The following is a 106,437-nucleotide window of genomic DNA, read 5'->3' as shown; positions in this document are numbered from 1 at the left end:
AGAAAGACAAGAAACTTGAGGGGTTTTTTTCTTTCGTAAATAGACTCCTGGATTAAAGGTTGGTATTGGTTTAGATTTTAGTGATTCTGTTACAGGCACGAACAATGAGACTGCACTCTTACCATAAGTTGAAAAAGCTCTGAAGTTTCCTCGTAATGAAATCAGTTTAAATCAATATTTAGAGTCAAATAATTACAGCTCACTTTGATAATGTAGTTGTGTAATAAGCAGGATTATGTACAGTGAGCTGGTCATTATTGCAAATAAGCCCTGACAGAGTGAATGGAGACCCCAGCAGGATTATCCCTGGATTGTAAACATGTCTACAAATGCAGACGCTTGTGCAGCTGCCAATGTGTATTTGCTAGCGATAGCAAACTGTATTCCTTGGGTGCCAGCTGTGCCAGTGCTGCTCTCCATCATGCTAAAAAGCAGACCAGAGTCTTACTACTTCATGGTCTTAGTAAGATTATTTGTCTCCCATCAGGGATCAGCTCTTCGCTCAATGTAAACTGCTGATGGTGCAACTAAGCACTTACCACACTGTGATACGTCTGAGCTTTGTTATTCATCTCATTTTTATAGTACTGATAACAAACCATTAAAATACAACAATCAAGGGTTTGGGAATCAAACAGCAAAATGATGCTTCGCACGGAGGCCTATTCATTATTTCTAAAGCTATAAGTGTGAAAAAAACATGCCATTTGTCTTGCTACGGTTTCCAGACAGCAAAGGCTTCACCATGCAGAGAGGCGGAATTAAGAAGCACCACTGTGTTTCCTGCAACTTTGCTCATCAACTGGAGCTCTCTGCAAGCTGTATCAAGTGTCTCCATTTACATTTACAAGTCATTTACATAAGCACTCACTCTATTAGCCATGAGGATATAACACAGTATGTGCACTTTTTGTTCTCTTCGCAACGGCTCACTGTGTCAAAGAATAAAATTAAAGCAGCATTTATTATGTGAGGAGACGCATCTATCACCACTAAAGTAGCTTTAAATGTGCCATTTTGGACATACGGAATGTTCCCTCTGTCGTTCGGTCATCATAAGACAAAATAAAGTCATAATACTGAATGAATGTTGTACTGAAACAAATTATAAAGTTAATGATATGCTGATAGTTACTGCCCTAAGACCTAAAAAACATGCAGAATGTCAGTCTGAAGCTGGAGGTGAGATATATGTAGACAACCAACTGTGTCAGGAACATTATTAACATACTCACTTATGTACATTGTTTGTTACTGGAGGATTCCACGCAGGCACAACAGAGAACTAAAGAAAAAAATAAAACTTACGAATTTGCATGATGCAAGCAATGTACCATATTCACACAAAATAACTTATATTGATAAGAAGTGAAAGCAAGTGTAACATTGCAAGATTAACATGTAGCAGCAAAGCTATGTCTCTGACCTTTATGACACCAGGAAATGTTCAGCCTGTAAAGTGTCAAACTAAATTCTTTCTCTTCTATTGTCAGTTTGTATCACACCCACACAATTGTAAAACAAATTAAGTGTGATATTTGAAACAAACTCTTGCCCAACTTTCAGTTCTCACAGAAGTCCAAACCATACCATTATAGACTTAAGGCTTTTTGAACAATGACATGAGCCAATACTGAAGATGAGGCAAATGATGGTGATGGGACATTCACAGAATAGTGTGAGACCAGATGAGGTTGAAGAGATTGTAGACAGTGAGAGACTACAGCACAAACTGGCTTCTCTCAATCAATCAATTACATATTTGTCAAGAACTGCAGAGGGTTTGCTTTCATTTTCTAACATTCAGACCCTCAACTGTATCAAAGATTCTTTCAAAACTTAAAACTTAAATAATTCTGTTTTACAAGAAATGTCTAATGCTAGGATCTGATTACAGGATCTGCTTTCAACATCACAGAAAGGTTCCCTATCTACAGATCACCAAAGTAATTTATATTTCAAGGTACACTTTTTTTTTGTAGAACCCACAGAATATCTTTATAACACAGCCCATGAAAATGCTTGTGTTTATACATATGTCACTAAGGTAACTGAGACTTTTACAAGGAGGGGCAGATTTTTCCAACCAAATTGTTGTTGTCTTTTTGTCTCTGGCCAAGACAGCTGTCCAACAATGCGCACATCTCTATAGTGCTTAAAGGACCTGGTCAGGTCAAATATAGAGTATTTCCAAGAAATCAAGAGGGACGGAGATTTACAAGCAGTAACTAATACATGCAAATGAAAAATGGAGTAAAGATAAGCAGGTCCTGGCTTGTGTACAGTGAAAAAAAGGACAGTGTTATCTGCTTTTGCCTGTTTGGAAACCGAGACAAGAGCACTCAATCAAGTGGGGATGGATTTAATCTAAGAATCTTTCAGTTTATCTGAGACAACATGAGAAGTCTGCTAAATACATCACAAACATGAAATACTGGCGCAATACAACACAGAAACTACATACAAACACAGCCATAAATCAGGTTAACCAAGATCTAACTGCTCTTGAAGTAAACTGCTCTAAAGAGATCTTATCAAGATTAATTGCCATTGTAAACCATCTTGCAGAGCGTAATCTTGCATTTCGTGGCCACTCAGACAGGTTGTTCAAGGTTGGCAATGGAAATTCCTTAGGTCAAGTGGAACTGATGGCTCAGTTTGACCCTGTCATGCGAGAGCATCTGAGGAGAGTTCAAGCAAAAGAGCTAAGTGACACTTACCTAAGCAAGCACATTCAAAAATGTACTAATCTCCCTTGTGGCAAAGTGTACAACTGATGGAATTGTGGAGAGAGTAAAAAATGCCAAATATTATGCATTAATCATGGCCTTGCACGCCAGACCTCATCCACAATGAACAGCTCTCAGTGGTGCTCCGGATTGTAAATTGTGAGACCTCAAAAGGCATATCCGTTCATGAGCACTTTGTTGGTTTTCTTCAGGCACTTGACACAACAGGAAAAGGCTTATTTGAGACATTTTTAGAGCTCCTTAAAACACTAGGTTTGGATCTCTCCAACTGTCGAGGCTAGTCTTATGACAACGGCAGTATTATGCAGGGAAAAAAGCAGGGAGTCCAAAAGACAGTGCTAGAACAAAACAGCAAGGCATTATGTATTCCTTGTTCAGGTCACACACTGAACCTGGTTGTTGGTGATGCAGCCAAGTCATCTGTCGCATCAATACGTTTCTTTGGTCTGCTACAACGAGTTATTCTTGAAATATTGAAGCCAAAAGCATTATAATGATGTCTCAAAATGTTCTATCCAATCTGCTGATGCCCGACTATCATGCTGGAGACTGGGGTTTATTTCCCACTTGGGCCCTAAAGATTCACGTGCCGTAGACCCAGATGAGTGTGGGCAAAATTTTGGAGGGTGAATGTTATGGATGCAGTTGTAAAATATAACCCTAACCCTAACCCTGTGGGAACATAGGGCCTAATTTTGAAAAGAAAGTTAAAAATGTGGGAACATTGGGCTGTGGGAACATAGAGCTGTGGGAACATAGGATCTAATTATGAAAAGAAAGTTAGAAATGTGGGAACATTGGGCTGTGGGAACATAGAGCTGTGGGAACATAGGGCCTAATTTTGAAAAGAAAGTTAGAAATGTGGGAACATTGGGCTGTGGGAACATAGGGCCTAATTTTGAAAAGAAAGTTAGAAATGTGGGAACATAGGGCTGTGGGAACATAGGCCCCAATTTTGAAAAGAAAGTTAGAAATGTGGGAACATAGGGCTGTGGGAACATAGGGCTGTGGGAACATAGGGCCTAATTTTGAAAAAAAAGTAAAAGTCTAAGTAATGTGGGAACATAGAGCTGTGGGAACATAGAGCTGACCCCATGCTACTGTGGTAACCCCCGGGACTGCTGGTGAATGAAGTTGTAGGGTAAGCTAAAAAAGATTGAAAGGTGGCATGTTAATATTGTTATCAACCAGAGGAATAACTGTGATGATTTAAGACAGAGGTTTTGTAATGTTTGTGCTCCGTCTGCTATGTAATAAAAGATATAAAAGATCTTGCTGTGGAAGTTGAGCAAAAGAAATCCCAAAGTGGGCTACTTGCCATAAGTTTTGACTTTATAAATAAACTGCAATTTTATTCACTGAAAAGGACTGATTTGTGGCTGGTCAGGTTTTTGATTACTGGGTTTCAGTATCAGTTCATTTGAAGGTACTATTTATGTCATTTAAAAGCATTAAGTTAACTTGTGGTGAAGTAACACCATTAACTGGAGTTGTCTGGTAGGGATCACATATAACTTCTGTAACTGTAAATACTGGGACTGAATGTTCTGTATATACTGGTTCACTTTTAACTGACTCAGTTTGGTATTTTTTCTTTGTGATCATACTCTTAAGATGTAATGTACTGTAGGCTACTGTATGTGCAGAATGTTACAGATCAGTTTTATTTTGCAGGCTTGTGCCACAGCCACTGATATAAAATGTACAGTGATTCCAGGCCCACCTCGCTCTATTGTTCAAGGTAATGTTGACACCCCCCAGTTTAAACCCTCTGATATACAGTATGTGATGGGTGGTTAACTATGTGCTAAAATGATACAGGAAAGTAGTCAACTGTACTATAATTTTTCCTTATACTTTTTATACACCTGTGCAGTGGCAAACCGTATTAGAGCTGGGACTTCAGCTCAGCCAAAACATAGCTAGACACAACAAAAAAGTATAATAACTAAAAATAAATAAATATGAAAAGCACAAGTACCAAAAATAATTACTTAATTACAATCATTTGAGTAGTTGTAATTAGCTCCTTCGACTTCTGGGAAATATAAAACTATTAATACAAAAATGGCCACCCAACTCACCTTAATTAGGCTAAAACTACTTGAAAATTAAGTCTATCTGTCTGACCTTCTTTGTGAAATGGGCAATGGTAGCGTCATAAAGTTTGTCTTTAGATTTAACCTACCTATTAATAACATAGCCTACAACTTATAAAGGCATAGACTGACAAACAGCCTATAAACCCATGAGAACAACGAGAGACATACAGTGTTACAGGGTCTTCAGTGGAGTACCCTTCCCTGTAAAAATCCTTTATACACTGGAGTATCCTTAATATAGCCACGAGGACTATTTCAAGGATCTCTATATGAAGAGGGCAGATACTGTAGGATTTAACTACACCTTGATATCAATTGAATTTTGAATATGTAGTCCCAGCTACTCTACTAAATCAATGTTATTTTGAATTCAGAATATCATAATGACAGCAGTCCTGATGTGGCTGATTTCTCTTGATTAACTGCCTTAAGATCGTGTGTGGCTTTAGTGATATGTCCTATTCATTCATATGTAACCTTGATGTGGCTCACTTGAATTCATCATGGGATATTGTTGTAACTAATTATTGATATTGTTGTAATTTTTACATCATACTAGTGTTATTTGCCTCAGCTGAGTTGACCTCGGTACAACATTAAAAGTCTAACTGTTTCTTTTATCTTGTTGCTCCACGCTGTTTCTGGTAAACTTCTCTTCTAGACAGAAATCTTATATATTGGAGAAGAAAAGGTTTTCATTTATGTTGCTTGCACACCAGACTGTTCGAGGCCTTGTGCCTATGACAATACCATTTCTTATACATTTCCTCAAATCGTAGAGGGGTGCCATCACATTACCACATCACAATGAGGCTTACAACATTTTAAGCTGACATTGCTATTGCTACAGCTTTACATTGCACAGTGTGAACTTACTGAAAATGCAGGACTTCTTTAGTGATGAAACACCAGATGTGGATGTGACACGGAGCGTGAAGCAAAGGATCATGGAGGAATTGGTTGACAATGTATATGTAGTCAATCCTCAAAGCTTATTTTCTGATGCATTCATACATACAAGATATTTTCTTTAGTGCAATGTTATAAGCATATTCTCATGGGGACTGTTGAAAACGTCCTGTAGTTTCTATATTGTTTTTATCCTTATTCTTTGATCAGTTTTGAATCATCAATTTTAAGCTCTTAAGGCCACGTTTTGCAGAATAATATGTGACTATCTTCCATGTAGGAATCACGCTGGAGAAAACTCATGTTTTTATTGGATTATGTTTCCTGTACATTGGATTGGATTATTTTTTATGTCCATGCTGTTGGAATCAAACATTTTATGAACTATTCTAATGAGGGTAATAATTCTTCAACTATAGTCTAGTAATTATACAAATTTGAACGAAAGGAATGTTAATGCATGACGTAAAATGACAGAATACTGCAAGCTTTCTGTCTCTATTTCTAATGATGAATACTGATGAACTGGAAATATTTCAATTTTTTATGGTAACAGCAATTGCGTAGTTTGGCAATAATAAGATAATTTCTTTATTAACTTTGTATACTGTGTGTGCATGAGTGAATGGCTGTTTTTGTGTCTGGATTTTATGCCCTAAATGCTTCCCCAGTGCAGCTGCAGACAACTAAACCATTTACTTGGAGGTAAACCACTAAGAGTCTGGCTTCTTTTTAGGAGCTTTACAACAAGTAAATTATTAGCGTTAATTTAAATATTTCCATTAACGAGTTTGATGTCTCCATACATCTCTTGCTGAGACACTTCTCAATGCAACAAGAATGAAGCACTGAATGAGACTTCCTAGATGGGTAAATGGACTGAGGCACTGTGCGGGATCATATGAAAGATGTGAATGTGAAGCACAAATCCAATGCCAAAAGGCAGCGGCCATTATAATGAAATATTTGACTATTGAACATTGGGATGGTTATTCAATTCAATGGAACACTTTGCATCATTCTGAAGAGCCCTATTATAAGGTACAGTAACTAAATTAATACATTGTTGCCAAAAAACTATATATTGTGACAGTTTGCCTCAGTGATAGCCTTTTTCAGTCTGGAAGAAGGATCATCACCTTTAGTTCAATCTTTCAAAGACTGAGCTTTTAGTATTTCCTGCCCTGGCCATCCGACACAATATCACAACTGAAATTGCCTGACTGAAATCAACATCATTGATTCCAACTAAAGCTGCGTGAACCTTGGGGATAATAATCGTAGACTTCTTTCTATGAGCTGCTTTGGAGCAGTTTTCTGTTCACCTCAAAGCAAGTGAATATTGTCAGACAATTCTTCATGTTCCTAAAAGCCATGCTGTTCTGTCACTTTATAGCCTGGCCTGCTCCAGAAATGTAGAGCATTATCATATTGGATTGATCTGAAGTGAAAGTATAATTCCTTTACTGGTAAAATGCTTTTTATTAATGACATAACTCTTACTTTCACAACTTCACAGAATTCTAACTCTACAAGGTTTGTGTTATGTCAGCCCTGCAGCTACAGGCCTGATGTCCATAGAGCTAGACTTCATACTTTTATAGAAATCCAGTGTTCAACAAATATTGAAGATCTTAAAAATACTTTAAACTACTATCAGTTTATGATAATGGGGATACATTCATTTCAAAATCTGAGAACATTTGAAACAAGGATTCTTCCTCCTTAAAATTGAAAAGCAGCAATTAAGTCTCATGCAACATGATGTAATAGTTTATTTCACTAAGATTAGCTAGCTAGATTGGTCATTTTTCATCTGTCATATTAGATTATATCAAGTGGGAAGTACATTTGCATCTTTGTACTCTATTTCCTATTGTTGTCTTGCTGGGTAATATACATTTGGATGTGTTGTATGGTTGTATCACTTGTTCTTCTGGCACTGGCTGGCTACTTCATTTCATGACGGCTGTCCCGGAGAATTGGAAGAGAACATTTGTTTCTCAAGAGTTATGTGACGACTATACTTCACAACATGTTAATATTAGTTTGTTTTTAACCCATGTAGATCCTGGTTCGGCATAGATCAGATTACATTCCAGGCTTTATTAAATATGGTGGCACCTTGTATCACAAAAACAGCCCATCAGCGCTGCAATGGGACTGGCAGACACCTTCAGATTTCTGGCAACAGTGGCACTTTTTCACCACCATTTTTAACAACTAGTTTTGTGCAACATTTTGAGCCAAAGCACACAATAACTCTTTCATCAGGAAACTGAATGGGAACATTGAAGGAAAACACACTAACAGGGAAGATCAGCCTGTAACAACTATAACACAGCAGCAAAGGAGGTCAGGAAGGAGTTCAAGAACTTCTTCTGCAAACAAACCCGTTCCACTGAAGACACTAGAATCCTGAATCTTTTGCAAATAATGTAAACATTAAACATCAGTATGAATAAAAACAGCCTTGACTACATTTTTTCTTTTCTTTTATAACTTCACTCAATTTTTCTGTATTGATGTCAATAGTTGCTATGCTGATAGAATAATGATGGTAAACACCTGTTTAACTGTGTGTGTGCGTGTGGCGGGGGTGGGGGGTGGGGGGGGGGGGGGGGTTATTAAAAAATATTCCAAACCCTGGGAAACATAATTATTTCATAAATGAGTTAGAATACAAAGTGCTTAATAAATAAGAAACAACACACAAAGAAGATGAAACCTATTAATATTACAAAAGGGGACACAGGTGTGGCTTGCAGCTCTACTTAATCAACTTTACATTTCACTCATTACCCAAGTTATTAAAAATCTCTGCAGAGCTCCCTGCCTTGAAACAACATGCCCTTCAGAGTTACAGCAACATATTTGCCAAAGGTATCAGTGGGATCAACTTCTGTTGGCTGCAGCAGATAACTAAGAATGCTCTATAAATCTCCCATCTTTGTGGCATCATTCTCTTTATTATCATCTGCTCTTTTTTCCCCTTTGTTTTAGTGTTGGTGCTTCAGGTGTTATCAAGCTGGAGTCACTGGTACTTGGATCACTCTTGGCCAATGATTTTGTTTGCATTCTTCCTCCTAGAAAGTGAAGTATTCAGTGGTGGCTTCAATTCATCTATCTTCCCAAACAAGAGCTGCTGGCGCTTTGTTGGAAAAAAAAGACTACTACAATACTCCTTAGGTGTACTCATACCAGTGTTTGAATGTGTCTTCAAACCTTCTCTACAGGGATACCAGGAATAGATGTATTTGGGGTAGCCTACCCACCAAGCTTGTCTCCAGAACAGGATTTGCTCCATGTTGTCCTGGCTTGGCCCCACTTTAAAAGACTTCCCTCAGGAACTGCATTTGACTGAAGTGGACCCAGCCTGGCACATATACAACATCAGTCCCAAACACCAGCTCGCTGTGAGCTTTTCACTTTCTTGGCCTGACGGTTAAAAATGGTCCTCATGTTTGGAACTTGTCTTTGACATCTGTGCCTGTTAGGTAAAGTTAGATAATGTTGATACAACCAGAGAAGACAAGCAAGCTAGCTAAGTATTGTGAAGTACTCATGTTATTTATTTCGTCACATTTATTAATACGAATTTAGTGCCACACATTACTGTTGCCTTAATTGAAACTGTCCCAATGGAATACAGTTGTATGTATATTTCACATCATGTTTCAGCATGTTAAAAGCAGCCGATTTCAGAAGATGAGCTAATAAAATAAAAAACACACACAAGCAAAATGTTCAATCATCATGTTAAAGTTAAGTAAACTAGTGGTAGTCACTGGCTAACTGCAATGTAAAGATTTTTTACCTCGCTGAAATGACTCAGCTGTTTGACAAAACGAAAAACTTTAGCCTTTCCAACCTTGCATGAAGTCTTTAAGGATAATATACTTCTGAAGTGTCCAAGAGACCATATTCTGCTTGATTATTTTGTCCATTTCAGTAGAAATGTCAGACAGTTGAAATGATACTGGTGTACATTGGCCTTTACTGTGCTTTTTAATCAGATCTGGCAAAACAGTAGTAGACCTACTGAGGACTTGTTTAGACTCGACTGAAGACTGTATGATCTGTTGCATTTCTAGCAACTGACCATTCCCAGTAAAACAAAAGTCTGTCTATAGTACACTAGCACATATCTAAATAATGTTTGGCTACCTATCAGCTGTCATATTTATCTAAGAAACAACAGGTTCCCACGTAAACCCGAAAACAAGGATGATATCGAAACTAAGTTTACTGTGCTGCTCAAGATCAAAATGGGCCCACAATGCACTTTACGGAGATACTGGAGGGAGCACAGAGTTTCCATGTCACAGTAACTTGTTTGATATCAGAGCAAAACAGAAGGTTCTACACAACAAAGGCCGACAAGCTGTCAACTGCAGGAGGGAACTCTAGCAGTGGATGGCATAGATATTGGATTCGAGGAAAAGCAAAGAAGAAAACTGACAGTTTGTGTTACAGCCAATGTACACTGCAGAACTTAAAACTGACCAGTCTGGTGAAGTTCCTGCATAATCACCGAGACCTCACAAATTCACCTGTCAGACTCACACTCCATCTTACCCTCATTCGTGAATAGCACCCCAAGATACTTGAACTCCCTCACTTCAGACAGCACCTCTCTCCTAACCTGTAAGGGGCACACACAGGCTCATACTTGGAGGTGCTGACCTTCAAATCAGCAGGAAAGAATCCAACCAGGACCAAAAAAATATAGCAGAGAAACCATGAGGTTACAAAATGTGAACCTCTTCTTCTCAGCTGTCCATGAATAGAACAAAATCTTCAACTTGACAAAGTCAAGATGGACAATCTGTCAGACCACACAAAGGTTAGCTCGAGAACTTCTACAACAGACCCTTCCTTATCAACCAGCAATTTTTATTTATTTGATGTAAAGAGTATGCTCAAATGCACTTTGCTTCATGAGAATGGTTTATGCCATTGAGCTTTTATGCGTTTTTTAATGATGAGTATACCACAGTAAAGTTGTTTTTTATCATCAAGAACTGTGCTACTGGTGCTGTTTCAAGACCAACATTACAAATGGCTTACTGCTCCTCAAGATTTTTGTTTTTTTAATATTCGTTACAACAGCAAGAGTTTTTTTATTCATTTATTTCAAATAAAGTGGATTTCAGGCACTTCACTGACTACGTTTCATGTCATTCTCACCTTAGAATTAAATCAGTTGCTCCGTTGTTTGGACAGGCAAACACGGCTTCCCTTGATCCACCTTCTTGGTTTAGTTTCTCCTGTTTGGACTACAGAAATGTGCCACAATAAGCATAAAGAAAAAGAATCTCAAGCAAACCATTCAAAAATGTATTTCTTCCACAATCAGGACATAAAGTATTCCCCTCTCTTCGCAGCCTTCTCCACTCAAATGTGAATTTATGTGCCCAGGCTGACAGTAAGTAAACAATAGCGCTCCAGCAGCAGGCTTTTTCTGCTTTTGACTGAGATGAGCCCCGGCGGAATCCAATGGTAAGTGAACAGACGCGTAACCATTTCAAAGTGCTTGTGCGATTCCATTTTCGGTCCCTGAAGACAGCTCTCCCCGTGCTATGTGAACAGTCCCGGAAAGTCAAGTAAAACCTCTTTTTCATAAGTACAACCACACTTAATAAAAAAAAAAGGCATAGAGCCAAAGAAGAAATAGAGTCGTGGATATGAGAGGTCAAATTAGAATAGTCTTTTATTTTATTTTTTCTTCTCTCTTTTTTTTTTTTTTTTTTTTTTACAAATACTGTTATTTTGCACAACATGTAAATGCATCAACATCAAATCCATCTCTCACGCAGTCACACTTCAAATATACATATCAGGAATTTCATTTAAAAAGAAAAAAAAAAAATCCCTCGCGAGAGCATAGCGCCAAAAGACTTTCATACCCGTCAGTGAATTCACTCATGCTGTTAATACAACTGGGATTGCAGATACACAGAAAGTATGAGAGTATATCTATAGATGAGATTTGAAATGTGGAGAGAAACGCCGCGGAACTAATCACAGAGATAGCCTTTATGTAAATGAGAAGCTATTTTCAAAGGAGGAATGAGTTGATTAAAAATGTTTAAGTAGGATTTTAGAAAATACTGGAGCTTTTGCTTGTTTCGTGTGTGTGGCAGAGATTTCAGACAACCTTAGGCTTGACCACTACTGCTTTTCAGTCACAGGGGGGGCCCAGACCAGACAGATCAATGAGAGAGCCATTGGAGATTCTCCGGCTACCGCTGTGGTCTACACGCCCCGAGTGGATGATGCATGAGTGTTTTACTGAATAGAGGCCCTGTTTTCCACATGCACAATCGATGGCTTGTTCTCTGCTGAGTTTCCCCGCACAGGATCTAATCAAACAGCAAACTCTATCCTTTTAAACTTTGGGATGATTGCATATTTCCTGTATCGAGCTGCTTTAATTAGACGTCAAATGCTATTACGCCACATTCAGTGCTCTGAAATGTGGTCATCAACAATTGTAATGATACCAAACTACTGAGGAGAAGTTTGGCCTGAGACTACAGTTGGGAACTCTCTATAAGACTGAAATTGCAGTTTTAACAAGTGGCATTTGTCGATTTCACAGTTCAAAATAAAGTTATCACATTCAGATTTGCACTAAATGTCAACTCTGACTATGTGATAAAATTGTGACAGCTCAGAAAGGTCTGAAAACTCAATCTGAACACAAATCAGGTTTTAAAATCAGGTGTTTTCCCCAACTGAACGTAATGTACTTTATAGGTAGTTACCTTCCAAATTGAGATTCAACTGCGATATAACTGACACCACTGCCTCAGCAATGTTACCAGTCTGCAAAAGCAGAACAGAATCAATAAGTAGAATTTTTGCAGCCCTGTAGCACAATGCAAACATTGATAGCTGCGTAGGACTAATGGACAGTTTGTGGCAAAGCTTGATGTGCCCCAAGTAGCACAGCTTGTGTTGACGTGGTTTTATTCTGATCGAGGCTAATAGAGGGTTTAGCTTAATTAATTCCTTTTGGATTCACATGGAATCATAAAATGAATATCAAGTTTTGACTCGACTTCCATCAATTATCTGTAAGCCATATGACAACCCTGCAAAAATCCATCCTTTTAGTTTCAAAGTGCTCTTACTTAATGCACACATGCACGCATACACACACACACAAAAACAGAAACATATGCACACTTTTGGTTAGAGTAGGCTACATCACCTAAATAATCTGATAAAAATCTCCTCGATGTGACCAAATTTAGCTTTGTGTATAGAAATAAATGTTCATGTATTCACATCCATACAATCCACTTTTTCATATTTTGATCCATCATTCTGATGTTTTTCAGTGCAATCAGATTCAAAGTAGTGCAGTGTTTTATGTCTTGTAAAGACTTTTTCTTCCCCCCATCCTGCCAAGACCAATTCTAATGAGAATTTTAAGTTAATTGAATAAAGTGCTTTCTTAGCCGCCTACATTTTTTTCCAAGAACTAATCTAGCAGTTTAAATTTGACCTATTAATAACTGGTTTTACCACTGTAACCCACACCACTTCTTGGAGGGGTACAGAGAACAAACTATGTGCATGAAAAGAAAAACTTTTAAACTCGAACTTTTAGCTTTAGTGTAGCTCGTAAACATAAAGTCAAAACACGTAACAGATATGTTGTGGAAGCCTCCCTACACGCCCCAGTCTGTTTGCTACCATTCTCAACTGTTTTCATTCACCAAGCGAGAACCGTTGATGCCGTGGTATGTGACGCGGCTGGGACGGACCAGCACGCCGTGGCCGGGTCGGCAGGTGAAGTAGCGGCGGCCTCCAACTGAGCCATCATTCTTGCCCTTTGTGCCTCGCAGCTCCAGACCGAGCCAGAGGCCCTGCGCAAAGTCCGCCGTGCCCAGGTAACGGATGAACGCCATCTCATTGGCGCTGCTCAGCAGGACCTGCATGCCCACGTGGAGGCGCACCTGGCCGTCAGTGCTGGGCGAGGGGCTGGACCCTGCCGTGCTCCCCGGAACACTGCCGCTACCGCCGCTGAGGGTGCTCCAGCGCCTGCGATGAGGGTTGGAGCGACTTCTTTTATTTTTAATTTTTTTTTAAATTTTAGATGAATTGTGGAAGCAGAGAGGGAAAATACAGCAAGAGAGATTTATGAGAAAGGGTATGCAGTGTGAGAAGATATATCAAAAGTAAAGTGGGAGATTCATGGGAGCTCAGTGTTTGAAGGATTGATTTCCAATTCTCTGTTCGCTCTCATTATGACCACAATCATGCATTGGAAATTTAAAAAGAAAAAAGAGAAAAAAAAGGAACCTTTTGCTGACTAATACCGCTGCTTCTTATCAGTATTGATTGTGCCACTGCTGCGGGGGGATTAGGATGAAGCTGAAAAGCTTTGGGAGGGAGAAAATAAGACACCCACCTGGTAACGGGGCTCCTTCTGCTCGTTTCCTTCGGGGGTGCGATGGCCGATGATGTGCTGAAACTGCGACGGATGGTCCCTGTGCGCCAATCACAAGTCACAGTCAAGTCAAGCACCCTCTCTACACAGTTTCTCGCATAAAGAACGACTTAACAAGCACTCACGGTATTATAAATGCAAAGACAGTTTGATTTGAGCCAAAGCTTGCAATAAAAGGCAGAACTCTCACCGCTGAAAGGGTGACTGAGACGAGAGGATGAGAGCTCGGAGAGGCAATCAACAGATCCATGGATCCTGTGGGTTAAAAAAAACCACAAGAAAAAAAGACACTTTAAGTAACATAACACATCACATACAATACATGCAATACAATACAGTGCAATATCCACTCCCATTAACTTTATCTCAAGTCGACTGCACCTCAAATAATGCAGCGTAGGCAGACAATGACTATTGATGTGGAGCAAAAATAAATGGAATGTCCATTTTGCTGATATATCATTAAAATACCAACACATTAGAGTTCAAACGCAAGTGAATAAAAGGTGACGGAGCCTGTGTCGGATGACGGCCCGCACTCTGCTGAAGGGAAACTATTTCTGCTGCTCACACCTGTCCTGGTTATTGATGTTTCGTGAGCCGCGATGTGACTATAATAACATTAGAGCTCAGGAAGCCGGTGTCTACTGATGTCTAGAAATGAGCCAAAGGGGGGGGGGGGGGGGGGGGGGGGGGGTTACCTTGTTTTCTAAGGGATGTGAGTGATGGGGTGGGGGGGGACAAAAATAATTTGGGTGGGTGGGCGGGGGAGAGAGGGGAGGAGGGCGGCATAAGAAAAAGCTGTTTGTTTTCCTAATGGGTTGTGATAGCTGCTGACAGGAGAAGAAAAGAGAAGGAGAAACAAGTGGCTGGATGTAGAGAATGAGATTGTGCATTAGACAGAGGGAAACCATGTGCTCTGTTGAACACACTGTGCGCCCCAGGGTTAATTAGGAAGAAAAAAAAGAAGGAGAGGAGAAAAAGGACGAGAATAAAGGGATGGCAAGGGAAAAAAGTAGCTTTTATCTCATGGAAAAGACGTAAATAGGGAGTTTAAAAAAAAAGCAACATCAGGAAAACAAGTGAGAGCCATGAAGAGATTAGAGGAGAAGAAATGCTCCCCCTCCTTGAAAATCCTCTTGTGGGTCTGCAGTCAGTTGGAGCACAAGTGGCAGAGGAAGGTGAAGAGACCAATTATATGGTGGAATGTGTTCATCTAAGCAGCGATTCGGCAAATCTGAAGAATCTCTCTGCTTTTTATATATTTCAAAAATGCTGCTTTTTAAAAAATGTGTTGCTTCTGTATTCAGCTCTGACACACATTATGCAGTGCAGACACTGGGTTATCAACATGCCATCCAATAAAAAGAAAGGTCAACAGTTTTTTTTAGGTTTTTTTTTATGTGATTGCACAAAATGTAAAGTAAAACAGTGTCTGGCAGTGAATTACTTAGTGACTTTTGAATATTTACGTCAGGCAACCGTTTCTGTATCCCCGGGATTAAATGATTCCCATAAATAGCCACTGTGGCGCTTGATACATCTGTTGAGTCAACACTTTGTCTCTGTAGTGCGCGAGCCTGATCTGATATGCAGAAATAACAAGGCCTTTAGTGGAATTTGCCTTTGTTCCTGCGCTTGTTTGAACGGGTCAACGTGGGCGGCCATTGTGGGAGAGGGTTTCCTGTGATAGCATCGCAGAAAGTGAGAACGTTGCACAAAGGTGTAAACACGGGAGGGGTGCAGCGAGAAGGTGGTTTAACTGTCAGCTACAACCAACTGCCAACAGTGAGAAAGTGCATATTTAGCATCACAACTCAACTCCAATTACTGTTGATGCTCACTATTCTACTATACTGTGTGCTAAAAATAAGCAACTCTGCTCACACCCACATTATTCAAGGTTCATGTTGTCTTGGGTTTGTTTTAACCAAAAGTCAAAGAGTAGATTTTGTTCTCTTTAAGATCTGAAAAAAACTTAGCTCCAATAAATGAGTGTAGAAACATATCAAACGCAGAGGTCAGACTGAAGTGTTTGATAATATGAAGTGATGTATATCAGACATACATCATGACTTTAACCCGCCTCCTGATGTCCTGGGGTCAAATTTGACCCATTTTTAAAGAATATTTTTATATAAAAAATATGGATTTATTTCATCAAACATGGATGGATCCATACTACATTCTTTGCAAGTACAGTATAATCATGCATACTTTCATTGAATTGGGTGATAATTTTTACTTTATGCTTTACTATAAACAGTCAAACCAGACCAAGTCAATTTTGACCTCAGAAGACAGCAGGCATGATTAAGTGCTGCCATTCAAATATTTAAAATCGTTTCAAAACTGTATCCTGACTTTGTGACATATACCGGTTTGTGATAATCCATCAATATAGTTTGCTCTGATCTTAAATTTAGTTAAAATAATTCTGTTTTTTTAACTAAAAAATGAGGTATAATCTCATTTAAATGAGGCCTATTGACCATCATTTAAAGAATAAGTGTAAAGTTGGAATGAAGTTGGCTAAAAACACAATTGGGTGATGATTTATACTTTATGGTTTATTAACAGTCAAACCTGAAAAAATTGACCCGGGAGAACAAAAGTTGCATGGTCAACAGGAAGACAACGGGAAGGTTAACAGTAACCAGCTCTCGACACAACTAAAGACTCAGTGCTACTGAGTGACAGTGGCATCACAGTCGTGACAAGGAGAACTGAAGCTGTTGTGTTTTTTCCGTCAGTCTGTCGCCCATCTGTGTTTCACTCAACCAGTCCAGCTGACATCATGGCCAGCCAAATCCCTGCGACAGTATGATGAAAAGGGAAAGCAAAGTAGACGAAGAGCCAGCTGCGGATTTATTCAATAGCTGTTTACATTTCTATAACAGGATTCCAACACTATCCACAGCTGCTTTGTTGTTTGTAATGGACCAACAGGACAATATGCACATACACAGTGTTTCTGACTAGATACATCCACAGTTGTGCAACTTAAACAGCCTTTGTGGAGCAACTTAAACCCAATTTGTGAAACACACAACAAATAGACCGTGATGCCCAAATAAATCAAGCACCTCATCTGCTTCAATATGAAACTTACTGGTGAGAGACAAATTATAAAGTTGAAATGACTATGTTTCCACAATACTTGATTGTCCGCTCAAATCCATTAATATTCTCAGATCACCCTGGACAACTGCATTTTTCTCAAACTCAGGTCACAGAGGAGGCAGACTATTATTTACTGACAAACGTTATTATTACAGGCATCTAGGCTGCATTCAAAACCACGCCTCAAGTGAAATGTATGTTATCACAGTTTTTCTGATTTTCAGTTCTACATATTTGGTTCTGTTTACTGTAATTATATGTCTAGATATGAGGGTTTGAATGGCACCGCCGGACCAGATTGCGCATGCACGCACGCATGCACACACGCACACACGCACACACGCACACACGCACACACGCACACACGCACACACGCACACACGCACACACGCACACACACACACACACACACACACACACACACACACACACACAAGTGGTGCAGTGTGGTTTAGAGAACATCTTTTGATTCTCCACCTTAACAGATTCTGCGTACACGAAGCACTGCTTCAGTCATATTCTCACCGGGAAAATCATCAATCGGAACTGCAGAGGCTTGATTTTAAGTATAGTAGCAGTGATTCTACCTCAGAAAATATTCAGTGGCACCATTTAGCAAAACTAATGTTACATGCATGTAAACATCCTGGAAAAATACCTCAAACATTAAACTAAATCACTAAAAACAGGTGCTTACTGTAATAGTAAAACATACACGCTAAACAGCGAGGTCACATTTAGTCTATTAACAAAACTGAACACTAACCAATCACTAGATAGAGTTTTGAAACATTAAAGTATAGCTACTATATAAATACTGCATCTAGGACAATCTTATAATCTCTTCATTACAAGTATATAAGATCTTTATTTTCCTCCATATTCTACAGCCTAAATTCATAAACAAACAAATCTCCATCACAAAAGCTAATAAAAAATAAGAGAAAAACACATAACTGTCAGTAAAGCATTAAAGTGAAGATAAAACACATGCCAAACTGCTGACCTACGCCATATCGCTTTTTCTGGAACTCTGACTAGAAATAGAAATGTGACATTAAAAAAAAGACAACAGCTACACGTCGACCTCATCATTTCTCGTGTGAACAGACACTTCTCTTGCAGCGCCGGCAATGACATGAGGAGGGGTTGAGAATTCACCTTAGTCGACAGCCGGTCTAACTGAGACGATAAACTCTACTCAGCATAAAGATGCTGACAGTATTTTTGACCAGATGACTGGATTTACATCAGATCTGTGCTCTGGCGCTGTGTATGAGGCAGCTGAGGACTTAAATAACGTCTACACAGTGAAAGCAGCAGCAGCGTCAGTCCTCTGTCACTGTCTACACGGCATGCGTTCAGGTCACTTACATTTAAGTAACACTCAGAGCCTAAAACTCAGACTATAGCAGAATAAAACGGCAGAAAATAGAAGAAATGTGTGACACAGATGTCTGAAAAGTGCAGCTCAAACACCTCCTGTGTAGCCTTCAGTTGCCTTTAGTTTTATAGCAAATCTTTGAGTCTATTCAATACTTTCAACAACTTTCATTACTGACAGTTAAAAGAGCTCAAAGAAACTGCAGCTTAATAATTCAGTGAGAAGCAGTCAGTGTTCTTGTAATCACAACCTAAAGGCGACCAAACTCATCTGTGAGAAATGTCATCTCTTCTTATTAACAGCAGAATAAGAAGGATATCACACAGTGAGACACATATACATTTCTATCATTAAACAAACACGTCAGCACACATTCTTTCCCCTGTTCTGAAAACCTCTTTACATCTCTCACCTATCGTTCTGAACCTAAACAAAAAGACACGCATATATATTCATTATGCATAATCTACACTCAGAGGCAGGGATGCTGGCGTCTGGCTTCATTACTAGGTGCCACATTAAATTGAGGAGTCACACTGGGAGGGGGCCCCGGGCTTCGCGTTCAACAACTCTGACTCTCGTTAATCACTGGTACAGAGGAGGCCTGTTTGCTGCGCAGAGGGGGAAAAAAAATCAAATATGTCAACGCTCCCACAAATGACGCTGTCAAAAGGAGCTCATTACTGCCATCAGACGTATTGATGAGAGCAATGAAACGCAACCTCAGGGTTTTTCAGGGTATATTGTCAAATTCTTCAAAAATCTTTTCTGAACTTTAAAGATTTATTCTTTTTTAAAGATACTTGTTTGACAGAATGGTTTTTATGGCTGGAGGTGAGCAATGGCAAAAGCAAAAATTGTCCATTCATTATTTTGTGACCTTAAAATTATAAGGTTTTATCTGACATTTGTGACTTCAAACTTTGTGACCTCCAACTTTATAATTTTATTAAAAACCGTATGAATGACACTTACAAACACTAACTGAGTTAATACAAGTTTTTTTATCTTGTTTAAACTCAGTGAGAAGCAGATTTTCCCCTTTAACTAGCATGCTGGTCAGTTAGCTTGCCTGCTAGCTTGAGTTTAATTACATTTAGCACAGTTGTAAGCAACGATTACTGTTATTATTAGTGACTTAAGTTACTCTGACTACTTAAAAAATTTGCAATAAAAGTCCAAATGTTAATATGCAAGTATGAGATACATTCAGGCCGTTAGCATCTGATGCTAGCTGTATGTGTGTGTTTAATGTTAACATTTGAGTCCTGCAGCAGACACAGTGAGGACAGAAAAACATTCAGAGCTCAGACACTGACAGTGACCCCAGTCTGTCAAAAAAGAAGTTAAAAAAGTCAATTTGGAAGCAGAAAAGGACAAGAAAGGTTGTGATATAGAGAGACAGCAGCAAAAAAAAAAAAAACAGCTAAATAAGGAGACGAAGCAGCAGCAAATGAAAGGATATATTTTATTATGTATTGTCTTAAATTTTGTGTCAGTAAAAACCAAATGTACTTGGGTCTAAATTTAAAACATGCAGCTAAATTGACGTCTGTGCCCAAATATATTAAATTATAACTGCCTTCATTCATTGATTGCACGACTTTTTTCAGCAAAATCGTGACAATTTTGATGAGTTTCTGTGAAGCCTCAGAAACAAAGACTTCACGGAGTTAGAAGGTTCCATCTAAAAAAACAAACCCATTTAAATATGTGATGGGATTTTCTTATTATAATTTTAGTGCTAAGAGTGTGTTATTTTGACAAAAGAGAACTGTACTGAATATCAGTTCTGTTGACTAGGATGTCAAAACTTTAAACCTCAATGACTCAAAATCACTCTGAATGCAGATTGAACTTTATAATTCAAAAGGTGTTGATTTGTTGAAAATAAGCTGCCTTAAAGAACCTGTGCTCACCTTTGAACACGAGACGGAGGAGCAAAGACGCCATGTTTTGGTGGGCAGCTGAAGTACCTCACTCCTCCCACTGATCCATCATTCTTACCACTGGGTTTGTCCAGTTCGATACCCAACCACAGCCCTGGAAAGACAAGCAGACAAACAAGAGGGTCATTGAGATATGATGACAGTATTCAATATTAAAACTCCTCAGCCTACTGTCACAGTTTTTCTGTTGTCTATTATAGATACTGACATGAGCCAACCACATGCCTAATCTAGTCTAAGAGATTCACCTTATAAAATGTGTGTCGAGGGGTTATGTTGTAGCCATTTAATACTGGCCTTTGTAAAAATCTGATGGGTTAGCTCATTATATAAAGAGACTGGTTTTGACCCCACCAATTACATCATTTTATAGTGTTAATACTCTAGAATCAGCAGGTAGACAGACTCCCTTGTCGGAAGCCACGGACAGCGTGTTTACACCGATGACAATGAGGGGGTGAGAGATGAAGACTTCAATAACAGCAGAGAGACAACACACGTAGGCAGATATATTACGTTTTAATATTTATCAGCTCAGGGTGAACAAATCTCAGTGGAATAACTGAGTAACAAAAAAAAGTTGGAGCACCAGTGTGATGCCGCAAATTGAGAATAATGATTGACAAGTTGAGCTACAGACTTGATTTAGCCAAAGTGTCTGACTACAGAAGAGCAATCATGGACTTTCAACATAGCTGCCAGATTTACATGACTAGACAGCTCTCTACATGGACAGCTGTCTGTCTTCTGAAATGTCAGATTTCACTGTGTATCACCTCAAAGTAAATGTTGAATAAATGTCGCCCAACAGCACTCTTACTTTTATTTAATCCCTAAATATCTGTTTAAAAATGATGTGACTATTCTATGCTAAGACACAAAGTTCAGAACATCTTTGCAATGACTTTTTAAGACACCTCGCGTGTGTCACTTTTGGATTCACACAAAAAAAAAGTTCAAAAGAAGTCAGTTTACTGTGATGTGTTTGGCAAGAATAAGAAGAGCTGCTTCCCGCACAGAGACTCGGTCCTCAATGCACTGAGGCTGAGATAACAGAACATTCCTATCACTGATTTAAGAGTATCAAAGGAAACTTAAGACTGAAATCCCTTCAAACATGATCCTCAGTTGTGTGAGATGTGTTAGTACTTATTCATACATGACTGATGCCTGGGCAGAACTGCTGCCTAAATATTAATGAATACTCTGAGCTGTTGTCTGCCTGGCTTCTTGTGGCTTTTTTTGGTTAGGCAGCCGCTTTCTCGTATCTCGTTTTTCCACCGGGTATCTTCTGTCCGACACAATGTTTGCCACTTCCGTGCCTGCCGCCTGAGAGTACAATGCAGCTCACGCGAGGTTAAATAGAGGAGTTTAATAGCGCTTACGTGATCTCTCCACATATGTTTCACATAATAACCACACAGAACAGATGTTCAATAATAATAATACCATGCAAACTTTAGCAGTTCTCGCTGGGGAAAAAAAGAATAGAGAGTGAACTCAGGAGTTTCATGTTTTCATTCCTCATAGAACTGTAAACATTTCAAACTAAACCCAATATAAGAAATACTTGGATACATATAAGGAAACATATACAAAATACAGTAATTATAATTCTTTATGTCTGACCTGAAAACAGTAAAGTAAGGACAGACATGATTTATTAAGGGGGATGATGAATATTTCAAATAGCCTTTGAAAGCTTTTTTTTAAAAGAAGTTTTCATAAACTCGAGGTGAAACTTGTCCGACACTGATGTGGTTGATCCTTTTCCAGAGAGAACACTCTGGTCCTCTTTGTTCCCCGGGTGTTCTTTATTGAACAGTAACTGTCTAACATAAAACACATTCACAGCAGTATGCTTATACAGTGAGAATGAGTCAGACTGAATGGATTCAAATTCCATGTGCAGCGATACCAAATTATTCAGAAATGTGGCACCATTAAGAAGGCAGTGTATTGCTTCAGTATAAGTACTTGCTGACATTTAAATATGTGTTTAATATACTGTATACTGTATATATAACTGTAGGAGTTTTTATCATATATCTGAACAATCCAAATAGCTGTGAAGAGACACAATGATGCTGCTATTGGAGTTTTTTCAAATCAGACTTTAAAGAGCATTTTGAGTGCACATTTATACATAACTCACATTGCAAATTATTCAATACACAATGTTCATGTGTGTTCGAAAAATAAGCTGAATAAAATCTCTGTGATTCCAGCATGTTTGCTTGTAGTACAAACCAGATGGTACAGATGAAAGGCAACGCTGCAAAAAGATTCACTGAACAAGGAGCGATTTATCAAAGTGTAGCATGTATGCTGCATATTTGAAGTGTTTTAACATTTTAACAACTGACCTGGAGCAAAGCTGGTCTTTCCATAAAACTGGACCACACCAGTCCTCTGGCCTACGACCAGCACCCTCTCCCCTAGGCGCACCTCGGGGCCCTCGCACACAGAGCTGCTAGCTGAGGGGGTTCGGCTTCTGGGACCTGGGGGGGGTGGGGGGGAATTATCAAAGGCTGTTTCACCGCTGGCTTCAATTTGATTCCATTAGGATGTGATAATCATTAGAAAAAACCCCTGTGATGAAAGCAATCTCCACTCGGTCAGCGTTGTGATAACACACACACACACACACACACACACACCTGCAGGAGGAAGTGAGGTGCTGCCAGGAGAGGAGCGCAGGGCTGGAGAGGGTGTCGTCCTGGGACTCGGAGAGACGCGCTCCCGTCGCTGTCTGGCTGGAAGACGTTGCCTTGGCAGCGGACGCGGTCGAGAGGCCGGCCCGTGCCGAGAGTCAAGCGAGGAGGACGAAGAGGAGAGGGAGCGGGAGAGGACACCTGTGATGAAAATGACAAGGAGGAATGAGCGGCAGGACATGCAGAGACGGCTCATTTAAAGCAAAAGCCGTAACAACTGACCAAAAACACACAACAAAGCAGCCACTTGGCCAGCTGTGTTCTACACGCCATTCTAAAGAGGCACACAAACTGGTGCAAGTCAACTCTACTGGGGCCTTCGTTGTGCAGTTATCTACTCTGCTGTCTAAAAAACTCACACGGCACAAACTGTGTGCCTCCTTTCTTAATACTGAACCCACCATCCATCCATCCAGGTCTGTATAAGCAACTATTACAATTCCACTGAAATAATGAAGCTCAGCATATTATTCATTTCTCTGTTTCCCTCTTCTGAATGTGACAGTCCCTACAGCCCTCAGATCCACACAATTACTGCTGCACTTCACAAATCCAAGCAGCTGTATCGCATCACTCTGAGGCAACACGAATCGAGTGAGCTTAGTCTTTTTATTTATTTTTTTACAGTTGCTTCTTCATCTATTACCGAAGTCCAAAACTAAGAGCCAACGTGATAATCCCCTCCCAACATGAGGGGCTTGAGAATGGAGGAGGAGGGATGCCCAATATCAACTCTTAAGAAGCCATTTGGACACAGGACCTCATTAAGCTTTTAACTTTCACAGACCTTCACAGGCCATGAGTTCATTAAGTGCCCAACTCTTAAAGGCTAATTGATTAAATCTGTGCCAAAGTGCTTTAAGAAGAAGAAGGGGAAAATTCAACTGCAAACAAAATTGGAACCCGGAAAGTGACGGGCCAAAAAAGAAAAAGTTCTGACCCTTTGCCAAAAGTTGTTTTCAATAGTAAGCCTTTGCTAATGGAGCCCTACGAGTAGGAATAACAGTTGACGCTGCTGATTCGCTCATTCCTCTTTGAGCTAATCAATCCCTCGTTGGCTTAATTGATTACTGGACTGGCATGGTTTTAAATTGATGCACTACAGTTAGAAGAGCCATGTTACTGTACTTTCAGGTTGAAGATACACTTTAATTTCAGATTTTGCTGAATATTCAGTTTTGGCTTTTGTAACATCCTATCAGATCTGCTTTATCACCATCCTAGTACTCACACATAATACAACATGCTTTACCAAAGTATCAGTTTCCTTTTAGAGAAGTTCTGTTCCTCTTGATCTAACCACGGATGGATTAGGATTTTGGATTCAAGTATTAAGGTGCACTGATTATCAGAGAAATGTGTAGTGCAGTGTGTAGAACCTAAAAACAAAAGACATACACTAAACACACACTTCCATTCTCTGATATCCAGTGCATCAAAGCCCACACAGTTGTAACTGCAGTACCTGTCTTTGTCTCTGAGGCGTCTCCCTCTGTGCCCTGGTTGGGACTAGGTGGACTTTGATTATCAGGGCTTTTTTTGACAGATGGAGTTAAACCTTTCCACACACACACACACACACACACACAAAAACACTTTTCAAAACAAAGAAGATAACAAGATGGAAGATAACATAAATAATGTATTCAATTTAGAAAGTCACTTTGACAACTGAAACAAGACATTTGTAGTTACATTCTTTAGTTTGACAGCTGAAATTAGCAGAACTGGGAAATGTATAATTTCTAGAATTGTCATGCTGTGTCTGCTGAAGAACCTTGCCTATTTACCCTTCTGATTATAAAAATGCACACACACCAAATGTATAATCTAGGTGGACCTTATGAACACAGATGGAGTGGTTTGCATGTAAAGCAGTTATCCAAAAGCAAAACATCCATTTAAAAATACAATTCCCACAAAGACAGTTTAGAAAGTTCATCACGTCTAGAGAAGTAAAGAGAATTAGAAATGAGGAAAATAAGATGACACACAGTGTAACACTCCAAGAGCGGCAAAGTTAAAGTGAGAAACACAAAAAAAAAACTCTAGAATGTTAAAAAAAACAACAACACAAGAACAGGACAGTGAAGAAATGCAAATAGAGGACGATCGTCGAGTAGCAATGAAACAAGAATTAGTGAAAGGAAATTTTTCTTGATTCAACTAAAGAACGTCTTTTACTTCAACACACAATAAAAACACTTTAATATGCTGAGACAAGCAGCAACGCCAACACAAAAGCCCAATGACAGTGAATACAAAAGAACATTAAAAAGCTTCAAAAGGAATACTGGTACTAACTCAGATAGCACACAAAGAGAATTTCTCATAGAAGTAAACAATTATAGTCTTTCACTAGTTTTATAGCACTAAAACTTTACTTTTTTTATCTTTGTTGATTTGAATTAATTTACCATAAAACTGTCTGTTCTTCAATAAGAAATAAAATCAACATCCATGTATTTAAATAGATTTAAGGAAAAAATATCTCCAATGAGGATTTGATTTGTACAGAAAATATAAATAAAATAGAATATGAATTTGCTCATTACTTTAAGTTCAAACTTTGTATTGTGCCTTTACAAAAGTGTTAGAAAAATGGAAAAATCTGCCTGCTCTTTATTGATTGCCATTTCAGTTCACATTTAGAGGAAGCCGGGAAACGGTCCCCTCGGAGGAAGAGTTGTGTCTCTCCTTTGAACTCCAAAGAGGAAACTACATTCCTACTAAGAATACCAAACATTTCTTGTCACTTGACCTTTAGCTCGCGGGGACCTCCTGGCTCTATCCATCCCTTCCACATACTGACATTCACTTCAAGTGACACACCGCAGCGCACATTGAGGCTTTATGAATCCAGCGGTGGTGCTTTGTGAGCGGTGTCTGTGTTCCCACCACCCTTTGAGGGCCTGAGCTACAGTTGACACACACTAATAGGGGCCCGGCCTGGCATTCTGCTGTGTCTGTCTCTCCTGGTTAGTGAGACGAGACGGTTTCACGATGACCGGTCCAATCTATAGATGCACACGAGCGAGCTGTCTGCCCCGACCGTCCGATGAGACGCTGAAAAACACAGGTGGCACCTCCAGAAGTTTGGTCTGTAAAACGGCTGACAAAGGCCCCGAAAAGTGTTTTGGTCATAAATTAGCCTGGTTCCTGGGTTTGGATGGAGGTGCTGACACAGACGCCCTCACATGAATTGCGCGCCGCACATACACACTCGCACACACCTTGTGATGAATAGCTGCCAGACTACTCAGCCTGTCTATGCCCTAGTTATTAAACCCTGCTTAATTGGACTATCAATCACAGAATTCCATAGGCTGCTCTGAGGTCCACTATTCCACTCACGTCCACATCAAACAGCCTTCAAAACCTTTGAGTATTACACAACTACAATACTGATGTAAACCCTAGAGGGCGCAAGAACCACAAAAAACAAGAGAAACAAGGTTTCTACAAGGTTCTCAGGTGACTGGACTTAATTATAAGCTTACATTAGTCAGAAGCAGAGGATGTGAGCATCTAAGGACTGTGAGAGTAAGGTCTTGTCATCAATCTAATTTATGCATTGTCCTCTGGCAATGGTACAGAATCCACTTTTCAAAGCATTCGAGGGAAGATTAATATGAAAGGCCGGATGCTATAAATCCTGCCGTGCGATGACATGCCTCTGACAGGCTGTGGAAGTTGAGAAAGCCTCTTTTAGGCACAAAAAGAGGCCATCGGCTGGAGTCGTGACTCAGCTGATGGCCTCATCTGGAGACTGTGGAGTGACTCAGTCGCTCTGTAGTAGGTCAGTGTAGTAGCCCACTGTGTTAGCATGGAAACTGACAGCCAGTAAAGGGAACCTATTTTTGGTTGTAGAGAGAATGTTGCCACACCACGACTACAACCACAAAAGATTTCATCATCTATCCTATTTCCTTTTACTAGACTTGATACTCTTCATGTTTACTTTTTCATGTAATTATTAAGATCAATAATAATTGCTGCATAGTTGAAAGATGTTGATGCTTACTGACATGCTCTTGTTGTCTTGAACATTACAATGTGATTTGACACTCAAAAATGACATACAGATGCACGGTGCAAGTTTCTACAAATACAACTAAATATTGCTGTTGTCAATGTACATTATTAGTCATCTCTTGTCTCTTTTTCATAGCCTGGTGAAATAATGCAGTTGGTTGTTTTACTTACCTGCACTGATCCGGTATCACAAGCAGGGATGACCTTCTCTCAATATCAACCTTTTTTACATTCGGAGATATTTAGATGACTAGATTGCAATTTTTGAGACTCCCCCGCAAATGTGCACCTTTATTGCTTTCTCTACCCCCTCATATTTCAACCTGTGCCAAGTTATGAAAACAAATGAAAAATCAATTCCAAAAAGGTATATTCTACTGACACTGCATAAAGCACTTGTAGGGAATGTTACTTGCTTACCTTATAGGTTATTTTGCTTATAATACATTTTACTGTGCATAATAAAAACATCCATACAGCAGAGAGGGGGAGTTGAGCACCACACATGGATCACACAGGAGGTAGAACACTGCTGTAATCCAATTATTGGAGAATTGAGGGCTATTAATAACTACTTTTCTGTCATTTTCAGCACATCATCCCCAGAGTAACAGGAATGTTTCTGTTGCTGCAAGTACTATAGTTTATGTCTCAAACCACACAAGTGAGTGCGCTTGAGTTACTTCTTCAACAGGGAATATTGGGAGGAAGGGGGTCATTTATCGGTCGAATGCTTTTAGTCCCAAATGTTTGTTTCTATGAGGTTGGTGAGATTTTTATTGTTAGATGATGTGTGGTTTATAATAATATCCAGATCTCCTCTGGGGGACTGTACATGAGATTACACATGACATGAGGAAACACTTTGCCCCTGTGACATCCTTTTCACCTGCGCTCACACAAGTTCACACATTTCCTCGCCTTCGGGGCCCTGCAGGCTTTTCACTTTCACCGTCTTTGTAGTTTATGTTGCGAACAGATTTTAAAGTATATAAATATATTATTTATTTACACTACTTTGCCTGGAGGAGTTTTGTCTCAAACCTATTCTTCCAAATGCTTCCAAAAACTCTTGGGGTGATCCTCATGCTGACCTGAGCACAGCTTGAATTGAGAGAATTGAGCCAGACGGAGCAGAGTTCCTTCTATAAACTGCTTTTACAACTTTTGTGTGATGTGTTGGATGTTTCGGGTTTATTTTTTACTATAAACCAAACCCATTGCATGTTTTGTATGAGCGGAAATGTTCAGAGAAATATTCAGAGGTGTGTGTAACTTGTTTTTTTACCTGTGTTTATCTTGGAAGTGATACGAGACAGGTCAAGGCGACGAGGTGGGCGTATGGGTGTAGACGTCTTTACAGTACTGGTTTTATGTCTTTCCAAAGGTTTGCTTATCTTGGAGAGAGGAGCAAAGATTCCTGGAAAGAGGACAAAAACAAGAAATGTATCCAATGATAATGATGATTTAAGATATACAAGGTAAGACAAATAGTTAAACAGCAGCAAAAGAAAAACATGGTAAATGTGTTAATGTTTGACAAGATACAATAGCACTGAAAAATCTGATTTAGTCCTATGAAGTCAATAATGGTATCAATCAATCAAACTTTATTCATACAGGTTAATGTAGTGCTTTACAGTTGATTGACAAGCTGATAATAAGACAGAATTGACAACATTAAGGAAAGGAGTAAGAATGATGAGGGAACAAAAACAAAGAAAAAGAGAAAAAAAAGGATGATAAAAATGTTTAGAAATTTTAAATACAGTAAGATAAATAAGAGAAAATAAATACATAAAAAATGTTTTAAAAATGTTTTAAACAAAAGCAAAATGAAATAAGATAAATAAGAGATAGAAGTTTAGTAAAGGCTAGACTAAAACTAGGCTTTAAAAAAAGGGATAAAAAGACAGGAAAGAAAATTGATAAACTGAAGATGACTTATAGAATGGTAATAATAAAATAACAAATTAAAGTAGAACAAAATTAAAGGGTTAGGGGGAAAAAAACATCAAAAGAAATATAAAATAGAATAAAAGAAGACAATAAACAATTCTTAATCAAAAGCTAGGCTGAACAGGTAGGTTCATAGTAAGAATAATAATTATAATAATTTAATAATAGTAAAAGTGATTGACAATTCATGCTTCTTCGCTGTAGCATGACCTACCGTGTTTTATTCGACAGGTAAAATATTGAACCCCTGCTACCGAGCCATCGTTCTTCCCCTCTGGTTTGTCAAGCTCCACTCCAGCCCAGAGGCCCCCGGAGAACTCGGTGCTGCCGCAGAATCGCAACGTTCCCACCTGCAAACACACAGGATTAGTATGTACCACTGAAAGTCACAACGGTGACAGTGTTTCATAGCCATCGGTGTAAAACACGCGCAACGAAAGAAATGATCAATGCGCCTATGGTGTGTGAAGTCATTCTATCTTCAGTCGAAATGATGTCGAGAGCAGAGCCGCCGTCAGAAGCTCAACATTTTGGAGGTGTCGGTGTTCATGAGAGCGACAGAAGAGACAAATAACAACAAAAAAGGGAAAAAAGAGATCAAAGATGAAAAAGATGGGATTTGATGAACCAATCTCTACAACTTGGCACACTGCGATTTTGTTCTCAGTGTGACATGAAAATCTATTAATGGTTCATTCTTTCAGAGCAAATGTCCAACTGAGCTAGATTTAACTATTCTTATCGTGTTAATGCTTGCATCTACATGTGTACATGTGTGTGCAGCTGGGATGATCATACAGCAGGGAAACACCGGGGATTATATGATGGAGTAAAATGTTAAACAGCTATAATATAGGCACCATAAGAAAGATGTATAATTTCTACTACACTTCTCATTTATAGTGAAACTCAAAGTCGGTATTAATACCGCAGAACACACAACATAAAGAAAATAGTACTGAGAGTTAAGATGAAAAGGCCTTCCTGAACTAAAGGGTTTTGAAGCCTTCTTTTAGAAGAGTCTGGGGGTCTGTGCTGCCCTCAGATGGTTAGAAAAGCTGATCTATAAGCGTGGTGCAGTGGAGCAGAAGGCTCCATCCTCCATGGTGCAGAGCTCAGTAGTGGAGGCCCAGAGGAGCGAGATGCTGGCAGATCTGAGGGTGCGGGTGGAGGTTTGTGGTATGATCAGTGCCTGTAGGTAGGGAGGAGCGTGTCTCCCTGACTACAGATGGTAGAAAGAGGAAGGAGGTCAAACCTAACACCCAGATTAGTGATTTAGGAGGAACCAATGTGCCTTCTTATATAGCAAAGGACTGGGACAAGTAATGGTGGCAAGTGGGTTTTCAGTCACTGTATACTGTATATCCTAGATGATCCAAGATTCTCTCAGTTAAGCATTTGTCAAGATCCTTTTTTATTTCTGGATCCATGTTTAGCTTGTGAAAACCTGACAGTCAGTGATGTAGCCTGTACAAAGGTAGTGGAGAGTAAAGGGATACCAGACTGTGTCAAACACAAAGACAGGGCTCTGGTCATAACGGACAATATGATGGTCAACAGATGTGAAATGTGTCATTAAATGCACTTAATTTCAAATTGGTACATTTGTATTTTAAAAACTGCTTTAAATGAGAAAATCATGATGTGTTTAAAGACTCGTATTGCTTTACTGTTTGCTGTTCTCAGTTTCTCCTTTACTATTCTTACCATGAAGATATTTGTTTAAAAAGTGCACAGGGAAGTGCTGTAGAAGCCTTGGTGGTTAGACTAATGGCTAGCAACAGGCTTTCTCTACCAGTATTTATGTATACAGTTCACCATCCACATACAGACTGCCTTTGATTTGTCTCTGAGCTACATGTACAGCACTGGCATGGTAAATCTGAAAAGCCTTACAGCCGGTATTTACTTTGACACACAGGTGGAGCAAATTGAGAGAAGCATCCCTGAGCCGGGGATGACTCACTCGATTAGTTGTTTAAGTCCTTTCCCAATTCACACTTCCTTAAAAAGCATGAGATAGGGGGGGGGTTAACATCAGCTATTTCACCATTTTATCTCTTATGACCTTCCATTCAATAAAATTGTGCAATTTTAAAGGCCCCATTGAAATTGAATAAACTCCTCAGCCCCGAGAGGAGAAAAAGGCACTCTGATCTAATAGGAGTCATTTGTGAGGATCTTTGTCATAGAAACTGGGTTATTTAAACATGATTGCGAAGCTTTTTTTTTCATGCCGCAGGGGTCAGACAAATCAAAACACTGAACCACCGTGTCGCTTAACAGTAACTAACAAATTTGGGTTTTGGCGAGCTTATGGGAATAAAAGCACGCTTGTGAAATGGCACCGAAAGATTACATGTGAAATGTCAGAGATGTGAAAAAACATTCAGAAGCTGATCAAGCTGACTTTCAAGAGTGTTAGCACTGGGCTGGTATTTTTTTTTAAAACAGCTCCAGTTAAATGACTGCAAAAGATTACTGAGCACAAGACAAAAATTGTCTAAAAATTGAACTTAAGACGCAAGCCCATGTTTTACTACACGGACGGTTAGTGATGGCTGTATAATGGTGAGTCTCCCACCACTTACCTAGTCCACAGTAAGTGTAAATAACTGTATATAGATGCTAAGTGTAAGGAAGGTTAACTGAATTTCCTTTTGATTTTAAACATTCATAGCACAGGCACAAAAAGATTCAGTGGATATACCAGCGTGCGACAACCTCTGTTGGTGCCAAAAGTACAAAACAGAGCTTCAATTAGTCTGTCTTTTCTGCTAGTCTAAAAAAAACTACTTTTCTCCATTGGTTCTTCAAACAAACAAACAAACAAACACAAAAATCAATGACATACCACAGTCTCAAATTTTCATAACTTGTGTAGGTGAGTAAAAAAAAAAAAGAGTATTTGATTCCACTATAAGCCTCATGACTGTAGGCAATCTTCAGTGCTTTTAAGGAAGCAAGAGTTGGTTCTTAATAGGAGTGATTCAACAGTAAAGACTAACACCATCATTACATCAGTACAAAAGCCACACTGTGGATTGGAGGAATCTAAAACTTTCATGGGCCCTGCAGGCTTCTACTGATCCTGCTAGGATTTGAGGGTCTTGGTAGACTTTTGGAATGACAAAAGCTGAGTGCAAAGTCATCTGTAAGTGATGAAAAAAGAAAGTCAAGTAATTCTCGACTGATTATCTGATGTAGTCGAAAACTGGTGATTTTCAGAACAGTCTTTTGCACTTGCTTTTGTTGGATCACTGGACACACTGAGGGTGGACTGGGTCCGTGATTTCAGCCTGATAACTCAGGACATCAGTGATTGGAAAAAATGTTGCAAAATATTTAACCCAACGTACAGAATAGAAAGTCTAGATTTCTGAGGTTTTTTTAGCAGGGTCAGGGTGTGCAGTAAATTGTCAAACTTGAACTGAGCCAGGAAAATAGTTTGAAAACTGAATGTTATTTAAGCTATGAGGACAACGCTCCACAGCTTTTAAAGCATGCTTCATGTTATAAGGATTACGGTCACGCAGCCACAGTTAAGTGTCTTTGCATTACAGGAGAGAATGTCTTTGCCTGAATGCACAGATGAGGATAATGTACTGAGAAAAACGTTGCTGCAAATAACTTTGTTTAACCCTGGTTTGTCCATTTATTTTATATATCACATTCTCACTGTAACAAAGAATCAGTACAACATAGCTTAGTTCACATTGCCAGCTGTGCACAGCACTTAATAGTGTGAGATTTGATGAAGAAGAGATAAGTCTAATAGAAGAAGATGACCCAGACAGTTTGAAACTTCTAACAGTGTTAGCAGACATTTAGCAGCATCACAGCTGGAGTTGGATTAACTTGAACACGTAAAATATGTTGATGATATGCCAGAGTGAAGTGTCAGACATAACCCTGAATGCTGGAAGGATGCCAAAAGGGTGTTGCTTAGCAACTGGAAACTATGTTTTCTTGGTTGAGGGCTGAAATAATTGTAGAAGAGAAAATAAAAAAAAAAATCCCCCAAAGCTTCTGTTTTTGTTTAGGTTAAATCACTGCACAGCTGCATAGTACTGCTGTGGTGTGCCTACGTGCATGAGACTGATGGAGTAACAATCCCTTTCATATTTTACTGTTCCCATGCTCATTTATGTTGTGCACTGCTACTTTATGTACTTGTATTAGTTGCTGTTTGTAAAATATATCGACTCGAACAGTAATCCCATGGACAGATGGGTGCATTTGTGTCCAATTTTGAACAAAGACATGACAGGGATTCCAACTCCAACTATTTTCTGCACATAAGCAAATAAAAATCTGCTCAGTGCTGCTGCCTAACCGTGTCTGTTTTATGTGCCTCTGTAGAGATTCACACAGACATTGTTAATGTGGAAATTTGGATAACTGCAGAAACTTGGGTTCAGTTCCCAGCTTGGGCTCTTCCAGCTCAGCTACATGCTCCCTCAAATCCAGCTGAATGTGTTTGCATGATGGGAAGCTGGTGAGGGATCATGTCTTTGTCAGTGCAGCAGTGTCTCACAACTGTACAGAAGGGACTGAGCTGAGGAAAAACATGCAGGTACGGTGCCAGTTGTTCATGCTGTTTATAACTAAATAGGATCAGAGCAGCTTAAGAGGTACAGTTCAATCATTTAAAAACTGTTAAACTGCAAAAACTGTCAAAAACAAAAATCGAATTAATGGAAAATATCAAAAAATCCAATTATACTGAAATGATTAAATTCCGAGGGAAGCGTTCAGGCTATCAAAATGCAATTACTGGTACATCAGCTAATTGTTGCATTAATGACTGAGTGTGTTTTGCGAGTTGTGTAGTTTGTTTTGGCTGTAGTTATGAGGTGGAGATGAGTTGAGCCTTGTTTTACATTCAAAGTAGCCACACGTTAACGGCTGCTGCTTTCTTTTTAATGCATCGCTCACTAACTGCTGCAAGAACAGTTTACTTCACCCTCATTTGAATTCGGCTATTAATCAACTTTAATTAGGGGGCTGAGAAACGTCCCTCTATTGTACCACTTTGAGATATGGATGGTGAAAAATGTGTTTTATTTCCAGCAGAATCTTGGCACCGCTCTGCATAACCGAAGGATTAAATTAAGATGCTTATAATTGTTTTTGCCCTGAAGACAGTGACCTACCACGCACCTTCTGTCCAGCTATCACCACACGGTCACCTAGTCGGATCCCCATGGTGGCCAGCTGTATCCTGGCCTTATCGGAGAGAGCAGGAGGGGCCTGGGCTTGCAGTGTGAGGGGCAGGGGGGAGCTAGGCCGGGGCAGAGCCTCTCTCAGGAGAGTGCGGAGCTCTTTGGCCAGGGCGGCTGCGTCTGCCATCTCCAGGGGCATGTCGAGGGGGTCGGGCACCACGTCTGCCGGGCACTGTCCTTTTTCATTCTTTAAAAAAAAAAGGAGGAGACAGGAAGGAAGCACAGAGGAGTGATTGTGAAAACTGATAAAGAAAAAGTCAGCATGCCAAGTGAAGGATTGTATTCTTGCTTCAATTATTTTTTCAGTAATGACGACGCTGGGCTTAACAGAATCTTTAATCTCATCTCTGCTCTCAGAACAAAACAAAAAAAAATTCCCTGTCAGTGTGTTTCAAAGCAGCTGATCAGCAGGCGGGCAACATTCGAGGTTTTAGTCGAGTGGCTCAAAGAGTCTACAGTCGGCGTGAGTTGAGACGGCGTCTGCGAGCCCGAGAGTCGGTGGAAGGAAGGTAGGAGGAGACGGCTTGCGGAGGCGTGACAGACGAGGGGGAGCTCGTTCGCCGCTGCTGTGCCGGAGTAATTGGGGCGCGCTTGTGTTCGCCGTCGCATCCAGCAACAATGCGAGTAGTCTTTGATGAACATCAAAAAAAGAAAAAGAGGGAGCTTGGCTTTCATTGCTGGTCCTGACGTTCACATGTTGGAACACTGAGCTAATGTGTGTACCACTTAATGTGCAGCAGTGACTGGAATGAATGCCTGTGGCCTTTCAGGAGCATTCAGTACAGTATTTTAAAAGGACTGGTTCTTTGTATTTAGATATACAAGATATAGAGATATAGATAAATAGGACATTCACAACAGAGACACTTTTTAGAGACTTCAGTGGGTTTCATTTAGTGCCTTGAGGGAGCACAGCGCCAGGCTCTCACACTGAACCACACGTGTCAAATAATTTTACCAACTGTGTAGCAGCCATACTCTGCGTCTATAACTGTATTTAAAAACAACTGCTGAGTCTATTCTAATAAAATACTACCATTTGCTACCATATGCCAATAACTATCAGCACACAGGTGAGTATTGTATTAAGGCAAATTTTAAATATTCAGATTGTATACTTTAACACATAGGACTCGCCATGACTCTGCAAGATGTTAATTTAAATGTTAGCAGTCAATCAGGTGCACAAGTACAACTGAACATGATCCGACAGAGCAGCACTGACTGAATTATCTTCGTGAATATCAAATTGTTCAATTTCTGTTGACGCTGCTGCCAAAATTGATGGCTGATAGAACTAAACTGAAGTTGTAACATCTTGTAGGTTTTACATCTACAGCTCCTATGAGCAGTGTGTAGCTGCCAGCCAAACACGAAGGGGCTGACTTCACTCTACCCGCCCAAAAAAAAAAATCCAACAGATACCAGACAGACTTTGAATCTGAAAGTGGAACTATCGAGTTAGTGATCTACCACCGCGACTTTGCTACTAATGGAAAGTAGTAGAAAGGAGTTGCCATAAGGTATGCGGTAAGGGATGCATGAAAGGCTGGCGACATTTTTTTAAGTTTTCCGTCCATGTTAAAAAACTTCTGCTGCTGTAAACCGAGGTTTGTTGTGACAACTCTCTTGCAGGGCCAGAGAGGAGAAATATCAAATTAAACCACTTCAGAGTCTGACCTTTACTCAGCTTGGCTCTGGTAGCTTTACACTTCACTGCCAGCATTTTTCCTAATGCAAGTGACACAATTTAATACATCACTAACACAAAACAAATCAATGCGCTATTAGTCCAAGCAGCAATACGTGTATTTAAAAAAAGGTATGTGTTGGCTGATTATGAAACAAAACCATGCTCTTAAATTAAATCCTATTGTTTCCTCACAGACTACAGAAAGGCTAGTTTTACATATTCCAAGGAAGTTTATGATAATCACATCTCTATCGTCAATACGACGTTAAGACACCCATATGAGAGGTCTATGCCTCATCTAAAAAAATGGGTTCGGTCATACAGTAGTTAACATAATTGGTCCTCTAAAGCCATGAAGAGGATTACTGTGAAAAACAAATCTGGAAGAGCGATATCATAACTTGATGCAGCAGCAGATGCGGCATGTCCACGGGGCTAATTGGCAGCGGTGAAAAAAGCCCAGTAAAGCTTAAATAATAAAGCAGGCAGAGTATAATCTCCGCTCTGTGGTGTTTTCCCACTTTTGTTTGGCAATATAAAGCAACAAACATTCATGTTTCTAGCCAAGTAAAAAGGTTAAAAAGAGGTTAGTGATGTTCATGTTAAAACGTCAGATGCATGTTGTCTGTTGGCTTTGCATTCACACGCTGAGAAATAAGGAGCATCTGCACTCAGCTTTGAGCAAGGGAATTATTGGATTATGGTGCATGGTGCTTTGGTGACCTCCAGTGGGAAATGTGTGTATGCAAAGAGCAGCCACCATTTCTGCTCGGCAATTCAATCAATCTAAATAGTAAAAAATAATAATGAAGGCATATTGAGACATGCAACTTTAAGTATGGATAAAAACTTCCAACAGAACGCGTAAGCTCGACAGACCGTACAGTCTTGATGTTAAATTACCGTCTGCTGAGAATCTGCTGCATTTGCTATAGTATAAGATACAGGTTGATCAGGGCCTGTGTTCAGGAAACCGCTCAACCAAATATTCAAACGGCTTCAACTGAGAGGTACCAGGCAGACAGACTGAGCGCAGAAAGATGCTACAGTGGTGGATTTATTCAAAACATGTCTAGGGAAGCTTTAATTCAGAGCAATTGCAATTTAGGCTGTATCTGTCGAGTGAATCAGACCAGGCCAAAGAAATGAAGAAATGTGCTCATTTGATTAGTTTATAAAGTAACAATTTATTAACAAAAAAAAAAAAAGAGTAATAACCAATCATTTTAATTCAAATAATCATTAGTAGCCCAAGATCTGCACTGTATTTTGAACGTTATATGAAAGCGACGTTGAGGTTTGTGATAAAAAAAGAAATAAGCAAACAATTTGAGTGTGAGTCACGTAAGTAATCAATAAACCAAAACAAAACTGAGCTAATTTCATTAAAGCAACATGCATTGATAATGCTGCTCAGGGCAAAAACAACACTATTAATTTTCATATTTGAAAAGGATGCAATAAAAGTCCGGAGTAATTAAGTTTGATTGTGTGTCGTGATATTCCGCTCGGCTTTTTAAACTTGCAAGATGCTCATTTGCAGTAAAAGACAGCAGAACCTGTTATGCAAATTAAAGGAGCCCACAGAGCAGCAGCAGCGCGGCGGTGGGGTTTGTAACACGAGGAGACGTCAGGAGGAAAAGGTTCCCTCCTCTCATGAATGTTCACAACAGATGGTTGTCAGGATTCGAAAAAAATATTCAGGGGTGGTTTCGTTTCTCGTATTTGTCTTGATATCAACTACTTAGAATAAGTTAGAGATGATAATTCCAAAAAAGTTAAACCCCAGTTAGAGGTAATATATGTGGATGCAGGCAGTGACTATACAGGGATTGGGCTGCATCATTAACTCAATAGTACACAAAAGTCCTCATCATTTTGTTAATTAATCTGCTATGTGTATGTATTATGTGATGGAAAGCATCCACATATGTACAGAGGCACAACAGGGGATCCACAGAGCACACATTATACTTACTGAATGTAGAAAAACAGTCTATAACTAAAACAGAGCATTGGATTAAATGTTGTGGGAGTGTATGCGGGAGACGGATGTCACTTACTCTGAAAGCAGGGTTGGCTCCCAGCTCCAGGAGACATTTAACAGCTGATGTGCACAGGTTGGAAGCAGCGATGTGCAGGGCGGTGCCAAAGTCAAAGTCGCTGCAGGTTGCATTTACCTCTACAAAAAAAATAGATATTGGTGTTACACAGTCTTATAAATTCTTTGTGATTGCTGTGCATTTTTTGACACATTACATCACAGTTACCACAAATTAAAACTGTGTGATGAGTCATTATTGACCATCGTTTTTGCTCAGTGGCCAGAAAATCAGAAATCCTGCCCCTGCAGAGTGAGGATCTGCATATTTATGTAAGTATTACTACATTAACAGGTGCATTCAAAACCAACCCGACCACCATGACAGCTGAGTTGTGCTTTCTGAAGATCCTAATCTCGAAAAGCTGTATAAAAAAAGGACCAGAGCTTAAGATCTTGGTAGATTAACATTTAATAACCTTACTTTGAGTTATCTTCACTTTGCTGAGTAAAAACACAGAAATCCCTCAATACTGGATCATAGACTGATGTAAACACACATCAGTTATCCAGATAATTTTGCAAACAGGCCCAAGGTCTGTTGCACAGCGTCTGCCACAGCATCTGGCAGCTGGTATCGGGACCAAAGGTGGTCCTCAACAGTGCAGCAGTGTCTCCATTTGTCTGGTCTCAGTGTACTAATTTATGCATGCTGTGATCACTCTGGCTCTTTGAGTTTGTCTATCTATCTCACCAGTTTACAAAATAATTATTCACTATCTAATCAGCTCCTCTTGCTCAATATTCTATCTAGATTTCTAGATTTATGACACAGATCTAGTAAAATGTGTAGATTGATAATACTGCTTCCAAAGCTGCTCCTGTATATTTAAAAAGGACCAGTGTGTAATATTTAAGGCAGGCATGTCCAAGCTGTTCCATAAGGGACCATGTACCTGCAGGTTTTTGTTCCAACCAATCAAAAGCACACGATTTGACCAATCACCTGTCTGAAGACTGAGATCAGTTGATTAAATGAGTCAGGCCTGGTGTGCTCCTGCTGGGTTGGAATGAAAACCTGCAGTCATATAGTCTTTTATGGAATAGTTTGGACATGTTTAATTTAAGGAGATGAATTGGCAGGAAGAGAATATAATGTTCATAAGCATGTTTTAATTAGTGTATAATCACCTGAAAATAAAAACAATTGTGTTTTCGAATGAGCCCTTTATATCTACAGAGGGAGTGGGTCCTCTTCCACAGAGCCCACCATTTTTCGCCGCCATGATTCTACAGTAGCCCATAAAGGACAAACCAAACACTGGCACTAGAGAGGGCCTTTCGCATTTTATGCCAGTTTCGGGGCAACTGTAGATTCTCCTTCATGCTTAAAAAGGGGAGGGAGGGGCAGTATTTAGTTGGTTGCAATCTGCCACCTCACAACTAGATGCCACTTAATCCTACACACTGGTCCTTTAATATTTTAGTTTTTAACAGTCAAATATAAACAATAACCACATGGGAATCATTTCATCATATCCTGAACACATGTTATGTTGTTATACAATGCAGGATTCTGATGTAAAATGCAAAGCAGAGGTAAAAATAAATGTTCCTCAAACCATTCATTGCAATATTCACACAAACAGTAAATGGTATTGTGATTGAGTTATACTTGTAATTGCTGTATACTACATGGAATCTGTAGAGACTGTTCTTCAAGCAGCTGGTGATGGACAGTAAGGTTCACCAAGCCTGAACTTGAGACAGCATTACATCTTCATTTTAGTGTCAAGTATGTACATAAAAAAAGACACCAACTTCAAATATACTCTATAACAGAAGTTGACCTGAGCAGCCTGCCAAAATATAATCAATATATGGGAAACTGCCTACTTTAAAAATCTAATAATAAAACTGAACTTGAAACATCTGGCTTGTGCTTCAACAAAACATACCGAAACGGTAGTGTATGCTGTGTAGGATTTTGTCCATACACATACAGCATGTGCAATAAGAGGAAAAGCATCCACACACTTTAATCTGTGCAATATCCATTTACTGAGGAAAGCTTCGGGTCAGGGACAGTACACACTGCAGTGTACAATGCTCTTCCTATTGCTTTTCCAGGCTTCTTATCTCAAGCACCATCAGAAAGGCTTTAACTGCTGATGTGAAATGATTGGTAATCAAAAGAAATGTAATTAATCTGCAGTTGCTGACACTGTCCAAGAGTACATGCCAATTCTCTTAATTGTATCTGCGTTTATCTCACTAGCATCTTTTTGCTGGGTCTTAGTTAAAACTTATAGAGAAAATGAAATGAAAATAGAAATGTTTGCCCTGCATGTTCTTGGTCTGCAGCACTGCTCTTACCTCCGGGCTGGGAGGCCTGCAACACCACCCGGATGAGCTGGGGCACATCGAAGTAGGCAGCGTAGTGCAGGGCCCTCATGTTAGTCCAGCGTGAGCGAAGGTTAGGATCCGCACCCAGGGCGAGAAGCTGGCGGGCGAAAGCAGCTGCTGTTTCGGCGTCACCTGAGGAACAGAGGAGCCATGTTGGTACAGCTGTGTGTGTGTGATGGGAGGGGGGGGGGTGCCACGACAGACAGTGCGGCAGCTCTAGAGACTGTGTTTGAAGAGTAGTAATAATGAAGAAGAGCAGTGCTTACTGAGTCATACAGGATTATGTTCAGCGGTCAGAGTAGAAAGATAAACTATGTGTGTGTGTGTGTGTGTGTGTGTGTGTGTGTGTGTGTGTGTGTGTGTGTGTGTGTGTGTGTGTGTGTGTGTGTATGTGTGTGTGTGTGTGTGTGTGTGTGTGTGTGTGTGTGTGTGTGTGTGTGTGTGTGTGTGTGTGTGTGTGTGTGTGTGTGTGTGTGTGTGTGTGTGTGTGTGTGTGTAGACACTTGCAGTCCTGTTCAGAGTATTTATTCAACACAACCCTGTAAACACTGACCGATGCCCGGGGCTCCGGCCTTGCAGCAGTAGTGCAGCAGGCTCATATCTGTCAGGCCGTCTCGGTCGTTGACGCAGCAGCCTCTCTTCAGGATCTGTGCAAAGATGAGAAAATGAAGCGTGCCACTAAGGACCAGCTGTGTCACCTTGCAGAAATATTACATAATAGGCTATAAAGCGAAACCCGGGGGGGGGGGGGGGGGGGGTTGATTGAATGAATGACAAGCGAGATGGGCCTCTCATAAATCTAGTCATCTTTGAATTTGGACGAGAATTGTTGCAAACTGACATGGAAACAAGGCATTTATTTCTCAAGGGTAGCAGTTATTCAGTGAGGGAGAGAGAAAATAATCGCCTGCTTTTACCCTTGAGACGAGTGCTTGCTTGCACAATTTACTGCATTGCAGCTACTTTGTGTAAGTCTGGGTGGAGGGGGATGATTGGCAGGGCATCCACCAACAACCAAAAATATCTATTTTTAAAGTGTTTCAGTTACCATATTTTGACATGAAATGTTTCTTTGTTACGTTGATTTGTGAAACATTCAATGAGCCATTTGTGAGTTGTAAGTTTTAGAGCACTGACAAAAAGGTTCGCACAAAAGCAATTTAATTAAAGCATATTGGAGCGTCTGGAAAGGCTGAATGGAGTCACCTCATTGCCAATGAGGTCGATGTTCTTCTGGACCTGGGGGACCCACTGTCTGAGGACAGCGAACAGCTCTGGTATGCTGGTGCTGGGATCCAAAAGAACGTCCCTGCACTGGGGCTCGCTGGGGTCAAAGAAGGAGAATTCTGGAGGTGGTGGGAGTGACAAAAACAACAGAAATAACATTTAATTCACCTTGATTGACAAAACCATTAATCCAAAGCTTTATGATCCGCCCTCTCTTGTACGGCGTACGCGGGTGAAGGGAGCGTGTGCGAAACTCTGCGGCACAGACGTACAGCATATTAACTTTCTGCCGGCTTCTAGATCGATTCAATCAAATTACTAATCTTGGGAAATGCCCTTGCTGTGCTTGCAGAGGCGAATGAAATCAGATTGACAATCGATGGCATGCTGTGAACCAAATGAAGCATTAGCGAGAGCGCGACTGAGGCTGCAAACAAATGGGCTCGGCTGATCGCAGTGAATGCCCACACTTAGAATTTAACATGCGTCCGACCCTCTGCATTTCCTTTAAAGGCTGTATCACGTATAAAGGGAGGGATTCATTCAAGAGCCCTCTGTGCTGATGCATGACCACCAAAAAACTGATTATATTACTGTAACGCTTCACTAAAATGAAATGTTAAATTGCATACTTTGTCAAACATGTGAGGGCTAGATGAGGTAACATGAGAACAAAGTGGAAAAACATTAATATTCTCACCTGCTGTTTGAGAACACTGTAAATCAAAATTGTGAGCTATGCACTCTACTGAGAAAAAAAGCACTGATGTGATCATAATGAAAAACAGATTTTTGACAACCTAAAATTAGAATCATCTGTCAGCATAGTTGTTGTGTGTGGGTTCAGGACTTTGATCTCTTGTCCCACCAGGATCATCATCATCATCATTTCAGACATAATTATTACAGCTTCAGTCTTGACTAGTCATGCACTAAATCAAGTCTAGTAATCAACTAATCATTATTTCAACTTAAAAAACACAATGATAAGAATGTGATATCCAATCTTTGCACAGTCTGTTCAGTTCGGTAGTAAGTATATTACTAAGCCTGTGATGTCACACATTTTTACTGTGTCAGCATTCTTTTAACTTAACAACCATTGTCTAAAAAGTTATTTTTACATTCTACATAATATAGTTGGACAACTTTCACTGACTCACTCTAGTCCACCATTGAAGTTCTACTACTTGTTTAATGTACTTATATCTGTGTGTTTGGCATTTATCAGTTTTCATTTTTCTTTTAGTCATTGGTTGAGTTACTGTTGTTGTTTATTTCTCACTGTTTAATCAATAACTGTGTCACTGCAGTGCAAATGCAAACCTGTTTCTGATTGGTCTACTGCAATGGAAATGGACATACATACATACACTTTGAACATATCTCATAGTAAACATCCAATTTGTTTTGAGTTCATATGCTCTCCTTAATACTCACCCTCCAATCCTTTGGGACTGTTAATGTCACTTTATTAAGTTTTAATACTTTTTGAGGTGAGAAAGTAACCATTTGGATTTTCAGTAAGTGTTCAGTTTATCCAAATAACACCTATTAGGGAAATTTGCTGGAGCCACAGGCCGCCTAAAATTAGTCTGTCATCTCAGCTGCCAGCAGCTCAACTCCTGAGATGATCAGCCAATCAACATCCGTAATCATCCCGGAGAGAACATGATCCAATGAACTGATCTGTGCAGCTCTTTGGTAGTTTGCTGCTGGCTCTAATGTCTCTGTAGTATTTCAGTACATGACATGATTCATGTGAAAGATAAACATTGGTCTCACAGATTAAATCTAACAGTTGTAGCTGCCACATTAGTGTGTCTGAATGTAAAGTGAAGCGTTATGTTTTTTTGCTGCCTCAGGGGCTCTGTATGCACAGATAACACCACATTTACACACAAATATATTACAATGAACACATCAGTCTATATTTTCTTTTTTTGACTTTATTAAGCCACATAACAGTTTGGATTTTTACTATAACGACATTTCAGGCAGAATAATGTAATATACTGCATCTCTCTGTCAGTGAGGTTATTTTTCGTGAGATAAAAAGTGTTAGTGGAGCTTTGAGTTGAGATGATTATGTCACAGTAGAGTCAGGTAGGTGTGTTGAAGCTGAGATGCTGCTGTCAGCAAGTACGCTGCTGTTCTGACTGCAGTACGATCATATTGCCTCCTCCCTTCCTCACAAGTTTGTACTACTGAGTCCAACTTTCCAAGTCTGAACTAGCTAGTAGACAATTCCAAACATGGCGTACTCTGTACTGAGAAAGGCCCTATGATTGATCTTTTGTGTGAGAGCGCTTGTGTGACAAAGCTTAAGGCTCGTGCTGGTGCCACCTCACATTTTTCAAATTTTATCACCTAACAATTAAAATATATATTCCATGACGCATAAACTAAATTATTTCATGTGTACTGATAAGTTTCTCTGCTGTCCTATAATTGTCCCAGGTACTATTTTTAGTGTCACCGTGACAACAGGACATCCTCCATTTCAATCACGGCACTGTGTGTATGTCCAGAATGTGTACGTGACCGTGTGTGTGTGTGTGTGTGTGTGTGTGTGTCCTCACCACAGTCGCTGGGCATGGGTGCAGATGCCACCTGGTGGATGACCGGCCGCTGATAGGAGGAGAGTATGCTGTGGCAGTCCAGGACGGCGTCCCCCTCGACAGGCTGTGAAACATCCTCCTTTGTCATCTCCCCCTCAGGGCCCGAGGCTGCAACAATATTAGAAGTCCTATTCTGAGAACGCAAGTAGGTCTGATCTCAATAAAGCAACTACGCTTGTTTAAATGGAGGAGACGTGACTCCGCTGAAGCTTTGATCTGCCAACATCCACAGGAAACAATGAGCTTTTCAGTTTACTGTATCTGATTACGGCTTAGACAAAATACCTATATACAGTAATAAATAACAATAACTATAGTTTTGCTATTGTTTACATTAGTGTGACATTCTTATTGACTTTTTTTTAAGTTGATATTATTCCAGAACTGCAGACTCTGCTTGTATACTGCAGATTCCAAAGGCAATAATAACAGTTTCGAGTCTTACACACACTGCAGGACAATAAGACGTGTAATACTCTTATGTGATGTGTTGTCATGAGTGTGGTAGAGAACTAAAAGGCGTCTACGGTGAGCTGTCAAAACAACAAGATAATGTGAGATATATTCATAGGCCTGTGGATCACACACTGAATGTGACTCAGACAAAATTTAAACTTAAGCTCGAGTGATATTATTAGTTTTCCTTCAGGAGACTTTAAAAACAAAGACAGGTTTATGGTGAGCGTACAGGCTAAACTACTAGCGTGATCTTAAAATAAAACACACAGTGTAGGAGGAAACAGGAAGATGAGGAGAAGGACTAAGACGCACAAACACAGGCCTACAGCTGGGAGGGCAACACTTAGCCTAAAATCTTTCCCAAAAAACACCCAACACTCACTGTCATCATCTCCTTTATCCTCTTTCTTGTTGATCTCCATGAGTCTCCCACAAATCCAGCTAAGCTAAAAAATCAAGAGACACAAACTGGATCCAGTAGAACATCTAACCGAGCCGTCCCCCCCCCCCACCCTGCACCCCCAAGCACACAGTCTGTCCCCCTCTCCTCAATCTCCAATAACACACCCCCTCTCTCTCTCTCTTTCTCTCTCTCTCTGCTGCTACACCCCCTGTTGATCCCCTGACTCGCAGGTCCGGTGGCTATTTAGAGCCTGCTTACTTTCAAAGAATGGCGTTTGCACCTCTGACTCTCCCCCGAGGCGGGGAATGTCACTCTTACTTTCCGAGTGCGTGCGTCCGCCGGTGGCCGCCTCGTCTGACTGGCCGACCGTGGAGAGTCACAATGCGGGGAATGTGGCAGCGGGGTGAGAGCGCGAGCACACGCGGCGTAAAAGGGCAGCAAAGGGGGGCGGTTGTGATTAGGAGGAGGGCTGTCTTTCACCCTGAAGGCTTGGGGGTTTGATCCCCCCCTTCGCGGCGAGCATCCGCCCTGCTAAAGCACCTAAGGGGCGAGATGATGACTCCCTAGAGAGGGGGAGCTGAACCTCACAATCAGCCTCTTCATTCCAGGTTAAGTGTCATAACTAGTGCCTGACAGGATATACAATTAAAATAAATAAGAATATGAAAAATATTGCAAGAAAAGAAGAGCAATGGGACTAACAGTAGACCCCTTTTCACAGCAGCACAGGTGTTACTAATAACTTTAATGATGGCTCCATTGTAATCAAGTGTCTAAAATCAGTCCATATTTACTATTTAATGTTTGAAATGTACCTTCCACCATGTTATTTGAGTGTCTTATTTATTAATTTAAAGAGTGTGGTCCAGACCTGCTCTATGTGTAAAGTGCCATGTGATGACTTTTGTTGTGATTTGGCGCTATATAAATAAAGACTGATTGATTGTATGTATAAGTGTGTAAATATCTCCATTATATAGATCCACAATGGAAGGAAAACAGTAGTGTCCATAGCATGTACCACACTGAAATGCTCCACTTTTTAAAGAAAAACTACCATCACATGATGACTCTACAGCTGATGGTGACAACACAAAATAATGACAATTAAGTTAGCGTCCAAAATGATGATGCTGCTGATTTGCTGCTCACTATTGAGTGAACTATGTAGTGTTTAGTATACAGGAAGTAGTGAATGAGTGAATAAGAGAGTGATTTAGGACACAGTTTGTGTGACATTGAGCCAGGACCCTGAAACTGAAGCAGCTAAATGGAATTCAGCCAGCATTAATTACATTGTTTACATCTGTACCTCACCTGATGTGACATGTCAAAAATGTTTACTTCCGACTTTACATTCAAATTTAGGACGAAATACTGTGATTAATGCTGTGGTTGTTGCCTTATTTGGTTTTATTTCTTCTGTATAGCACTTTGAAAAGTGCTATATAAATAAATGTTATTATCATCGTTATTATTATTATTATTATTATTATTATTATAATGCTGGACAGTATTTTCAGATTGTTTTTAATCAGATGGACTGCTTATTGATGTATCTTAGCCAAGTAGGGACAGATACATCACGCACTGCAATTTTTGTGCAGCAAACCTCATGTTTAAAACGCTGGCCTCTGTTAAACATTGTGTTAATGTGATGCCAGAGTGAGGGTCACCTTAGTGGGTTAAGGCTACATAAGCATAAGCTGCTGTGCAACGGTTACGCTTAATTGGTGTGAGATGAACAGTGAAACCTCTCATCCCCATCACAATTAAACCAAAGACACATTTCAAAATGTTTGTTTATCAGGAGCTAAACATTCCAGCTAAACTCCAGCTTCTCTATAATGGAAAACTACCTGGTCAGTGGTCACTGTGTGCATGCAATTAAATACAATTATTGTGTCTGACACTAAAGAAAAAGACACACACAACATAATTGGTGAATTAAATGAGTCACTCAGCACTAACTGTACAGAGAAGATGAGGAGTTGCTTCTGCTCTGAGGTCACTGACTGGCTATCTAGAGATTAGGACTTTCCAGTGGGGAGACAGGACAATGGCCTACTTTTTCCCAATAAGCCTCTCCTTGTTTGTCGGGACAGTGATGTCACTCCCTCCCCTCCCCTCCCCTCCCCTCTGAGCTAATGAACACACAATACTTGGACATATTTCAAACTCTGAGCTAAAAATGCTTTAGTCCTGCTTATTCCAGACAGTCACTTTAACTACCTCCACTGTGTGTGTGTGTGTGTGTGTGTGTGTGTGTGTGTGTGTGTGTGTGTGTGTGTGTGTGTGTGTGTGTGTGTGTGTGTGTGTGTGTGTGTGTGAATCTGAAATTTAGATTATTAGGAGGCTCTTGTTAGAAATGCTCAGCCATATTCCACCAACAGACACCTTTATTATGTTTATATAGTTGTACATGTTTGGTTACATCCTGTCATTGTCAGCATAGCTCCACCCAACCTCAGGAATGAGCTAATCATACATCATTGAAAACACCTGTGTGCACTCCACTACTTTACAAGTCCATAGCTCCATAGCAATAATATAACATTGATAAACTATACTGTGTCGCCTGACATACACCAGCCCCAGACGCATGTGAGCTTATTTAATTCATTTAGCATTTAACTTTAGCTGTTAACACCACTGCTATTTAACCCAGATAGCTGACAGTGAAGTGTTAGCCGGCTAGCATATGTTAAAATACCGGTTGGGTCGTAATGAAAGCTACAGTGTGTCGTATTTATTTGGTCCATGTTTGGTAAATGAAAGCATTTAGCAGTCACTAATTTGACGCTCATGCACTGTGGAAAAAGTTGCCAGGAGAGATTAAAAAAAAAGTGTCCTCCTCTCTCTCATCTTCACTCAGGCTAGCTCCTGTCAGAGGTAATGTTAATGTTATCTAGCATATCCAACATTGGGCCAAGCCTTCGAGCTGAATAAAAAAACACGTAACGACCACGAATAGGAATAAACAGCGTCACGTAGACAGGTAGCTAACAGTGCGTTAAGAAACATAAGAAAAAAGCGTTACCTTGACCTTGCTGCTCGTTTCACTTCGCTCATAGGGAATATGACTAGAAAAGCTAGAGGCGGATTTAATTTCCGCCAATTTCACTGCATGCTACATAGCTATGACACATCCGGTCAGGTTTCACAACAAAAGCGCATTTTTGTGTAACTTCCGGGATTAAAAATAAATGTAATAAAACCACAACATACACACCCATGTAGGCCTACTCTTTAAATGTTAGAAACAAAATAGACTTTGTATGCCTGCCATTTAAATTTTAGGTGCAAATAAGAGTCTGTAAACCTGCTCTTTAAATGTTAGGTGCAAATAACAGTCTGTAGGCCTGTCATTTAAATAATAAGTGCAAATAACAGTCTGTAGTCATGGCATATAAATGTTAGGTAACATTAGGTGCTTACTTATAGATCCTCTCCAGACATGTTTTAAGACCATAATATGTATATAAATCACTATTCTTTAAATAATAATTTGTGTCTGATAGTCCATAAAAAAAGTTAAATTACCAGGTTAGAATAACATCTACTCTTTCTCCTCATTAAACATTCCAGAATCTATAAATGTGTACATATTTTTCATTTTAGAAGTTTGACTGCTGGACACAAGATGTCTCCTACTGCAATGTAAGGTCCATTGTCAGTGTTTGTGCACTGGAGGTTTCAAATTTCCACATCACACTTTTGTAAGTTAAATATTGGATCAGATTTGGCTTTTCGTGAATTGGGTCAGAGTTCAGACAAAGAAGGAGGGAGAACACGCGTTTAAATAAAAAACAAATGTAACTTATTAAAGTAACTTAGTAAGTATATTACTAAACCAAAACTGTACATGTTGAATCAGTAGCATCAGTCGTGTATGGGAATGCATGGATGAGGGGAAAAAATGTTGAGGGCTACAAATGAAACAAACAAAGAAAGAATGTTGCTAATGGAAGAGCAGGTGAGCTGCTTCTGGCTGATGACCTCCACTCTGCCTTGTTGCTTCCTGAAAGGAGGAGGAAGAGACAAAGGGCAAGCGAACAAGCCAGGCAGAGTAAAAACAGGAGTGGTCCATTTGCAGCTGAAGAATGTGAAAAGAAACTCTGCATTTTACTTATTATTAGTGAGCAGAAACATATAGCAAGGCTGAACATCCAGACAGTTTTAAACCTAACACATCCATTATTATCACTCACAGCTGGGGGAGACAGGGGAGGGGGAGGCTATGTCCACACACAAGTGCACAAAGAATGTTGTTGGAGCATGCTCAACATATATAGGAAATAAAAACAGTGTCCGTTTGGCAGATGGTAGCTTCCCTGAGGCAGCAGCATGAGATTGCGGACACCTGTCATGTCCGTTCAGAAAGGCCACATTCAGAGAGACTGGTGGAGGCTGCATGCTGTTTATTAAACCTGCAGAGCCCTTACACCTGCGCCTGCCTGTCTGAGAACTTGGCCTTTGCTGGTTGACACTGCGGTACTCTAACAAGTCTCACTGGTTCAAGTCTGGGTCTGCTCCTGTAGCAGTCAGAGGCATTCATCCTTTTCCAAACACCTGTCACTTTCTGCACTGCAGGAATATCTTTGTGTGTGTGTGTGTGTGTGTGTGTGTGTGTGTGTGTGTGTGTGTGTGTGTGTGTGTGTGTGTGTGTGTGTGTGTGTGTGTGTGTGTGTGTGTGTGTGTGTGTGTGTGTGTGTGTGTGTCAGTATGAATGATAAAGGAAGAGGGAAGCTGTTGAATGTTTTTGAAATAAAACCAATGTAACACACACAAACATTAGCTTTGTTTCGATTTGTAGTGTATTTTTTAAATGATCTTGATATTGAGTTTTAATCCATTCATTTCTATTGATTTTAGTTTATTTATTTTTTTTTTATTTTTTTTTTGCGCAAAAATTACACACACAAAAAAGACAGATAATGAAAGATAATATACAGTGCAGGGAGAGGCAGAAACCCCAAATGGGCTTATTTAAAGCCTCCACCTAAAAATGTTAAAAATCACACAATATTACAGAAGATAATATGATTACATAGAAACAAACCAAATTTATTTCAACATATTTATAATAACAAATAAAATCAATTTAAGACTGACTGTGAAATTTCTACCACAGAAGTAGTTATTCATTCTTTCCTATTGCTGTTATTTGTCCTCAGCTGGTGAACACATTATAATTGCCTGAACACGGTCTCCATGGAAACGTAAACAAAACGGCTTGAGTACTGGCAGTGATTTGATCAACACTCTGCTTACTTGCGCACGAAAAACTGACTTTTGATCAATTTTACAAGTGGAACAGTTACATTTTTTCTTCATAGAGCCAGCAGGATGGAGATGAACAATGTTAGACGTGTTTCCTCTGCTGGATACCGGCTACCGGAGCGATCCACCGGGAACAGGCCGACAACAAGCCAGCCAGCTGCGGACACAAGTCGCTACGGTAAAGGAGACACGATGACTTCAGCTCATAATGCAGACAGGAGCGATACTGTTAAACAGGACCAGGTGTGGAAAGAGCTGGTGTGGACTGAGAGGAGAGGAGTCAGAGAATGGTGAGGAGCAAGTTATGATATGATCACATGTATTTAATGAGCCAGATCATCAGTACAAGTCTGATCAGTTTGATAAGACCAGTGGTGGAAAGTAACTAAGTATATTTACTCAAGTATTGTAGATGCAAAAGTGCAATTTTGATGTACTTGTCCTTTAAGTTTTTCAATTTTCCACTCCACTACATTTCAGAGGGAAATATTGTAGTTTCCACTCCACTACATTTATTTGACAGCTTTGGTTACTTTTCAGATGAAGATTTGACACACTGGATAACAGCTCCACTAAAAAGTGATTTTTCCCTTTAAATTTCTCACATGGTTTCATTTTAATAAATGTTCAAATGATCCAATATTTCAGCAAAAAATAAATTATTAGAGGAAAAAGTCCAAAAACTGAAAACTGATTTGTGTATCAGGACTTTGTTTCCCTTGGGGGCCCCAAGTACTTTTACTGTAATACTGCATACTACATCACTCATAATACTGCAGTACTTTTACTGTAATACTGCATACTACATCACTCATAATACTGCAGTACTTTTACTGTAATACTGCATACTACATCAAGCTCATAATACTGCAGTACTTTTACTGTAATACTTTAACAAGCTCATATAGGTAGGATATTCTCATGCAGTACTTTTACTTGTTATGGAGTATTTACATCATTGAACTGGTACTTAAGTAAAGGTTCTGAGTACTTCTTCCACCACTGGACTGATGTGATTTTATTTCTGTCGGTTTATAAATTAAAATCTTGGAGTCAGTTGAAGTTGTGGCAGATCATTTTAGTCATGAGCACTTAACTAATACATTATGATCCACAGGGAGAGGAACTGGAGCTTTCTCAGGAACTATGATCAGATGGTAAGAGCGTGTGTGTGTGTGTGTGTGTGTGTGTGTGCGTGTGTGTGTGTGTGTGTGTGTGTGTGTGTGTGTGTGTGTGTGTGTGTGTGTGTGTGTAAAATGCATAAATGATAATAATTTATGATTCCTTTATGAAATGAGTTTTGCTTTGAAATGAATGTATTTAGTGCAGTTTAACCATACCTTAACTCCTTTTCCAGTGCAGAAAACACTAAACTCAGAATATTCAAATTGACATGCCTATATATTTATACACTCATGCTCAAAAACTAAAACTGTCATGACATTCTCAGCACTGTGCGATACAATATTTGACCTACTGACAATACAATACTTTATAATTGTACATCAACCTGAAGTAACCATGTATAACACTCAGTAGACTACCAGTGCTGCTGACCTGCTCTATGTGTAAAGTGCCTTGAGATAACTTTGGTGTGATTTGGCGCTATACAAATAAAGATTGATTGATTGATTGATTGACAGTATTGTATGTATTGCTTTAGATCTCATATGTCCCCATTAGATTGCAACTATCTGACTGTGACTTCACCTTTTAGGGACAACTGAGGCCAAGGGAGCCTTTACCCAGCTACGTGTCACTCTTCTCTAAACGTGTCCCCAACACCAGCAACCAGATGTGTGGTAGCAGACTGTCCACTCCGCTGGGGAGTGAACTGGTCAAACTGGACAGGTTGCTCCTCTGGTCTGGAAGCCATAACAGGCGCAAGCAGGATCCAGATATCCTGCCCTACTAGACAGCTCTGGAGATGAGTCACTTCACATCTGGACTGTCGCACATCAGGTTCTTCTTTTAACCTGGACTCAGCGAAGCTTGGACAGTACTGTCCTTAGAGAGCTCCACTGGGTTTAGCTTGGTGTTGTACTCGCCATGTAGCTAAGTGAGTTTAGATTTGATGCTGTGTTTGTTGTTTTTAGCTTTGTGTCATGGTAATGGAGCATGAATTTAAAGTAAAATACAGACATTTACTTAGAAGCCATATTAGAGGAGAAGTCAGGAGTAGTAAGAATATGATGTTTGCTGTCCTACATCTGCCCATTTCAGTTATTGATCATAAAAGTTAAAGGCATTTTCTCACCTGTAAAGACAGACAAGAAGGAGAGAAACAGGCAGGTCGCATTCAGCTCCATGAGGTATTTAATCAGATACTTGATAATCTAACAAGATACCTGTTAAAAGTTGGATGAGTGAAAGGTTGCATCACTAGTACTCTCCTCCGTCAAAGGCCTGTGTACTCTACTAGTGTTGCAGGGGCAATAAAATCTTAAAAGCAGGCATAGAGCAGCTGTATCCTTCCTAATGACAAAAACCCCATAGAATACAGTTTAACAGCTCTATCTGAAGAATTTACCATGTAAGGATCTTACTTGCTGACGCTGTTAGAACAAATTATATATTGTTTGTGTTGAATTTTATTTCATTATTTTATGATTTTAAAATGCCTAAAATAGCTGTTACATATCTTCCAGGATCTTTAAGCCATTTTCCATGGTAGACCCATGGAATTATAATAATTTCCTTTTGGTGATTTTTATCAAAGCTTTTTTTTTTTTTTAACGACCTGCACTTTATGTGAACCCGGCATATCTCAGGTTTTTATATTGTTCTTTTGTATTGCATTGGGTGAAATTGTTTATTTCATGTTGTATTAATCAATGCTCCTTTGTCTAAATTTGATGACATTTAAAATGTTGGTCCCCAATAAATTTGAAAAACGTATCAGATGGTTGTAAGATCTGGATGTTGCATTATAATCAGAGTCTATATCTCATTGAAATAAAGGTTTTGCATTTAAAGTGTGAGTGTGCTGACTGATCTTATGTTCAATGTTGGAGATGATACCAAATCTTTCACTGGTGCTGTAAACCTACACCAGACAGTAGGTTACTGTGCCATTTATAAAGCCTAAACTTGGAATAAACCCAAATGTTGTCTGTGTGTGTTAAAGTGATGCTATCTCCACCGTGTGACTTTCAATAAATGGTGTAGTGCAGAATCAGAAACATCACACTTTAATCAGGTGAGAATTTAAAAAAGCTTTGGTCTTACTTGTGCTCAAAACCACCCAATCAGCTTTCAGTGAAGGTATGCGGAAGTGAGAAAAGATGCCGGCTGACAGGAAACTATATCAAGCTCCTAGAATCATAAAGGAAATAAACACCACAGCCTTCAACATAAAGGTTTATATGTAGTTATTTTTGATAAAATGGTAAATGGATAGCATTTATATAACGCCTCTTTAGTCTTCTGACTATTCAAAGTGCTTTTTACACTACATGTCACATTCACCCATTCATACACTGATGGCCATGCAGAGTACCAACCTGCTCTAATCTACTAATCTAATCTATGTTAATGTACCACACACACACACACTGCCGGCACATCTGTCTGTCTGTCAGTCAGTCAGTCAGTCAGTCAGTCAGTCAGTCAGTCAGTCTATCTATCTATCACACAAGTGCACAAATGAGTTTTACTTTTATTTTGAATGTCCACTCCGTAAACGCTTTCTGCTTCCCGCTGACTTGACTGTGGTGACAGCTCAGCAGCAGCAGCAGCAGCATCTGGTTGCTGCGAGTTTTGACCCACTTTTCCTAAGCTTTTCTTTTCCAAATTCACTCTTGTTGTGTTTCCATCTCCACACGATGCAGATGGAGAGTTTGTTACACTTCGCTAACTTCAGCACCTTGTGTGTGTGCATGGTGCTGAAGTTTCCGCAAATTTTTGTACTGATGCGAGCAAAAGCAGCGGGGGGAGTTAGTTTCAACAGCCTTCTCCTCGAGCTCGTCGGGTATGTGATTTTCTTTTATTTATTTTTTAACAGAAGTTCAGTTTTGGGGGTTTAAAAGCCGTTTTGTGATTTAAGAAGTGTGTCATTTAAAGTCACTTACCTGCATTACAAAGTGAGCAGTGTGAGGTTGTACGGTGGATGATTTAAAATGATTGAATCAAGGTGAAGTGTTGTCTTCCTGATCTTCATCGCGCTCATCAGCGATGGGAAGTGAAGCGCTCCACCAAACTCCATTCAAAATTCTTCTAATTTAATGTAACCTTCGTCATGGGTAAAAGCGCACATTTCATTCACCATAATTGAACGCATGTACTTAACCCTCGTTATCTACTTATGAATTCGGCATTCAAATTGTAACCATTTAAACCTTTTATTGATAAAAAAAACCATTATTTAATATGTTTGTATATAGATAGACATGGATTATAAGATTATAAATAGGCTACTGTATTAGTCCTGAGGGAAATTAAAGCATCCAGCACACATCACACACTCAACAGAATATATTAAGATAAACAGTTAAATAGTAAAATACAAAAGTTTACTATTATAAATTGTGTAGTAATTATATACTGATTATATACTGTGTGCATAATAAACTGAGAATAGTGAGATCATTAAAAAAAAAAAGAAGTTATTATCCATCGTTTAATGATTATATACATAGTGTATAATGACATATAATATAAAAAATGAACAAAAAATATTAGGCTGTAATCCACATTGGATACCATAGGCTTACCCCGACTGAGTTTAAAGGCAACCAACTGAAAAGCCGGCTTCCAATAAACAATAATCCTACTGCGGTGGCTTTATAACATTTAACAATTGTGTTTTTGTTTACACAGCCGGGATTTGGGTTGATTTATTGAGGACAGGGTAATTTGGCCTCAGTTTGATCCGTCTGTCCCAACATCTGTGTGTGAAGCAGGGGGACTGAAATCACTGCAGTGGACTAGTAAACAAAGTGTTGACACTAAAGAAGCAGGAGGATGTTTTGAATCAGGTATATTCTGTATGAATCTTACTCAAATTTACATCTAAGTATTCACTGTAGGGACTTTATATAGCAGGAACAATTTGTCTCAGAGTTTGGGACTGAGCAATGTTGTGTATTTAAGGCTGTATAGTATCTCAATGTCCTCTCTTTCCTCTGTGCCTGGCAGTAAATGTCTCTACTATGCTGGTGAGTGATAGCCTGCTGTCATTGTGCATGCAACAGTAAAACAGTCAAGCCTTAAAGCTGCACCGGGTAAGAAGTTTATGCAGTGATAAATTCATTTTATCAACCTAAATTGCTAAAAAAAAAAAAAAAGGAGCCGCAATCCTGAAAACTACCTCACTTTCACCTTTGTCCACCTTAATGAATCTGTGGGGTAAAATCTCCACTCAGAGCATTTGTCCCGCATCTCAATTTTAAAGGTGCAATAAGTAATATTTTATTGCACGACACAGTTAAAAGCGTTGGTTTTTATTTTTTATCAGCATGCAGTCGGGTTTTGTTGATATTTATTGTTTTATCGATGCGATTTTATAGTTTTCGGACTAAATTTCCCACCTGCTTTGTAATAAAAACTACTCAATCATCCAATAGCGGAAAACTTAATTTGTTATTTATGTCAGTTCCAAACTTCCGTAGATTGGGCTCATGCTGATCTTTATTCACATAGAGTACCAGTCGAATTTGGACATAGAAACTTGTAACTGGGACTGTAGATCTTGTGAAATGACCCTCATGCAGCTTTAACTTGTTTTCATTGTTTATCACCATGGCACCTTCACCTTGTTAGCACATAGAAACAACGATGCACCATTATGTATCTGGCTGCATGTTAGCCTGGCAAACAGGATCCTCCACAGAGTCACGACAACACCCTCTTGATTCAGACAATCACTGATATTTCACCATGTTTGCAGATCATATGAAACCAAGCCGCTCCCGGTAAAGAATCCACCGCCACTGTTTGTCCATTAAACTTCATTAGTCATACTGCCTGAGCTTTAGGGAAGCATGAGCAGCTGATAGTGATCTCAGCATCCGCTTTCTGCCATATTTACTGCTCCATACTGAACGCTACAATACAATGTAATATAATTCATCTGCTTCACAGGTACATTGTTTTTGTGACCTATCAGATGTATTATGACTACCCTCCTCCAACGTACCTGGAATATCCCATTCTCATCGCTCAAGGTGAGTTGTCCTTACCTCCCACACTGTCGCACTTTTACAGTACGACCAACTGGACTACAGCACAGTAGTAAGAGTCAAGTTCATAATTATTTTGGGGTGCAAAAACATGACAGTAAGAAGTGCGATTTCTCATTTTGTAAGCAAATGTGTCACCTTCTCTGCTAATCTGTAAAACCTCGAATTTGGAGCCAATTTTGGAGCCAGTGGTTAAATTCATATATAGAACACATCTGCACAATCCTTTATATTTAAATTGATGATTTAACGCCCATTGACAGAAAATTAATAGATCATCCTTATGGTTAATGTGGGCAATAATTAATATCATGTGAGACAGTGTTGTTTCCTCATTGGGTAGCGTGGAAACAAATGGCTAGACATGGGTGTGAACTGAAAGCTGCATTAAGGTTCCTGTGGCATTTATTGACCTGTATTTATAACCACTGGGAACCACAATAACACATAATCTCTGTTCTGAGCAAACCCAAACCTCTCAGTGGCCTCTAAGAGACAGAAATAATAGTGACATCTCAACAGAGATATGTGTTTGTGTGTCCTTCAGAGTGAGTTTAAGCTGTTTAAAGCAGAGAGATTAGATTCTGGAGGAGTTAATGAGACAGTAAAAACAACTCTTTGCACCGTGTTGATCATTTATCCTAAAGTGGAGTGTGTTTATAACCTGCTGTTTCCTCAGACGTGGTTCTTCTCATCCTGGTTCTCCGCTACAGCGGCAAACTGCGCTACAGCCTCATCTACGCCATAGTGTATCCTTCCACCTGTGCACAATCTCACTTTTAAACACCCCTACATGTGAAAGTGTTCATTCAACATTGAAGAAAATCACTTGATACCTCTGTATGTCGCAGGTTATTTGCCTTAACCCGCTGTTGTTCAGGTTCATCGGGGGTTGGAGGATCCTCACTGTGGAGAAGTGGATCATAGATTTGGCTATGGTAATGAAAACTCTTTAAAATCACAGATTAAGCAAAGGAATGATGAGTCAGCAGTTAGTAATGAGGTGCAGGTTTGATCAGAATCTAGTTATCCAGTTCTCCAGACCTCATTGCACCCCAAGAACGACACTCAGACCTTATAAATGCCAACCGGTCTTTTTAGTTAATGAGATGAATGAGTCTAAAGGTGTATTTGCATATAATTAGATAACAGCAGTGAACCTGTGTGCTGGAGTCACCGGACTGCAACTGACTTTTAAACGTTTTTTACAGACTATAAAGTGTTGGAAATCTTAAGCTGAATTATAATGTTAAACAGTGTAATTTATACAATATGTAGCATCTGAGAGTTTCTCTTCACCTGTATACAGCCTGACCTCCTCTCTCTCTTTTCTCAGAGTCTGTGCACATTCATCAGTGCAGGCAGTAAGTTTGCCCAGCTGCAATGCCTGTGGAAGTCTAAGGATGCGGGACAGGTTAGCGCCCTCTCCTGGGGTATGGCTACCTACACATGCATGGGTGAGTACATTCCAGAAAGAACTGATTCAGGATTTCAATCATAGAGATAAACAATCAGGATATCTCAACTTCTGCTTGTCCAATTCTGCCATCACTCTTTATATTTGATTATTTAATGACAACAAAGTTTAATGTTGGCATGCTTGAGCATCTTTTGGTCACTGAAACCCATGATAATAATTAATAATACTTGGACCCCACAATAAGTAGCACATTAAATGTATAATTGTGTGAAATGTGTAGAAAATGTCTCATTAGGTTCTGGTTAATTAAGGTTAATTAAGACTCCCTGGTGTAGTCTTGATCTGTGATGTGATTAATACGCATCCAAAAACAGTCAAAATAAATGTCACTATCTTTTTCATCTCTCCGTCTGATTCCTAATGAATTCAGACTTTTTCTCTCCTCTCCTCCCCAAAGTACACTTACAGTAATGTTTCACCCCATGAATATGTATTCTATTATTTACTCGGCTCCTAATTGAATAAATTAGCAATTCATCGCTTCATTAATTAAATATTAGACGTTGTCTCTCTCTTGGATAACGAGGTTGTCATTAACTTGGCTCACTCCCTTTTGTTTCAGCGAGGATTTACACCACCACTGTGACGACTGGAGACACACAGGGTAAGTCAGACTGAATCACAAACGGCTGCGGGACGTGTGGTAAAACCCAGATGAGAATTTGAAATGATTTGAGGGATCCGTTTCAAAAGATTTGTCTTGTAAATATCTAGCATGATAGTTTTCATGAGCGAAGGCGTTTTTGTGGTTGCATTAGGAGGAATTGCAGGGAGCAGAACAGGCAGCTTTTGGGGGGCTCAGACAGCTAAAGTTCACTACTAATGTAAAATATAAAATGTGATGTTGACTCTCAGATTTTTTTGGGGGAAAAGAAGCTTTTAAATGCAAGTTTTGGATGCATTTTATATCATTTACATTCTCCTTTTAAGAGGAAGAATGCAGAAACTCAACCTGCTGTAACAGCTTCTTTGTTAAGCAACACTTAACAGTTTTTTAAATAAAAGATAAGCTACACAATCACTACTGATATCCTCACTTTTTTTTAATTTCAGGTGAAAACTAACACAGCTACTTAAAGGAAAGAAAAAAAAAGTTTTGAAAATACCATTATTGAGACTTTAAAATTTGAAATTCAGCCAGTATTTAGGCCAAAAGTATAGTGTGGAAGGAGGAGGAAGTGTAGTGTTAACATCTTAAAGCCCTCAGTGTTCTGGCTCTACTTTAATGCGTCTACCTGCCATCTCCGATCTAATCAAACGTCTTCCTTCGGCACAGTTCTGGTGCGCTTCATCGCCATGACCCTGCTGAACCTGTGGGTGCTGCTCACAGTGATTTACTACCAGAGACGCAGCAGCGCCAGCGCCAAGAAAGACGACTGAAAAGCTTTTTTAAAAGTTTGGATCTCGACTTGCTGTTTCGTAAACCTGCTGTTCACCAAAGAGTTTACTCTGTTACTGTGGACGCAGCTGGTGACTGGAAGACGAAGCTGAAGGGGGACAGCGGTTATCTAAGCAGCTTTTGTAATACTGACCCATAAAATGTGCTTTTTTATATTGTTTTTACCTCAGTATTAAACCCACACTTTACTCTTTTTTTTAATAACCAGTGACAAAATAATGACTATACTGTATGAGTGGGAAATGTAGTGTAATAAAGGTAGCAAGGCAGCACAAGCAAAGTACATCTGAGCTCTTCATACTCAGGAGAAATACTGTATTTTTGAATTGCTTTTATACATGTGAAGTTCTTTTCTGAACTATTTTAATAAACCAAACATTTCAGCTTCTTACAGTGTGCTCATTCCAGTGTGCAGCATTATCACACCCACAATACGTAAAAAGACAGAAAAAATAGTCCCAAACCAAAAGGCACATCCATGTCTTTATTGTTGAAGTGGTAAATTATTATAGAGCAGTTTGGTAGCAAACATGCAATCTTGGATGTAGAGCCCTTAAATACAAAGTGGACACAGCTGTATAAATAATATAATGTGCGCTGTATGGCATGTAAAATATATACTGTGTATATTTATATGTATAAAACATGCTTCTTGGTTAAAGGAGAGCACTCGATACACGCACGCACACACACACACACGCAGACACGCACACATACACACACAGTTACTCTCCATCTGCTATATGAGCCACATACACACAACAATGTGCCCAAACTCAGAGTTTGGTTACTTTTAATACAAAAATATCAGGACAAAAACACCTTTTTTTTTTAAAGAAAATCTTTCAATGGAATAGTGCTGCTCAGTATGTTGGTTTTGGATATGACTGCATACCTTCATTGTTTCTGCTTCATATTGGTCAATTTCCCCTTATTTGAATAATTTTAAAATGTTTCTTGATAGGTTGGTTAAGCATTCAAGTGTGTGAGGCCTTAAAAAAAAAAAGAAGAAAAAAAAGGCAAACACATGCAAACTCACTCAGAGTAGTTTGTGATATAAGAGGGGAGGGGGGCTTCAGTCAAGTATATTTGGATACAAGAAATACAATGCCTGTGTGTCGTCTCTGGTAAAAGCCCAGATGTACATTCAAAAAAAAAAAAAAAAAATAGGGAGCCGAGCTCGGATCAGAAAAAGCATTAACGGTGCACCCCTTGAATGCAGTAAACATTAACCCTCATAACTGACAGTGCAGGTTTGGAAAGATTATGTGATTTTGTCTGACCCCCTTCAATCTAAATGCTGTGGAGAGCGGTAGAATCTGTTACTGTGTTACTGTAGTCAAACAACGGCAGGCTGATGATTCAGAGCGTGCCTGAGTCGCAAATCTGAATTAGAGGCATTCGAGGAATTATTTGCTCAAATCCTGGGGGAATTTGACACTCCTTCCCCCCCTTGCCCCCACCCCCCCTTCCCTCCCTGCTTCTTACTGACTTTCCAAGAAGTCACAGCTTTGCTTGCTTAAGTACCTCATTCAAGTTTCTGTGACCCGTGTGGACATGCGCCTGAAAAAGCAGAAATCGTGGGAAGCGAGAAGCTACAATCAGTAATGTGAAAGAGTTTGAATATGAAGATGAAAAAAGTACAGATGCTGTGTCAGGGAGGGGGGTGGGGGGATAAAGTTCAACAGCCCTCAGCTGCATCCAGCCAACATAATTACTGTAGTGTACCCCCACTCACTCGCTGCTGCTGCTAAACCCCCCTTCATATTATTCACAATCATTTAACACAAGAATGTCCTTTTTTAAAAAATTCATTTTGGCCACAAGAATCCCCAAAAAGGTGATGAGGAGGAGTTGAGAGTTTTCTTGTTGGGTCCTTCAATCACACAGTGTCCTGGTGAGAAGTGGTGAGGTAAGTGTGTGCTCCCCCCCCCCACCTTCTTGCCGGCCCCCAATCGGGCTTTATAAGAGCTCTCTTCTGTTCAGTATGGAGCTGAACGAGCTGCTCGGGGCACGTAATAGCCCCCCGAGAGAAGACTTCTGCTAATGTTGCTCACGAGCCGTCCGAGCTCGCTGTAAAGAGACCATCGTGGTGAGTTTTGATGGTCGTCATCGCTTCGAGTGGCGGGGAGAGAAGTTGAACGAAAAAGAGAGGAAAAAGCAGACTTTTTGTGGAACTCTGGCGGGCTAAAGCGGGACAGAGGGGGGTTGGTTGGTTGAGGGGGAGGTTGTGGAAGTTGTGAAGTGGAGTTCAGTGTGCTGATCTGCAAACGAAGCTTCAGTCGTGTACAGTCTTGGATTTAGGATGAAACACACACAAACACACGCGCACACACACACACATCACCCCACCTCCCATCCCCCTCTCCGCCCGCCACCTTCACGATGCACCAACGCTCCCGGAGCAAGGTTAACTGGAAGAAGAGAGACAAAGAGAGGCGAGGTTAGTGTCAGCAGAGGGTTCAAAGGCTTATTTTATACATTTATCTTCTTCAGTAACACACCTGTCTGACTTAATGATTGAAATAACACTAAAGAATCCAGTTTGTAGATATAAATGAGAGTATTGTGCACAATCTGATGTGAAAAACTGCAGTTACATTTTAAATAATTGGAATTTGAAGCTAACAGTGATATTTGAAAATAAAGGCAGTAAATGTCTTAATATACAAACATTTATGTTAACTACAGCTTTAACTAGTTTCTTAATGAGTTGTCAACTAGATATGTTGTGATGGAGATGTTTTATAGATGAAAAGTACATTTCTTAGCGCCCTCTGTTGGACAAACATCTTTTTCTTAATTACAGCAAACATATTTCTCTATACTGCAATATTTGTTACTTATTGGTCAATATATACACCAATACTAATATATCTGTGATAGGATAAAATCACATACACCAGGCCACTTACTTGACATTTTATATAACCTTATTATGCATTTTGAAAACACAAAAGAGGCTATGACTTGTAAGACAACAAAGTGATGTAATAAAATAAACTTCATTATAGTGAAAAAGTCTCATTTGAACCTATTTCCATTTCAAACACCCTGTGGTGAAGTGACCACATTCAATAACCCCAACAGTAGCACATGCATTAGATCACCCGACATATGTGCGCGTTGCCCGCCACCGCTGAAACAAACTAACACCCAGGACTGTGCCCCCGCTTTTTAGTGCAAGAACACACTTTTTTGGCTTTAAAGCGACGTACACACATTCAGGTTTTCAGTGGTTCGCGGGGAACAGTCTGAGCAAAAGGAAGCACAAGATGGGAGAAGTCGTCAATTGTACCAATGTCCACTGCTGGATTCTTCTCGCCTTATTTTGAAGCCGTTTGACCTGCGAGGGCTGAGGTCAGAGGTCAGAGGACGAAAGGTCATGACGGGTGAGACATTTTTGGTATGTGACTTTCATCCTGAGCCGCTTTAGAAATACACAAATGTTGTATCCTGTGTATTTTTTTTCCTCTTTTGAAAAACCCTCATTTTATTAATAAAAAAAAAGGTCTTTTGAGAAATAGTGAAGCACTGCCACAGAAAGCATCACACCGCACAGCAACACACTGCACACAGTGTTACCGCATGACATCATCAGAAACGAATAGAGGAACAATCCTCATCGATATCATCCAACGCCCAGTGCCAGTCCTGCAGACCAAAGTCCATCAATCTGAAAGGGGAGACGGGTTTTGACGGCCGGGTAAAAATCACACACACTCAGCTCTCACACGTATAAACTAACTGAGAGCGGATCAGATGTGTGACTGGATACTGTTCTCTTTTGTCCTGTGTGGTTTTACATGAAGCACAACATGACCGGAGGGGAGAATAAAAAAAACAAAACAGTGTTCTGCAGGCTTATCACGCATATTACAACCTCACATAAGAGTCTTTATACTCCCTTACAAGCACATAAAAACACAGTTTAACATGATTAGTTGTCACCTAGGCTAGTGTCAAGGATATAATAAACATCAACACTGCCTTTGTTAAACGAGGTAATTCTGGACGCACTACAGGTCATAAAATAATACTTTCATTCTCTATTTTGTCAGAAAGGAAAATCTTTTAAAATAACAATTTAGACCACGAGACAGATCATCATAGAAATCCAAGAATAAGAACAGTAAGAATGATAAATGAATGTGCATTTAAGTGTGTCTCATCTCTAACACAGGCCAGCACTGGCTTTGTATACTCTGCCAGTAGCTACTTTCCTCACTGGAAACCTCACAGACTACCCAAAATTAAACCATCTTAAGAGCGTCAATTATTTAAAAAGTGAGGTTGTTTTGGGTTTTTTGGAAGTAAAACCTGGAGATATAAATTCGTCTGCTTTTTCTACCTGCTCTTGCTTGTAGGGAGCTGTCGACTGGGCCTCCTCATAGACTGGCTGGGCTGCACCTTCATGGAGGCGCGCGGCGAGGAGCGCGCAAATTGCTCGGCCGGTGGCGGCTTCTTGGGGATCTTCTTGACCAGTCGGCTCACCCACTTCTGCTGCTCCTCCTGGGAAATGGCCAGCAGCAGCAGGTTCTTGGCTGTGGAAACGTCGTAGTTCACTGGAGAGGGGAGGGAAAACATTATCAACATTTTTTTTATTTTTAAAACAGTACCCTGTTTGGCAATGCATCGACTAAAACGAACATGAACAAGCTTTTTCCTACCTTTGCAGGGGGCGATGATCTCCTCCTTCTTGTCCATGTGGTCCTTGTGGCACTTGATGTGGCAGCGCCGGCACTCCAGGGCAGGCGGCGGCTTGAACATGTTCCACAGTGGCTTGGTGCACGCCTCACAGTTGGTGGGGAAGTGGTAGAGCGTGGGGATGAACTCGTGGCCTTTGTGGCAGATGTAGCTGGACTTCTCCCCGATGGGCAGCGGCTCCACAGGAAACTCGGGCTCCTTCTTGCTCTCGCCTTCATTGGCATAAAGAATCTGGAAAGAAGAGGAGGAAGAAATTTAAATTTAAAGATGTCACATGACAATTTAGAAGCTGGATAATTTTTTTTTTAAATCAGCAAAGCGGTGCTGAGACAGACCTGGAATATCCTGGGAATCTCTTTGGAGTCAGCCCGGTACACATCTGTTTGAGTGACAGGTCTCACATGGAAGAGTTTGCTGTGTAGGGGGGGGAAAAAAGTAATTACAATAATTCATGAATGAACTCATAAACACACTAAATGTGAGGTGGATTGACGTTACACTCACTCTATATCGAGCACCATGCAAGGGATGGACTGCTCTCTGTCCTGCTCGCTGTTGTAGAAGAGAATCTTTTTGCTGCTCACTACAACATACTGAAGCAGATAGAACAGACAAGGTGAGGAGACATGTTCAAGAGAGACGTTATACAACATCATATCAGTTTCACTCTCTTTACCTTTTTCTCCCATCCGAACTTCTTGGTGTTGTTTCTCACAGGGAGCGAGAGCCACCCCTCCAGCCTCATTTCTGCTACAGAAAGAGAGAGAAAGGAAGAGAAGTCAGTGTTACCATAAAATAAATTTTCACTGCAATTAAAATGCAGTTTTTACTGAATGAAAGTGCATTTAATTATACAAGGGACACACTGATTGTAAAAATTCTGGGCCTATACCGATTTTTAAAATAAGAATTTGACCGATAGCTGATTTTTTGGGGGATAATGTTATCATGTTTTGTTGTTATTTATTCCACAAGAAAACAAAGACATTGTTGTGAAAAATAATAATAAAATAAGTGAATTGTCTTAAAGTAATTCAGCATCATCATTACACTATCTTTAACTGAGCACAAATTCATGAAACAATCTTTAATAACTTTCACAAGGAATTCTTTTCTGCTTCAAAATCCCTTTAGCCTGCTTTACAATTACCTACTTAATAGGAAGAATTTTCTTTACTTCCATGTTACTGTTACTGTTACTACTGTCGGAGTCTGACAATCTGACTGCATCGGCCACTGCCATCTTATTTACCGATAGGCTGCTGTTAGTCAACAAGTGGAATATAGGCCGATACCGATATTTGGCCAATATATCAGTGCATCCCTAAATTATACAATAATTTCCTGCAAAATCAAGAAAAATGACTAAATCTGGAGCACAGCAGCAATGTGCGGAAAATATACAATAAAACAAATGGGGTTTTTTCACTCACCAATATAAAAAATGCTTTTGCTTGTTTCATCTAAAACCAAAATCCTCACCAAACTCACCTCTTAAAAATCATTTAATACATAATATTTACAGTTTATTTTAATCCTAAGCACATGAATGGATCTACCAGAAAGGGGCCCTTGAACAGTAAGGGGCAGGTTTTTATTTCTGTTGGGCTCAACAGAAATACAATACATGGCTTGACCCATTCTCTTAATGTTGATAATTATGGTCACTGTCAGAAACCTAGAATGTCCAAAACTAAATATACAGTTATACGGTTTCCACCCAACAGCAGTGTTATCCAATCAGAATAAGATAAAGGTTGTTTGGGGGACATTCAGTATCCAGGGGCCCCTGGAGATACTAATGCAGCAGCATTTTTTAATGCTAAGACTACGCTTTATTGTATGAAAGTATAATGACATAAAAGATGAACTGAACTGAATAACTAGACAGGAAGTGTGTCTGAGCTCTTACCTGCGTATGCATCATCTGCATCGAACTCGGGCCCGCTGCTGACGCTGGCCGAGTCCATGGACTGCACGCTGAGCGTCTGCAGGAGATTCCTCAGTTGCTCGATGTCACTGTCCTTGCTGTCCAGAGCCATCTGCAGCTCGATGCGCATCTGGTTCTCATCCGACCATTGCTGCAAATGAGAAACAGCAGGGGAAATGAGTCCGGTCAAACACGCTGGAGAGTTGGAGGCGATGCCGCACACTCTCGTCAATCATACTACTCGTTTGTGCTGACGACATCTTTAAACAGTTTGAAGACTCAAGCTGAGCAAGAATTTTATGGCGTTTTTAGCCTCTAATTACAGACAGATTTGGGCGGAGGGGACCAGACATGAGAAATAATGAAAGTCAGAGGACTGAGTATGAAAAGGAAGATCAAACAATGTGTGCGACTGTTCTACTAACCGCCTGCATCTCGTTCATCTCTCTCTGGTATTTGATGATGGTGCTGTTGAGCTTCTCCTTCTCAGACCTCAGCTCCAGCTGCAGCTTCCTGTTCTCCTTTTCCTTTCGCCGCATATCTGTGTCGTTGCCGCGGCGACTGCCTCCGCCACGAACTTCCTTCCTGTTCATGATCTCGGCCAGCTTATTGACGGCCTGCGGAAGGACATGATAAATCCAGATGTTTTTCCTCTTTATTAACTGTTCTCTTGAATGCAGTTGTGACTTAAAAACCCATCTGGCAGTGTTTGTGGTATTTTGTCACTTTTTAAAAACACCCACCTGAGTTTTCAGCGTCCTCTCTGACTGCAGCTGCTTCTCAAACACCTGCTTCATCTGGTTGATCTGCTGCTCCCAATCCTTTGACTTCTCTGTTTCTGAAAAAGAAGAAAAAACATACAAAAATAAATGAATGTAAACACTTATTAACAGAATGTCTTGCTTCTGATAAAACTCTCTATATTATCTTACCTCCTACAGCATCCTTCAGTTTATTGTTCATCTCCTCCTTCTCATTGGCCAGATTGGCGACGTCGCTGGTCAGGGTCCTGTTGGCTTCCTCCAGCTGTAAGCGACAAGAAAAACACATAATAATCACTATATTAAGAGCAATTGTGAGCTTATTTGCTACATCCAGCTGTCCATGTACACCTGAACACAACAATGTATTTCTACACTGTAGAGTAAAAGTTTAACGCCTCTCACCGAACTGATTGTGATGTCCTTATCGGACAGTTCCTGACGGTGGCGGGCCATCATCTCCTTCAGCTCCAGCTCCTTCATTATCTTCTCCTTCTCCAGGTCTGAGTACTGCTCCTCGGCAATAGAGCGCGCCAGCTGCTCTGAGTCAGCCTTAGTCAGCGTGATCTCCAGCTGAGCCGCCAAAGAATCCCTAAAAAAAAAAAGGAAAAACAAGAACACTAAATGAAAGGCTTGGACGGTGAATCGCCTCACAAACACGTAAATGCCAACGTTTCATTCGCACGTGTCAATAAATCGACCTCTAATTCCCTGTTTTGTCTTTGATGTTTGAAGTGCATTAAAAGCAAATATCTGTATTTTTTTAAACAATCAAAGCACCTCTCTTCCTGGTGCTCCTGCAGAGACTGCTGCACATCTTTGTAGAGTTTGTTCCTCTCGTCGCAGTCCTCCTTCAGTTCCCGAACCTGTGTCTTATACAGCGTCTGGAATACACAGGAAGCGAGTCAAACGTCTGCCGTGATGTAAACAGCTTAGTCATTTTATAGCTGCAGTCTATTACAGAGCAGAGACTCACCGAGAAATACTGTTCAGCCTCTAACTGATCTTGTAATTCCTTCATTTGCCCATCTGTGTCTTGTCTTTCTCTGCAGACAAATCAAAAAGTTAGTTTCCATTACTCTTCATCTTCTTCTTGTTTAAATTTGATAGGAGTGCTGGGGGAAAAAAAAGAAGTAAATAAAACGTGAACCTACTTGCGTAGCTCTTGGTTCTGCTTCTCTAAGCTGCGTTTGATGTCCAGCAGGTGATTCATTTCCTGTCTGAGCTGCTTCTCGGACATCCGCAGGGAGCTCAGCTGCTGGTTCTGGGACTTCAGGTCGTTCTGGGTCAGGTTGCGCTTCTGGGTTTCCTGCTCGATCTTCAGTGTGAGGTTCTTCACCTAAAAGGACGGGCAAAAATAAATACAAGTTAATGGTTTTGTAATGTTGAATTAGCCTTTGTTACTGTTTTTCTTGTGCTTCCTTTCTGTACAGCTCAGATTTGACACTGTGTGTTTAATAAGCGGTAGGTTTTGTTTCTGTAGGTGCCATTTAATATCTAAACACACACTTGGCTTTTATCCTGCACAGACCAGACAGAATATGAAGTTAAGTCACCTCCTCGGTGAGGCGGTCCTTGTGTCTGCGCAGCTCGTCAAGTTTCTGCAGAGACTGTTTATAGTCGCAGTCCATCATGCTGCTGTGCTTCTCCAGCTCCAGTATCCTGTTCTCCAGACGCAATTTGGCTGCTCGCTCCTCCGCCAGCTTCTGCTCCATCTCTGGACAGGTTTGAAGGGGGGGTTACACATTTAAAACTTCAAGAACATTTGGATGCTGCATGAGATGATTCTTCTTCCAGACCAAAAAGGTACAAACTGGGATGATGGGACGGTTGAGGTAAACAAGAACAGCTTAAATAGAAAGGAGTGATGTCTTACCCTTCATGGACTCTGACTTGGCGCCCTCGATGGTTACTTTGATCTTGCTCTTGTCTGCCAGCATCGCTCTGGTGGTCTTGTGTGAGGTCTCCTCCTGCTCCAGCTCCTGCTGCAGCACCTTCAACTTGTAGGTCAAATCAATCTCCTTGTTGCTCTTCTCCTGTAACGGAAGAAACGAGGGGCAGAGGTGTTTACACTTCCCAGGCCGAAAGTGAAGATTTGCAAACCTATTTAGGAGTCTTGAATCGGTTAGTATGTTCAGTGTGATGATGTGGTTTCACCTTCTCCAGGTCGGTGAGTTTCTCCTGAAGCTGTCTCTTCTCAGTCTCTCCTTTTGAGAGGACTTGTCTCTGCTGACGTGCGTCCTCCTCCAGACCAGAGATTCGCCCTGCAAGACGGAGCCGAGAAGCATGTTTTAAATAAAATTGGAAACACCCCACGACAAAGGCTTGTAACCTACAGCACACACACACACACACACACACACACACACACACACACACAGTTTTCAATTTCTTGTCCTTCTCTTTGTTGTATGTAGGAGTTGATGTGAGGCCAGATAGACTCGGGCAGTACAAGGCAAACTTCATGGTGTGTGTGTGTCGTTTTTTTCTCTCTCAATGTGCCACAACAAATTTGTTTATATTCTTATATTCACACACGCGTAATCAGCTTCAGGCAACATTTTTAATATTTCTCCAACATCCCCGCTTCCATTTTGAAAAAGCATACAGAAATCTAACTGAGGAGTCTTCATTTTTAAATAAACGCGGAGCCTGAGCAGAAAAACCTTTGGGTGTGTTCACTAAGCTACTGCACGTCGTGACCTCTCCTCAATTAACACAAATCAGATAAAAGCTTTTATATGACAGTTTAAATAGCTCGAGTACTGCCTTCATCAGATTATGCTTGAACTGTTAGCCTTGATGTAAACACACTCCCTTGTACAGTCGAGGAAATGCATGCCTGGAGCTGACCTGTGCTGTGGTGCTGCTACTGTTGCTCTGACCGGCTGCTCACAGGAGGAAAAACTGGTGTTGTTTTGTTCGAGGTCTTTGCATATTTCATATTTACTCTTTCATACTCGTGTTAGTTTAACCTGTGTAACAAAAAGGCAGCATGAGGCTTGTATTTGTTCTTGTTTATGTAATGGCCTTTGTGGCTCTGTAAAAAAAACGCCTCCGGACCAATTTGTTTACAGAAAAGCTCTTATAAAATAATTCAAATCATCTCTCCCTCTCACACACACACACACAAACGCAGTGTGCTGCTCGCTAAATGGATTCTCGCAGGGCTTGAAAGCCTCTTTGGTGGCCTCAGTGTTCGCTGTGGCTTCCCCTAGCTGCTATTTAAAGCTGACAGCGGGAAAATGAGCGGCTGAGATATCACATTTTCATCCGAGGCGTGTAATAGAATTTCCACCTGGTGAAAATACAGGCAACCGCATCTCAAACTCCTTCAGGCAGAGTTTCATACACTAAAGGGGCTTTAAATTTTCCTGTTAATATTCTTCCTGCGACGCCACTATTTCTAACGTTTACCTGGTTTTGGATTCATATTTAGGTGTTCTGGGTCCTCTTTACAGTTTGCTATGGAAAGTTTAATTCTTGCAAGTGTTTGGGAGGAGCACATGTATAAGCACTTGTGTTCTGTGGGTTTGTTAGTCCACTGTTTAAGGGAAATAGGAGATGTGGACCAGTATGACAGAAACACAGTCAAAGTAATGTGTCTATAGAGTCTGATGCCTGAATATCATAAATGTTATAATATTGGATATTACCATGTAAAGTCACAGAATAATGTAGAATCAACACCAATTAAGTATATTTTAATTCAAATACTCAAATACGATTGCATCTTTTTTACTCTGAACACAGATTTTCTCCTGTGAACTACAGATTTCCCAAACAAATCAATTAAAGGTCATTGACTGTCTGCTTGAGAGTCATATTTCCTGTTATGTGCTGATGCCAGTATATCTGCAATAGTCTAATATCGGACAATTTACCAGTCTCGCTCTATTCCTGAATCCTGTGTTCTATACAGTGTTAATGTCACTCACCCATCAGGTCGCTGATGGTCTCTGAGCCCTGACTGTGCTCCCTCCGCTCCGTCTCCAGCGCGGACTGCAGGCTGATGCATTCCTTCTCCAGACTCAGCTTGCTGCGCTCCAGCAGACAGCATTTGTCCTGCAGCTCGCGCACGTTGGCCTCCAGCTGCTGCAGCTGTTTGCTGCTCTCCGTCTGGGTTTTACGGAGCCTCGTAGCCGCCTCGGACTCTGCACGCAGCAACGTGTTGGCTTCTTCCAGCTAACGGAGACGACAACTGGGGTTATACAAAAGCCTTTACATGAACACTTTATGTATGACTAAGTGCAACAAACTGACTTGAACACATGACACTGTGCTGTAGACGAGCCACACACAAGACAACTTGATCTTTGACCAAGTGCTTAAATAAAGGAGAAAAAGATTGATTGCAGAGCATACACATGATATTATACACACACAGATTTCTAAGCCCCAGTTTAGAGGCATCTAGATTAAATACAATTCTGTTTATGAAAGCTTATTAATACCACAATAATATATACCTACCATAAAAAATAAAGTGCACTGCAATACAGTGTTTGTAACCTTATAACTCAAAAATCATAAAGACAAAGAGCTTCACAAAAGCTAATTTAATAGCCTATGATGTTCATTTGTTTACTTTTCTCTAACAGCAATCATTTATGTGCTTTTAAAACAGGAAGCAGCTCTTTGTGAAATGAAACCTCTCTAAGCCACGTACGAGCTCCTCCCCACACCCCCAGAACCTGAAGCAGTGGTTGGGAGAAGAACCAACTTCCTCCCTCTGTGGTGCACCTGCATCGCCGAGGCGCAGTTTAACAGGAAGCACTCTGAGCCTCACCCAAGGGCGTTACACTCGGCGGCCGGCATAACCAATTTCTCAGACAGCTGGCATCAATCTCAGAACTACCACAAATGCTTTCCCACAGACATCGGCAGGAAACGTCCACTTCACACCGTTTGTACCAGCGGGCCGGCCTCCAGAGCGCCATATGACATCAAAGGGTGCAAGCGTTCTGCAGGCGGCTCGGGACTGGAAAACGGACATGGAGTGTGTACTCCCCCCAGATATTGTGGCTACAGCATTCTAGCCAGCCATGGCTAGCATTCTGTGGTCTGCTAGAGCCAATCTGGCATATGTTGTGGAATAGATAGTACCACGGGAAGATGGTGCTGAAAAAGCTTATGAAAGGAAGAAGATCAAGTACTCTGGACTGGCAACTGAAGCTGCCCAGACCAATATTCTCCCTGTGGAAGTAGGATACATCTACAGCCAGTGTATTGAGGAAAATAGGGATGGGGGGGTTGGCTCCTTTCAACAAGCAATCAAGTTCTAGTCAAATGTAGCAGAAAAACAGTATCTGGATTTAGATTAAAAGGAAAGGCAACAACTTGGAGATGAAGACAGGAGGGTATCCAAGTCCTCTTAGCTTTCCTGACTCAGTGCCTAAGTGTGTGAGGGACTGACCTGTTTCTGAAGGTGGATGTTCTTCTCGTTGGAAATGTGGGAATTCTGGTTTTTTTTCTTCAACTCATCCAGCTGGTCTCGAAGGCCGTTGACTGCACAACACAGCAGAATGCACACAGATATATTAAGAGCTATTCTTTTTCAATTAACTTATTATTTTAGAATTTAAAAATAGTTATTCTTTGAATTAACTTTTTTATACATGCTCTACAGCAGACGTGACGTTTAAGCTCATCACAAATTCCCAACACTTGAAAAGAGAGAAAAAAATCCTTTTCTTACAGGATGTGTTTTTTACTTAATTCTTAATTATTTATAATATTTACACAGTTTAAAAAAGTATCTTTGACCAGGTGATGGCAGTGTTATCCACTTTATATCAGCCTGTAAACTTCTATCAAAACTCTTTTTAATTCATAGGGGAAAAGTTAGGAAAGGAAGTAAAGAAAGATGATTGTGATGATTTAACATGACATCTTCTCGTCTTAATATTTGTGACCACGTGCCCTCTTTTTACAAAGCTATAAAGTTTTGGACCGTGAGTGTGTGCGTTTATGTCACCTTCGTTCTCCAGACAGCGCTTCCTGTCGGCCTCGCTCTCGGCCTTGCGGTGGCTCTCCATGCTCTTGTGCTGCAGCAGGGCTTTCTCTCTCTCCAGCTGCCTCATGCTCGACTCTAGATTCTTCCTGCTGCTCACCTACAAAATCATTTAATCATTCAATATGTTGTTCGACATGTCCTACAGGGCTACTTTCACACCGCTGTGATTTCATAACTGGCTTTATGAGAAACGGTTCCCAGAGAATCAAACTGCGTCTTAACACGCCGTTGTTAGAATTTGGAAAACGGCTCCAAGGTGAACCTCGCTGGATACGACACATTCAACCGGAACACGGTCGAGTGAATATGAGAAGGCATTACTTAAATACGTTTGGTGGGAACAGCCATGAAAATCAGTGAAGAGGATGGAACTTGTGCGGTCCCGGAGGGGGGAAACTGGGTCGTTGCACCAGCAAATATTAAAAAGGCAGAAGACAGAAATATTTCCAGTGAACTCCAACAGTAACCGCTGTCTGTGATGTGAATGTCCTCACTGTGGTTTCAGAGTTATTAACCCACCTCTTCCTCGAGTTCTTTGGAGATTTTGTCGAGGCGACCGGTGGCAGCCCTGCAGAGAGGAAAAGAGGTCAACATTTATGAGAACTTTGACAATCAGGGTCACCGTGCTCAATTGTTAGGGGAACAAAAAAAAGGATGAAATGTAGTGTTTCTGCAGACTCTGTACCTGTATTTGTGCTCTACATCCTCTTTGACCTGCTTCTGATTATTCAGCTGCACCTCAAAGTGGTGAAGTTTCTTCTGCATTGCTGCCCACTGTGAAGAGGAAACATTCACAGGTGACTTACAGGACTAAACAAATACTCAAGTTTAGCAACCTTTATGTCATGTCACCCATCTTTCCTGTGACTCAAGCATGTCTGATGTTATGAAACAATTTACATAACTGACAGACAGAAAAAACCCCATCTGAAATTAACTTCAGTTCATCTTTCAACTCACACTAACAGAGGAAAACTTGGGCACAGCTGAAGAAGCTGTAAACATTGTCATATGAACGCCTTATAAGTTATAATGACTATGTTAGCAAACGGTTGCTTATTTACATATCCATCTCAGATATGGAGCAACATTAGCATTCATTTGGATTTGAGTCACCGAGCAATTCAAATACAATAGTCACTATTTTTAGATTTTTTTTGTTTTATTTTGTTTATCCTAACCAACTCCTGAGGGGAATACCTGCCTCTTTAACTGCTAAACGTTCCACTGTGTTCACCAGCTATTCGTTCACTTTTTTTTTGGCCAGGGTTAGGTATTGTGCCGTAGGTTTATCAGAGCTTTTTCACTGTAAACAGCTGCTGATGAGAGCAGTGAGACTGAACCAAAACAGTAAAGATGTGGGCTGTAAAACTAAAAAACAGTGAGGCCTCAGGTGATCATTCTCTGTGTTTTTGTGTACATGAATTGTAATGCTTGATGGATCGTTAACATAAAAATATTGATTATAGCAGCTTTAAAGTTTTGACTAGAACATGGAGGATAAGTACTTTCAAATTAAATATAACACTAGTATCTGGCACTAGCACTTTGCCAATTTTTACAGAGGATTGTAGCTTTTTCTGGGCTATTCCTTCAAATTATATTGTGATAGGGGCAGTCTTTCCTCCAGTAAGGATTTAACAAGACTACTTAATAAGGGTTCCCCAGATTAGCTTTTAGCTCAGCTTTCAGCTTCTAACTCTGAAAGCTGCTTCTGTGCAGCTAAGAACGCTGAAATTCTACCAAAGCACATCATAAATAACAGGATCAGAGAAAATAAATCCTCTTTAGAGTCATTTCCATTATAAACTTGACTGACTTGTGAAGCTGAACTGATCAATAGGCCTGTTCTCTGTGGAAATGTCAAACGCTGTCTCGCTTATTAACTTCCTGTGAAGCCTGGGACGGACAGTGTAACTGTGGCGTCCCGAGCTGCAGCTGACAAACACACACCTCTTATTGTGTGCGAGTGTGTGTGCGAGTGTGTGTGTGTGTGTGTGTGTGTGTGTGTGTGTGTGTGTGTGTGTGTGTGTGTGTGTGTGTGTGTGTGTGTGTGTGTGTGTGTGTGTGTGTGTGTGAGAGAGAGAGAAAATGAAAGTACCCACCTCTCCTTTTGAATTCTCATGAGTGACCGAGGTGTTGTTGGAGGTGTTTAGTAATCTGAGGAAGGAAATGAACAGGCGGAAATATAAAAAAAAGCTGCAATACGTGTTTACTGTATGTGTGAACTGTATATTTTGAGGTCAAAACAGCCACAAACGCTGATGACATACTGGTCTTCTTTGAAATAGGTGAAGCCAACAAATGGTAACTGATTTCCGACGAAGGCCTTAGGCGTGGGGAAAGTTTCTACGTCGCCTTTGTCGTCCTCGATTTCGTCAAAGTTACTGGTGTCTATGTCGCTGCTCAGCTCTGGGACCACGGGGGCAACAGCTGAGAAACGGAAAGAGAAAGAGAGGAAAAAGGCAAAGTGTGAAAAGGGAAGTGCTGTGTAAACACAGCTGCAGTCTAATGAATCATGTGGTCATATAATCTAATACAACCTCTGCTCCCATTGTTGTTTAGTACGTGAAGCAAATAAAATATTTTATAGTGGAGGCGAGGCCGCTTGTTGATACTGACTGTCTCTCAGGGTTTCGAAGGTCCACTGGTCGTTCTTGAAGAAAGGGTGTCGCTTGATTTCCTCCACGCCGTTCCTGCCCAATCGCACCTCCCTCAAAACAAAGACTGAATGAGCTGTGGGGCAATGATTCAAGCTACCCTTTGTCTTCTTTTTAATGGAAAACATGACCTGCTGATACATATTCTTGCAATTGAAAGTCAATAAATCAAATCCTGAGTAAAATATATGGACTTCCTAAATCACATCATCAGTATGTGTATGTTATGTAATTTCTTCGTGTCTCAGCTCTTTATACCTGTCAGTCAGGAAGGCGCAGATGATGTTCTTGGCATCTTTGGAGATCTCCACATCATCGGGGAAGTTGAGGGAGTTTTTATGGTCCATGATCTTACTGTAGGTTCCCACCAGAGAGTCAGCGTAGAACGGCGTGTCACCTGACAGCAAACACAGGAAGTTATAGCCATGCTGAAAAATAGATTTACATTCTCTCCACTCGTCTCATGAACTAGCTTTGAGAGATGTTCACTGACCGACAAGCATTTCAAAGATGAAGACTCCTACGGACCACCAGTCGCACTCTCGCCCGTAACACCCGTCTCCTCCCTGGGATTTCAGCACTTCGGGAGAGATGTAGTCCGGAGTGCCAACCGCTGTGTCACAGTGCACCATGCCGGTCTGTAACAGAAAGCCATGGAATCAATATCCAGCAGAATCTTAAAAGCACGTTATGATATTGCAGTCTTCGATCGGGTTACTCGGCTCATATTAAGACGATTAATGGATATTAATCTCAAACATACAACTGACTGATAAGAGCTGGAAGATGTACAATTGCAAAATTTGATGCTGATTTGTCACATTTAGGATGGGAATTTAGGATCTCTGCAGCAGGAATTTATGAAACCAACCAACAGTGACCTATAACAGTGTATATAAGCTACAGATCAGAGCTCAACGGCTGCTGCTCTATCTGCATTTTCTGCTTGTCGAAAAAAAGGGTTTCGTGCTGTGCTGCTTTGTTTCCATACCAATATGAATATTTTTGGCATTAACACATGTGAGCTGCTGGCAGTAGAAATACAATATTTCCCAGAAACGCGGGCACGCTGCTGCACTGAGGTTTTCCGTGTCACTCACAGAGTCCATCTTCATGCAAGTGCCGAAGTCGGCCAGCTTCAGGTGTCCGAGTCTGTCAAGCAGCATGTTGTCCGGCTTGACGTCGCGGTGGATGAAGCCCATGGAGTGAATGGCGTCCAGGGCCATTACCACCTCCGCCGTGTAGAACTTGGCCCATTTCTCCGGCACGTCGTAGGTGCTGGTGAGGTTGACCAGGTCGCCTCCTGGCATGTACTCCATCACCATGTAGAGGTAGTGCTCATCTTGGAAGGCACAGCACAACTGAACAGGCCAACACATAGCATCTCTTAATAAGAAACCAACAGTGATCTCAAACCAAAATCTGAATGTAAGAACTAGAAATATTAAAAACAGCTGATCAGTGATTTAAATATCATACCTGCACGACCCAGGGACTGTTGGCGAAGGCCATGATGTCCCTTTCTTCCCAGAAGAAGGCTGAATCTGAGCGCTTGATCATCTCAAACTTGCTCAGCAGCTTCATGGCGTATACCTTCTTAGAAGGTTTATGTCTGACCTGAGTGATGGAGGTGAACAGTGATTAAGAGTTAGTAGAGTGTCTAACTTTGATCCAGACATAGTGTTAAATTAAAGGATACACAACTGCACGCTGCATAAAAGAAACAATCAAACCAGATCATTTCATATTCTTATTCAACATTGTACAACATATTTATAAGGTAGTCAACTGAAAAATTCTGTAATATAATTACATTGATTTTACATGTGGCCTTTCAGAAAAACACCTTTGTTTAGACTGTTAAAAAAAATCAAGAAAAAAAAAAAGAAACAAACAAACCTCTGATTATGATTACTCACCAGTTGTACCTCACCAAATGCCCCTCGACCAATGACTTTAACTCTGTCAAAGTCTTCAGACTTCATCTGTAGGTCTCGAACTTGTCTTATAACTGCATCATCTGAGTAGAAAAGAGAACAAAGCATCTGTGAATAACGTAGTGAATTTACAGTTATAATAAGGTTCAGCTCACTGGGGCACAAAAACCACTTACATCTGTTTAAGAAGGTGTCGATGTTTTTGTTCTTGCGTAGTGCAGGGTAGTCTAAGTCCAGGACCAGGGCATTTATGGAGTCCTGCAGAGAGAGAAAGAAAGAAGAATCCATCAATCAAATAATCTTCAGATTCATCTTGAAAAGGATGAATGACGGTGACAAATATTATGACTGAAGGGCTGAAAATGTCACATCACAGCACAATTGGTCATCAGACTGAGGTCACACTGATCTTGCAATGTTTAAGATGTCGGCATTAACAAATAACTGCAATTAATATTAAAAAAGGCACAAATGTGTTGCTTAATTGATTGTTCATAACACCTATAAGTCTTTTGAAGCTGAGCAGCTGATGAAGGTGATCTTGTCTATTGTAACACATTCTTCACACTGAGCCATACGTGTTGATCAAAACCAGTTATGTCACACTGAAACTCGCTGTGGTTCAATTAACACATGTAAACTTAAACACCAACCGAGATATTTGTTCTCTATTCATCAGAATTTCAGTGGTGCGTGATTACAACCAACGTGTTGATAGTCTGAGTTCACTTTAAACTTACGTTACTTGTTTACTCAGTTAAATTCATGTAGACTCGTGACAGACGTCATGTATTAACGATTTTGCAAAAGTGTGAACATCTGATAATGCCACAGTAAAGAGGAAATGTGTCACCGACTAACTTACACTATTGATGACAAGTGACCACAAAAAAGAGAAAAGAATAAAAAAAGATGCTCAGACTCGAATTAACAAAACATTAAGTGAAAGCAACCAGTAACAGCAGCAAGCCTGCATTGACATTTAATGTGAATCTAACAACGATGCCTGCATTTTTAAGGGAGAGTTTAATTTTCTGTATAGCCTCTCATCACCGTGCAGAACAAAAACTGTTCCACATCAGTGCACACAGCGAGTCGAGTCTGAGTGAAAACTAACAGCTTCGCCCCAGCGTTTCATTCAACAGCGATGGAGTTGACTGACTGCATACACAAACAGAAAATGCATGCAAAGAAAAACAGTTTGGACTGAACAAGAGAGAGAGTAACAAAGAGAGGATGACTAATTTTGCCATCGGCAGCTGCCTCGATTCTATCAATGATATTCATCTGTTAACAAATGATAAACACACTGTTTGCTGCGACCTTTTAGAAGCAGTCCATCAGAAAGAGATGATGTCACACAGTATGAAGTCACTGCATTTAACACGCTGATTATCATGTGGTTCTTTTTTTCCATTTATATCCGATGTTAGAAACTTCTCTTTTTATGGGGGATCCGTGTTAACATCAGCTGTCTGGAAGTTTCCTATAAAAGCTGTCACTCAGGCTGTAAAGTCAACACATTTGTTTTAAGAAGGAATCCAAAGAATAGCAAAAGAATGAACCATATGTTCTGGGATGTGTATGAAAGAGTTTTTTTTAGTGAACAATCTGTCCATAGGCCTGTCACGATAACTACTTTTTTGGATGACATATTGTCTCAGAAATAATCGCGATAAACAATACTTTCATTTGAAGATCATTTAAAACCACTGATATAATGATAATATAATAGTATAATAATGCAAGGGGGACGAGGGGTGGGATTGGAGAGTGGGTGCTATGCTTCTGTAAAAACACAGACTGTCATTATGAGTCGAGACAGAGTTATTTACCTTTAATTCCATATACTACGATACAATACTATTACAATAGGTCAATAATGTAATAATTGTGACAGGCCTATGTGTCCACCTGCTGTACTTTTTGCAACCTTCAGATCCCTAAACTGTGCTCCTGTATGTGCAATCACACCTGACACCAGTCCTTGCAGACTCAATGCTGCTATGCTTTGAGAAACTGTGTGTGTGTGTGTGTGTGTGTGTGTGTGTGTGTGTGTGTGTGTGTGTGTGTGTGTGTGTGTGTGTGTCGCAACAGTCTGAGCAGAAACAGAGGTTTGAGAACTAAAAGTTGCAGCAGCATAATAATATTAGGTCAGCGGAGTTCAAGCTGACGATTTGTAGTATTCACTCATTCTATAGCGGTACATAGTTTGACCCCTGGGGGCGATGTAGGGAAACCGTTAAATAAGCAAAAAAGACAGACTGATGCAAAGCCCCTAATCGTTACAGTGTGTAACAACGAGGAAGTCATCTATCAACATTTGTCAGCTATGCATTCCTGAACGGTCAATGAGGAGCAGTCTGAAACACTTGGACCGAGCCAAACGTTACAACAGAAGAAGAACACAAGAACCCCAGTTTGACCCAGTGGGATAAACTGGTTTCCTTCAAACTTGTCTTCCAATGAGATTTTTCTTCGCCCCTGTTTTTCTTTCTCCTCTTCTCTCCCATCATTAAAGTTCTGGACAGGATGGCACAATTGCTTTTACGTCTCCCTCGCTTCCTCTCTGCTAATTTTTCCTCTGTTTTTTTTTCTTTTTTTTTTCCTTCTGTCGTCTGGTTTGCCCTTTTTTCTTATCTAGCTCTTCTCTTCCCTCCATCGCTCCCCGCTCGGCTGCAGCGATCTGCACACTCTGTTTCATCATCTCGGCTTCACTTCCCCATTAAAGGACTGACCTCACACAAAACTACTATTTAAGGGAAAAAAAATACACGCGCTGGGGGCTCGTTTGGAAGTGCACGCGCAACCCAAAAAAAAAAAAAGGATCTCCCCACACGAGCGCGGTAATACAGGAAATGATCCACCCCACCCCACGGCTGGCAGATAATTTCACTGTGTCATGAAGCCAGTCCCTGTGTGCAAGTCATTTCCTCTGAGGTAGCATTCTACTGCTACTACTGCTGCTGCTCTGCATTCAGCTGCGGACCAGACAGAAGAAAAAAGCACAACATATGCACGGCAGCTACAGGTATATTACCACGTTTAAACTTCACGCAGTACATGTAAGCTGTTTGATTTAGTTAAAACATCCTCAAAACTGACAGGAAGTGCGCCAGCCGCCTCTGAAATGAACGCCCAATCATTTCTGGGCACTCGTCCACCTCGCACACACACACACACACACACACACACACACACACACACACACACACACACACACACACACACACACACACACACACACACACACACACACACACACACACACACACACACACACACACACACACACACACACACACACACACACACACACACACACACACACACACACACTGCATGTCGGTGATGTCTGAGAGTTTTGCTGAGGTCAAGCTGTAAAGGTCAGGTTACATGACTGTAACATGGTTAACACACACATTTTTAACATTTTATTATTTATTATTATCATCTGAACAATAAATCATTGATAAAGTCCTTCCAAAGTACGTTTTACCTCAGCCACATGTTGCTGTGCATTACATGACTGATTGTTATACAATAACTGCACCTCTAAATTATAACAGGCTATATTTAGAGCTTTTTATATTCTTTCTCATACCTGTCAGGCATTATTTTAAATGCCTCTTCGTCACAGTGCGTGATGCCAGCGGTACATTTATCACGCTGTGCATCAAAACAGCAGATTCTCTGATCCCCCGCCTACTCAAGTCTGGGGGATTTCGTACATGCACAGTAGCTGTCTGAACAAACCTACAGCCCTTACATTTCGTCAAGGGACACGCCTTTACCGGAAACGATGCCCCCCCCCCCCACCCATTTCTCCTCCGTGGTGATGAGCGTGTCACAACCACTGAAGACTTTGGATTGGTTCTGTAGTGCGGGGGTTGTTCGTTTTTTTTAAAACTCTAATTATTTCCAGCCAGCTTTTAACATCGAAAACCTGGGAGATTGTCCTCGGTCTCTATGAGTGGAATGAGTCATTTAACAGCAATGCTACAGCTCTAATATCATTTTCATATGCGATAGGTGTTAAATAAATCATGCATTTAGTTTACATTGCTGTTAAAATTGTAAATAAACGTGTCATTTTCATGTAGGTCAGTGCTTTTATGAGAAATGTATGATGCAGATTTATTAGTTGAAGTTACTGATTTATTGCTGTTATCATTTAAAGTAGAGCCAATTCAAAATTATGACCAGGATGCTTTAAAGTCTTTCTAAAATTACCTCAAACCTATTTTGGCATTTCTATCCTGCAGCTATCGTCCTTATGCCGGGTGAGTGCTGGTGAAAAATCGAGTCTGGTAATTTTGGCAAATGAAATCAGTGAGACAGTCAGAGCTGTCTGCATGACGCGGCTGATTTCTTAGAAGCGACTAAGCGAACCAAGAAAACCACAGGGTGTTCTTCAGGCTTCTTGAAGTGAGAAGCAGGTTGAAATGAAAGCCTGATAGTGTGAGGACAGTCACGTCATGCAGCTGGGACAGGTCACATCTGCTTTTCAATCAATCCGATGCCTGAACAACACAGTTTGAAAGCGAACAGAGATCAAGTGTCAATAAATAGTTCAGAGGTGTTAAGTGTTTTGTTGAGGAGTAGGTCAGCGTGGAAGGCAGTGATCCATAAATCACCTATTATATAAGTATTATTACACTGCGAAGTTTGGCGTGTTATAATCCCAGAAATAACAATAAAGCAGTGTGGCTAGCGGAGGATGTTGGTGCGCTGTCTCAAAATGTTTAAATTATATACACAGAATCAAACAAGCTGGCCCAAACAAATCGTTGAAAAGAACAAAAAGAAAATGGTATCAAATGTTGGAACAAATCACAATGAATTAGAATTAAAACAGAGTGTGCAATCATGGATGCAGAGTGACTGTTAGACAACTAAGAAAAACATGTCCAGACACAGACCGGACATAGAAACAGGCCATCACGGACACAACAGACGACCAGTAAAATATGTTCAGTATTGTCAAACACTAACAGAAAAAAAAGCCTTGTACTTTATTATATTTGATATGATTATTGATATTTTTAAAAAGAGAAAAAAGTCTTTCACGATATTATATATGATGTTTGATATTTGCATATTGTATTTTTTATCAGTAATCATCTGTCAATGTTAGTCATCTTCTGCACATGTCATGCCAATAAATTTAAAATTATTTAAATAGAATTTGAATTGAATCAGAGTGAAAGAGGGTCCAGTTTCACACATTTCCAACTTTGGACATGAAAAAGTTGACAGAATGCGTTTGCTTGTCAGTTGCCATGAGAAAACACAAAGTAAACACGGTGATACAAGGCTTGGACTCGCTACAGGAGTGTAACAAACATTCCCTATCTATAAACTGGAGTGCACAGTGACATATTATTACTTCCTCTGTCATTTCTACATCTCTCCGTTAAACAAGATGAGTCAAGTGTGGACTAAGGATAAATAAATAAATACATGTTGCCTTGGTGATGAAGAGGAGGAGCCGGCGGCTCGGAGCATCTCTGCGGTAGGAAAAGTAGGGAAATAATATCTGTGGATCTCTATGAGAGACAATTGTTTTGTTTTGCTTTTTTGCAAATCAAACTGCACCTCAGAATTATTTGGTTTATTTTGGAGCGAGCCACACACACAGGGGAGAGGAGGGCAGTCAAAGCAGCATGTAGAGAGAGAGAGAGGTGTCAGCTGGGTATGGTCTATGATGACAGTATTTCTCTAAAGCGTGGAGGAGGACATATTTTTGGTTTTTGATTTAAAATGCTTTATTTGAACACATTTGCAGACATCACTATTTGCAGAGATCCTGCAGGTCACATATAATAAACTGTTTAGTGCTCCAAGGCAGCTGCACATTTTTAAAAATCTAATTTAATGATTTTTAAGACCTTTTTAAGACATTGACAGAGAAAACTTAAAGGTGCAGTGTGTAGAATTTTGTGACCTCTAGCAGAATGGACTAATATTCATAAGTATGTTTTAATAAGTGTATAATCACCTGATTACTTTACCATGTAAAGTAATCAAATTAATGTCCCACTGTTATGCTTTACATTAGATAAATCTCTATGTCGCAAACCCTCCTTTAAGACACATGTATATTACAGTATATGTACCATTTCTTCCAAGTCCATTAAATCTGTTAACTCCAGCCATGCAGTCACACTAAAAAACATTATTATCCAGATTCTAGCAACTATCAGAAACAACAGTCTGTGCCTGCTCTGAACCCTCCTGGCTGAGCATCATCCACACTGCTTTATGTACTTCTTTAATCTTGTTACTTCATGAGTGCAGGCGGTCTGTAGAGAAACCATCGAAACCTAAGCAGATAAACAAAGAACTGGACTAGTCTGGACCGATTCCCCACCCAAGACCAAACCATATTTTAAATACGTGAATCCTGCGGGGAGCCATTTCTCATGCAACTAGACATCACCTCAAAATTTAAGACCTTCCATAATCAAAAATAAGACTTTTTAAAGACATTTTATGAGCTAAATTCCAAAAATCTTACTCAAAACTTCTTAAGGAACTACAGGAACCCTGTGCATGCTGCTCTTCTCATATGCATTACTGTATAAAAAATTAAAAAAATGCCAACAGGACTCTGGAGGACATTTCTCAGCTACTCAGTCAGAGCAGCTATTAATAAATATTAAATAACTGACAAATGTCTGGGGAAGTGTAAACCTGCATCAATAATTTAAACTTGAATACCTTTGACATAACTGGACCTGTTCCAGCAGCCACAGAGCCTCTCTTCCATGTCCGCAGTAATGTTTGCTTCATTTAGATCAAAGAGAGTTTTTTTAAAAGTCACAATCGATCTAAATAATTACAAACCACAGTGTCAGGTCCTATAGCACAGCCTGATGTATAAGACTCTTCCCTGCACATTTACAGGAACAGACTTACAGTAATGTCTTCCTGAGCTGATAGGACTATCTGCCCAGTTCAGCTTATCAGTATGAGTTGTTATGTGTCTATTAGATAGCACTTCAGCATTTTATCTCTGCTATACTGTAATCCAGCCCATGAGTTATGGATGGTTGCTTAGCAACTCCTGCAAAATACAGAGTTGAGAACAGTTGAAGCTACAGAGAAACAGCAGGCAACAGTTTTATAAGTGTTGGGTTTCAGCACGTTCTATTATTTTCAGTTTTATTTACCCGACCTGCTGTTGACATTACCGAGCTGTCGCTCTCTCTTTGCCTGTTTCCACTCTTTATCACCCAATAAAAAGCCACGTGGATCCACCACTCAGGAATGTGATGATATTAAAAGGGGGACTAAACAGAGAGAGGAATAACCCAACTATTCACAGCCGTTCACGTCACAAACTGTCCTCGCTCCGTTTGCAATCTTTTATCCCCCCTCTAAAAAAAGAAAAGAAAACTCTCTTCCTCCCCACCTACCCATCTCATCACTCTGCATGTGGAAGAGAAAACAAGCTGCGCTGCTGCTCTGGGCTTTAAAAGGATTGAGCACAAAGTTAATGTTTTGATTGAATTCCAGCAGTTTTAAAAATAGTTTTCGGGATAAACGGTGGGCCGGGCAGAGAGCGAGGGGGGACCGTGCCAGGCAGGGCCCGTAAACTCTCCAAGTAAGACGCAACGGCAGGAATCCTGCAGAGGCTCGCAAATAGCACAGCTAATGTCCCCGTAGGGAATAACAAGGGTATGTTTTACTCTTGCATTTGACAGATTTCTGTCCCATGCTCCTGTGCCCTATGCATTTTTGGCACCAGGGCTTTATTATAAAATATACTGAGGAATGTGCCAGGAAAAACAGCCAAAGGGAGGACTGCATGCACATAAAGTCCTTCTGTACATTAACCTTAAACTCAACTTGCTAAATGACCGTAATCATGTTCCACAAGACAGAAAACATGGAGAGTGTGAAGGAATCATTACAGCTGCAGCTCAACCAAAGAACAGTGCAGGTTTCCTCATTATTTTCATCATCAATAATCCAACCTCAGGGTCACTAAGGGCTCCCAGGAACATTAAAAAGCGATAAGAGAGAAAACTAATATTTCACAAACATAATTACATATAGTTTACTTAGTTTCCTCAAATTTGAGTTCCTTTTTTTTTCTTGTTATACTGTATATTTTCCTCTCTTCAGGCCTCAAATGAAACTATCGAACAGAGCAAAATCAGTCTTTGGTTGAACTGCTCATAATTCATTCATTCAGTCCGTAACCTGTGCCGACATGGTCACAAGGAGATATTGCTTCATTTTAAGAGGTCATAAGACAATAACAGTTGGGAACCACTGTATTAACCTACAGATGATTTTACTGATGTCAGTAAACAGGAAAAGAAAACACCCTCACCAGTTCCCAGAGCTAAAAATTACATCTTAAATGTCTGGTTTTGTCTGGAAAAACAGTTCAAGAGCTAAAGATATTCAGCTTAACAGCAAAGAAGTGCACGAGAACCAGATAATATTCACATTTGAGAAGCTGGAAACAGTGAAATTTTGCTTCAAACGATTGATTTATGTGTTTATTCTTAATTATTCAGGTATTTTTGTTATGTAATTCTTTATCTGAGGCCATTCCTGCCATTTCATAGATATGGTGGGCCGTCCTGCTATAGCGGACCACTAGAACTACAGTGATTTGTTGGGTTTCGGTGAAGTTAAAGTTTCCTTATCTTTTTAATACTTTGGCATGAACGTGCTTACATTTGTATGTTTTCTTTTTAATATATTGGCATAAAACACTAAAACACTGCTGGAAACAAACTCTACCCCACACAAACTCACACATACACATGCATGGGAAAGGAAATAAAAGCTGCATGAACTCTCTGACAATCCTTAGCTGTTTAGTAATGTTTTGCATTGTTCTGCTGCTGCCTGTGCACAATGCAGCTTTTTTGCGTTGCTAAGATCGAGTGAATAACGTGTTTGCTTGTGAAAATGAACGCAAACGTGTGTCTGTGAGTGCCCAGGCCTGTGCATACAAATGTACATGTGTGTGTGTGTAGGAGTTTTGTGTTTCACCAGCAGGTTGTGATGGAATGATAACACTGTGCGCCAGATGGATGCAGCGTTATGCGTGGGAGCCTCCTGTTCTCCTCTCTCACTGCTGTGCTGTTGCTCTGCTCACACCCTCGTCTGAATCTGAAATACACTGACACTCAGGTATCAGCTGCTTTCTTCTACACAAAACAAAAGCCCACGCCCTGTTGTGTGAACACTTTGCGCACGCACGATAACAACAGATCTCAACAACAGGATTTGTGCTCTGAGCCGCTGTGCGACCGCAGCACGCCTTGCACAACGCCATCCACATCCTCGTCACTTTGATCGGTGATGGAAGTGAAAGTTCCCCAAGAGGTCAAATCTTCCACGATGTAGAGAGAGAGATGAAATATCCACAAACTATGCACAAAGATTAAAAGTTCAAGCACTCTCTTATCAACCAAGGCCCAACATGTTTGTATTAACCTGTTTAAATGATTGAACTGAAGCTGTGCTGCATTGTTCTTTAATGTACTGCTGCGTGCACGGCCGCAGTCTTTAAGTCTAGACTAGAGGATCCACCAGATTAAGACAAATCTCAGGGTGTATACTTTCCTTTTGACATGAGAACTATATACCGTGATTCCTGTTTTGCTACTAGTCCAAACGTCATTATGAAAATAGATGAGACTCTCCAGTTTATTTATGGCTTTTCACTATATTTTAACTTTATGGACATGCAACATATCCATTCACTTCTGAAGATTAATCTCTTCCTCATTTTTTTGTATGCCTCCTCACATCCCTGTCAGGTGGACCACTCGACCCACTGACGTCTCCTTCTGTTTGTCTAAGCTATTATATAATGTGTAATCAACGAGCTGGGAGGTAAGTGTGTATTTATTTATGTGGATTTGTGAGTGGGTGAATGTGCGTGTGTGCTGGACTTTGATTTTTGTTCAGTGTTGTGAATGTTTTACAGCAGGCTGGAGAATCTTTTCAGTCTTTAAAAGCAAATTAAGAAGAATCTAATTTAAGGTCAAATTTATGCTGACAAGACATTTCTCATTCCCTTCATCTAGTCACCAGAATGATAAATGGCAGGAGAAACAATGCTGTAAATTTATTATAATCCCTATTATCCTCTGCTCTCTAGAATATTAATCCTAATTCTTTCACTGACATATTTTCTTTATTTTAATCTACCTGCCAGTACGAATAAGTTTAAAGTTAAATGTTTACAGAAACACATTTTAACATACTGTTTTGTTTTAAAATGAGGAAGTTTGTGATGCGGCCACCAAAACAAAGCACCACCCAACTTGCAGTACATCACCCGCTAGTCTAATTTTAGGATTGGTTTGCTCGCCACACCAGCATTTTCCCTTAGAGGTTATTAGCTCTTGAGGTGGGTCATGGCCGTACAGAATTCGCTGAATATGGATCCCTGTTCCCGTAAATACATGACCCACGTTCCTGATAGACTGTATGTGTGAAAGGGGCTTATGTGAATAAAAGAAACAGAAATAATGTGCATATGCTGGTTGCACTGGATCCTCTGAGGACTGTAAGTTATACCTTCTGGCTTTTATATGTTTATTTATTGATATTATGTTAACAGACAACTTCAAGATGTGATAAATAGGTTTATTTTTTTTGCTGTATAAGTGCTTTAGGTGGAAAAATGCCAAGGTTCTGAAACATGAAACTAAAGAGCTGAAACAGATGATATAAGTTACAGTAAAACACATTGTGGTAAACACAGTGTTTCCCATAAATTATATAGACTGTGGCAGCCCACCATAGCCTAATTTGTGCCGCCACAGTTTCACAGTGAGCTGAACACGTCTGTACACTCTCCAAAACGTTACGTTGTTTTAGGACTGAGCGGTATATTGAGTTTTTAAGATATATCAACGTATTTCCAAACGAGATATAGGACGAGACGTTATCTTCTTTTGTGCCTTTTATATTGTTGAATTACTGAATGAAGTTGTGACAACTCTCCACCGTCTCTGACTCTGCTGCACGGAGGGTTCAGCTCTGCCCTGGTGAGACAGAGGAGAGGAGCAACTAACGTTAGCCTCGCGTTGCTCTCCTCTGCTCTCAGAAAGTCGTTTCTGCTGCTACTTTATTCTGCCTCGCTGTTCTGTATAAAAGGTCCGGACGCTGAATAGGCAGACAGAGTTGCTCTGTCAGTAAGCGGCTACAGGACGTTGTTATTAGCAGCTGTGGTCAAGCGAGGTAGAGAGTGAATGGAGAGAGGGAGCGGTGACAGTAAGAAAGCCGGTGAATCAGATCAATAACACATTATTTTCTGGTTGTTTCACAGCGGTTCAACTGCACAAATAAACTTCCCCACACACCTCGACTCAACCCTGCAGCTCAGCCTCAAACCTCTGTTTAAAAGCACACAGCAGCAGCATTATACTGCTTTAGTTGATTCAGTTTAAAAAAGCAAAGTCTAAATGAGAGATCTTTTTTTCCATCTGTACAATAAATCAACCTCCTGATTCACTTCGAAGTCAGCTGGAAGTCAAGTCTTTTACTAATCAGCAATGACAGTCAGTTTAGTTATTTGAAGAAACACAATGTAGAAAAAGATATTTACTGAAACAGTATTTAATATGTTATATAATAACATATAAGTAATTAGCTAGTTGAACTTGGATTATCACATCTGTTTTCTTTGTTTCAGAACTGAAATATGGACATTAGTCTTTTTTGATAATTTGTTTCAAACGTTAATCAACTGGTAAAATGTATTTCCGGTGGGTGTGACATCACCATTCATACCGTAACAAATTACTAAAGCACAAAAAAGTTCTAGACATAACATCTTAATTTTGCTCTCAGAGTGCACCAGAATGATGCATTTGACTTAATGTACACATTTTTTTCCCGGGGAAGCTTGCCCCCGGACCCCCCTAGAGGGTCGGAATGAGACCCACCACCATAATTCTGTAGGAAACACTTTTATGCTACTTCGAGTGTGTGAAAATGTCAAAGAGCTGATAGAAATAAAACTAAAGATTTGTAACATAAAGTGTATCATTCAGGAATCAGCATAGAAGTCAAGGTATTAGTATGGAAAAATTAATACTTAGCAAAAAGACTTGGTGCAAATGGAAACAGCTAAACTGCCTCAGTCCAAAGTATAGGTGTCCAAATTTGATGCTTGAATTTACCTCAATAACACAGCTGCTCAGTGAACTCTCATTCTACAACTTCAAAATGAGGCAAGAGACAACTTTATTCATCCCAAAAGATATTTCTCTGACAAGAATGAAAAAGATTGGAAACAACTTTATAGTACAAAACTACAATTCATCTTTTTAAGGGAGGTTTATGTTAGTCGGGAGCAGTTGCCAGGCAACCAGCAAAGACACCAGGAAGTTCCTGCTCACAGACAGAAACAGTCGTATAACCTCCCATAAAACAGCGATTTGTTGATTTTAATACCACTGGTTTTATTTGATAAAACAAACAAGATATGACATCATCAGTGGTTAGCAAAGTCCACAAGCAACAAAATGAATCTGTTTCCAGTCTCTGTGCTATGCTAAGCTAAGCTAAGCTAACTGGTAGCATACAGTAGCTTCATATTTAACTATACAGATAGGAGAGAGGTATCTAGCTCCTTATCTAATTCACCAACAGAAAGTGAAGAAGTGTATGAAACTACTGGCACAGATATTATCATTAGTACAAACACTTAAGGTGGGCTTTAATAGATGCTGAAAACTCTGCTCAAGTTTCCTACTTCTGACCACTGAAGAAGACCAGGAGCTACATGACTGAAGTCTAGTGTGATGTTTCCAGCACGTTGAGCAAACACACACACACACACGGGGAGACACCCACTCTTCTTCACTGGAGTGCATCAAAAACCAAAAAAAGGCCCACGATGAGGCCCGACCATCTCTCCAGAGGAGGTGTGGAGTAGAGAGACTGGCTTGTTTTGCAAAAAAAAAAAAAAAAAAAAAATTGGCCTGGGCCACCGTCCCCAGTGCCTTATAAGGCAGTGTTTCTGCCCAGCTAGCACACTGAAGCCGGGACTGCTGTTGCTGCTGCTGCTCTGCCTGAGAGCAACAACTCCACTGTACTCCAGAGACAAAGTGGACGCTCAGGTTGACTATCAGGGTAAAAAGACAGAAAAGACGACGTACAGGGAGGGCAGGGAGAAGGGGAGGAGGGTGTCCCTGCTCCATGAAAGAGCTGCACATTAAGCGAGACGTTCCAGTACGGGTGGGGAGGTGGTAAGATAAGAGGAGTGGAAAGGGGAGATGCTGGGAAAAGAGAAGAGTGATTAACATTAGGTGGGAGATGAGCAGTCAACAACAAAAAAAGGGAGAAAGGAAGAAAGGAGAAGAATGTGTGAATGGAAAGGGGAAGAGAGAAACAGGAAACAAATGTGGAGGAAAATAAAACAAGTGCAAGGTGTTGTTAAATGTCTGTCACATATGGAAAAGTGAATATTAAAAGAGATAGCCAGGAAATGCCCCCCCGTGAGACAATCTGGAAGACATCATAATATCACTTAGCAAGTCTGATGTGGTATCTTTGGCTCTTAAAGCGCTGCCTGTGAGTCAAGTTATCTGGCGGTAGCCGGTCTGCAGCTGAGTCAAAAGGCTTCAGACCTGAGTTACTGTTAAAATACCTGCAGTGTGTTTAACAAGCAGAGAGGGAGGGGGTGAGGGGGGGGGCAGGCTGCAGGCCGAAAGTGAAGCAGAGCCCAGAGAGAGAGAGAAAAAGAGATAAGGCTAAAAAGCGAAAGGGGAAAGTGCAGTCATTCGCAGGGACTTTGAGCCCCATATATAGCTGCCAACTATTTACTCAGTGAGGTCATTTCCTTCAGGACGGCAGAAAGGCAACTTATGCGACTTGCAATCAAGTGTCCATTTTTTCCCCTGTTTAATCTTGAAAAAAAAAAAAAAGCCCTTTCTTTCTTTCCCTTAGCTTTCGAGCCACGGAGCGAGTCCAGTACTTCAGTCAGCAGTGGTGCGCTGCCAAATAATGATCCCAACATTTTGCGCAGGGAGGAAAGGTTGCTGAGACTATAACATTGGATCCGATGCTGATAGAAGCATTATAGCGATTCGAGGTTCACGATCTGGGTTTATGGTGCCATCGAAGCCCCGTTCACGTGATTTTCGCTGCCTGACCAACAATACAAATCGATTACGCTGCTTCCTAATTGAAGTGCAAAGTAAAATACTGTATAAGCCAGATTATAAAGGATCAGCTTGCTTTAAAGGAGACTCATTAAGTCCATTTGACAGATGCTGCAGATTCCTCCCTGTCAGCTTTGTGTACCCTCAGGGGTCGCCAGCTCACCGCTTCTAGACAGGCCCTAAAATACATCCAACTTAGACTGAAAGGTACTAACTTTGATTATTGAGATCATTTTGCTAAGTAGTAATGTAGGAGGCTGTATAATAGTCAGCAATGCAGATTCTTCTTCTGCCGTTTTTTTTTTTGGCTGTTGCCATGACACAATAGCAGGGGATTTGTGATTCATTGTTTACTGACTATGAGCCTCCTGAGCCTGTGAGCAATTATAATGGCACTGAAAGTATGAAATGTTTTTATTCCACCTGCAAAAAAGGACATTTCTGAGTCCTTAGTGTTCATGTGTGTGCGTGCATTCATACATGCCTGTGTGTTTTTGTGTGTTTGAATCCCACCCTGAGCAGCAAAACTTCTCGATCCCAGCGACAGCAGCAGGGCGGCTAAAAATGGAAAACTGCAGCCTGTTCTCTCCTACGCATGCTTCCCACTCAACTTTTGTCTTGAACACTCAACACCTCTATCTCTCCAGCCTGCATGCAGGAAGTAAACACCAACGGGTTTTCAAGTGACTATCCTGCTTTAAATGTTTAAAAAGGAAGAGGGAATAGACCAGGAGTGCCTCAAGTAGTGTGAAGGGGGAAAGGGCAAGTAAAAGGCAGGGGTACAAGCTAGATGGGGCCCTTTACAAGGGGGGTGAGGTGATGCTTTTTAAGATCCGACACTGTGTTTGTCCTCTGTCAGATCCAGTTAGGGGGGCCCAGCAATTCAAACACCAAGCAACAGAAAGGATGTAACTTTAAAGCCAAAGCAGGTACTGTGACACCGTGTTGCCTCTGGATTACAGCCAGAGCTCAAGTCTGAAAATGTTTAGTGCCCAGAATATACACACACAAACAATCTAATACACTAATCCCCAGAAGATGTCAGCTCTAATCTAAAACACGGATTTTTCCATGAAACACTGCATTATGCAGCATTACTCATCTCCACACTCAGCAAAAGCATCTTCATAGGGGTGCGTTCCCTGTGCTTCTTTACCAAACATAGCTAGGTCTCACCTCCACTAGAGTATTGATCCATTTTGTTTCTGTTTTTTATGTTACATGTTGGTGCAGATATAGCTAAAAGGAATATGCTCATATTAGAAATGTGCATGAAACTGATTTAACCTTACAAGCAGTCCAAACACCTACCAGGACATGGAACTTAACTTTGTTACAACAAAAAAAACAACTACTGAAAATCTCACAACTTCTGTCCACTTCACCTAAGAGTGTCAGAAATGAATCAGCTCACTTTCAACAGGTGTGGGCGAGGAAAGAAAGAGAGAGAAGTATTCCAGTATAATCAGTGTGATACGCAGGCTCTATTTCTGTAACAGGGTTTAAAGGGGACCTATTATGCTTCCTCTTACCTTACGTCATATATTTAATGTTACATGTCAGATGTTCATATTAAACAAGACCAAAGTTTCAAATAATGAGGTAAGTTTACTGAGATAAGTAAAAGTTATCCCTGTGAGCAGAAAGCTCAGGCTTCAGACTGCTCTAAATGCTCAATGTCTAATGTTTTTTTCTACGTTCGACACGAGCTGACGTCAATACGTGACAAATTACTTTATATGGTCATCTGCTCCATTCACAGCGCAGAGAAATACAGTCATTTGGTGGCAGCTTTTACTAGCTATGTGATCCTTGTTATTTCCTGACAGCAGATATTTGCTACTTCAGTCGGCATTTTACTGTATTTCCCACACAGAAGTTACACTGTTATGCCAACAATGTTCGTCACATTGTAGATCAGATTTAGGATCGATAAAAGGAGAAAAAGATATATATATGTTATAAGTTGTTTACGTAGCCTCTGGAGCTGTCAGTAGTTAGCCGTCACGCAGCTTCCTGATACTAACCAATCAGAAGAGAGTAAGGTGGCGGGCGTTAAAGAGACAGGAGTTAAGGCGGCCTGTTTCAGACAGAGGCTGAACTGAGTGGCAGCATAAAGGACCAATATACAATAAATAAGGACTTTTTTGAACTATGAATAATGCAAAACTACTCTAATGGAGTCCAAGAATGTAAATATAGTGCTGGAAATGAGCATAATAGGTCACCTTTAAAGGGTAACATTTACAGGTGCAATGTGAAAGTAATTTACTGAGCTGTCACTTCAGGCATGTAGTTAAAGTACCAAGTACACAATTGTGAGTTGACAAGTGACTGATGAAGTTCGGACACACCTACCCACTCAATTGAAAGAGAAGCTGTGTCCAAACATTTGACTGGTGTTGTACATGTATGCATTTTGTTAAGTAATTTAGTTCAGACGTTCCCATTTTATCAAAGACTTGTGCTCAGAATAGCACAAAATGTGGTTGTTTTTGGCCTGATTTTACTGTTCTGATTAGGCTGGAAATAAAACTGTATTATATGTCTCAAAAAGGCCGGAAACTACCTAATGGTACATACTTTTATCAGAAGTTTAAAATAAACTCTGACACATCCTCCACTTAACCATCTATCAGTGCAGGAGGGTCAGAATAGGTGTGTGAATCCAGTGGGCAGAGAGACTCTACTGGTGTGGAGGGGGCCCATACAGGACATTTTTAGCAGATAACATTAGCCTCCATAAACACAAGTGGGACATACACATTCCCCACTAGTTAATCCTAATCTGTAGACACGCTTCACAGACCCCCCCAAAAACTGCACTGTCTGCACTCAGTCTTAACTATTAATCAGGCCTATCTTACAGTACATCCACCATGCATGCGGCTATTAGTTTGGCCTGTTTTTCTCGTCCGAGCGCGTTATGATGGCAAAGGTATCTGATTACAGGACAGACTGGAAAGTGATGGCGATCATGAGAAAGATGAATAGTCCCAGCAGCATCGCGGTCTGCCTAATGTAAAAACAACAATGCTTAACAGCTCGCAGCAGGGCACAATTAGGGAATGAGAGGGGGGGAGAAGGGATATACATGCCAATAGCATAACGTTACCCAAGTGTGTGTGTGCGTGCATACGTGTCTGGCGTTTCAGCGAATAGACGAGCTGGTATCATTAATAATCTATGAGGTGTTCCCCCCTTCTTGACTTACCAGCAAACTTTCCAGGTTCATGGCAGACCTGGGGTTTCTGATCATTTCCTCCAGCTTCTTCAGCCGGGTTTCCGTCCTCTTCTCGGCGCTCACCGACATGTCTGCAGTGAGTCAGTCGGTCGTTCCAAAAAAAAAAAGCTGGGTGATTTTTTTTTTTTTTTTAGAATGATGAAGAGGTTTTTTCCCCCAAAACTGTTCACCAAAGTTCACATGTGAAACGTCTTTGTTCGTGGCTAATGTGGCCAGCAGCGGGCCTAGCGGCTCTCAGCCCACCCAAATCGCTTCCAACTGGAATAGTGTGCACACAATGAGGAGAAAATATTCCCAAAGCAAAAAAAAAAAAAAAGACTCCCCGCTTTCCTAAAAAAAAAACTTGCCGAGCTGGGGAGGGGGGGTGAGGGGGCTCAAGTCAGTTAGCTATCTGTCTGCTTTTAAGCTAATAAACACAACGTTACACTTGAATAGTCACCATTTTTTCCCCCAAACTCGGTTAAAAGTTTGAATATACCAGCAACAGGCGAGCAGGGCGTTTTCTTTGCCCCCCCCCCTCACCTCACCTCCCCTTCCCTTTGGGGTTTTTCTGACCGCCTGGAAATGCCTCGGTGAGTCGGGTTTTTCAAGAGGAAAAAAAAAAAGAAAAAATCCGCCTCGTTTCACCCCATTCAATACCGCTTGAAGCCCGTTAGTGTTGTCGTTTTATCCTCAGCGCTGCCACAAGTCATCAGAAAGGCAGAAAATAATAACGTCTGCTCTCCCGCGCTCACTGTTTAATAAGCACGCACTCTCTTCCTGGAGTTCTTCTAGCATTTTCGCATGTGTCCTCGTCGTTTTAGTCCTTTTTGTAGCGCTTTACTCACGAGAAAAAGTGAGTTGTTCTCTCTCCAATGGGTAGAGAAAAAGTCCTCCCTGCCGCTGACTTGTTGGCCGCACACTCACATCTACACACCGACACACACACACACACTCTCTGAGTCTGCAGCCTCTCTCCTCCCCCTGCTGACATCAACACACACAGGACTCAGTTTCCCATAAGCCATCTGTCCCGCCCTCCTGCACCTCTCCACCTGCACACATTTGGAAAATTCGCACCTACAAAAGCAGATAAACCCCTCTTTTTACATTTCAAACGAATAATTAGGTGGTTAATTAAATAATAGCACATATTATAGTCATTATTAAGTTTAATTAAATGGCTCTCAAACTAATTGAGGGTTCTTCCTGGTTGTTACAACAAGTACCAATGTCACTAAGTTAATAATATGATAAAAAATAAAGCTCATTATAGGCTTTAATGTACCCTTGGGATTTGGGAGATAAGTGATCTTTTCTTTTTTTGGTTTTATAATTATGGCTAAAAAAGAAATCTAGGGAAACCCATATCACCACCAAAGTATAATCAGTTTTTCCAGGCCTGAGGCCAATCCGTCCGTCCCCCTTTCTTGGAAATCCATCAATGGATTCTTGCTATATTCTGCGAGTAATAGTAAGTTAATTAATTTATTTAGTGTAACACCTTTCACAGAGTTTGGTCACAAAGTGCCTCAGTAAAACTGTCAAAAATAAGACCATAAAAACAGAAAGAAAAATGAAAAATAATAAAACATTTGCAACAAAAGACTTTAAAAATTACTAGCAGTAGACAGCATGAGGCGAGACAAAGGTCAGTTTGAGTAAATCAGTCTTCAGCTTCTTTTAAAAGGCGTCAAAAGAGAGTCAAAATATAAACTGCACCTACAATAGCCTTCACATTTTATGCATACTCAAAGTTATGAAGAGTTTGTATTAATAGACTATATGAAATCCACTTAATAACAATCCTAGTAACTGTAGTTAATGATCAATACATTGATTTAATTATTATTGGATAACCAACTAAAAATCTTTGGGTATATGCTCTAATATTTTTGGTGTTGTGAGGTTTAAAATGTGGTATATTCTGTCTCGCACTACAGAGAGAGCAGTGTAACCACAAATGTACCCCTTCACCTTGCTCCACTTTATGTGTACTGCTGTATCACGATGAACTTTAACATTTATGCAGATATAATTATTTTGCTGCTCTTCCTTTAAATGATAGCATAACCAGGTGTCATCCTGTTGCCATTCATATTCAATGTTGAATCTGGTGAGTGCTCACTCTTTCCTGAGAAAAATATTCTATGACTAACAGGAAGTGATGCATTTTACATTTTCTTTATTTAGATTAAACACAAGAGGGGCTGCCTGGTTACTCTGTGTGAGAAGCAACAGTGGCTGAACAGACAAACACACAAGCGCCCCCTACAGAAAACCAAACTTCAGGAACTGATTTTTTTTTTTTTTTTTTTTAAGCCATCACATCAACATGCAGGATACACTGTTTGTTTGCCAGGTGGTCTCTGGGAAATGCAGAGTGAAGCAATACAGTAATGAGACTGCAGTCTCACCACACATTTCATCTTTCTACCGATCACATCAAATCAGTATCAGACTAGACATCTACCATATGCAACCCATATTACGTCTTTGGGAGCCTTATTTAATCATGACACATAGTATTCCAACATACATGCTGTCATGCTTATTAACTCCAAGTTTTCTCATGTTATTACTGCTTTTCTTTTCTTTTTTTAATCATTTTTGGTGAAGGAGATTAAGGAAGTCATACAGGGAAAAACAAGAACAGAATTATGCAACTAATGACCCATGAAGTTTGGGCTATTATCTCATATGGTCAGCTTCAGTCAGCTGTATTTGGATACCTTTTCCCTTGCTGCCACTCTGCAGAACATCTATGTTTTGTATTAGAATAGGCATCATTTGTGTGCCTCAATTAGCATTTGTTATTTTTTTGTAGTACACATAATGTGTTTTTTAAAATTGTATATTATGCATTTGGGCGATTGCAGCTTTGGGAGTTTTCAGTTCATCACACAAGGCAGAGATCACTATGAGGTCACAAAAGGAAAGAGGATACACCCTTCAGCCGTATTGTCTTTCAGCATATTCTGTGCTATGACAGGCCGCATTCAAAATGGATTACATTAAAAAGCTAATGTGTGTGATAAAGATCCTTTTAGTGGCATCTCCAAAGCAGCAATCAGGAGTTAGAGAAAGAAACAAATTGCATCCCAGCTGACTCTACACACACCTGAGGAAATTCTCATTATATTTCAGTAGAGTGAGTAGATTGATGGAGTAAACACATCAGATGAAGCTATTGAAAGTTGAAATTTATGGGTTTGAGTTACACAGTTCACATTTTTGTACATTGACAAAGTTGCCCGTGTGTCTAGTAAGAGGGACTGTTGTATCTGTATGTTTTATGATGAGAGTGTGTTAGAATCAATAAAAATGTAACACTATTTTACTATGACTGATGGGTCCATCCTTGCTTGTATACTGTATATTTCTCCTCTGAGGAAATCAAGCTTGTCTTCATCACTCTGAGTAGTGGGTTAGTACTTGTAGAGGCCATGAGATGGAGCTAGAGACCACTCAATTCACATTTCTTAGACGAGAAGACCTGAAGTCAGAAAACTCCTGTAATTGTACACATTATAGCAATAAACAAGAAATAATTTGATTTGTTTTTCAAGTGTGTTTGTTTCCTCTCTGAAAGTGGGTATATCCTAAAATAAATCATGTCATGTAACTACTTAAAAAAGGGTGTGACATAGTACTTGTCCATATTAAGAAATGCATACATCATTATTTAATGACTAACTATCATCACCTGCAGCTAATTATCAATAACAACATCTAAACACTGAGCCCACTATTTGTTTTCTTTTTCAATCCACTCCATTTTAATCATCAATATTTAATTAGTAAAGCTAAAGTCTAACTACTTATGAATGATTCAATATTCTAAAATACTTGATCACTTGTGAATGAATTATTAATGACATTTTAGTGCTGTTAGCATGGCTGTATTTGACTGGTCGCTCCTTTTTGTATCTTGTAACATTGCATCAGACACCATGCCTAAAGGTCAGTTCTGTATAGATTTTCAGTAATTAAATGATGTCTTAAGGTCTGAATGGTTCGTATCTTGATTTATGTAATAATGTAGTTCATGTACAGTAAACAAATATGGACTATACGGTTGCATATTACAATTAAAATCTGTGCTATTTGCAAGATTGTGTCTCTTTTTTCTGAAACATACAAACAATTTGGACTGAACAATGTGACACCTGTGAAAGTCACTGATGTCATAAGTGATGAATCAAGATAAGGTTTCCCAGTAAAGATTATTATGGTTTAGAATGATCTCTTAATTATAGAGGGTTTTCAGGGCCCAAACTAAATATTTAAATACATAAATAATTATATCATTAAATACTCATACAAATGTGTAAATATATAAATGATATGCATAAAAGAATAAATAAATAATTAAATACATCAATAAATGCATACGCAATTATATTTAACATGTATATATTTAATGTTATTTAATTAAATTAATATATACTTAATGTCATTTTTTATTTATTTATTCATGGTGACAAATAAACATTAGGATACATAATGATTTATTTATTCATTTATGTAAGATTTTATTACATAATTATTTTTTCCATTCCAATTCATTTATTTACACATTTATTTTTCTATTTATAATTTTGTTTTTTATTCATATATATTTTAATTTATCCATAGTGTAACTTGCTACAGCAAAATAGATAAATCAGTAAAATTCATCCATTATAAGTCAAGGGGCAGACTCTACTCTGTGATTGGTGGGTGAATATGGATCTAATGCTTTTGCCTAATTCAGAGTCTGGGCCAGGCCAAGATTGGTTAATGTTAACATTAGTAGAGTTAAAAGCCTCTTCTATCAACATCTCAGCCTTATGCAGCAGTGAGTAACGTCCATGTCCTGCATTGATGACGTATTGTCCTGTTACATCCTTGTTGGGGACGCATCAGGACAAATTAGCGTTTACACTACAAAGGATATGTGGTCAAATACATTACAGATCACCTCAGCAAGTGGTTTCATTGATCGGATCACACAATGCATACCATACCAGAGACGCGTGTTAATGCCAGGTGTAAACAGGGCTAAAGAGAGCTCGATCAACTGGTTGAGCCTGCTGGGTCTGTAATACTGTTCATTCACCAGGCAGATGCTTTAACCCACCCCCTGACTGAGTTGACCGACTTATTTATATGACTGCAGCAGGTTACACCACGGATAAATAAAAGAAAATATATAAATAAAATTATAAATAAATGAATTAGTAAATAAATAAACTCATATACAAATGAAGTAATGTATACATTCAGTACCATTCAAAAGTTTGGACACACTTTCCCATTCACATCAATGAGAAAGTGTGTCCAAACTTTTGACTATTACTGTATATAAACATGATATATAATGAATAAATACACATTACATACATTTGATATTTTTATATTTAATGTCTTATTTAATTGGTGATGGTGAAAATGAAGCACTTAAATTATAGACTTATTTATGTAAGTATTGGCCCTTTTAACCCTCCATACTTATCAAGCTAATATTGTGCTGTATGACTCGTTTGCATGGAGGTTCCTTGTACACATTTGAACAGATATGACCAATCTGAAACAGAGTTGTGTGTGTCTCTTATTTATTTGTCTTCATGAGCAATTCACTGGATAAAACAAATACTGTTACAACACAAAAAATGATTCTTTTTCCAAAGCAATTTTGGCCACATGTTATGTACATGTTACAACGTCATAATAAAAAGACAGAAGATCATCTCCTCATATCACTGTTTTCTCCGTTTTAATAATTAAAAAAGCATTTCACTGTTCACCAGGCATTTACATTGGAATTGAATGCTCAGGTCAAACCACCTTCACTTTTTTTTTTATTATTTGCAAATGCAAAACTTGTCAACAATAAATAATACTATAAAATGTACACAAAAAGATTGACAGTCCACCACGAGTTAAAACGTTGAACAGATTGGATGTTTAGGAACAAGGAATTCGGGAGGAGGGTTTCTTCTTAGCAAAAATGTGACGGTCCATACAAGTTACAGAAAAAGCTGATCATCTATACATTGACACTAGCAAGATAACAAAGTTGTTGTTTCTGGTATATTTCATTTTGTACAAAGAAGGGAGAGTCTTCTTTACAAGCGAGCATCATTGTCTTAACTGTAGAGATTATACAAGCAAGAGTTAAGGCAACTTCTCTGTTGTTTTTGAAAAGTAACATGAAGTCATGTCATGTTCTGCTTTGTCTGTGGACTACTAGTCTCTATTAGGGTTGGAGTTACTGTAGTTGTCATTGCATAAATCAGGCTGCTGACCAGGCCTGTAGTCCATCATCAAAAAAGGAATGCTGGAGATTTGTCATGAGTCTGTTTGCCATCACAAAGACTGATTCAGTGGTTCAGGATTGCCATGTTAGGATTAAGCTTTTATATCTTCAATATCTGTCTGACACATGGACAGTATACCATTTACAACGCCAACACAACACTGGTACAGATTAGGATCAGACATAACCAGACATGTTTTGTCTGTGTGTGTGTGTGAGTGGGAGTGTCAAGCGAGAGAAACAGCAGCCATAACAACAGATTTTAGTTTATTCATTATCAAAAATTGAGTGCCGTCCACCTTTTTAAATCAGCATGACATTTCTGGCAATGAGAATGGTTTACTTAACAAAAGTCTAGGAGATTGCCCAGTAATGGCACGAAAAATGAAACTTTGGCCTGATGGTGGCACCAGAAGAAAGGTCAGGAAAAGGTCACCAAAACAATTAGCATGTTTCCTCTGGGGAGAAAATTTAAAGGAATAATTCAACATTTTGGAAAAGACATTTATTAGCCTTCTTATTAAGAGTTTGATGAGAAGGTCAATTTCAATTTCATATCTATCCATTGAATATGAAGCTGGAGACACACGACAGCCAGTTTAGTTTAGCATAGGGGAAGAAGACTGGAAACAGAGGAGATATATGGTGTTCACTGAATAGTGTTAATTAGTGAGCTTTAGAGGTGCTGGTAGGATGCTTGTTTTTTGGTTTTTTTACCCTTTACCAAACCACAATAGAAGTTTCCCCTGTTTCCAGTTTCTATGCTAAGCTAAGCTAACTGGCTGCTGGCTGTAGCTTCCTAATTAGCAGGCAGATATGAGAGTGCTATCAATCTTTTCATCTAACTTTGAAAATAAAGCAAAAAAGTGTCTTTCCCCTAATGTCAAACTATTGTTATAATTGAAATCATTATCTTTTGATATCTGGTGTCCAGAAGTGACAGTTTGTCCTGAGGGTGGCGCTAGAGGAAAGCTCATGAAGGGTCCAAACTGGAAAGAGTCTATTTGCTCATTAATGTAAATGTGCAGAGACATTTTTATAGCAATAGGTGTGCGGTTACACAATTTCTATTCTTCTTCTCATGAAGTTGTGGATACAGTGCTTGTGGATACCTGTGATATTTAGCAAAAGAACTACAGTAAGGAATATCCATAGTTATGGACAAATGCAATTCAGCATAAGGCAGATAAGACAAAAAAAGCTTTAAAAAGAGCGTTTTTACTGCCGTTGCTTGGAGAGAAATGAAGAGAGGGGGAAAGGAAATACTACTGACACCAAAACCAGGCCTTGGCAAGGGGCAAGCTAAGCCTAAATGCCTGACTAACAGGCAACAGATAAGAGTTGCACACTGCTTACTCTGAGTCAACACTCTGTAATCTCAACTAGGCTCTCTGCTTGCACCTACCTCACGCACACACAAACACACACACAACATACACACACACACACAGACACACACATACACAAAGTTACTATGTGCATTGTGTGTATGTGCGTGACATGAGTATGAGTATGCATGCTTGTGTTGTGTGATTCTGTGAGTGTATATATATATAAATGAGTAAATGTTGTCATTTGGATAAAGAGTGAATCAGACAAATGAAACAAAGGTTACAGGAATAACAATGAGATTGGATGGGATTGCAAAGCAAAGAATTGTATTTCACCTTAACTCCCAGTGTCACAAGGGTAACAGGGTAATACTGTTTCTGACATCCACTTGCGTTCTCCTCTATCTCCCTGTATTTTTTCTTCTTCTTTTTTTTTTTTTTTTTTTAAATAAGTGCTTGTTCTTTTGGCAACTATAGATTATCTGGTCAAATCTTCAGTTTGAAATCCCCATTGAAAAATAGGTGACATGTTTTGTTTCAACACACAGGAAGCCTTTGGCATATGATAATACCTTGTCTCGCACTGGTACAATGTACCTCCTCCATAGGAGTGTAAACTAAATGCTGGCTTTGTTTGGTGGCGTCCAAGCTCTCAGGCTTAAGCTGCGGTGTAACTGGATCAGATCAAACTGGATGGGTGACAAGTTTGTGTCGCATTTACTTAAACTGTCTAAAAGGCTGCGCATGGAGCATGACATTGAATCAAGGACAATGCTGGCTTTAAATTTGGCTTAAAGCAAAGTAATTGGCTTAAAATGAAGCAAGTTGGCAAGATCAGTGGACAAGTGAGAGGAAATGTGAAAAGACTTCTCATATCGTTTTCAAAATGAATTTGTCTTCAGTGTGTTTATTGTTTAAATATTCCTGTTGTGTTACTTCAGCAGTTTCCCCAGCAGTTCCCAAAACAATTATTTATGAAATAGCTGGCTTCCCTCTGCCCCCTCTTAATTCAGTGCAGTCAGTCTCAAACTAACCCATGACAGGAACATCAGTGGTAATGTATTATAGAAAAGATTAAGTACTAGCCTGCGGTAGCAAGTACCCATTGCAGGTTGGCAGAGTTTCTATGTTGCCATGCCATCCCAGTTCTTTTGGAGGTGCAGTAAGCCTGAAATGTTCTCAAACAGAAGGGGCCTATATTAGTAGCTTACTGTTTAAGCACAGACGTCCTTCCCTAGTGTGTGAACAATGCAAATAGTAGGAATGATTATCATGACAACTCTGTCTCATTCTAGTGTAACAATATATATCTAAACTCAGTTCAGTTTAAGAGGAAACAAATAGATGCCACATGAAAATGGCAGAGATTGCATGATTCCACCCACACATCCATCATTTGCTGGTGAAGGTTAATTTTTTTTTTATACTCTAGTTTGCTGATTCAGTAGGAACGATTTTCAACACAATTGAAGATGATTTTTTGTCCAAGGACAGTTTTCCAGCCTCTGATTGAAAGATCTCTTTAAATTCCGCTACAGCCACGCTGCATTAACTGTACTCATGCTTGTTATGCCTCTTTTTTAGCAACCTCTCGTCAGAATCGCCCAGACGCTTGGTGTCAGGTTGGCAAGTACATTTTTGCTGGTTGTCGACAAGCAAAGGCCAAGAGGATAGGGCAGAATTTATGCTTTCTTTTTTTTTTGCCAACTGCGTGATTCTACTGTCAAAGTTTTGTGAAATCAGTCTTTATGTTAGTGACAAGTTATGTGAGAAAAAACACTTACTGGAGCCGAGATTTTCTATCTGTGGTGTGGCACCAGGTCGGACCAAAACAGGAGCGTTTCATAGAAGGATGAAAATCTCTCTTTGGGGCTCCTTCACCAAATTTCCCGGCAGCAGCTTTGAATATCGGACACTATGCTTTTCTCCATAGTAACAGACAGTACAGAGACCACTTGCTTTGATGGGGAAAGGTGGATAAGTTACAAGGGGGCAGTGTGGGCTGAGAGTCTCTAAATGAAGGGAGAAGCAGTGGGTTAAAGTCCTCCTGTTGTAGGGATGTAATGTCTGCAGTTCAAAGGTCAAGCGGTCCTGCTGGCCACGACATCAAGTCTGTAGAAGTTCAGTCCATCAGAGCGTCTGTTACACAGACAAAAGGAGTCCTGTCCGCTTCACTATGATACACATTAACATGTTTGTTTGGACTCTTATCAGTCGTTGAAGGCGATTTGTGGTGCAGGTAGACTGGATGATGGGTGAGGACGAGTGTGTGTGTGTGTGTGTGTGTGTGTGTGTGTGTGTGTGTGTGTGTGTGTGTGTGTGTGTGTGTGTGTGTGTTTGTGTGTGTGTTTGTGCATGTGTGCGGTGGTGGAGTGGGGTGGAGCAGGAGTGGGGGGTGGACAAGTGAGCGTCATTGATGGCACTGCGGTCCTCAGAGCATCCATCTGTGAAACAGAGTGGGAGGAGAATTAGACTGAGTCAGTGGGTGAGCAAAAAACCCCCAAGGCTGTTTTGGGTGAAGTCGCATGCATGAATTCAGGCAGACAGCCCCACCTTTAATTTAAAGGTAAGTGGGAGAATAGGGGAAATAACAGTTTTGGTGTTAAAACCACCGAGGATCAAATTGAAGCACAGCATCCTAATTTTAGTACACACAATCAGTATCAGCTTGGAGACACTTTTGGGCAAATAAAGAATGAAATATTCAGCGCCTGCTTCTGTGGAAGCATACATTTTACATAAAGTTTTAGATTTTTCATAATGAATGTCTTGTGACATTGCAGACAAGTGGGAAAAAGTGACTTTTTGCATTCTCCTATATCAATTATCAAGTATCTTTAAGTGTCTTTAACGTGAAATCTTCTTGATTTTCTTGATGATTCATTTCAGCTGCTGCTTTGCTTTTAGCAGAACTAACGGAGCATGGGGGCTTGATTTCCATCTTTTGTCGTTATTAATTACTCTAATTCAGATCACTCGCCTCATGTTACCACAACTTGAATCGGTCTTCATTTACTCTTGAATACAATTTCATTTAATTAACAACCCGAGGAGTGCATCATTAAATTTGGTATTAATGTGCTGAACAAATCCTTTGACATGAAAGACTTTCCATTCCCAGTCTGCAGCTCATAGAGGTAACCTGCCAATCAGAGTAAAGCAACAAGTACTTTTGTAAAATGAGAGCAATGTGGCACATCATGAGGAAATGTTTGGTAAATTAATGTGTTGGCTAAACATAAGCTCCAACAAGAAATGTATAGAAAATCCAAAATAAAATAAAAACTGTAAATGCATAATTTCTAATATGTTGCCAAAATTGATGGCAATGCTGAGAAAGTTGCCATTACAAAATGTATATATTTGTTTATCTCATATTGAATCTTAAAAAGTTATTTTGACAAGTTCATTTTAAGGTCTCTGAGTGTGCAGGGTAAGACATCTAATACCATACGGAAGATGTGTCCAAACTCTTGACTGGTACTGTATCCCCCGCCGCACCTGGATGTATTACTAACACTCCCTTTTTAGGTGTGCTGGTTCATTTCATCTTTTCACAAATGGGCTTCATATCATGTTCCCTCCTGGTTCACTAACCCTTTTAGAGTCTTTT

At 40.1% G+C, this 106,437-nt stretch overlaps 4 protein-coding genes across 8 annotated transcripts; 2 read left to right on the top strand and 2 right to left on the bottom strand.

Annotated features, from left to right (window-relative positions):
• Positions 1-11,425: 11,425 nt before the first annotated feature.
• On the bottom strand, positions 11,426-48,579 carry LOC134000724 (CAP-Gly domain-containing linker protein 4-like). 3 transcript variants are annotated; one of them, XM_062440189.1, is made up of 16 exons: positions 48,505-48,579; positions 44,564-44,710; positions 41,961-42,100; positions 41,308-41,401; positions 40,725-40,886; positions 38,371-38,489; positions 34,553-34,801; positions 29,604-29,739; positions 28,719-28,850; positions 24,861-24,953; positions 23,342-23,536; positions 23,048-23,182; positions 20,652-20,775; positions 14,416-14,480; positions 14,187-14,265; positions 11,426-13,840 (listed from the first exon to the last, which is right to left on the bottom strand). In XM_062440189.1, exons 2-16 carry the CDS (start codon positions 44,688-44,690, stop codon positions 13,474-13,476), a joined length of 2,217 nt encoding a protein of 738 aa, XP_062296173.1. In that variant the 5' UTR covers positions 44,691-44,710; positions 48,505-48,579; the 3' UTR covers positions 11,426-13,473. The 3 variants fall into 3 exon arrangements, with proteins under 3 accessions (XP_062296173.1, XP_062296171.1, XP_062296172.1); XM_062440187.1 differs by lacking the exon at positions 24,861-24,953; XM_062440188.1 differs by lacking the exon at positions 24,861-24,953 and having other exon boundaries at positions 11,426-13,816.
• Positions 48,580-50,813: 2,234 nt separating this feature from the next.
• c19h2orf50 (chromosome 19 C2orf50 homolog) lies at positions 50,814-52,662 on the top strand. The gene is made up of 3 exons (XM_062439793.1): positions 50,814-51,037; positions 51,865-51,904; positions 52,465-52,662. Exons 1-3 carry the CDS (start codon positions 50,814-50,816, stop codon positions 52,660-52,662), a joined length of 462 nt encoding a protein of 153 aa, XP_062295777.1.
• A 1,865-nt stretch (positions 52,663-54,527) lies between these two features.
• slc66a3 (solute carrier family 66 member 3) lies at positions 54,528-59,837 on the top strand. The gene is made up of 7 exons (XM_062439725.1): positions 54,528-54,717; positions 56,829-56,911; positions 57,606-57,675; positions 57,807-57,864; positions 58,263-58,383; positions 58,969-59,010; positions 59,683-59,837. Exons 1-7 carry the CDS (start codon positions 54,572-54,574, stop codon positions 59,784-59,786), a joined length of 624 nt encoding a protein of 207 aa, XP_062295709.1. The 5' UTR covers positions 54,528-54,571; the 3' UTR covers positions 59,787-59,837.
• A 1,841-nt stretch (positions 59,838-61,678) lies between these two features.
• rock2a (rho-associated, coiled-coil containing protein kinase 2a) lies at positions 61,679-96,114 on the bottom strand. Of its 3 annotated transcripts, none has more exons than XM_062439722.1 (32): positions 95,184-96,114; positions 77,993-78,074; positions 77,799-77,899; positions 77,359-77,496; positions 76,980-77,240; positions 76,373-76,517; positions 76,138-76,276; positions 75,842-75,933; positions 75,493-75,652; positions 75,325-75,379; positions 73,905-73,993; positions 73,739-73,787; positions 73,181-73,316; positions 72,620-72,711; positions 71,142-71,388; positions 69,361-69,467; positions 69,080-69,239; positions 68,760-68,920; positions 68,358-68,542; positions 68,180-68,249; positions 67,984-68,087; positions 67,609-67,795; positions 67,375-67,468; positions 67,186-67,280; positions 66,868-67,059; positions 66,425-66,593; positions 65,189-65,262; positions 65,017-65,105; positions 64,848-64,926; positions 64,476-64,743; positions 64,157-64,370; positions 61,679-62,219 (listed from the first exon to the last, which is right to left on the bottom strand). In XM_062439722.1, exons 1-32 carry the CDS (start codon positions 95,280-95,282, stop codon positions 62,216-62,218), a joined length of 4,137 nt encoding a protein of 1,378 aa, XP_062295706.1. In that variant the 5' UTR covers positions 95,283-96,114; the 3' UTR covers positions 61,679-62,215. The 3 variants fall into 3 exon arrangements, with proteins under 3 accessions (XP_062295706.1, XP_062295707.1, XP_062295708.1); XM_062439723.1 differs by having other exon boundaries at positions 65,189-65,259; XM_062439724.1 differs by lacking the exon at positions 61,679-62,219 and adding an exon at positions 62,232-63,160 and having other exon boundaries at positions 65,189-65,259.
• Positions 96,115-106,437: the final 10,323 nt, after the last annotated feature.

Source organism: Scomber scombrus, chromosome 19 (assembly GCF_963691925.1).
Source record: "Scomber scombrus chromosome 19, fScoSco1.1, whole genome shotgun sequence".
NCBI lineage: Eukaryota > Metazoa > Chordata > Actinopteri > Scombriformes > Scombridae > Scomber > Scomber scombrus.
The sequence above is the reverse complement of the archived record's forward strand: the minus strand, read 5'-3'. Positions and strand labels throughout refer to the sequence as shown.

Bases quoted from the DNA above. Each gene is read 5' to 3' on its own strand.
- LOC134000724 (XM_062440189.1), bottom strand. From the start codon at position 44,690: ATGACAAAGGAGGATGTTTCACAGCCTGTCGAGGGGGACGCCGTCCTG. The intron at 20,776-23,047 runs GTCAGTTGTTAA...TTGTCTTTCCAG, and splicing joins AAAGACCAGCTTTGCTCCAG to GGCTGTGGTTGGGTATCGAA. The intron at 13,841-14,186 runs GTGGGTGTCTTA...TAAAAATAAAAG, and splicing joins AGAAGGAGCCCCGTTACCAG to AAGTCGCTCCAACCCTCATC.
- c19h2orf50 (XM_062439793.1), top strand. From the start codon at position 50,814: ATGGAGATGAACAATGTTAGACGTGTTTCCTCTGCTGGATACCGGCTA. The intron at 51,038-51,864 runs GTGAGGAGCAAG...TATGATCCACAG, and splicing joins AGGAGAGGAGTCAGAGAATG to GGAGAGGAACTGGAGCTTTC. The intron at 51,905-52,464 runs GTAAGAGCGTGT...TTCACCTTTTAG, and splicing joins TCAGGAACTATGATCAGATG to GGACAACTGAGGCCAAGGGA.
- slc66a3 (XM_062439725.1), top strand. From the start codon at position 54,572: ATGCAGATGGAGAGTTTGTTACACTTCGCTAACTTCAGCACCTTGTGT. The intron at 58,384-58,968 runs GTGAGTACATTC...CTTTTGTTTCAG, and splicing joins GGCTACCTACACATGCATGG to CGAGGATTTACACCACCACT. The intron at 59,011-59,682 runs GTAAGTCAGACT...CCTTCGGCACAG, and splicing joins GACGACTGGAGACACACAGG to TTCTGGTGCGCTTCATCGCC.
- rock2a (XM_062439724.1), bottom strand. From the start codon at position 95,282: ATGTCGGTGAGCGCCGAGAAGAGGACGGAAACCCGGCTGAAGAAGCTG. The intron at 72,712-73,180 runs GTGACATAAACG...TGTGTTGTGCAG, and splicing joins GCGCTGTCTGGAGAACGAAG to TCAACGGCCTTCGAGACCAG. The intron at 64,371-64,475 runs GTAGGAAAAAGC...TCCCCTCTCCAG, and splicing joins GATCATCGCCCCCTGCAAAG to TGAACTACGACGTTTCCACA.